Source organism: Rhineura floridana, chromosome 4 (assembly GCF_030035675.1).
Source record: "Rhineura floridana isolate rRhiFlo1 chromosome 4, rRhiFlo1.hap2, whole genome shotgun sequence".
Taxonomy (NCBI): Eukaryota; Metazoa; Chordata; class Lepidosauria; order Squamata; family Rhineuridae; genus Rhineura; species Rhineura floridana.
The window spans coordinates 196,708,099-196,852,277 of NC_084483.1; the positions used below are offsets into that span (position 1 = coordinate 196,708,099).

The window sequence follows — 144,179 nt, forward strand, 5'->3', positions numbered from 1 at the left end:
GCATATTTGTCAGCCAATATTTGAGCACTTTTAACTTTACATTTCACCTATTGTTTACACTGAACTTAAAAAACTACTGATTTTTGCTATAGATGCAACTCATGGGCAGGGTCTGCATATGTTCTTAAAGCGCTTAACAGTCTTTAAAAACGAATGGAAGATTGTGTTGGGTCATTCTCAGTGACTTAATAAAAAGCTTGGAGCCAGAGAGGGTATCCCCCTCCCACCCCCCAACAGAGCTTAAGAAAAAACTGATTCCAGGAAGAAAGAAAAAAGACCAAGTGAACATAGCAAGCCTACACAGTAATACTGCTGAACCAGACCAACTGTTTTGCCACCCACTTCCCCTCAGTTGAAGTGAGAGGGAAGCCCCATTTATAGTTGCCTGGAGCCCCCAGATGGCAGAGAGAATTCCTTCAGGCCATATTAACTGTCAGTCATTGCAACACACCAAATCAAATGTAGGAGCGTTCCTTGTTTGTTTCCCACTAGATTTGGTTTGGTGGCATATAATGAATAATTTGCACAAGTAACTATCTCATTAAAATCCTCTAAAATGGCCACATTTCAAAAATCTGAATTAACTTACCATTTACAACAAACCAAACAAAACCAATAATTATGGAATTACAGGGTCACATTTTAATTCCTGAATTTTACAGTTCAGCATTAATATCACCACATGTATACAAATGGTGTAAAACAAATACAGTGGTTTTCTTTTTCAATACAAAATAAACTTCTGTTTCATGGAAAAACTATACTTCATATCTACACAGTCAGCCCATCTTTTGCAAACAATAGCTAAAATTAAAATTAACTACAAAATCTCCAAAACAGGGAAACTGTCAGTAACTGTTCCAGGAGAAATGGACCCTAACACATTGCAAGAGTGATCTATAAGGAGAATTTCTGCTGGTTTCATAGTTCATATCACTCTTCATGCAATTTGTAGTTTGGGAATTTCTTCTTCTGCATGATCTCAGATCATATATGGCCAAACTAACATTAAAATATTTACAGTTCACTTGCTCCGAAAATAAAAAGGTGTCAGAATGGTTGCCTCCAATTTACCTAATGTACTTTCTTGAAATTTGCTTAAATACATGGAATGTGTTAAGAAGCAGCCTTTGTACTACCCCCCCCCTCACTTCAAGGTGCTGCCTGTTGACTCTTCTTCCAAATCATTTATTGGTCAAAAATGACTGTCCCCAAATTTAGTAGGGTTCAAAACCTTCCGGCAGCATTTCAGTGTTCTCTCTCTCTTGCAAATGTGAAATGCAGATGCCTCAAGGGGAAAAAAATTGAAGCTAGCAGGGAGTAACTCCATTCAACTTGGTTTCCATAAAATGCTACTGATAGTTGCAACTCAGATGCCACTTCAAGAACTAAGGTTATTGATGGTTTCTTTTTTTCCCTTGAAAGCTGAGAAGCTTTTGGTATCGGCTTTCCTGAATAGCTTCTTGTAGTCATTTTCCATTTTCCTCCCAAAATATGGATGGGGTGTGGGAGAGATCAATTTGCCACTCAGCATGCACTACATAGGGTGATACCCTCTCTGTTTTGGCTGACTGTGCAAGTAGTGGTCCCCAATGTATGAATTCATTATAGAAAGAGAATCATTTAAAAGAGGCAATTGCTAAAAAAAACACAATGGACAGCACCATTACAAAGTCATGTTACTAAGTTTGCAACTGAAGCCTTACAATTTTCTTCTAGTTTGGATACAAACTGGGAAACCCTGCAGTATCAAAAAGTTACTTGTCCCATCCCCTCACAGAACCCGAGATGTTCTTTTTGCGGGCAACCTGTCATCCAGGTGCTGATTACTAACCCACCGTTTCAGTTTAATTTTTAACAGCCCGAATGGCAGACTCACTGACTAGACAGAGATTAGGTTCTTTGGAAGCCTGGTGTTCTCAGAACTAAACCCTTCTAGTCGAGTTTCTTTTGCTACTCCTTGCATTCTCTTTTGCTACTCCTTGCATTCTCGTGTATTTTCCAGGGAGAAAGCTTTCTGTCAGACTATTCAGTTCAGTCACAGCATTTAAGCACCCTCAATTAAGAGTTTGTTTCAATATTTAAGAGCCAAGACGAGGTCTTTTTCTTGGGGATGTTTCCTCCTCTTCATCTTCTTCCTCATCATCTGGATAATCCACAAGGCCGACTAAACTTCCCTGTTGAATGTAAAGGAAAAACTCCCATCTGAAAAGAATTCTCAGGAACAATCAACTATTGCAAATAGCCATCAGCCTATGAAAGGAACAGAGCAATACTATGGGAGGCCTGAGGTAGCCACCGGCTAGCATAGAAGGAAAAACTACATTTGATATAAACTCACTTATACCCCACCTTTCCATAAATATGTCCAAAGCAACTAATAATAGATGCTGTGTATATTGTCCAAGAATTATAGGACAACTGTGTGAAGTTACACATTTTACTGTCACATTTCAAAGTATAAAAGTTGTCCCCCCTACGTTTCAAACCCCACTTTTCAAAAATAACCTGACTATAGGCATGCAGGTCAGGTATCTGTGTCATAGTTCAGAGACTCGGGATTAGATATTACTGCATTTGTAGGTGGAGGGAAAGCTCTTTCAGACAGCAATGGCGCACTTCCATTTTATGGAATGTGCTGCCACAAGATGTGGCTAAGTCACTAACAGATGGTTTTAGAAAGGAAACTAAATTCATGGAAGATAGTCTATCAACAGCTATTCACTGTGGAAGTTAAATGTCATCTTGCTGAGCAAATGTCTCACACAACCAGATGCTAAGGACAAACAATGCCCTGCTTCTGAGCTTTTTGGAAGTGTCTGGCTGACAACTGTGGAAAAGAGCATGCCAGGCTAGAGGGACCTTTGGTCTTGATCCAGCAGGGCTCTTCTCACATTTCAGAGAGCCCTACAGAATGAACAACCCCCAACTATCCTGAGTAATCCTCAAACACAGTTATTAAGCAGCAAGAAGATAAACATGTTCCTCTTGCAGGTCAGATCTGCTGTACTCAAAGTGTGTCTGAAGTAGGGAGAATTTAAGCATTCAGCACTGCAAACGACACATCAGCTGGCTGCTCAGGTGCCCAGCAGCACCTGGAAAACAGCATTAGGAGATACGGAGGGATAGTCAATGCTTGTCCTACTCAGAGCAGACCTATTGAAATTTATAGATGTGACTATCTTAGGTTCATTAATTTCAAAGTTGTGCTCCACTTACAAAATCTTTGCAAGGTCCAGCTGTATGTAAAACAATGCTGCAAGGTAAGAACCTGCCACAGGGAAAGCTCACTCTGTGTCCCACCTGCTTTAACTCCCAGATGAAAGGTCTGGCATGGAAGGTCCACTCTGGCTCTTAAGACCACCTTTTTATGTTTGAAAGAAGAAGCTTTCCTACCGCAACAATGAAGCTTTAAATTGCAATTGCACTTGCTTTCACAAACACCAGTTTGCTCACCTTTGTGGCTGCGACTGCTGCAGTCAAATTGGCATTCTTAGAAGAAGAACCATTTGAACTTGCCGGTGATGTCTGAGCTGCTACAGATTTACTGTTTGTACTATTTGCTCCATTAGTTGCACTAGCAGAGTGGGAAAATGTGAATTTGAAGCCACCCGCTGAAGTTCTTTTGGGGAGATTCTCTTTGTCTTCACTCTCTTTTGCTAATGTGGAAAATGGGTTATGTTTAGCATGGTCATTAAGATAAATGATGCACAAAAGCCAAGATATATACTGTTTATCAACTGAACTTGCTCTTTGCTTTTTTAACCAAGTGGCACTTCAACTGGGGGAAGCAGTGCTTAGCCACATGCTGAGGACAAAGGCATGGGCTAGCTCCTGCAAAGTATATTATACCCAACATAACGAGAGCAGGGCTTCTCTGACGGAAAAGGTCGCTGGAACTGGCAGTCTCCACACAAGCACCATAGAAGCTTACGATACCATTACAGTATCCCTGCAGAGGCACTTTTGATGTGGGGACACACTGCCTATGTTGCTGCTGCAACTTGTGCAAACGTGCAGGCATGAATGAGTTCCATCTCAATCACACAAATGTTGTTGCATATCTCTGATTATATTTAATTTGACTCCCTCCAACTGTGTCTATGATTTGCTCTGGTTGCAAAATATACGCCTTTTGTCATAATCTGTTCTAATCTATTATATCCATTTGTGATTGGGTGGGTGAAATATACTTGGGGAAAATTCATGGAGACGGAGGCCATGGAAAAGACCCCAGAGTCCTCTCACTGGAAATTCCCCTCAATGGGATCTGATTCTTAGTTTGGCTGAAACTGCCCACAATGTTTTCAGGTTTCTCTCTACTACTGAGTCTACTAATAACTCCCTCAATTCTTGGGATTTTAGTAAGTTCTTGAAATTCGCTCCTCACACAGAATCTCAATGCAAAAATGGGGGAATACCTTTTTTTGTTTCCATGAATTTCTCATAACTATCTGGAAAATCATCCTCCGACTTGGATTTCTCTACAGGGGGTACAACTGCTTCACCCTCCTCCTCTTCATCTTCATTGAACCACATTTCCTCGTCATCTTCCAAGGTTCTAGCATCTCTACGGAACCTGTTGCTACGCAGTATAGATGGGACACTGTAAAATACACCCAAAAATGCTGAAAAGTTGGCATGGGGTTGCAATAGAAGATGGCAAAGCTGGACCATGCATGGCTGATACAGCATAGAGACGTTAGCAGAAAAAAACCCAAGAATAATATTTATTCAGTTAATGGCAGTATTCTGGTCTTCCTCCAAGGAGCTTCGGGCAGCACATAGGATCATAGAATCACAGAATAGTCGAACTGGAAGGGGCCTACAAGGCCACTGAGTCCAACCTCCTCCTCAACGTAGGAATCCAACTTAAAGCATACCCGACAGGTGGTTGTCTAGCTGCCTCTTGAACGCAGTACTCAAGATCAAACACACACAAGGCTGCACTGAAGCCTCTTCCAGGAGTTTGGGCCACCTGGGCTTCTAGAGTAGCCAACTGTGGTCTTCCAGTGTCTTCTACTATCCTAAGGAACTAGGGATTGGTCTGCACCAGTGTACCTGTTGCCTCAGCTAACCTCTGCTCCTTCTGTCTACCCCCCACCCTGATGTCAAAATCCCAGCATGGAAACTTCACTGAGGGGAAGACTAGATGATTCCTTACTCCTGGAAATACTGTTTGAAGACATTAAACAATTTATATGCCACTCTTCAGCCAGCCAGTTCTCAGGGCACCTAACAAAGTCACAGCTTCACAAATCCATCCAACAAAAAATTCTCTTCCATGTAACAGTTGCACAATTCTTGTTTCCTCACCTTTGTTTAGAAATTAAGCAAAATGCTTTTCAAACAAACCAAAGAACAAAATACCCAGGGCAGTATTCAACTAAATAATTGCACAAGCACCCTCCTGCATGTGCGCTGCACCATTCCTAAATATGCTCCAGAGGATTGAAGGAACCCCCAGAATAGATTTATGGGGAGAGGGGGAGAATGTTCTACTGCACAAGCAGAAATAGTTGTGCTGATGGGACATTTGAATACAACCCCAAGATTCAGAAGTCTCCGAGAAGTAAAGCTGAGTGAGAAATGCATTAAACACAGATGCAAATCATGGAAATGCACTGTGCAAGGCAGACAGGCACATATGGCAATATCATTAACGGGACAAGCAAGACAGGGAAGCTTCAGGAAACCTGCTTAGAAAGACCACCCAAAAGTGCTTGCAAATTTATATTTAGTTTCAAGATGTGTACCTGTTCAGTTTCTGGCTTTGTCTGTCTTTCTCTTGCTCGTATTTTGTCTTCAGTCCTTTGAACGTTTGAACATATTCAATGGATTCAAGAGCCTTATAAAAGTTTTCAACTATATGTGCAGTAAGTGATTTGATATCTTCCTGTATTAATATAAAAAACACCAGACTTGACATCAGAGACCTCAAAATGAGCTCATTACTGCAGTTAATTTATAACCCCTCCATCATAGCAAAATAATAAAATAAGGTAAGCTTGAAACTTGTTCTCATGGTTTTCTGTAAGGCTAACACCTCCCTCCGTTTTCTGGGAATTTAGAGAGGAGCATGCAATGGGTTAAAAGACATGAGATTTGTAAGCCAACACATCTATCTATTCAATTTGTATTCTGCCCTTTCTTCTGAAGGAGCCCAGGGCAGCTACCTACCTCCTCTCCCTAGGAGACAAATAAGCAATACTATCTCTTAACACAGGTTTTTCAAATCTGTTCTACTGATATCACTCTGTGTGTGTTACAGTAGCTGCAACTTGAAATTACCAGTATAACTCTATCACTGTCTTGAAATCAATTAATGAAACTAACTTACAAGCCAGATAATTTCCTCTTGGGTTATTCAAATGGCTCAAAGCGAAGTGCTGAATTGGGATTTAGGAATCCCAATATATGCATGAAGGTTTGGAACACGTTGCAGTATTCCCAGTCCCATAAATTGTTGTTGGAAATGGGACCTATTCAGTCTAAACTCCTTTTACCCTCTATTTATCTCAGAAGGAAGCCACTAAAATTAGAGCAAACTTCCCCTGTGAACTCCAAGGAAGGACACTAGAACTATTCACCAGGAGACCCTCAGGAGGGGGAGGAGGAATTCCCCTCTGACTTTTTCTAGTAACATCCCAATTCTAAACTCCTACATGTCTATTGCAAGACCTATTACTCCTTTGCAGGGACAAAAGAATATCAAAAGTAAATTGTTGTGCTTCAACAAATGGGGAAAGGAAGCTCTCACGAGAGCCTGAAATTAAATAAATCTCATGAAACCCACCCTATAAGGGAAGATAGATACAGGTTTTCATAGAATCATAGAGTTGGAAGGGGCCTACAAGGCCTTCGAGTCCAACCCCCTGCTCAATGCAGGAATCCAAATCAAAGCATTCCCGACAGATGGCTGTCCAGCTGCCTCTTGAATGCCTCCAGTGTCAGAGAGCCCTGGAGTTTTGGAGTTCAGGTGAAAAGAATAAGAAGAGTATCCATGAGGATGTCCCTTTATTTCATTATTTTTATCTACTTAGGCTTGTAAGATGACTCCTAATTGCACGCTGTATTGTATTTGAATTGTATTGCATATTGCTTCGTTATTTCTTATAAATTTTTTTGAGTTTTGCTTGGTATATTGTTTTGATTTTTCTATTTGTACTGTGAATTTTGTTTTATGTATGTTTGAGATTTTTTTTGTAAGTCTCATTCTGAAAAAAGCGACTAATAAATATCATTAATAATAATTAGTAACAATTAAACAAGGAAACTTTTCAATGAAGTGTTTTGTATTTGAATCCCTGGGAAATCCTGGTGGAGATCAGACACATAGCAAGAAAGGAAGAGGGAGAGCATTCTAGCCACAGAGATTGCACTAGAAACCTGCTTCTATTATGGGAATCTCAAGTCAACTATCTTGTCTAGCTGTTGAGGATATTCCTTTCTTTTAACCAGTGGTAGGTTTAGAATTAAAAGTGTTTTGAGCAACAGCATGCACTTGGGAGTTTCTGCAGCTAAAGCAAGCAGTTTTTTCAGCAGCAGAGTACCTCATACTCCTGTTCTGAATAGCTCAGCCAATCATGCTCCAGGACAGCCTTGTCCAACTTGGTGCCCTCCAGATGTTTTGGATTACACCTCCCACTAATCCCAGCCAGCATGGCCAATGGTCAGGGATGATGGAAGTTGGGAGTCCAAAACACCTGGAAGACATCAAGTTGAGTAAGGCTGCTCAAAGACATGATGTTTGTGTAGAAGGACTAGCACAGTGGTTCCAAACTTTTATGAGTACAGGACCCCCTTTGTAAGCTCAAAACATTTCGTGACCCCCCCCCCAAGCTAATTGTAATTTTAGCCTCTGTTAATTGAAAAAATGGTGCATGGCAAAATCACATCTCCAAATACCCCTTTCCATAAAAAGCTTCCTGCAGACAGGGAGGTCTTGCTTTCTTTTCTTAATGCAAAGGTCCAATCAAACTGGGATCCCCCTCCCCCCTCACAGTCTGAAGATGTACAGTCCTGTCTCCCAATACCAGTGGGTTACAGTGTTGGGCTAAGATCCAGGTTCAAACCCCCACTCAGCCATGAAGCCCACCTTGGGCTAGACACAGTCTCTCAGCCTGACCTATCTCACAGGGTTGGTGTAAGGATAAAATGGAAGGGGGGGGATGACCATGTGTACCACCTTGAGCAACTTGGAGGAAAAATGGGATATAAATGCAATAATAAATAAATAAATAAATTTCAGCTGCAGTATGTGGACCCCAGCCTCAGCCAACCTGTTGAGCTTTTTAAAAATCATCAGGAGCCAAGAAAAGCAGGCATGCTGGCTGCCAGGAAGGAAGGGGGAAACCAGCCTTTCCTTGCAGCCTTGCTTCTTTTTGTTTCACAAAAAGCCCTCTCCTCTCATTCTGAGTAAGGGCATCGTCAGCAGCAGCAGTGCAAGGAGTTGGGATAGTAATCCCCTCTTCTTCCTGGTAGCTTCACCCTCAGCCTCCTCTGGCATCTGCCATGTGTTGTACAAGCAGATTACTGCCCTCAGTGCGCCCGAAAGACACTTTGGCGCTTCAGCAAAGTCCTCCCCTCTTGTCTGAAGCAAGAGGGAGGTGTCATCTGCAGCAGCAGTGGGGAGCAGACAGCGTCCAGGTAGTGATGACTTTAAAAATAATAATAAATAATTCATTTCTTTACTATTTGTGGCCTCCTCTGGATTACTTCACTGCCCCCAGGTTGGGAACCCCTGGATTAGCATACACTTAAAAGAGCCTGAATATGGTATATGACAGAGCAAGTCTGGGGCTCACATGCAGGCTTCAACAAATCCGCTTGCCATGGTGAGCGTGGCATCACCCTCTAGTAAGCATAATGAGTGGCCAGTCACACAGGGCCAGACGAGGAAACCCCTTTGTTCCCACCCTCACCCCACCAGCCTTTCCCACTCTGGAGCAGGAAAGAAAGACAAGAAAGGCTGGACACAGCTGCTCAGAAGGAGCACTGGGAAAGGCTGGCAGGAGTATTGTGTTGGATGGGGGAAGGCAAAGGAGAATGAGAAGGGAGAATGGGCTCAAGCCTTGGCCCCGTTCACACCATGTTCCAGTAGTGATAGTTGACCAGACCTTTTAAAGTAAAGACCACCCTCCACTCCAATCTTGCTGTGTAGGGGTGTAGTTGTCCAAGGGCTCCAGGGTGTGCGTCTTACTTTCTTGGGAGCCGGGTCCCAGCAAGGTTCCTATGTCTCCAGTGTCCTATGAGCCAACTGGCAAGAAAGGGTAGTGTGTTGGCCTGAGGAAAGCAGTATTCAAGCGTGGCCAGATTATTCTATAATCTTAGAAGGTTGTATAATTTTAGAAGGGGGTGTGACTGTGAGGGGGTGTGGCTGTGACTATTATGAAGGCACCCTGCACTGTTGCTGTGACTTTTTTTTACACTTAAGATCTTTTTGCATTCAGTAGTGAGATCTAAAACTCACAGATGCCTAAACATTTATTTTAGAAGATGAAATTGAAAACACTCACAACTTACCACTCTGATGAATTCAAAAAGTTCAATGACTGCTGAATTCAGCAGATTGTACCTAGTTCCATTATCCAAAAGAGCATTTATGACCGGCTCAAAAAGGTTTCCTTTGGTGATATAACGGTTATAAAATTCATCCTTTAGGCCGATTATCCTCCTCATGAAACGAAGAGCACCTGCAACGTTAACAAGCATTTTAGGATGGTCCTTTCCTGTTCTCACAGTACTTGCATTTGACTGTTCACACAACCAGAAAGGAATGGTCCAGTTTAATGCACAGAAGCAAAAAGGCTCCGCAAGGGTAGATTTAACCAGGGGTCAACAAATGTGATCCACGTGGGGACCGTGACTTTAATTCCGGTGATCAAAACTGGGGTGCAGTCATGTTTTGCCTTTTCTTCTTATGCTGCCAGTATTTCCCCTTTCAGCAGCGATCCACATTGCTGGTCTTGCTCCTGCTAGTATGTCGCTAATCCTGCCACATTCCACAGTCCTCCAACTAACCAAGCAGCTGGCAACAGAATTTTAAAGCCCCTTTCAAGTTCCTTCAGACTGTTTCTGTTCCTGCTTCTCCTCTTGTCTTCATCCAATGCTCCCTACTCAGTCCCCACTTTTCTCCCATCGAGCACCTTCTGCATCAGAGTGTACTTGTGGCTAGCCCCTCCCCCTCCCACCCCAGCACTTACCAGAGTTCCCTAGAAAGGGAAGGGGGGGGAAGGAGGAGACATTTTGCACGAATTCCTTTTGAAGTTGGTTAAAAGAACAATGAGCTTGTGGGCTTCATTTGTGATAAACAGAGGTACTGCAAGGGAAGGCGGCCAACAGAAAAAGCGTGAGGTGGGCTTCTTTCATGAAGAGAAATATTCACTAATAGGTGTAACAAAAAAACCTGCGGTTTGAAAACATACATATAGCCAACAGATATTTCTATCAAAGATTAAAAAGCAGGAAAATTGGGCAGCTATAGTGAATGCACCAGGGGAGCAGGAGATATTGTACTGCCCTACAAATTTGTAATAATGCAAACACAATTTGCGTTGGTCTTCACAGTCCAGTCCACTTCCTGTGTAGCTTGGAAGAATTTGGTAACATGTGTCTCTGAGCATATGGTGAGTGGTGGTAACACCGGCAATCAGCCCAAATAACAGAAACAGGACATGTGCTGTACTGATCTTGTTTTAGCAGGGAAGAAGCAACAATATTAAGACAGTTAATAAGAGTTCAGATAGTCACTTTAAATATATTTGATTTACTTCACAATTTTAGTGAAGTTCCCTATAGTAAATTATTTTATTTTGCTTCTGTTTCTGTGAATATGTGAAGTACAGCAACACTTGGCATAATTTACACTAAAAACAAACAAATTGTGGAATAATGGCACTGACTATTCTGCAGAATAGTCTCCAGTGGACATGAGGAGCGTCTCAGTTTGCAGAAGATAAAACAGTGGGAGGTGAAATATATTCTAGCAAATTTCTAGCTATTTTTAATTTACCATACCCACCCTTCCTTAAGTGGAGTGGTTAGCATAGCAGGCTGAACACATGCATCTTGGTCAGGTCAAGTTTGTTTTTCTCCAACAGCTAGATTCATTGCTTAAGTAGCAACATATCGTAATTAGTATCACAGAGTTGGAAGGGGCCTATAAGGCCATTGAATCCAACTCCCTGCTCAATACAGGAATCCAAACTAAGGCTGTCCAGCTGCCTACTGAATGCCTCCAGTGTTGGAGAACCCACCATCTCCTTAGGTAATTGGTTACACTGTCGTACCGCTCTAACAGACAGAATGTTTTCCCTGATGTTCAGTCAAAATCTGGCTTCTTGCAACTTGAGCCCATTATTCCGTGTCCTGCACTCTGGGATGATCGAGAAGAGATCCTGGCCCTCCTCTGTATGGCAACCTTTCAAGTACCTGAAGAGTGCTATCATACATCCACTCTGCCTTCTCTTCTCAAGGCTAAACATGCCCAGTTCTTTCAGTCTCTCCTCACAGAGCTTTGTTTCCAGTCCCCTGATCATCCTCGCCCTCGTCTGAACCTGTTCCAGTTTGCCTGCATCCTTCTTAAGGGGTGGTGTCTAGAACTGGATGTAGTACTCAAGATGAAAGCTAACAAGTGCCAAATAAAGGGGAACCAATACTTCACCCAGTTTGGAAACTATATTTCTGTTAATACAGCCTAAAACAGCATTTGCTTTTTTTTGCAGCTACAACACACTGTTGACTCATATTCAGATCCAAGATCCTTCTCACTTGTAGTATTGCTGAACCAAGTATACCCCATCTTATAACTGTGATTTGGTGTCTTTTTCCTAGGTGCAGAACTTTGCATTTATCCGTTAAATTTCATTCTGTTGTTTTCAGCCCAATACTCCAGCCTATCAAGATCCCTTTGAATTTTGTTCTGTCTTCCAAGGTATTAGCTATCCCTCCCAATTTTGTATCATCTGCAAATTTGATAAGCATTCCCTGCACTTCCTCATCCAAGTTATTCATAAAAATGTTGAAGCGCACTGCCCAGTCCTGCGGTACCCTGCTCATTACTTCCCCCCAATTTGAGAAGGAACCATTGATAAGCACTAGTTGAGTACAATTCTGTACCCAACTGTGGATTCACCTGATAGTTGTTCCATCCAGCCCACATTCAGCTAGCTTGCTAATCAGAATACCATGGGGCACTTTGTCAAAAGCTTTGCTAAAGTAGAGATATATTATGTCCACAGCTTTCCCACAGTCTACCAAGGAGGTTACGATCAAAAAACAAGGTAAGATAAGTCTGGTAGGATTTGTTCTTGATAAATCCATGTAGGCTTCTAGTAATCGCTGCATTGTTTTCAAGGTGCTTACAGATTGACCACTTTATAATCTGCTGCAAAATTTTCCCAGGGATCGATGTCAGGCTCACTGGCCTGTAGTTCTCAAGTACCTCCTTTTTGAAGATAGGGACAACATTAGCCCTCCTTCAGTCATCTAGCACTTCACCCATCTTCCATGATTTTGCAAAGATAATAGAGAGCGGTTCCGAGAGTTCTTCAACCAGTTCATTCAATACTCTAGTATGCAGCTCATCGAGCCCTGCAGATTTGAACTCGTTCAAAGTGATTAGGTATTCCTTGACCATTTGTCTACCTATCTCAAGCTGCAACCCTGCCCTTTCAGAATTCTCAGGAGGGTCATAGACTCTCTTCTGGGAGAAGACTGAGTCAAAGTAGGAATTGAGCACTTCTGCCTTTTCTTTGTCATCTGTTATCATTTTGCCATCCTCATTGAGTACTATGGATGTTCCTTTTTTGTTGCTTTTGGCATCTCTTGCTAAGCTCAGCTCATTCTCAGCTTTAGCCTTCCTGATGCTATTCCTGAAATTCTGTGCTACTTGTCTGTACTCTTCCTTTGTGGTCTGGCCTTCCTTACACTTCTTGTATGTGTCCCTTTTTGTTTTTAGGTCATCTCTAAGCTTTCTGTGAAGCCACAGTGGCTTCTTCTGCTGTCTTCCACCTTTTTTCCTTGACAGAATTGTTTGCCATTCTGCCTTTAGAATTTCCTCTTTTAGAAACTCCCACCCATCTTGGACTTCTTTTCTCTTGCCATGGAACCTTATTTACCATTGTTCTTATTAAAATAGGCTTTCCTGAAGTCCAGGGTACAAGTATGGCTACTCTCAGCTTTTGCTTCCTTTACAATCAAGCTCTAGTACAGCGTGGTCACTTTCCCCCAGAAATCCCATAACTGCCACTTCATACACCAAGTCATCTCTGTTGGTTAAAATCAAGTCAAGGATAGCTGATCCTCTAGTTCAGTGGTTCTTAACCTTTTCCACTGCCAGCATCGCTTGGATTTCCAAAATATGCTCTCGCACCCCCTGAAAAAGTACCGTTCATTTTTAAATTTAATTTTAATGTGTGTTTTAGCCTAATTTAGCAAAGATAAATGAAAGTTTTCCAAAATCCTTGGTTGGGCCTCACACTCCTAGAAAAAGTGTCTCGCACCATGGGGGGTGCTTGCACCCCAAGTTAAGAACCACTGCTCTCATTGCTTCCTCCACTTTCTGTAGGAGAAAGTTATCTCCAACACAAGCCAGGCATTTCTTGGAGGGACCGTGTTTTGTAGAATTTGTCTCCCAACAGATATTGGGGTAACTGAAGTCCCCCATTACTACTACATCATGCCTCCTCGAACCATTGGCAATTTGCATTTCAAAGTTTCATCCTTGACTTCTCCTTGATTGGATGATCGGTAGGAGACTCCAACTACCATGGTCCTTTTATTCTTTGCCCATTTATTTTAATCCAGATACTCTTGGTGGAGCTACCAAGGTCATCCTCCTGTATTTCTGTGCAGGGATATATATTTTTAACATATAGCGCAACTTCAGCTCCCCTTCTATTGCTTCTGTTTTTTGAACTAGTTATATCCTGCAATCACTGTATTCCAGTCATGGGAGTCATCCCACCAAGTTTCAGTTATACTTATCAAGTCGAATTTACCCTCCTGGGTTCAAGTTTCTCCTGCTTATTTCCCATACTCTTGGCATTAGTATACAGACATAGAAGACCATGTGAGTTATGGCCTGGCTTTCTTCCTACATTTTTATGAAGACTATTACTGGGCCCCATTAGAGCCCTTCCCACAGTTCCTCTTACTGTGCACAAGCCTTTGTTAGTCATTACCGCCAAGTTTATTTCTCCTTCCCCCTTAGGATTCAGTTTAAAGCTCTCCTGATGAAGTTCTCCATGCTGTTGCCAAACACATTCTTTCCCAGTCCTTGTGAGGTGCAACCCATCACTTTCCAGCAGTCCATCTTCCAGGGAGCATAGCCCCTGGTCCCAGTATCCAAATCTCTTACGTCAGCACCACCTTCATAGCCAGTCATTCACCTGGAATATTTTTCTTTCCCTTTCCAGTCCTCTTCTAAGTACCAGAAAGATGGACGAGAAAACTATTTGGGGCCCAAAGTCTAATTTTACATTTAGTCTAATCCTACATCAAACTGCAGTTTCAGATTCAACTGAATCCAAAGTAGAACTAGAATACAAGAGGCTTTCTTCATCATCATATGACATTGACCAATAAGAAGGCTTTGACATTAGTAAAAATAAATTTGACACAGATTTCTAGGATGAATAATGAGAGAAATGTAATTTTCTAGGTTAAATGCTATGTAGAAACAGGAGTACCACAGAAAAGAAGCGAAGTAAGAAGAACACCAATAAACATACGAAAAATGTAATTCTCCATCTTTGGAGATGCAGTCCTGATTGCAGGTGTTGCCACCACTCACCATACACTCAGAGGCACGTTACCAATTTCTTCCAAGCTACAAAGGAAGTGAATTGGACTGTGAAAGACCAACCCAAATTGTGTTTGCATTATTACAAATTTGCAGGGTAGTACAATATCTCAGGGAGGAGATTGCATCTCCTGCTCTCCTGGTGCATTCACTACAGCTGCCGAATATCCCTGCTTTTTAAAGTTTGATAGAAATATCTGTTAGCTATAGGTACATTCCTAAACTGCAAGGGTTTTTTGCCTGTTAGTGAATTTTTCTGCTTTTTAATCCGAGAAGTAAGAGATGCTTATTGAGTTCAATGAGATTTTCTCCCCTACAATCATGCTTAGGATAGGTGAAACAGACCTTGGGGGAGGAGGAGGGAGGGCAGGGGAAGAGAAGGAAGAGGATAGGTTTGATCATTTGCATGCTTATTGAGTTCAATGGGATTTACTCCCATGCAATCATGCTTAGGATAGGTGAAATTGACCAAGCAGGAGGAGAAGGGGGAGGGAGGGCCGGAGTGGGCAGGGGAGGAGGAAGAAGGAGGAGGGGGAGGAGAGGAAGAAGGAGGAGGGGGAGGAGAGGAGAGGTAGAGGAAAGGCAGGTCTGATCATTTGCATTCTTATTGAGTTCAATGGGATTTACTCCCGTGCAATCATGCTTAGGATAGGTGAAACTGACCTGGAGGAGGTGCAGAGAGGGGGGAGGAGGTGTAAGGGAAGGAAGTGTAGGGGCAGGGCGGAAGATGGAGGGGGAGATTGGGTGGGTGGGCACTGGGCAGATGGAAATACCCTTTCCTTGCAAAAGGAAACCATTTTTAACAACATCATTGTTTTTTGGAGTTTCCACCACCTTTTTATTCTACAGCAGGCACATGTAGTCTCCCACTCAAATTTAAACCAAAGCTGTCGCTGGTCACATCCACACCAGATACTGATTCCACTTTAAACAGCCATGGCTTTCCTCAAACGAATCTAGGAAGTGTAGTTTGTGAAGGGTGCTGAGAGTTGTTAGGATATGCCCTATTTCCCTCACAGAGCTACAATCATCAGAAGAGGGGGTAGCTGTTAAACCACTCTGGCCACTGGAATTGTCAGTGGACTAGGAGTTTCCTAACAACTCTTAGCACCCTTCACAAACTACGCTTCCCAGGATTCTTTGGGGAAAGGCAGGACTGGAAAAAAGTCTGGTGTGGGTGTGGCCCCCTGATTAGCCAAGCCAAACAGCTGTTAGTCTGGCTTTTAGAACCCTGGCAGTTGGTTCTTACTGAGCATGCCTGCACTGTCATAAACTCCAATGTTAAATTTCTTAAATTAATTAAAAATCAGCCATGATTTTTTAAACATTTAAACTGCAGAAGATGAAGATCAGAGTATGGGGTAAGGTCTACAATAGGATTACAGGTACTCTGTGAACATGGCTGATTTTTAATGAATTTCAACAAATTATGAGACTACCGACATAAAAAGTTCAACGGGTCTGGTTTTTTCTTTCTTGTTTTATACTTTGAACTCTAGATTCTCTCTGAGAGTTTTGTGTATCGCAGAGGATTGTTAAGCAAGTGTTTTTGAGTTCAGGACTATAAGTTTTGTAATATTTTGTTTTGAAATGAGGTTATGGGAAGTATCACAATGGCATGAGGGAGTACTTTCAATTTAACATTGTGGAATGTGAAAACTCCATGCTGGCTATAGTATACAGCCACTCTTGTGCCTGTTTAATTATGGTCTCTAGCCTATTTAGCTCTGGTACTGAAAAAGGGGATTGTTGCTGGACTGTGCTCTAGCACAAATTAAGCTCTGGGTCAGGGTAGCTGCAAAGAATGAAGAGCAAGACTCTGAGAGCTGGAGGAAGGATTTTAATTACTTGTGAACAGTTATTGGATAGGGTTAGTGAAAAACCAGGACTGGTTTTATTTCGGGGAGGGAGATTGTGCTTTCTAAAGAGGCCTTCCTCTTTCAACAAGCCTTTTAAGTTGTGACCTTATCCCAGTCTGCTTCTGTGTTGGAATTGCTTTTTAATATGTTTTTAAACTTTTTTTTTTTTTAAACCAATATGTTTTTTAACCTTTTTTTAAACATGTCTTCAAAGCTTTTTAAAAAAATGTTTTTAAAGTTGTTTTGTTTTAATGTATTTTAAAGTCTGTTTTTATGATGTTTTAAAGTGTTTTTAGTGCTTTTGTTTGCCACCCTTGGCTCCTGCTGGGAGGAAGGGCGGGATATCAATCAATCAATATGTAGGGAATTATGTGGTGGTAGTAGGTGCCCACCCCAAGTTCTTAAAAGTGACACATAAGACAAGCCCTGCGGGATCAGACCAAAGGCCCATCTAGTCCAGCATCCTATTCTCACAGTGGCCAACCAGATACCTATGGGAAGCCCACAAGCAGGAGACGAATGCAATAGTACTCAGTCCCTCCGCATAAACAGAGCTTTGCGCTCTATAATACAACTTTGGTTCAAGAGAGGGCAGGTGTTTATCCTGGAATCAACGGTCCTCACAATACTGGTCTGAAACAATCACAATACTTTCAGCTTGGTAGAAAATTATACTCAGGGCTGTTTGCACTCTGCGTTTTTTTTTTTGGGGGGGGGAGCAACATTCTGCAGAGAAACCCATATTCTGCAAGAAGATATACTGAATTCTGGCATGTATAAATTATGTACCTTTGTATGGGTCCTTTCACTTTGAAAAACTGATTCTGCTTCTGCTCATGGTGAGAAATGAGGCAGTAAAATAGGCCACTGAAACTCTTATCTTCTGACTACTTTACTTAGCATTCTTTGATTTCTGAGATTTTACCAGGTATTGCTGCTCATACAACAGTCAGTCTCTCACTCAAATCATGTTTAGAACTACCTTCTCCAACCTGATGCCCTCCAGATTTTATTGGACTACAACTCCCACCATCTCTGAGCGTTCACCTGGAGCTGATGGGAATTGGAGTCCAACAGCTCCACTTAGAAATGCAAATGATTAAGAAGGATATAAACGTTTTAATTGACCGACCGACCAACCAGAAAGCACCAGCTTGGGAAAAACTGGTCAAGAAGCTACCTTAAAAAAAAAAAATTGACCTGCTACTTACACAGTGCCAAAAAGGTGTGTTTTGAATTCATCAAGACCAACACTCTTCTCAGCAAATCCTTGTTCATAATATAGTTCTTGATATGATATGTGTGGTGTTCCACACAAAAGGTGAGCAGTTCCAAAATTAAGGCAAGCAGCTGTGCTGTTTGATAGTTGTCTACAGAATGAACAAAAGTCAGTTAGGTACAATGAAGCCTGCAAATGCCAAGGTCACTATAAAAGTAGTATTAGCCCAAGAATAAGACTTTCCCCAAGCCACAGGGAAGCTCCTAGCCTTTCTTTCCATCAACCAAGCTCGAGATTGAGAACTCTGAACAAATAGTTGCAAGGGGCCCAGGTTCTCAAAGCACAAGCTGGGATCCTAGGTCTAGCAACATTTTTATTCAAAACATTTCTACCTGGCCTCTCTGAGAATTTAAGGTGGCTTAGGCTTACTAACTCAATTAAACATGTAATAAAGTAAACTCAACTCAACAAACTTGCAGTAAAACAGTTAGCTGCTGCTACAGGAGACATATATACCTCCTGCAAGACCCAGGAATGTTTCTGAAAGTTTCTCTAAAGTACTTAGAGATTTGTGAAAGGCCTGTGCAGACAACTGCTGTGCTCACAAGAGGCTGATTTCACACAGCCATTTATGAAATGCATTTAGATGACACATTCTTGCAACCTCCACATCATGCACTGAGTACGCCTGTGAATACACATTTAGAGGGATAGCTAAAACCAGAGTTTGCCAGTTCAGACATTAAAACATTCAAGAGGAGCTCTGCTGAATTATATCAAGGCTCATATAGTCCAGCACCCTGTTTTCACAGTGGTCGACCAGATGCCCATGAAAATCACACAAGTAGGATACAGTGCCTTGCAAAAGTATTCAGACCCCTGACCAATGCTCTCATATTACTGAATTACAAATGGTACATATATAATAAAATATAATATTTTATTTTGAAACACTGAAACTCAAAATCAATTATTGTGAAGTGACATTGGTTTTATGTTGGGAAATGCTTGTAAGTAACATAAAAAACGGAAACATTTTGCTTGCGTAAATATTCAACTCTCACACATTAATTCATGACAGATGTTCTTGGAGGTCACTGATTCATAGGGTCGCCATAAGTCGTAATTGACTTGAAGGCACATAACAACAACAACAACACATTAATATTTGGTAGAGCTACCTTTCTCTGCAATAGCAGCTTTAAGTCTTTTGGGGTAGGTCTGTACCAGCTTTGCACACAGTGTTGGAGAGATTCTGGCCCATTCTTCTTGGCAGATTCGCTCCAGGTTGTTTTGGACGTTGCTTGTGAGCCACAATTTTCAAAGAGCGCCACAGATTCTCAATGGGATTGAGATCAGGACTTTGACTAGGACACTGTAGGACATTAACCTTTTTGTTCTTGAGCCACTCCAAGGTTGCTTTGGCCTTGTGCTTGGGATCGTTGTCCTGCTGAAAAGTGAATTTCCTCCCAAACTTCAGTTTTCTAGTGGACTGAAACAGGTTCTCTTGCAGTATTTTCCCCTGTATTTTGCTCCATCCATTCTTCCTTCAATTTTAACAAGATGCCCAGTCCCTGCTGACGAGAAGCATCCCCACAACATGATGCTGCCACCACCATACTTCACTGTAGGGATAGTGTGTCTTGAGGCATAAGCAGTGTTAGGTTTGCACCACGCATAGCAATTTGAGTTTTGGCCAAAAAGCTTCATCTTGGTCTCATCTGACCACAAAACCTTTTCCCACATTGCAGCTGAGGCACCCTCATGCTTTCTGGCAAACTCCAGACATGCTTTCAGATGGTACTTTTTGAGTAACGGCTTCTTTCTTGCCATTCTCCCATATAGGCCAGTGTCATGCAGAGCTCTTGATATGGTTGACTGGTGCACCATTATTCCACTCCCAGCCACTGAACTCTGTAGCTCCTTCAAAGTCACTGTTAGCCTCTCTGTGGCTTCTCTCACTAGTCTCCTTCTTGAGCTCTGAGTTTTGAGGGATGGCCTGTTCTTGGCAGTGCCTAGGTGGTGTGATGCAGCTTCCACTTCCTGATTATTGATCCAACTATGCTCACTGGGATATCCAAATACTTGGATTTTTGTTTGTACCCTTTCCCTAATCTACACATTTGTATTACATTATTTCTCACTTCTGTAGAATGTTCTTTGGTCTTCATTTTCCTTTAGATCCATAGCCTGACCAATAATCCTTCAACAGTGGGGTTTTTATCCTGATAATGTGCCAGCAACTTTAATAGTTCACAGGTGGAGTCCAATGGTAAGGTGACTGTGTCCTCGATAGGGGAATTTCTTTCATCTGTGTAAACTGGCAGCTTCCACAGTACAGGGGTTGAATACTTAGGCAAGCAACATGTTTCAGTTTTTTATGTTTCTTACAAACATTTCCCAACATAAAACCAATGTCATCTTACAATAATTGATTTTGAATTTCAGTGTTTCAAAATAAAATAACATACAGAATGAAATTACAATGTACCATTTGTAATTCAATAATATGAAAGCATTGGTCAGGGGTCTGAATACTTTTGCAAGGCACTGTAAGTGCAAGAGGACTCTCAGCAACTGATATTCAAAGGCATACTGCCTCCAATACTGGAGGAAATACAGCCGTCATGGCTAGCAGCCAGTGGCAGCCTTATCCTCTGTGAATTTACCTAATCCCATTTTAAGTTATCCAAGGTAGTGTCCATCACTACATCTCGTAGTGAATTCCACAGCCTAATTATGGGAGGTGCGAAAGGGTACTTTCTTTTGTCCATCCTGTGTCTCCCAACACTCAGCTTCGTTAAATGATCCTGGATCTAGTATTGAGAAACAGAAAAACTTCTATCCACACCAAACTGGGGTTTGACATTCACCCAGAAGCATGAGAGAACACCCCATACATATGGCTTGCTCCAGATCCCTCAAGCCATGATTTGGCAGATCAATGAATGTGATGTCTAAATGCGGCCTTCCTGCTGTGAACTGAGAATGTCATTTCCCCACTTTTTAGGGTGATGCCAGTCTCTTGAATGTTTTCAGGATGTGGCAAGTGCACACATCATCTTATCATGTTCCAAGCATTCAAAGGGCCTCTGTGCCAAAACTGCCAAGGAAAGCCAATTCTTGCAACTTCACCACATGAAGGACTGTGATGGAACATATTAGCTTTGTTTGGGGACTTGATTTACTTTTTTCTGCTTTAGAAAGAAAATGATCCATTCATACAATGAAATAAAAATAGATTTCCACCTACCCGGGCAAATTGTATTACTCTTGTTGCTTCCAACTACTGGATCTTAGAAAAAGTGAAAAAATTGAACACTGTTAAGTTGCCTACTTAATGAATGTGGCATAGAGAAAACATTTCAAGACAAGAGGTATATATTTTATTTAAGGGTCAGGCAATTTTTGACCCACACGTGTACCACAAAAACCCATCCACCCACTTATTTTTTTTGGAGGAGGGGAAATCACACCACTGGAACCCACCTAATTTTGTCTATAATTCCACTAAAGCCACACATGCAAATAGTACGTGGCTAGTCACTAAAAGTGGGTGATGAATGACAGGAGACATGCAAGTCAGTTCTGTGGTCGTGGAAAGCTACAACTCCAAAAACACGTTATTGAGCTTCATTCTGTTTTGCTTTAATTGCAACAACTTTCAAATCTCAGAACTGCTTAAGTTATATTGAAAGACACAGGTTTTTTTGAGGACCCTCTGTGCCTGAAAAATAAGCAGCTTGGATTACACAGAACAGGAAACTATGGTTTCCCACTATCTGACCAAGCCTGCAAGAGCCTTAGGCTTAGTGCAGGAGTTCTTAACCTGCAGGCTTTAGGGAACTGGGTGCAAAAAAAATTAATCAATTTCCAGTGCAATAAAATTGTATGTATGTATTCACTGATGGGGTCGATAGCATTCATCAGATTCTCAAAGGGTCTGTGACCTCAAAAAGGTTAAGAACCACTGGCTTAGCATTTTTCCTTTATCTTCTCTTGGAAGCCCACAATTTTAAACTAACCACATTTCACTTTGACATCCAAATGTTTGATCTACAATGAGTAAGAACAAGTCTAGTCTTATTCTCAAAGCACAACTCCACAAGGCTGGATATCAAAGGTTGGTTTAAAAGCAGAAGCTTTTACCTAACCCTCCCACCCGAGCATTCAGAACTAATGCTAAACCAGTTTAGCACAAGGGGAACAAGTCTGGGTGAGCCCTCCCCCCAGTGCAATCTTGAGATTGGAAGTGTTTGGTTTAGTTTTCAACTAACTGCACCTATTTGTTTTGTCTGGATAGGGCTATGGCTAGTGTAAACTACGTTTAGGACAGCCTTCCCCAACCTGGTACCCTCAAGTTATTTTGGGCCACAGCTCCCATCATGCATGGCCATTGGCCATGCTGAGGCTGATGAGAGCTGTAGCCCAAGATATCTGAAAGGCACCAGGTTGGCACAGATGAGTTTAGGGAAACAAGCCAAAGTCATAAAACACCGTTTGAAGTTGGTTTGCTTCCCTAAACCACAGTTAAGACTAAGCACAGTTTGGGACAGGCCACAGCTCAGTGGAAGGGCATCTGCTGAGCATGTGTAAGGTTCCAGGTTATCCCACTCTATTTTGTGTTGGAATTGCTTTTCAATATGGTTTTAAACCTTTTTTTTAAAAAAACAATGCTTTTTAACCTTTTAAAAAAGATGTCTTCAAAGCTTTTTAAAAAAATGTTTTTAAAGTTGTTTTGTTTTAATATATTTTAAGTCTGTTTTAATGATGTTTTAAAGTGTTTTTAGTGCTTTTGTTTGCCACCCTGGGCTCCTGCTGGAAGGAAAGGCAGGATATAAATCAAGTAATAAATAAATAGATAACTATGTAGGGAATTATGTGTGGGTTCTTTCTTCTTCTTGCAATTGTGCTACTAGAGGAGAAAGGGGCGTGTAAGCTCCATGGCTCACGCAAGTAATGATAAACCATTGCTGTACATTACATGTGAACCAGGCCATACTCTACTTCCACCCGTCTTCTGCAAATCAGAAAAGAGCTCCGGTTTGTACAACCAGGGCATGAAATCATACATAGTTCCAGTATAAGTTAGTTAATTCATACAACACAGCAAAAACACAATTTCTCTTGCAGATGTCAGCAAACATCTGCATATGTCCTGAATACAAAAAGGTGGACAAAGGAGAATATTTTATTGTATTTACTGTATTTTGTATTTTATTGAATTTAATATGTACGCCGCCTAGAGTGGCTTTGGCCAGATAGGCGGCCTAAAAATTAAATTATTATTATTATTATTAAGACAGAAAAGACAATCTAACATCTGATCTTACCTTTGTCGCCTTTGTCCTCTGATGTATTTGCCAGGAGTGGAGCAGTGAGGACATGCATACAATGGTTGTAGAAAAAATTGAGAAACTCACTTTTCTCAGTTTTCTGAAACAGAAAATACTAACTATATTAGCAAATATTTTAAGAGCACATGAAGTCATACAGCTGACAAATAAAAAAACAACCAAGTAAAAAGAAATTAATTATGCTGCATCCAATACTTTCAACATATCTACCCAGAAGAGTTGCAGGTCATGATACTCCCGTTCTGTAAAATCTGGGTGACAGAGCAAGAGCCTTCTCTGTACTTGAATCTCAGTTGTGGGACTCCCTTCCCCCATCCGTTTGCATAGAATCCAAACTGTTCATTTCCAGGTGCCAGATTTTTTTTTTTAAGTCCCAGATGCTTAATATTTCTCAGTTTTAGCAGCTTCATGACATTAAATGACTTGAGGATGCGGCTGCTGTGACATTAAACTCTTGTTTTATTTTCCCTTTTATTTATTTTCATTAGCAGCAGTTTTAAGATATGCTGTAAAATGCTTTGAGACTTATACAACGGAAGGCAGGATTAAAATGTTTTACACAATAATAATGCATGTGCCCATCAGTGCAAACATGGACACAGCTATGGTGCACTGACTTTATTTATATTCTCTCCTGCCCAACCACAACAGGACAGGAAGATGCAGTGTATTCTTATTTTACCTCATAACATCTTAGGAGGTAATGGGTGCTTAGATGGAAACTTGTCTAGCTACCTTTAGATTGTAAGCATGAACTCAGTCCTTCTAAATTCAAAACCCAACTCCTTCGATTGCACCATTATGGAATATAATATTGTATTATATATACACTTGCCCCCAGTCCAGATTATTTAAGACCTTAGTTTGCAGGCAATGGTGTCACCCATGCCTCACTTCCCTCATGGAGCTTGCAGACTACCCTATCCATATACGATATTGATGCCTTTCAATTCCCTGGGTAGCAGAACACATAATTCGATCCAAGAGTGTATGATGTTTGAACTCAATACAAAATGGTGTGCAGTAACTAAAACTCCATGCATATGAAAAGTTACACACATGGTCTCATAAAACATACTGACATCATGCTGTGGGAACTACATTTGATATGAATTAAAACCACCATTCCAGTTTTGTGGATGAGTTGTGGATACATACATATACATTTTTTAAAAAAAACATGCTTCAAAATATATTTGCCAGAAATGCAGTCACTGCACATTTTTGTAAATAGTATAGAAGTTATGAAGTGTGCCAAAAGACAAGTAGATTTTATTCAACATGTTTCTTAGACAGTAAAGTTTCTTTACCCCTTTCCATTTTCTTACATTAGCTGTGGCCAACATGTTCTCAGGATCAATTAGAGTACGCAAGAGCCCCATTAACTGAACAGCGCCCCCAAGCTCGGGGTCAGTGTCACAGATCATTTGCTCAATGACTACGTTTATGAGGAGAATATCCTGAAACAAACAGAGACAAATTAGATCTTCTGGTTAACAAGTGATATTTTTCTTGGGGGTTGGAATCTATGTCATTTCTCAGTTTTTGCTATTCTTTCTCAGGGTTGCGAAGTTAGCCATCTTTGTTGGTGAGGGCATTAATTTCCTCTTGATGAAAGTAAAGGAACTGGCTGAGCGTTCATTATTATAACATTGTAGTTCTCAGATGTTTTCACCCATGAAGTCTGTTTTGTTGCTATGTAGCCTACCCAAGATTTTAACCATTTGTTATGTTTTTGTTATGCAGTATTTTTGGAGACTGTATGCCAAAGACAACACACGGCCAAACTGAACCCTATGCAAATTTAAACTGATCGGGGGGCCAGTTGCTACTCCAGGTGTCTATCACCTCCAGAGGCTACCAAAATGTTTTTGCTCAACGCTGCACCTGCATTATTTGTTTACATGCAGTTTCCTCCAGGTGCACACATACAATAAGAAAATGTGGTAACTGGGATAGATCTAGCTGCACCCGAGAGGACAGGGGAAATGAAGAGAAAGAAGCCCAACTTCACAGGTTCAATATTACCTGCTTAGATTCTAATGCACCAAAAGCCTTCAAATTACCTAGCCAATCTTCTAGAGCTAGCATAAGAGAAAATTGGACTACTGCACAGGACTACTGGAACCCTCCCCTCTTCGGCTCCTGCCTCTGTTATGAGATTTGCAGCCAGGCTACTACTTATGATGACTATTACTTGAAGTTCTGTTGTTCAGTTAAGGGAGGGAAACATTCAAGCTCCAAACCAGAGCATTTAGCACACGATCTCTAGACGTAGACAATGTGTGTGCAATTTATAAAAAAACACTCTGGCAAGCCTATCAGGCAAAAGAAGGTGAGAAGCAGCTACTTAGCCATGAGGAACAGAGAAGCAAATGAGAACTCAGTGGCCCAGGACTGATGCAACCATTGTTGGAGGAATGTTTCCACAATGAGCCTTTATCTATTAAACAAAAACTTTTAACGGTATTTGGGATTTTGAGTTGAGAACCAGGCACTAAAAACAAAAGTGATGATATCCCAAGCCTCACAAAAGGCTCCATCAAAAAAGTATATTGTGCAGTCTGTCACAACATTGCAGCCTGGTCATTAATAACTCTACTTCCCTCTTATCCAGGTGAGGAATCTCTCATGTCAGCCTAAATTATTGTTCAGAATAAAGTCTATGCACTCAAATTTACACTGAAGGGGGCAGGAGAGAGAAGAATGTCAAATACTGAAAAACACTAATATTTTGGCTTGATAAAATCAGGGTTTTAGTTGCCTTTCTAATATGGACCATATCATAGAAGCATACTGCATCTTTCTTACATCATCACTCTGCTGGGCTTCCTGCATTACAAATTCCCGGACCATGGATGGACTGAATTCCACCAGATAAGAAAATATATCTGTGGCAGCAGATCTAACTTGCAAATCATCCATTCCCTGAAATGCAAATCATAGCAGCTTAGTGAACATGAAGTATTTTGGATGTAGTAATATCATACAAAGAAATTAAAATGAAGTAAATTTCCGATTTCAAACATACAAAAAATAATTCTATTTCTATAAACCATAGACATTAAACCTTTCTACATCACACTCAAGCCTATAGATGTGAATTGAAGGGCCTTGATTTGGACACTTCCCTATAAAGCAAAAGCAAAAAGAGACAGAAACACGGTTAGAACCCTAAATGCAGTAATACAGCAACTAGTACGTAGGGACAAAGAGAACTATTACAACGGTTATTGTATAGAAATAGAAGAGGACAACAAAAAAGGTAGAACAAGAGCCCTATTCCAAAAAATTAGAGAAATTAAAGGGAAATTTAAATCAAGAGTAGGGATGTTGAATAATCAACAGGAAAACACACTGACTGACCGAGATGAAATAAAAGGAAGATGGAAGCAATACACTGAAGAACTCTATAAAAGAGATGCCAGGATGACAGATTCATTCACGGAGGAACCGTATGATGAAGAACCAGAAATTTTAGAATGTGAGGTGAAAGCTGCTCTGAAAATACTTGGAAGAAACAAATCACCAGGAACAGATGGCATACCAACAGAGTTGCTATAAATTACTGAGACTGAAAGGCTCTTACCATATATGGAGCAAGAAATGCTAGATGTCCAAGCTGGATTTAGAAAGGGAAAAGGTACCAGAGATCATATCGCAAAAATACGTTGGATAATGGAACGGACCAAGGAATTTCAGAAGAAAATTATCCTGTGCTTTATAGATTACAGCAAAGCCTTTGGTTGTGTAGATCATGAGAAACTATGGAATGCTTTAAAAGAAATGGGGATGCCAAAGCATCTGATTGTCCTGATGCACAACCTATATTCTGGACGAGAGGCTATTGTAAGGAAAGAAACCGACTGGTTCCCAATTGGAAAGGGTGTGAGATGGGTGTATTTTATCACCCTATTTGTTTAATCTATATGCAGAATATATCATACAGAAGCAGGATTGGACCAAGATGAAGGTGTAAAAACTGGAGGGAGAAATACCAATAATTTAAGATACCATACTCCTAGCAGAAACCAGTAATGATTTGAAATGAATGGTGTTGAAAGTTAAAGAGGAAAGCACAAAAGCAGGACTACAGCTGAACGTCAAGACTAAAATAATGACAACAGAATATTTATGTAACTTTAAAGTTGACAATGAAGACATTGAACTTGTCAAGGATTATTAATACCTTGGCACAGTTATTAACCAAAATGGAGTCAATAGTAAAAAATAGGACTGGGGAGAGCAGCTGTGAGAGGACTAGAAAAGGTCCTCAAATGCGAAGATATATCACTGAACACTACAGTCGGGGTCATTCAGACCATGGTATTCCTGATCTCTATGTATGGATGTGAAAGTTGGAAAAAAGTGGATAAGAGAAAAATCAACTCATTTGAAATGTGGTGTTGGAGGAGCGCTCTGCGGGTACCAGGGACTGTGAAAAAGATAAATATATTTTAAGGTCTGTTTTTATGATGTTTTGATGTGTTTTTAGCGCTTTTGTTTGCCGCCCTGGGCTCCTGCTGGGAGGGTGAGATATAAATCAAATAATAAATAAATAATTGAGCATTAGAACCAATCAAACCAGAACTATCACTGGAAGCTAAAATGATGAAACTGAGGTTATCCTACTTTGGACACATAATGAGAAGATATGATTCACTAGAAAAGACAATAATGCTGGGAAAAACAGAAGGGAGTAGAAAAAGAGGAAGGTCAAACAAGAGATGGATTGATTCCATAAAGGAAGCCACAGGCCTGAACTTACAAGGGTGGTTTATAACAGATGCTATTGGAGGACGCTGATTTATAGGGTCACCATGTCGAAATCGACTTGAAGGCACATAACAAAGCTGCATATAGAATTTGTGGTTGTTAGTGAAGATGATGGGTTGATCCAGAGTCCTTGTGAGTTCTCACAGGATGCTCCCACTGGGGGAAAAAGGGGGGGGCAGATTTTTGCTGAATCCTCCTTCCTCCTGCAGCCTCCAGAGAAATTGCTGTACAAGATAGGGAAACAGCAGGTGATGGTGGGGGTTGCAGGGGTAAATGGGTGAAAATCACCTACCCCTCCAGCAGAATCCTCTACTGGATCTCAGTCCCTTCCACAAATGGACAGAGCTCTTTCATCTGTGGAAGGTCAACTCTGGGTCCAATTCAATTTGACTTACAGGATAAAGATTTGAAAATGTTTCTTCCTCGATCTGTTAGCTACTTTAAGATTAGCACTGAGCATTCCCCTCCCAGTTTTTATACACACACATTTGTCACAACTTCAGTGATTACAGAACAAAGGTTGTAGTCCAGATTCCTGCTGTATATTTAAATGAGCCTGTAATTATTCAAGTATCTATGAACTATATGTTTTTTCAAAAGCTCTGCATGAGTCAGAGAGTGGTATTAATATCAGTCAATCTATAAAATATTTGAAAGCCACAAATGGCTCAAAAATATTAAAACAAACTATTGCACTTTACCAGTCCAACTTACCATTACTATTTCGAGAGCGGGAAGAATTCCTAACTTTGCCAAAGTTTTGAAAAATGTGTCTCTGTTCTGAGGTTGCAATGTCTGTGAAAATGCACAGAACTCTTTGAAGAAGTTAACCTGCAGAAGATGAAAAACATTAATACAGCAAGTTTCAGTACACTTCTAATAAGTTAACATTAATACAGCTACTGATATTAACAGAGTATTAACACATTCAGATTTCAAAAGAAAAGTGATTTTAGCACAGACTAGAGATACTGAGGCCAAGAAGTAGGACAGAAGAACATTGAATTGTAGCAGGAACAAGAAAAGTCGGATAGGAAGCTTCCCTAGCACAACCCTTAGGCTTGCTTTGGTTCTTGAGTACTATGCCCGCATTTCCAGACTTCAGCTACAAAACCAAACAAATAAAACCCAACTGCTGGAGTCCCAGGTTGCCAATGCCAGATTCCATAGTGCAGGTATACACAAAGACAGTCATGGCAATGGCTTTTTCACACATTACATGGCAGGAATTTTTTTTTATTTATTTACTCATAAAGCACCATCAGATGCACATGACACTGCACATAAAATAACACAATAAGAATAAACGCCTGGTCAAAAAGGTGTACAATCTAAATAAAATAAAATGAGGTCAACAGAGGTAGGGAGGGGAGAAAATAGAGGACAAAGTGAGGGGTCACAGTCAAGCCTGGCTCTCTGGTGAGTACACTTGCATGATACCTGGGTTTCCACAGGTCTGACTCACTGACAGTGTAGTGTGCACTAAAAAACCCTTTGCTGTACCCTTAAATAACGTGGTATACTGTTTACCTTGACTTATTTTGCTCTATTGCTGTTCACTAGTTTATATCAACTACAAAAAAACTGCACTCATACTCAGGTCAGAGTGGAACAATGGTATTGGACTAGGACCTGGGAGACCAGGGTTGAAATGTATACCTCCATGAAGCTGTGACCTTGGACCAGTCAACCTACCTCCCAGGGTTGATATGAGGATAACTTGGGGAAGTGGGGGGGGACCACATATGCCACTTTGATCTCCTTGGAGGAAAGGAGGGATAGAAATGTAAGTGGTTAACCCTGGCCCACTTCACAGACCCCTTGAAAATGCCTTGCTAGCAAACATTTCTTAAGAGACAAACAGGAATTATGATGGCAGTGTACTTGGAGGACAGCAGCATGCTTATGTTTCCCAGGTTAAAAGCACCCAAACTGGACTTACCAGTTCACGCCTTTTATCATCATCTGTAGCTTCGTCAGTTAGTTGTGCAAAAACTTCAGACAAAAACTTTTCATCTTCCTGTACGATACAGCAATTTTTACATAGTTATGACACAAAGACCTCTATTCTTATAGTTGTAATACAAAATCAGGTTTATTATTATTATTATTTATTACCCACCCTCCACCCATAGGTCCCAGGGCGGGCTACAACAATTGTAAACACATAATTAAAAACAGTTAAAAACAACATCACAGAAAATAGGGTGGGTCCTAAAAATATACATCTCAGGTGTCAGCCAGGGTAAAGAGGTGTGCCTTCAGCATTTGTGGAATGCTGTACAATGAAGATGCCCAATGAAGTTGCCAGGCACACCTCAGTGAGGAGGGAGTTCCACAGCTTAGGGGCTGCCACAGAGAATGCCCTCTCCCAGGCCACCTCCCTGAACTTCTGAGGGTGGTGGAACCACCAACAGTGCCCCCTCTGCTGCAAGTTAGCCACTTATAACTAGTTAATTTTGTGTACCGCCAAACTAACATATCTGCCTGTACTACACTGGTTATTCTTTCACAACTAATGGCAGATTTCATGGATTTACAAGTCTTCGCCCCCCTCCCCGAGAGCCCCATTGCTATAAAGCAGCATTGGGTATGAACAACTTCATTTAAATTTACCACAAACAATTCTTTCAGTCATAATGGCCAACTTTGTGCCCAATCGGTATAGGAACCTGGCTGAAGATTCCTGTAAGTACCCATGCAATGAATTGAAAATTCAGATGAGTACAGTTAGTACAGTAGCTAGATTCTGTCTCTCTCAACACTGTTTTAAGCAGACCAGCAATTCAACAATATCCCCCCCCCAAAAAAAACCCTTTGTACTGCATAAACTGAGGAATGAGGGACCCTCTGCCTCTCCTTCTCAATCCACGTTCTCCAGAGAGAAAAGGATTCCTCCTCTGGCTCAGGTCTCTTTCCTTACTCCAAGTTATTTCAGAAAACATGGACAGGATGTTGGGCCCAATTCAGCACGCAGCACACCCCTTCAATCAGGTGTAAGATCTGAATGTACGAGGCTTCAATCAGATTCACATAATCTCCAGTTATAAGGTGCAAAAAAGTACAGCAGAGATTCTGGAGCAACAATACAGCAGATATCTTTGGATGCCTCACTCAATCAACACTTTCCCACACATTTATATCTGCCCTATGGGGTGCCTCAAGTATCAAACTGACACTGCTTACTTGCTGGTCCACATCTAATTTAAAGAGTTTTAGAAGTCAAAAATTCAGTTTTAAATCTTTTTGAAAACTTCCACTTAATAGTGGCAAGAATATTTGTGAACGCAACAGAACAATCTGGCCAACATTTTTATTCAAGTAGGCAATTTAGGAATGTCTTAAGACTTGCAAGTTTACAGACTCAACAACTACCCTGGTGATGCTAGACTCATTCCCAATTGGTGTATCTGACCGAAAAAAAACATAAAAAAACAGTAAGATGATAGCTTTCTAGCTTTAAGAGCCGCATGAGCTGAGCGTGACTATGAAAGGATTACACAATGGATTAACTGAACTGGGAGAAGGAAGAGGCAGGCATAAGGCAAGCCAGCCCCAACCTCTCTACAACCCTAGCCCTGAAATGAAGTTAAAGAGCTGAAAACATGTTCTTAAAAAATAGTATGGATTGGCTCTTCCAATTCCCTCATAACAAACTAGCCTCTCTAACTCTGAGAAGACACACTAACAGGACAGCTATATTAGTGTTTGCAAGTTTCCACTCATCTGGAAACCGTTCAATTGCACATAAATGAGAGTAACTTCGCTAAGCCAAAACACAGATGTAACACACTTTTAGAATTGGAAGTGGGTGGATAACATACAAATAGGTCAGAGCCAACCTATTCCCAAAATGGCCTACCATCTCGTTATGTCTTCTCTGACACTGGAGTTTACATGCTATTGTTAGTCCCAACTCTTACAAATGCATCATTATGTGAAACTGACAAAAGGTACATAGACAGTCATGACCCAGAAGCTAATGGGCTGCTTCCTATGTACCCCTCTCCAACCAAGGCTTAATGACTGTGTCATAAATTGTCATGCCGACGACATATGTGGGGACACACTCCTTCATTAAATAATCATCATCTAGCTTGGGAGCTTCCAGATGGTAGTCATATGGCTCAAAGATTGACCACTGCAGCTCCCCAACATTTGCAATACAGCTGAAGGTACAAACTGTTCTCTTCCTTTCTTCTCGACCACATGTGTCATGATTTCTATCTATATCTCCGTTTCTATTATTGTAAAATAGAAAGATAAAACGCACCCTCTTCATAACACCTCCATAGCATCATGGAAATAAGGATTCCCACTTAATCTGCACATAAAACTGTATCACGATAAAAAACTGATCACTTTTATCTTTGTACAGTGGTTTCTAGTTTTTAAATGTTTTAAAAATAATGGGCAGTAATGAAAACTATTATCTGGACTCCCTCCCCGGGATATTCAGATAAACACAAGTCCAGTGATCAAAGCTTGTGAAGTACTGCATAATACCACTTTCATATATTTATTTTATTTCCTGCAATGTTAGGAAGCAAAGAAGACAGGAAGTATGTAAAACAATATTAACAAGGAATATAGTTATTTCTTCATTTGTGCAATGCATAGGCATAGGGACATTATTTCAGAAAATGGAACTGTACTAGAGAGTCTCAAATACTAAGTAAGCATTTATCTGCAAGTTACAATTTAAATGTTTCTATTTGCTAAGTTTTTATAAAGTTTTTTAAAAAAAACACCTACTGGTTAATTATTATTACAACACTGACTACAGCAAGCAAGGCATATCCCTACAAAGGGTACACTGTACATCATCTCCAGAACATTACCCGTGTTCCTCTGCACTTCTGTTTTCCTCTTGAAAGTAGATTAGAGAGCTCTGATGTTATGAGGATAACTTCCAAAACATCAAGTGGACACGAGATTGACAAAAAACATAAACTGTGCATAATGCATCTCTCTCTCTCTCTTTTTTCAACCAGCAATCCACCATGGCATAATGGAAGCCACTTTTGAAACTGAAGCAATCTTCAAGGTGTTTGCAACATGGCATGGCACTGGGAGGGGGCAGAGCTCCGATTCCACCAGGAAAGTTAAAAATAATCCCATGGGTATGCATAAAAAGCCTTGGGCTGACTGCTGAAGTAGGTCTTTGGACCTCAGCCATCAAGTACAAGTAATTCAGATCCTCCTCATGTACATATGCTCTTTTCCAGCGGCTACTACTCACAGCATTGCAAATCAGAAGAAAGATTCACCCAACATCTATTCATTCACAGTGTTTCACTTAGAGCCATGCAGGCAGCAAGAAACCTCAAAAAGCACACCAATTTCATGTTGCCACAACAGCAGCAAGACGGACCAAAATAAAAGAGAAGCTGTTTCCAAAACACAGTTGTTGGCAAGTATCAAAAATATCTCCTCCATGTGTTCTGCTTTTGGAAGACAAGGGGGCGATGGAAAAGGGAAAATACCATGAAGTTGCTTTAGGGCCTAGCTTTGCATTTCTTAGGATGTATTATCTATTTAGATGTTTGTTCCACTTGATGCCAAAGAATCCAACTTACACTATATTTAAAACAAAGCATTAAACATCAAGAGCAACATAAAGCTATATAAAATATCAGAAAAATCCCACTCTTTTAAAATGCCATCCAATATCAGTTTAGCCCCCACCATTAAAAGCCAGCTCAAGTAAAGGGCCTTGCAGTATTTCTAGACAACTCTTAAGCCTGAGCAAAGGAAGAACTTCCACAGTTATATAACAGTTACCAAGGGCCAAGCTACATGGACTTGGGGCACAAGTAAAATAGTCTAGATTAGAAGGAACAAAGACAATCTCAGTGGTTATATGAGGATATGGGGGCACAGGTAGTCATAACTTGCGAGGCCTAAATGGGTTGGATTATATTTTTTTAAAAAATACATTTTATCATGTCTAGAAGGCAAATGGAAACCAGTACAAACACTGATATATTATACTCTGGTTTACCCTTTCTTCTGAGATAAGTCACCATGTTCTGTATCAGCTGCAGTTTAACCACCGAACAATGAGCAGAGGCACTGAAGTTTGATGGGCCTCAAGGCATGACGTTTTAACTAATTTCCCCAAAGTGATGAGCGTGACAGCAAGCTCAGCCAATCAGATGCCATCTTTGAGGATGCAGAGCTAATGAGGGCACCAGAGTGCTGAAGGCCCCCACAGAAGTGGTTGTTCTGAGGAAGTTTAGTTAATTAAAATGGTAGTGGACAGCTGAAGCTTTGGTTAAGGGCACAGTGATTCCTAATGTTGCAGCAGCTAGTGACTGTTGCCTGCCTGGTGGTAGGGATAGGGAGCGATTAAACAATCTAATACTGCAATAGCCCAAGCATACAACTACAATAGCATGAACGAGAACTAAAATGCCAGACCTGAAAGAAACACCAACAGCCCTTTGGCCAGTGGCATTGGTGGGAAGCACTCCTGGCCACTACTATCATCGGCTGCACAAGAAATAGCAACAATATCCAGGATCCAAAGGGAGGCTGAATGTTGTCACCAACGGATACTCTATTTCCCTCCAGCAACTATCACTATTCCTTTAGGGGAAGGGTCGTAGCTTGGTGACTGATTTGCATGTAAAAATGTGCCAGACTGAATTTCTGTCATCTCCATGAAGGGCTGGAAATATTTCTGTCTGAAACTCTGGAGGCTGGCTGCCAGTAGAGAATACTGAACTAAACGGACCAGGAATCTGACTAGGTTTCAGCTTCAGATCAGCTCATTCATTCAGCCTCCCGCTACAGCAAGACGGCATAAAAATAACATGGAAGAATCTGGGAAAACATAAAAAGGAGGGGCAGATGTAGTGGGGGTCTCATCAGCAGGCTGACCTTTATTCCAAATCTCACACAGCAGGATGCCACAAGAGAGATGCTAAAGCAGGGGTGGATAACCAGTGGCCCTCCAGGTGTTGTTGGACTCCCATTTCCTATCAGCCCCAGGCAGTGTGGCCACTGCTCAGGGACAATGTGAGTTGTAGCTGAGTAATTGCTGAGACTCTCTTGCCGAATAAGAGGCAAATCATTCCAGGGAGGTCTAACAATGGAAAAGTCGGTCATATCTTACAGAAAGAGAAGTAAAGGTTCTGGAAATCACGAAGTCATAAAAAGGAGTTAAAATGAAATATATGCAATACCTACTTTCTCATTGAAACTAAACTTATATTACTGCTTTAACAAAATGTATTATTTAAAGCTTAATATATACAATTGTACTATTTGGTATATTTATGACATACGCAGAGTCTACTCATAAATAAATCTGCTTTGCTGTGGAGTTTACTCCCAGGTAAGTGTGCATTGGACCAGTCCCCAAAGTATAAATGCCTTACAGTGCAATACTATACATGTCTACTCAGAATTGTCCCACATGAGTTCAGTAAGACTTATTCCTGTGTAAGTGCGTATAGGTCTACAGCCTTAATTTGTACACGCAGAAGGATAGTAGACACAGAACACTTGCTTTTAGTATCTCCAAACAAGATTAAATGTCTTTAGAAGTTGGCAAGCAGCACTACCTGAAGAAAAAAGACTGGCATGTTCCCCTCATGAAGAGGGGATCTTGATTTGACTACTGTTTTTGTGTGTAATACACTCAGGAACCGTCATTCTCTAATGCTGGTGTAATGTATGACTGTCTTACATAATTTTTTTCAAACTACATATTTTGAGTAAAACCTTGTCTTAAAAAAGCATTTTCACTCCATTCCATTGGAGTGCTTTTTTTTCAGTGTTCCCATAAATGTCCAGTTTTACCATTTGAAAAAATAAAAAACTCCTCAGAAAATAACAGTGGATATTCCCCATACTTTTGAGGGTTTTTTATGGACCTTCACATCTCTAGTCAGTTTTCATTTACATCTTATAATCAAAGGTTCAAAAGATTAATCAGGGTACAGTATCTTCTGTTGCTCTCTAGGGTTGGGTATGCTGGCATGGGCATACACGAGTGGCAACAAACGGCACTGATCCAAGCCATCATGCAAAGACTTAGTCACCTTCTGTCTTTTCACTGGAGATGGTGAACTCAAAACTGAATTGAACCCAAGCAATTGTCTATGGAAGTGGGCAGCAAATTCTTCACAATTACATTAGGAATAGATGACCCATCCAGAACAGTTCCAACAGATGACACACTGCAGATGGTGTGGCAGAGAATAAAACTTTGCAACTGACACAGTCTTTTAAAAACTACATCACAATACATTTCTTTTAGCATTATTTAAATCTACATTTGTTCTAATCTACCTTCCAGAAGTCTGTAAACTGCCCTGTGCTGCCACTTATGGGCTTCACAGGAACAATCTAAATGCCAAGGTTTACAGCCTCCGGAGTAATGGAATCCAGTCAACTTCATCAGGTTCCTATGGGCTGACCTATAAAAACTGTAGCCCAAGACTATATAGAAAGGAAGGGATCTACGTTCCTAAGTTTTCGTGTGACCATGACGGAAGTATTTTCTTCAATATGTTCATTACAATCACTACAACCTACAGAATTAGGAGTACCTACAAATAAGCGTGGACATCTCTAATAATTCTAGCATATGTTTTTGTCCAAGCAGTTTGGAGGGTAAACAGAAGATTTTCTAAACATCCCCAGCACCTTGTAACCCTTTTTTTGGCCAGTATAAAAATATTTCCTACATTTAGGAGTCTTATAACAGTGTATTTTAAATAAAATTAGGCTAGCAAAAATACAACCACCTAAAAGGACATATGATTTCTATATGTGGGGAAGGGACCACAAGACATTCTTTGCATGCAGAAGGTCAATTCTAACATCTTCAATTAAGAGGATGAGGTACCTGGTGATACGAAACATCTCTGCCTGAGATCCTGGAGTTGTTGCCAGTCAGAATAGAAAATACTGAGCTAGGAGGACATAAAACAGCTTCCTGTGTCCCTCACATGCAACTCCCTTGGTTTAGCTCAGTTTTTCTTCTTAATTCAGTGCAAAATTTTATAGGAATATCTTGTGATGAACAAGGTCATGCTCAGGAGATTTTAATTTCCTGTATATTTTAAAAAGTTTTTTTCATGAGAGATTTGACAGATACAGTATATATTAATCATATGTCTGCCAAGAGAAATTACTGGGTTTGCTTTTGATTTAGCTTTGGAACCTTATGACTGTTGCATAACTTTATAAAGAACTAAAACTGTTACAAAATGAAGGAGCTGTATCTTTTTTATACAGCCTGCATAAAATGTTCTTCAAACATGTTACAATTCACATATTACTATTTACAGGTATAAGGTCGCTAATGATAGCATTTGTGAGAACCACCATCTGCCACAAATAAGTCCACTGCTGAAAGTCACCCATCTCTCACATCACACAGGATGAGCTGATTGTAATACATATGGCTTAAGAGGAATGCACTATGCTTATGAAAGGTCTGTGAAATATACCACTAAGACATTACAGTGAAGAATAAAACTAGCCAAGGGGGTGGGTGGGGAGGAACCATCAGAACGACTAAATGAGGAGGTTTAAAAGCATATAGAGTAACCAGCACTGAATTAAAGGCATATTACAGTTAACCTCATATTCGTGCATCAAATCATCCAAAATGCAATCCTTCCAAACATCTACTTTCACTTACCTGCAGCATACTGACAATCTCGACTTTGTTAAAGAAAATGAAAGAAGTGAGGGTAGAAAGAAAATTCTCTTCAAAAACAGATGGTGTTGGCAAGATGATGTCCTGGATATACTGTACCCTGTAAGTCTGATGAATCTTTTGTCGAAGTTCAGAGTCTGTTATGGGTATGACCTCTTTAAACTTTGCTGTTTTGGTCAAGAATTCTCTGTGCCTTTTTGGCTGAGCTAATGCAGGGTCATACTCAAGGCATCCCACAACATCCATAATGCACTCGTCTGAAAACATCACCTCAAAAAGAGTTGCTTTATTGAGGAACAAAATTCCTCGAATAATTTCATACAAATGATGTAAGCCTTCAGTATTTTCTAGGTTCTCACAAAGCTGGAAAAGCTGCAATAATTTTTTAATGTAGCCTTCGTTTTCCAAAGCCAAGGCTAATTTTTCTCTACGGATGGGTGACGAGAGAACTGAGGTAACTAGGTCTGCAATCTCTTCGAGTTTGTTGAGTTCACAAGTAGGGAGATCAATCAAATGACTTGTTTCTGGCATTTCCTCAAAGCGTTCTTCTTCAGATTCATCAATGAGGTCCTGCGTGACTTCCACTGAAGGGTCTTTACCTTGAACCTATAAATGGAAATATGAACAATTGCTGATTCATTCTAAAACACACAGGTGACTGTTGGTGGCAGAGGAGGAGGAAATCAATAATTCAGTCAAATCACATAATGTTAATAGTCTTCTGCCATTCTGCAAATGGACCAGAAATGAAATGGAGCTGATGGGCTGCACAAACTCCAGTTCTGCTCTCATGGCAGATTCCGATATTATGAAAAGGAGGCGGAAATTTCCTGTGGCCCATGCATGTAAGTAACTGTTCTGAACATGACTCACTGGGGGTCAATGGTTCTATTCACATCCCAATGCAATAGCTGTCATACAGGACAGTCACATGCAGACTGTAGTGGCTGTAATTCAGACACAGGAGTACTCTTCTAGGAGACAAAGCAACCCACATACTTGGCTTAAAGCTCACTCCTAGGAATTAGATGAAAGTGAGGGATGTTTCACACATTATATTCCTCTACCGGTACATGTAGAACTGCCTCTAACCAATGTATGCCATACCTACATTTTTAAACAACACCTAAGTATAGAAGAGTGTTCTTTTGGCACATGTTATAATTGTACCTTCAAAGATGTTAGATGACAATTTTGATATATCTTCTTTCCAAGGATAGGTGTTGTCCATGTAATCAACTAGAATTTGAAACAGTCTCCCATGTGTGTGGGTTTGTTTGTTTTTTATTGTAGATTTTATCAAGGGGTCAGCGCATCTATAATCTACCCACTTATGAAGAAGCTTTCTGCTTGATTCTTAAGAGACCCTTTTGAGTATTTCTGGGGGGGGGGGGGTCCAACAAATCCATTACGAAACAGGTAGCAATATACTTAGATGTAGTAGTATTTCTTAATGACTGTTAGCTCTCAAATCATCTCTGTTCTTTTGATTTTGCAACAATGTAACAATTTGTACTGTTAATGGTTGGTTTGCCACCTTAAAAAGTTGTTGTTATGCTGAACTGTAACTCATGTACATAACATGTAGGCACACAGCAGAATGTTTCCACTTGCTTGCTACATCACACATACACATGTTAGGGAGCTTGGTTTGACTTTGGCTCTCTGAAACATGTACTTGGGATGCCACATGCACATTTGCTATCATGAAAAGCAGGCCTGAAATACTGCTCTAAAAGGGGGCAACTGAAAAGCACCACACTCACTGAACAAGCAGGTAAAACTGCAAAATAAAGTCTGTGACCTGATGCCATAAAGCTCCAATGCCATGAAATTCTGCTACTATGCTACACATAAGCAATAAAAATAAAGGTGTAACTAAGTGGTCCAGCAGAACATGATTTCCATTTTTAAAGTGGGATTTATAAAGAATCTGATTGGAATTAAAATGTCCTAAGAGCTTTAAAGGTGACGAGGACCTTGAACTTGTCAAGGATTATCAAAATGTCAGCACAGTCAGTACCCAAAATAGAGATAATAGTCAAGAAATCAGAAGAAGGCTACGACCGGGGAGGGCAGCTATGAGAGAACTAGAAAAGGTCCTCAAATGCAAAGATGTATCACTGAACGCTAAAGTCAGGATCATGGTATTCCTGATCTCTATGCATGGATGTGAAAGTTGGACGGTGAAAAAAGCGGATAAGAGAAAAATCAACTCATTCGAAATGTGGTGTTGGATGAGAGCTTTGTGCATACCATTGACTGCGAAAAAGACAAATAATTGGGTGTTAGAACAAATTAAACCAGAACCATCACTAAAACCTAAAATGATGAAACTGGGGTTATCGTACTTTGGACATATCATGAGAAGACATGATTCACTAGAAAAGACAAATAATGCTGGGAAAAACAGAAAGAAATAGAAAAAGAGGAAGACCAAACAAGAGATGGGTTGATTCCATAAAGGAAGCCACAGACCTGAACTTACAAGATCTGAATAGGGTGTTTTATAAGAGATGCTATTGGAGGTTGCTGATTCATAGGGTTGCCATAAGTCTTGACTGACTTGAAGGCACATAACAACAAACAAGAGCTTTAAGATGGTTTACCTTACCTGGCAAATTTTTTCCCAGATCTCATCACAGCCAGCTTTTTCTTGAAAACTCAGGGCTAAATCATAATTCTCTGCTTCTGACCAAACAATCAAAGTATCCTATTTCAAAATGAAAGATTACACTGATTATTTGATTCCAGTATACAGTATAAATTAGGTTTATATATTCAACAAAGCAACTTCCACTGACTGTGTTGAGAAAAGAGGATACCTTCTTTTTTAAAAAAGTATGCTATCTTTGTAGAACAGCTCTTTTCTTTCACAACTTCCCATCCAAGCTTTTTATTAAAAATATTAACCCTCCAGTTTAAAGACAAAATAATATTTACAACTGAGTATACAGCACCTAGATGACACTATTTATAGTTATAACTTACTATAAAAATTGCCAATGGTCTACACTGAATTTAGCTGAATCTTCTTTGGTTATGTGTGTCTATATAAAGGCCAAGAGATTACCTATGGTCTTTAAGATTATATCCAAGGCATGTATGGAAGTTTATAAAACTCATGTAGCAAGCAAAATGATCATTCTCACAACCACATGAGGTAGATAATTCATATACCTATTTTTTAGAAAGAGCACTTGCAAAGGAGAGGCAGGAGACTGCAATGTTCCCAACAGAAAAACACTTTTTCCTCTGACAGTATGAATATCTGTGATGATACAGATACAATTTGCATTACCTTATTTATGGAGAGTTCTATTATCGTGTGTAGCCTTCACTGTTAAGACATGACACATAGCACTAGTCATGAACATTTACTTGACCAGAGAAAATGGAAAATCACCTCACCTCTCCTGGTCTTTCTCTCTTTCAGAGAAACAAGTTCTCAAGCAGGCAGAGACAGTTGTTTACCATGTTCATGAGGACACAACAGTTGTTGAAAGGCTTCCATGAATACACCACTTAACTAGTTCTTAACACACAACTTGTTTTCAAAACATACAACTGATGTCTTTATCATCAGAAAGCCATACAATAAAGCAGGCATGGGGAACCAGATGTTGTTGAACTACAACTCCCATCACCCCTGCCCAATGGCTATGCTTGGTGGGGGTGTAGTTTAGCAACATCTGGAAGGCTAGAGGTTCCCCACTTAAAACTACCCTCTTCCTGAAGCAGCATTAATTCAAATACATTGTAGAAGCACCTTTTAAAGGAGAGATTCACAAGTTCATTATTTTCTTGCCATCTTTGTAGTCACAGGATCAGTAAAAGCTAAAAGGGTAAGGTTTTCCCACAGTTCAAGAACACAGCACAGAGACCCTAACTCACATTAGTAATTGTAACAATGCTCATTAAAAAAAAACTCTTAGAAAAAATCATTTTAAAAGCAGAGGAAAATAGTTATGTTTTACAACTCTTTTTGTGTGTACAATAGCATGGTTAGTATACATTCAAAGATTAGCATTAAATAATCTTAAAAATATGGGTACCAACTTGGAACTACATTATTGAGAACAGAGATCTGGCCACTCGTGCAACAGAAGCTTGCTTGTGCAATGGAACTTCTAGTTTCTGTTCTCCCCCCTCCAGCCCCTCATGTGCCCCCTAGGTCTGCTCTGGAAGGCCCTCCCAATCATCCAGAGCAGATTTTTGAGGAACACAGGAAGGAGAAGCCCCACAGCATGCACAGATGTCTGCTTGCTCTGCACCGCATCTCACCCAGAAAGAGTAGGAGATATGTTAAAATGAATTAATCATAAATAGAACCTTAGGGAGATCAAACTGCAGAACAGCAAAGACACATACTTGAAGAAATCCAAAGACAAGGTAGTTTAATCAAAAGCAAAAACAAATAAATAAAACATCAATAACATTCAGGTAACAATGCTATTGCTTTTATTGTCTCAGGCATTTTAAAAATGCAAACCCATACTTCTAAAAAGCTACAATTTAAATAATTTCTGTTTATATCTGAACTAGCAAACTTTTTCACAGCTATGTTTCTAACCTTTACAGTCCATGGTGTCACATCAAACCCCAGCTCTGGTTACGTGGGTTTAAGAAGTTACGACTCTTATCCAAAATGCTCCATAAAACAACAAAATATTACCAACGTTCCTCAAGTGCTTCTTTTGGTGCCCAATAAGTCTGGGGACATCAGTGGGGTGGATACTAAATACGCTTCCTGTCTTGAAAATCAAACCTGTCTCTACTAGTTCAAGACATGCAGAGGCAACTAGGTACAGCACTAATATTGTAACTGTATTGCCTAAAACAGCCTCGTATATGCTGTTGTAGGACTTACGACTCAATGAAAAAGGAGTGGTTCTTTACTGTAGTAAAAATAAACTGTATGTTTACTATAGTAAAAATATTTTTGTTCTCTGTACTAAGATGTTAACCTAAGTGTTCCTATATAATCACCGTAAAAGATAAAAAGTGAATGCAACCTGTTTATTTTTGAAATTGTACTCAAACCTTGCTATACCTATTTATAGACAAGATTTACTTATTTCAGCCCTGATCCTCCATTCTATTATATGCAAAACAGTTTCCTGTGCCAGCAGAGTTCTACTGAAGTCAGTGAAGGTTCCCAAAGGGACAGAAGCCATTTCCCCTTCTATAGATCCTACTATAAAACTGAAACCTACAATTGTCTTTAAATGACAATCTTCAAAAAAATGTCTTCAGTGACTAGAGCTGTTGCTAGCCGGGCGGTATATAAGCTTAATTAATTAAATAAATAAATAAATAAACCTCACTAATAGATAAGCTTATAAATTCTTTGTTCCAGAGTTCCTTTGTAGAATCTTCATTTTTCATATCCCAATGCTCACTAACAAACTTCTTTTAGTTTCCTGAAGACCCATGGAGAGTGTTTAATTTCCTGAAATCTTTGCACCAGCTAGTTTGAAAGACAGTTTTTCCTAACATTACTTACTGAGGAACTGATCCAGGGTAACAGTGTCCTAAGTGAGACCTGAAACATCTGCTAAACAAGTCAGGCCGTATTCTCGAAATATTTGTCATCCTTAGTATATTTTCATGACATTCTCAGAGAGGAGTCAGTGTGAAGAGGGTGCATTTTTTGACATCCTACTAAGTAACACAACACACTTTTTATCCCTAAACTGTTTGTTCTTGACAATGTTACCGGTGGTTCTTACCTACCATCTGTAAGGCGTTTTGTAAACAAAATAGAAGACTACTATTCCAATGTTAGGAATTAATTCTATGACTGGGTTCAGACAATATTTCTTGACTTCATAAAATATAGCCTATGAAGCTGGGGGCAAGTGCCAAGGCTGAGCACTCTGCCCTCACCTCATGCAATGGCTTTGGTGCTTAATTCATGCTTTGCATTAAATTTGAAGTCCCAGTTACATCTGAACTGGTGAACTCTTGTTTAGGATTGGTAAACTAACCAAGCTATTAAGCCAGGATGCAGTCATGGTTTATGAAGATTGAGATCTTCCAAACCTGTTTTATGTCTGGAACTTTAGTTAGTAAGCCTTTGTAAGGAATTAAAACTCAAAAGAGGGGACAACTCTGGGATATTCCCCATTCCAAAATTAATATACTGAACGTAATTTGCCATTTGGGGAAAAGGGTGCTTATAGCAGACTAAGGACTCCTCAGTCAGACCAACACTAGAGTGGTCAAAGAAATGTGTGATTTAGCTTTTAAAGTTCTTTCCACCATAGTTTATTTATTTATTAGATTTATATCCCGCCCTTCCTTCCAGTATTTTCTTTCCTTTCTATCATAGACAGTGTCTGAAGACTGCACTTGCAACTAAGCAGTGTGCCACTTTCTGTGGAAATGGCAGCTGTTTGTATAATGGCAACAGATACATATAGCAAAAAGCTTGTACATGCCTGCTGTTTTTGATATGCAGTGTTTGGATTTATCTTCGATTCCAACAAAAGCGAACCTGAAAAGATAAGAATTGCAGTTAGGAACTTACCTGAAGTAAAACTAGTTTTATGAATATCCACCTTTACAGAAACCTAATTACATCCCAAGTAATATCTATTTTAGAACAGCACCCTCCATGCTACAAGTTTCATACAAGCAATGATGAAAGCAACAGAAATTAAAACAAAATGAGGATATACTTCTGCAAGCCCATTCCCAAACCTGACATTTGGGAGACATCTAAAATAAGACAAATCCCAGTGTGCCATATAAAGTAACATACCCATGCAATAACTTTGTATTCTTATCTTCTTGAAGTAGCTAACATACATTTCTGTTGTGGTATATTCATAACACTAAACTCTATAACCCTAAACTTTGTATTATGTGTGTGTCTAAGCAGTCATGTATCATGGCAACCGCTCTCGAGTAATCTTTTCCAGCCATCACAAGGTTTATTTAGCACATTAACACCTGTTCTTTAGCAACGTTGCCAATACATTTTCTAAAAACAGCTTTCCTGATCTTGAAAGAAAAAAAAGACCACAATAAAAGTTAAAACCTTTGTGACAAATATATTGCAACAGGAAAAACATTTTTAAAAGAGCCCTTTCCATCAACACATACTTTTTTTCTTTTTCAGTTCGAGACTATGAAGAGTCAATTGTTAGAGATAATATTAGGGCAGCACTTCGGTGACTTATAACCTACAGTTCTCAGGACACTTATTTTGAAATATACGTGTATGTCAGAGCTAGCAACAACTAACAAGCTGAAGACTCTGATCTTTTCTAAGATTTGAAGAATTAACACACAAAAACTATGAGCCAGTGTTTCATATACCTTAGACATAGGTCAAAATAAGGGGCTTGGTAACCTTAAAAGGGGGGATGAAAGAATGGAAAGGGATCTCCTTCCCCATAATCATCACTAGTTTCTTATAAGAAAGTGTTTTAGTTTTTCGCAGGAAAACTGTCAGATTTGGGGTGATGAACCAGTCCTCAAAGAAGGCAGTTGAATTGAAGGAATTATATATCAACTGTGAAGTGCCTTTGAACTGGTTGTCTCTGTGGGATATGCTTCACAGCAAAGCTTTCTACAAATGCAAGGATCCAGGGGGAACATCATGCATGGACAGGAAAATGAAAGTGGAAAGACTAGTAGTAACTAGAAGGGAGCTGCAGAAGTAAAGGTCATAACTCTATGATGTTATGGCAGGCCTGTAAACAGCTACTGGCCTAGTCATCTATGGTGAGTAAGAAGCACCTGCAGGTGACTAACTACCAAAATTTTCCAGTAATTGGCTCCTCCTCCCCCCATCTTCTTGAAAGCTTCTTCCATGATGCAAAATAACCAACATTTATCTGTGTTTGGGCAAGTGGGTTAGTAATAATTTATGTAGCCTTATGGGAAAGGTAACAAAGAGACACCGTAGGGAGAGAGGAGAGGATAACTATGAACTGTAAGGTAGGGAAACTATGAAGAGATATGAACTGGGGGAAGAGAGTGACCATTAATACTGTTTTGGGATGTAGGTGTGTGTTACTGAGTGTGAGGTGGGGGTGGGGAGAGGGAAGAGAGGGAGAATCTGCAAAAGAGTGTGTGTGGGGGGGGGTAAGAAACACCAATAACTTGTTCCGGACACCTCCTTTCATCTTGGAATAAAATTGGATGCTTGTGTGGGTGTGAGAGGAGAGAGGCGTTAAGAGCCATAATTTGGGGAGCTTGACCCCTAAGCCATCGGCTTAGGACGGGGGCTGTTGTGTGTGACGGAGCAGGGTGCCAGTCGTGAACTGGGGGTGTGGGTGGAGAAAGACAGACGGAAAACCTATCGGCTTGAGAACCTTTCCCTTGCTGGTCTCCATTGTCCCGGGCAGCCCAGCAGCTGCTGCCAGTGCCGCCGCCGCGCCCCATTATTCCTGCCCTCCTCACCGTCCGACTCGGCCCGCACGAGAAGCGACATCCCCTTGAGCCGCTCCACGTAGGTGGACGAGACGTGCCCGGTGCCCCTGTCGTCCCATTGTCGCTCTTCGTTGAGCGTGTAGACCTTCACCCGCCGCCGGGTGTCCGACATGGTTGGGGCCCGGCCGGCCGGACTGGAAGGGGGGAGGCGGCGAAAAGGGTGACGGAGCCGCCGCCGCTGCTCAGGAGCCCTCTAACTCGCCGCTTCTCATGGCTCACGGGCCCGCCACCTCCCTTCGCTTCCCCCGTCCCTCAGTGGTACAAGCGAATGGCAGCGACTACCACCGCGGCACGGCCGCCATCTTGTAATCCGACTCCGGTCCCGTCCCTGCCTTTCTCTTCCTCTCAGAGCCCGGGAGGGAGGGGAGACGGAAGGCCTGCACGGGCTCCACTAGCAGGGGCTACGGCGGCCGAGAAGGGAAGGAAGAGGAAAGGTAGCCCGCGAGCTCGCGAAGGAGAAGGGCGGGACTGGGGAGGAGGAGGTTGTGCCTGCGCAGTACGTCTACTCACGTTGAGCGCGAGAAGGGGGCGTTCCTTAGCCTCGTCGCTAGACCTTTCCGACAGTCGCAATAGTAGACAGCACCATTGGTGTAGTGGCAAATTCAAAAGTGCAGGGTCCCTTTGTAATAGTCACAGCCACGCCCCCTTCTAAGAGTATAGAATAATCTGGCCAGGTTTGAATAGTTCTTCCAGCTTATCTGTCATTGTCACCGTTTGACTGTCCTTTCTCACCGTCACAGACGTTGTATTGGTCGAATTACTGAATTCAGTGTCCACACCCATTTATCTCCTGCTGCTACCAAACTATTGGATGAGATAGATGGGATGCTATCATCAGGATTCACTGACTCTTCTTCTGCAATGACAGAATTCAGACTCTCCACAACTCGGCTTTTTGAAGTAGGAAGTAACAGGAATTCCTTTCACTCTGATCGGCTTCAGTCAGGAGGAAATTACAAGAAAGCAAACTAGAAGACTCTTCTCAGTGGCTAGCACGCTCTCCTTTCATGCTGATTGGCTCATAGGATGGTGGAGCCATAGGGACCCCGATGGGATCTAGCTCCCAAAAAAGTACAGGCGGGCCCCGCTTTACAGCTCTTCGCCTTTCGGCGTTCCGCTAATGCGGCGACTTTCAATTAGGGGAAGTCCCCGCTTTAAGGTGCTTGTTCCGTTTTTACAGCGGTTTTGCTCGTCACGTGCCATTTTCACGTGACACACACCATTATCTTTAATGGGTTCTGCTTTTCGGTTTCCGCTTCTTGGCGGCAGTCCAGAACAGAACCTGCCATAAAAGCAGGGCCTGCCTGTAAAGGGTCTAAGACCCCGAGACCCTGGATGACTGCACCCATGGATGACACATACACTACAGATTTTGTTTTCTATAGGGATGTGAATGCAGTGAGAGAGCTCTGTCCTAGTATAGGCACATCTAAAAAATATACTCACCTCCAGGAATTTAACATAAAAAAGGAATGTAGGCCTCCACAGAGTGTGGACGGTGTAAAACCACTGAGGTGAAAACCCTTCCCTCAGTTGTTGAGGTGGGGTAAGGGTTTAGCTGGGTTCCCTCAAAAAGGAGTAAGGAAGAAGAGAAAAACCCTTGGCACATGCTCAGAGGCATTCTTGAATTTCACTTCCCATCCACCCAAGACTGACTCCAGACTTCAGAAATGTTGGTCTTTTTATTTTATTTATTTATTAATTATTTTATTTATATCCTGCCCTTCCTCCCAGTAGAAGCCCAGGGCGGCAAACAGATGCTAAAAACACTTTAAAACATCATAAAAAGACCTTAAAATACATTTTAAAAAAAGTTAAAAACATTTTAAAAAATCTTTAAAAACATCTTTAAAAACAAAGGGGTTAAAAATATATTATTAAAGAAAACATATTAAAAGCAATTCTAACACAGATGCAGGCTTTCAAGCTGTTTTACCAAACATATTTAATACAGTAGGGCCCCGCTTTACGGTGCTTCGCTAATGCAGGGGTCTCAATTAGACGCAATTAGACTAAAGCCCCACTCATACGGTGCTTGTTCCGCTTTTACGGCAGTTTTCGGGGAACACACGCCATTCTATTCAATGAGTTCTGCTTTAGAGCGGTTTTCGGCGGGGGTCCAGAACGTAACCCGCCATATGAGTGGGGCCCTACTGTACAGTTGATCCTTACTAACTAGATTTAAAAAATCAGGCGGTACACACAACACACACAAAAAGCAATCTGCCAGATCAGGCCAAAGGCCCATCTAGTCCAGTTCTCAGTGGCCAGCCAGATGTCTGTGGAAAGCTCACAAACAGGTCTTCATTATATATACCAAGGGACTGGAAACAAAGCCCTATGAGGAGAGACTGCAAAAACTGGGCATGTTTAGCCTTGAGAAGACTGAGGGGAGATATGACAACTTTTCAAGTACTTGAAAGGTTGTCACATACAGGAGGGCCAGGATCTCTTCATCATCCCAGAGTGCAGGACATGGAATAATGGGCTCAAGTTATAGGAAGCCAGATTTCAAGTGAACATCAGGAAAAACTTCCTGTTACAGCGGTACAACAATGGAACCAATTACCTAAGGAGGTGGTAGACTCTCCAACACTGGAGGCATTCAAGAGGCAGCTGGACAGCCACCTATTGGGTATGCTTTAATTTGGATTCCTGCACTGAGGTGGGGGTTGGACTCAATGGCCAACTCTACGATGCTATGATTCTGTTACCCTCCCACTGATATATATATGTTGACTTTTATAACACTACACTCTGGTTACAGATCTTGGCTGCTATTTCAGATTAAGTCTAGAGTGCCCCCTCTGGCAGTATGCTTTAACTGGATTCTTGCACCGAGGGTTGAACTTGATTGTCCTATAAGCCCCTTCCAACTCTACTATTCTATGATTCTACACATGTACAAATATTTGTGTAAGTCTCTGTAGAGCCAGAGCCCACTTTGTCAGATACAAAGTGGTTTGCTTCTGATTGAGTGATGACCTACAAAAGCTTATGCCAGTATGTAACTACTGTATTCGGTTTGAAGGTACCACACACGCCACTGTTTTTGCTGTAACAAACTTAACACAGCTATGTCCCAGACACAATGCATCTTTTCCCTAGAGGAGCCTGTGACGATCCCACCTTTGGCTCCACCTGTCAGGTTCCCACTTGTGGCTACCGTCTTTCACTAGGCACCACCTCAGGACACCACCAGTCAGGATCATCATTTTTATTTTTTCTCACTCCGCTCTAGCAGATCTCTCAAGATCCCACTGCTAGGCAGCACCACCAGCCACTCCCTGTAAACAATACTGCCAGAGACTTCACCTTAGTCTCCCTATGGCTTGTTACTTTGTGTCTGGGTGCCCTTGCTGTCCACAACCCCCCTGTATCTTTGTCATTAAAGCATACAATCCTGGGTTGCTCTGGATACTTGACGTTGTTACAATTTCTTCCTTCACCGCTGCCACCATTAGATACAGTTTCCCTTCAGCCTTGGTAATTACCCTGCTCTCCCTTCTGGTCTGTATATCCCCAGCCAAGGATCAGGCTTTTGGTAAACCAATGAAAGTATTTATTTGATAACACTAGGAAATAACAAGATTACTTTAGGAATGTTTAACAAGCGTATGGTTTCATATAGTGTCACTCTTATGTTTCCAGTTATATTCTGTCCAAATATCAGCCTAATAGAATCCAAACCTCCCTCAGAACTCTGTCAACTCAATCCCAACTGCCTCCCACTTCAACGCCTTGCCAATCACTCTCCTCTCAACTCCCCCCTACTCAACTGTCATCCTCTCATTTGTACCTTCAGCCATTCAAAACACTCAGCCAATCATCATCCAACATTCTCCCGCATTCTAGCCCATGTACTTCCCCTCCTTACTCAATTCACTTACCATATATCCCTATATAAACCCGCACTTACCATATTTACAGTTTTTAACATATAAGGACATCACAGAGCCCAGCACAGTTGTGCTGATTGGGGCTGATGAGAGTTGTAGTCCAAAACATCTTGGAATGCATCAGGTTCAGGAAGGCTGCTCTCAAATTGTACAGTAGTAGGTATAGCATACATTGCTTTACTTACATAGATATTTCAGTTTATATTAAACACCTGTTTTAATATACCATTCTTAAACATGAAGAACAATCTCTTTAAAGTAACAAACATCTGTCTGTCTTCAGTATGTAGCATGCAGACATGAGTTTTATCTTTAGAGGCAGGGGTGGCCTGCACTCATGGCTGGCATCGGCACCTACCATCTCTAGCCCCCTGGCAGCAGCTAGCTAATACCTGCCCTGGGACCTCAATTTTTTACCCCACCCAGTGCTTCAAGCAGCATCTGACACAGCTGGCTGGTCTGTGTTTTTTTAAAAAAACTTATTTTCTGTGACAATCCAATAAATACCATGTAAAGGAGACAGAGATATGGCAGGCAAGTGTACAGTATGAGATCTAGTACATCATTTCTACCTCAGCTACCATGTGGATGAATAAAAAAAAGTGAAAAAGGTATAATCAAACTATACAATCCCTAAGCTTGTAATGGCATGTGGGACCATCCTATTGTTCTTGCTCTTAATCGTATAAACCAATAAAGTTATATCAATCCAATGTGAACAGCTGGCTCATTTTAATTTCCAATGCCCCCAATGTAGCATCACTCCAGGCACTGAGAAATTAAAATGGCAGACCCCCGTTACCTGGTGCTATCTAGAGTGCCACTGCCCAGGGCCTCTTCAAACCTGGAGCCAGTTCTATATACACTACAAACACTTATTAATGGTTTGAATTCCCAATTGCTTTGGCTTCCCCCACAGGAACATTTCTTACCAGCCTCAAATATCCTTTACATGTTCTCTCTCTATAGATCCATTATATCCCTGTGTATGCTGGATATATAACACTTTCCTGTAAGCCTCCTTGGACACTTTCAGCCATTGGGTTGGCTACTGGTTCATGGGAACGACCTGCATTCTTGTGAGCAACATAGCACAGAAACCAACAGCTCTTGCCTTGTGTGTCATTTGCAAATATATATTTTGAGGTACCTGTGATCAAAATTGCCAAGGCACCTTTACATTCAAAAAACATTTTTTACAAAAGATCTAAATCAGGCAGAGCTTGGAAAAGTTGCTTTTTTAAACTACAACTCCCATCAGCCCCAGCCAGCGTGGCCACTGGATTGGGCTGATGGGACTTGTAGTTCAAAAAAGTAACTTTTCCAAGCTCTGAAATCAGGCCTAAAAAACCCTAATTATTGGTCTCACTTAAATCTAGTGTCTACTAGGCAGCTGCAAGAACTCTCTCACATACTATATTCCTGAAACCCATTGCAAAGCACTTAACCACATTAAACTACTACAGCTAGGACTGGACTAAGATTTGTCTGGGTTGTTGTTTTTGTCTCGGGAGAATTAAAAAATTACCCCCCACACACACACTTGTGTTTTATGATATACTAAGCAGTATAACAATTGCAGATTAAATTACCCACAGTGAAGTAATACAGGCTGCTTGTTTCCCTTTAAACTGGATCAAAATCCCAGTCTGAAAATGGAGCTCATGTCTTCTGGAACGCAGATGATATTAATCTGCTGAACAGCTGCTTGATCCCTCTGTGTGCCTTCTCCAAAAAGTACAAACAGACTCTCCAAGATGTCTGGTACCACAAGCAATGGCCTAATTTGTTTCCATGTCTGGACCAGTCATGACTGGTAAACAAACACTTATTTTCTCAAACCCTCAAATTTGCAGTTCCTGAGTTCACTAGAGACTCACAAACATGACAAGTCAGATCCCAATTAATTTCCAAATCAATAGACAAAAAAAGACCTTTACACAAGTCAGGCCCATCAATGTCCATTGAAACTACAATTGCTATTAACTTCAGATAAAACACTAAGAGTAGTGGAAACCCTAACCCAGCCCTCAGAATATCTATTTTACAGCAGCCTAAAACTGTGATTGCAGACCTCAGAGAATGCTGTATGTAAGAGAACACTACTTGGACAGCAGCATTCGTTTTTTTCAGAACTATTAATGCACAAAGTGATGTCACCATTAAAGGATAGTGCCATAATTCTTCATATTATGCTGGGTGTTAGACTAATTAGATACTAAACAATTCATAAGTTAATACCACCTCAGCACCTTTATTGTACTCCCAAGGTTCTTACAACCATGTTCTAGGACAAAGAACTTGTCTGAATGGTTAAAACTAGGACAGCTAATGGTTATGCGGAGAACAACAAACCAGCTTCTGTTGTTTAGACTTAGGGCATGCTGTGTCATCTATTTGCATATCTAAATATTAATATGAAATATGAGATCACCTTAACCCAACACCTCTAGAACAAGCTACAACAGAGAGGGATCCTGCAACGCTTATGAAAAAGATACTCATTTGGGAAGCCTCCAGCTGTTGAGGATACCCTCTCCATGACCTTGCAGACTGAATATAATGCACTGATGTAGTAATTAAGAGGTCCCTCTCAGGGGAATTGAGGGCCTGTTCTGATGGTTATGATTCCTTAGCACTATAAACTTACAGGCTATAGCCCTTTGCACATGTACCTTGGAGTAAGTCCCACTGAACACAGTGGGATTTACTTCTGAGTAAATACAGGATAACAGTCATGATCAAGCAGCAGTAGAGCAATATTCAATCCATATTTATTATTGCGTATATATTTTAGCCCATCTTGTCTCATGATCCCAGGGATGGCTGCAACTTAATTATATACCAAACAATTAAAATCTGCCTCCTGCAAATTCCATCTCATCAGGAGGTCTGTTCTGCATGATGTAGGAATTGGGCCTTTAGTGTGATGATACTCCTTTGGAACTCCCTCCTCATACATATTAGACAGGCACCATCACTATTATCTTTTGGCATCTATTGAAGACCTTCCTTTTCCAAGAAGCCTTTTATCCTAGTCTGTATCTGCATTGGACTTGTAACTGTTTTTATATATGTTTTATTGTTCAATTGTTTTGGGATGTTTTACAGGAAGCAATTCATAAATGAAATAGCTAAACAAACATATTAAGAGCAGGAAAAACATGACACATCATTAACAAATAAATCTTGGAAGTTTCCCATGGAACCTCACATAGCTTCTTATTGTACTAACAGGCTAACATCCTACAAAAGCTCATATACATAGATCTTTACATGGCACCAAAATACCAACTATATTGGTGCCTATCATACTTCTAGAAGGGCATTCCATAAGTGAGGCACTACCACAAAGAAGGCCGTATCCTGTACCACCACACAATGTAAATCCCCCAGCGGTGGGATGAGAAGGATTTTACTCTTAGATCTAAGGACTTGAGCAGGCTGATACAGGAAGTTCTTCAGATACTTGGGTCCAAAGTTGTGTATAGGAACTATATAGGTAGCCAATTTAGGATCTGTGTTATCATGATCCCATCTGGCTGCCCCCATGGCAAGACTTCATAACCTATACAAATGAAAAGGACTATTGACAGCGTTCTAAACCCTTTGACTGTGGAAGAAAAACTAAATTACGGGTGGTCTTGGCCATAAATCTTGAAGAGTACTGCTTATCTGTGCACTGCAGAACAGAACGTTACAGATGTGATTCTGGGCAACTCAGAACAGGAAAGAAAAACAAGTAATAATATAGAACTTAAGACTATTGCTAGACATTACTGTGTCTAAGCAATAACTAGTGGCTTCTGGATTGCTTTTAAGGGCAGACCTATGTAAAGTGCATTAGAATAAGGTATCCAGAATATGGGCTACTGTGGTCAGGTTCTCTATCCAGGAAAGGCCATCGCTGGTGAATCAGCCAGAATGCAGGGGAAAAGGCACTCCTTGCCACTAAAGCTAACTGAGCTTCCAGTGAGAAAGCTGGATCAAGTTGAGTACCCCCAGACTATGTAACTGCTATTTCAGAGGGAGTACAATCCCATCCAGAACAATTACATTCAAAATATATGGGAAAGCTAGCTTCAAAAACAGCTGTATAGTTTTGCTGTAAGGAAATGGCTATAGTTGTTTGCTGCCTTTAAAAAAAATCAAAGCAATATGAAAGGAGAGTTCACATCTTCAAAGAAATGTAAAAAGCAAATGCTTCTCAATATGGAAGGGCGAGAAAGGGGATTGACTGCTTGTCCTGCTGTTGAGTGATACAGCAATGGAATATTAACTCAAAATGATGTGAGGCTTCCTTCCCTGGCTCTCCCTGTCAGGTTCCTACCTGCTCGTGGTTACTGCCTGTCACTAGGCATGATCCGCCATCTCTGCGGCCTCCTGCACCAATGTAGGGGAACGGTCTTTGACCAGGAGCCTTATTTCTGGTGGTACCTGATGGTATAACTGATCCAATATCATGAGGTTTTTCACCTCCTCCACAGACTGAGCTTTTGCACTTGTCAGCCATTTCCCAAATATGTCCATCAGTTTTGCCCCCAGCTCCACAAAAGACCTCCCTGTCTGTATCTGGCAATTTCTGAAAAGCTTTCTAAAATAATCAGGCCCCAGTCTGAATCTTTTAAACACTGCTTCTTTGAATTCAGCATAGGTGACGGGCCTGTCTGAGGGGAAATATTGGTATACCTCAGCCAATTCCCCTTTAATCAGGTTTGATAAATACTGCATGTATTTATCTTCAGGTAGCCCCCACAACTGAGCTGCTTTTTGAAAGGTGCTGAGGTAAATTTGAGGATCTTGACCAGGCTCATAGACAGCAAAGTCCTTTGGAGTAATTTTTATTTTTGCTCCATCTCTGTCCTTTCTTGTTTCATCAGAATGAAACTTCTCTCTTTCAAATTTTAACTTTTCTACTTGTAATTTGGCATCCACTGCTCGTTGCTTCTCCCTCTCCTCAAACCCCATTCTCAACTTCTCAGTTTCCAACTCCCTCTGTTTGTCTTTTTCCTCAGCCTCCATCCTCATTCTCTCAGTTTCCAACCTCAACTTCTCTCTCAAGTACTCTATATAAGCGGGATTGCTTAAATATCCTTGTGGGGTCTCTTCTCTGACAGGTTGTTTTTGCTGGGCAGTTACAAATCCTAAAAGTGCTACCCTCAATTCATCTACCCCTTTACCCTCGTGAGGTAAATTGAATGTTACGCACTTCTCTACCAGCTCCTCTCTTTTCATTTTTATATATTCAGCCATGGTGTTTGAGTTCACTCTTTGCCACACACTCTTTGCCAGTCACTCTCACAAGTAATCTTGTTTTGTTATTTCTGTTTCCCACACCACTGGTAGGGATTCTCTAGTATTCGTATCTCACTGCTACAGCCAACACCTGTGACGTAGTCTCCTTTGTTCGGATCTGGATTCTCTGTTGTTCGTATCCCACCGCTACTGCCACCACGTGTGAGGCTTCCTTCCCTGGCTCTCCCTGTCAGGTTCCTACCTGCTCGTGGTTACTGCCTGTCACTAGGCACCACCAGGGACTCCACCAGTCCGGACCGCTCTCTCTTATGGTTTCTCTCCCCGCTCTAGCACAGATCTCAACAGATCCCCCTGCTAGGCAACCACCAGTCACGTCCTAATACTAGTATTCCCAGAGACTCTGAATACTGGTATTGTTATTCTCTTCACCGCTGCCACCATTTGTTACAGTTCCCCTTCAGCCTTGGTCATTACCTTACCCTCCCTTCTGGTCTGTGAAACCCCAGCCAAGGATCAGGCCTTTGGTAAACCAAATTATTTATTAAAGATAACAAAGCTAACAAGATTAACAAGATTTCTTCTTAAGGCACATAAGCATATGGTTTTACTCAATACTAATCTGAACTCCACCTCCCTCCTTCTCCACTCTCTCCTGTCAAACAACTCTCTAAACCCCACCAAGCAATCCACTCAGTTCTCTTCTCCCCCCGATTCCACTCTCACTCTTCCTTTTATACGTTCAGCCATTTTAAACACTCAGCCAATCATCTAGCATTCCATTGCCCATTCACTCCCCCTCCTCTTTCACTACTTACCATATATCTTCTAAACAACCAACACTTACCATATATACATTAATATAGGAACATCACATTTCCCCCCCCCCTTTGTCGGGACGCGGAATTGGGGTCCCGTGGATTTAGAGTCAGAAGACGAGGGGGAGGGGAGCCTCCTGTCAGACTTGAGCGAAGGAGAAGGAGAGGAATGTCCAGAGATAGGGTTGCCCAGCAACGGAGATCCTGGGAGCGCCAGAGTCTCAGAGCCAACCTTGAAAGTTCACACGCCTCCCCCTCCGCCCGGACCTCCCCTTACGCCCATACTGGAGTCGGAATCTTCAGAAGGGGAGGGGCCGGCGCTTCCCCCCTCACCGCGTACTCGATGACGAATGAAGAGACAAGAAAGGGGGAGGGGGAGACAGGTGGCTCCTGAGAGTGGATTGAGGCGGAGTGAAAGGCTTCGCGCCCGTTTGGGTCCTACTTAAGAGTTGGGCGGGAAAGTGCACTTCGCTCTGTCAACTATCTTTCCATGTCGCAGGATCTGTAAGTCAGTGGTGCTTTATGAGAAGGCGCAGCGTTTGTGTGGATGTCACTCTAATAAAAACTGAATTGCTTTCACCCACTGGTCTGGTCCCTCAGTCTCATCCTGGACCTGACACCCTTAAAACAACGGCAGAGTATTATTCCTGTTCCAGGATTTATACGTCACGTTAACAAATAAAAGTCTCTATGGGGAAAATGTCTTTCTTTGTTCCTCCGTCTGGTCACGTCACTGCAGTCCCAGCCACTTGCCTGGAAAGTCCATCGGCCAGTACATTGTCCTTGCCTTTGATGAACTGGAAGTCCACTTGATAGTCCTGTAGGGTCCAGGACCACCTCTGCAGCATAGTGTTATGGTTTTTCATAGTCTGCAACCATAACAAGGCCCGATGATCCGTAGTCACTGTGAATCTTCATCCCCACACGTATGGGTGCAACTTGTTCAGTCCCCACACGACCGCTAGGCACTCCTTCTGGACCGACGAATAGTTTTTCTCCCTCGGCGTCAGCTTGCGACTCAGGTACGCCACTGGATGTCTGGTGCCTTCTCTCTCCTGCAGCAAGACGACTCCCAGCGCCAGGTCCGACGCATCTGTAGCCACGATGAATGGTTTCTCATAGTCTGGTGCTATTAATATGGGTCCTTGGCACAAGGCTTGCTTCAGTAGATCAAAAGCCTTCTGACATTCATCCGTCCATACCACACGCTCAGAACACTTCTTCTTTGTTAATTCATGCAAGGGGGTTGCTATTTCCCCAAAATTTCTCACAAACTTCCTATAAAATCCAGCCACACCCAGAAATGCCCTTACTTGTTTTTTGGTTAAGGGGATCGGCCACGCTTGTATTGCCTCCACCTTGCTCCATAAGGGGGTGATTTTCCCACTCCCCACCTTATGTCCTAAATAGATTACTTCCTTTAGTCCAAACTGGCATTTCTTAGCTTTTATTGTGAGGCCTGCTTTTCTTAAGGCCTCCAATACTGTTGTCAGGTGTTGGACATGCTCACGCACCGACTTGCTAAAAATGGCCACGTCATCGATATAGGCCACTGCAAAATCTGACATGCCTCGCAACACAGTATTGATTAGCCTCTGAAATGAACTTGGTGAGTTCCATAGTCCCATGGGTAAGGTCACAAACTCATATAACCCATCGCCCAGAGTGTCCGTTCAGTCGGACAGATGGGCGTCTGCTAAATAAAATTTTATTATTATTATTATTATTATCTGGTGTACTGAAGGCAGTTTTGGCTCTGGATTGCTCGTCTAGTTCCATTTGCCAAAATCCTTTACAGAGATCTAGTGTAGAGATAATGGTTGCTGCCCCCAATAACTCTAACATTGCGTCTACCCTAGGCATAGGATACGCATCTGGGACAGTAATTTTATTGATTAGCCGATAATCAATGCAAAACCTTGTCGTTCCATCTTTTTTTGGAACCAGGACAATACTTGAGGCCCAGGGACTGATGGATTCCCTGATCACTCCTAATTCCAGCATATCTTCCACCTCCTTTTTGATCTCATTGAAAACTTTCCCATTCACACGGTATGGAACAGATCTGATTGGGGCATGATCTCCAGTATCAATGGAATGCATAACTATACTGGTTCGGCCAGGTTTGTTGCTAAAGAGATTCCTATAGGTTTTCAAAACTCTCAGAATCTCTTCTTTTACTTCCTCCTTCACCTCTTCTGACCATTCCACTTGATCTACCCCTCCTTTGTCTTTGCTTTCCTGTACCAAATCTGGAAGTTCAGGCCCACTTCCCTCAGGGAATAAGGTAACTTGCAACACCTGTGCATCCCTGGTATGGTAAGGCTTCAACATATTTACATGAACCACTTTGCTTTTGTTTAATTGGTCTGTGGTGATTACATACGTCACTGTGTCAAGCCTTTCTCTGATGGTATATGGTCCTTCCCAGTTAGCCTGTAATTTGTCATGTTTCCTGGGTATGAACGCCATAACCATATCTCCCACATCATACACACGTTCCCTGGCTGTTCTGTCATACCAGTAACGTTGCTTCTGCTGTGCTTGACTCAAATTCTTTTTCACCATCTCCATCATTGATGTTAATTTATTGCGGAATTCCAATACAAAATCTACTACAGATGTTTTGTACTCTCCCAGGGTTCCTTCCCATGAATTTTTTAATAGTTCCAAAGGTTCCCTCACTTTTCTAGTGAACATCAGTTCAAAGGGTGAGAAGCCTGTTGACTCTTGAGGGACTTCTCTGCATGCAAACAAGAAGCATCCCAACCGTTCATCCCAGTCTTGTGGGTGATCTTGAACATAGCTTCTTATCATGCCCTTCAAAACGCCATTGAATCTCTCTGTTAACCCATTAGTGGCGGGATGGTAAGTAGTGGTCTTTAGATGTTTTAGACCACAACATTTCCACATACATTGCATCACTTCTCCCATGAATACACTGCCTTGATCCGTCAGCACTTCATGAGGGAAACCCAGCCTCATAAAGATTTTTAATAAAGCCTCTGCCACTACAGGGGCTTCCACGGATCTTAGTGCTTCTGCGTCTGGGTACCTGGTGGCAAAATCCACCACCACCAATAGATATTTCTTGCCATGCCTTGTGGGTTTGGAAAAAGGGCCCACCAAATCTATCCCCACTCTATAAAAGGGTTGTCCAATTATAGGAAGGGGCTTTAAGGGTGCCTTAGTCTTTACTCCACTTTTTCCCACCTTTTGGCATATTCCACAAGATAGACAATGTTGTTTTACATCTTTGGAGATGTTTGGCCAATAATAGTGTGCTGCCAATCTCCTCTTGGTCTTTTTTATTCCCAGATGTCCTGCACATGGGACATCGTGGGCTACCTCTAGCAATCTGGTTCTGTATTTGCTAGGTACTATCAATTGCTTCACTGGTTCACATTCATCCTTTCTCTCAGCAGGCATCCACAGTCTATATAAAATCCCATTCTCACACACAACTTGATTCCTCAGTTTGTCAGTGAAAGGAATCTGTTGGGTCAGAGCTTGTTCCTTTATCTGCTTCAAACTTATATCTTTTTGCAGCTCTTCCCTGAATTGATCTGCCTCATCATTATCAGAGACCACTTGATATAGTTTGTCTCCTTCAGCAGGCCTGCTAGTGGTTGCTATGGTGACCTGAGGCTGGTTAACAGATTCCATCCTGTTTGTTTCAGCCCCCCTTAATATGGCTTCTTTTTCTCTGCCAATTTGCTGTCTGGTCACTACATAGATCTTTCCTTGGGCGCCCATAACATCTCTTCCCAGTATTACTGGTTCTTGTTGCTGGGCATTAATGCCTACTTTATATCGGCCCTCTCGGCCTCTCCAAGTCATTTCCACCAGGGCCACAGGCAAACTTTCTGGTTGACCCCTCACTCCTTGGATAGTCACAGTTTCCTGAGGTAATATTACCTCAGATTTTATTAAATCTGGCCTCAGTAATGTCTGAGCGGCACCAGTGTCAAGCAATGCCCAATAATTTGCCCCTTGTACACTCACTTCCTCTCTCAGACTTGAATCAAGGTCTGTTACTTCTGTCCAGTTTATCTGGCAGAACTGAACCTTTTTCGCTGTTTCTAAAGCCTTGGGCTCTGTTTTCACTGCCCTTGTCTGAGCAGGATCACTAATGGGGTTGGCAACTTCACATTGAAAACGTAGGTGCCCCGGTCTACCACATTTGTAGCATAATTTCTCCTCACTTTTAGGGTACACAGATCCACTCTGGGGTGTCCTGTGCCCTTCAGATTTTACTGGAGGACTCACTCTCTGTGGTACTACATCCCTTCTGCCAGCGTTATATGGTCTGGGTTTAAAATCTCTTGATGTCCGGACCGCTCTCTCTTATGGTTTCTCTCCCCGCTCTAGCACAGATCTCAACAGATCCCCCTGCTAGGCAACCACCAGTCACGTCCTAATACTAGTATTCCCAGAGACTCTGAATACTGGTATTGTTATTCTCTTCACCGCTGCCACCATTTGTTACAGTTCCCCTTCAGCCTTGGTCATTACCTTACCCTCCCTTCTGATCTGTGAAACCTCAGCCAAGGATCAGGCCTTTGGTAAACCAAATTAAGTATTTATTAAAGATAACAAAGCTAACAAGATTAACAAGATTTCTTCTTAAGGCACATAAGCATATGGTTTTACTCAATACTAATCCGAACTCCACCTCTCTCCTTCTCCACTCTCTCCTGTCAAACAACTCTCTAAACCCCACCAAGCAACCCACTCAGCTCTCTTCTCCCCCCGATTCCACTCTCACTCTTCCTTTTATACGTTCAGCCATTTTAAACACTCAGCCAATCATCTAGCATTCTACTGCCTATTCACTCCCCCTCCTCTTTCACTACTTACCATATATCTTTTCTAAACAACCAACACTTACCATATATACACTAATATAGGAACATCACAGGCTTATTGCTGCAAACACATGCAAAACCATGTTCCACACAGCATTCACCATCTCAATGGATACAGAACCAGTGGTATTAATGTAAAAATACAACTTTGAGGAACATGTCTGGATCCCACATTTGCTAAAGAATTGTCTCTCAAGTTCCTACAAAATTGCAGGGAGGTGCAGGAGAGGATGTGAACCTTAAGAAATGCAGGACCAAAGTCTTATAGCAGTGTTGGAGAACCTCAGGCTTGCAGAAGAGAAATACAGCCATTCAGGCCTCTTTATCTGGCCACGCCTGGTTAGAGGATGGATAGATGTGGGTGTATGTAGAAATGTCTGACTTTTGCATGACTGGCAAGGAGCCTGCCACACAAAAGGCAAGAATCACATAAGTTGCTTTGTTGCTTTTGCCTCTGGCCACACCTACCTTTGCTCCTGGTGCACTCACCATTGGCATGCAGCCCTCAGAAAGATGCCTGTGAGGGAATGCAGCCCCCAAGCTGAAAAGGTCCCCCACCTGTCTTACAGAGTTAAAACTGGAGCCTTGAATTGTGTCTGTAAGGTAGAGCACATTAATAGATGTATTTATAAACTGTCTTTCAGCCCTAACAAAGGCCCTGAAGGTAGTACCTTCATTTACAATGACAGCCCTCTGCCCCCATCCATGAACAAAACACAAGCCATTATTGGGAATAATTTGTAACAACTCTCACACATGATCCACTCCAAGATGTAGTGAAGGCCAGCAACCTGAATGCTTTATAAGGGGAATAGACAAATTCATGGAGGGTAAGGCTATCAGTTAGCCATGACAACTTCTGTTCTGCCTCCATTGTTGGAAATAGTATGCCTCTGAATGCCAGTTGTTGGGAGCCACAAATGGGGAGAATGCTGTTGTGTTCCTGTCCTGCTTGCAGAATTTCCCATAGGCATCTGGTTGGCCACTGTGAGAAGAGGAGGCTGGACTCCAATCCAGCAGGGCTCTTATGTTAACACTGGGCAAACGAAGAGGTTAAACAGGGCTCTCGGGGAGTAGCAAACAACAGAAGACGCTTCAAAGTGATCATCCCCTACGATTTGCTTACAGTCTGTATCTCGGTGTATTTGATTGATAGGGTGTAGAAAAACAATTTTTCTTGGAATGATTTATCATCACTGCACTGGAAAAATTGCTACAAAGAGCTCAGATATCCTAGGTCGATGAGAGTGTCTTTATTTCAAGAATGCATGTTAGGGGGAAAGTGAAAGCATTTAAAAAAAAAATATTTTAAAGTAGCAAAAATTATGGGCATAATATCAAAGAATTAAGTGTTCACATTTACATTTTCCCAATCCTAATTAGCATTCTCCTTAGAGAAGTCAGCCACAATCTAATACTGAGACACAAATCTGTCGATTTCATTGGTCCTTATGTTTGTGTTAAATTGTGGCCACCAACTATTACATCTTCATATATTTGTCCACTTTTTTCATTATGATCAGATCAAAGATACTAAATCTTACCAAAGACCTCTACCCACCAAGGTCCCAGTTACGTACCTTTTAGACTGGAAGCTAATGTGAGAATAGATTCCTTCATGACTGAAAATAGGCAGCTTCCATATTAGGTGCTAGATAAACCCATTTCTCATTTTATAATGTACTTACTGCCCAAGGCTCCTTCGGGAGGAAGGGTGGGATGTACATTCAATAAATAATAATAATAATAAAGATTCCATGATAAAGTCATATATATTATGATAAAAACAGATGGAGACTTCTTTATTTGCCCCTCAGGATTTCACAGTTCTTGTACTTAAATATTTCACTCTCAGTTCAACACCTTAATTCTGGAGATTTTAGTGATCCAAATTTACTTATTGGGTGTTATTCAATGTACGCCCATTGAAATAAATGGATTTAAGTTAAGCCCATTAATTTCAATGGGTCTATTTTCCGTGTGGCTAACATTTGATAGCACCCATTACTATAATGGTCACTGGATCAATAAGCATATTCGATAGCACCCATTACTTTTCCTAGCCATTGTTTCATTTTGGCACTTATGTCATCACTTCTACAGATAAGTGCAGCTCTAAACGTGATAATATTTCAAATTAAAACAGACTTGGGAGATTAGCATTTTACGCAAATATCGTAGTCAATCCCTACATCCTAAAACTTTCTGGATTATTTATTCTAGTTTAGAGATAGTTTCCTATTGTTGTTCACATTTAAATTTTCCCCTAGGGAAGTACATTATTAAACGTTACAATGCACATCCCTACGTGCATGATCAGAGATTCCTTTTTATCCTGAGGTCAGGATGGGGAAGGATGTTCTGCTTATTCTTTTCTGGTGTTATTGCACACAATGGCAGGCTCACCATTTCTAGTTTAATAACACAAGAGATTTACAGCAACAGTACCAGGCTTTTAAGATACTTCTCAGAATTCTATGAATGGTGCATTAAAACACAAATCAACCAATTTCATTCCCCCCCCATAGATTTGTGTTCACAGCCTACCCTTTCCTCACCATTCACACATCTCACAGTTCATCCCTGCCTACCCAACCTCTACCTTTCAGATGGTAGTTGGAAGGCCTCACTCCCTTAGGCTGGCTTTCCTTATGGGGAGTGGGCAACTCCTGTGAGCTCATGGAAGAGATACCATGACTCTTTCATTCCTGGGTCACACTGAGTGTTCCAATGTGCATATGCTCAGAGGGTATAGACATTATACATTCAGCATGACCAAGAGACAAAAATGTCACACTGCCTTTCATGACTCCTTCTGAAAAGGTCCCTTATTAGAAATATCTTTTAAAAAATGCTCACAATAGGTTTAATCTGCGATTCTTCCAAGTCACCCTACAGCTCCATCAATCTAGACATTTACTGGAGTGCTCTTTTTAAGTTATAAATACGTATTAGCTAAAACTTTCATTTGTAGAGTCATGTAGCACAGTTCTCTCAATTTCACAGCTGTCAGTCCCATCTCCACCAGTTCCTAATGGGGAAGATGCAGATAAAATTCTACTGGGTTTCAAAAGTAAGGCTAAAGCCGAGTCAAATATATTCTGGAGGTCATTTCCTGTTCTCAAGCTTGTAAAAACATTACACAAGAGAATGAGATGTTTGGATTTTTAAAAACCATCTTTGCAGGCAGATCAACAAACAGAAGACAACTGAATGTGCATACACATATGTACCTTTAACACACCTCTTGAAAAATAAAAGGTTTTAAGTAGTAGGCATTGTTCTTTTGTTACTGTCTGGAGATAGCTAGCCCAGTTGCTTGGACATGTCTTGTTTCACATTTTACATGTTTTACAGAGGTGCTGCTATGGACATATTTTTCAAAGGAAAAGCTCCATTGAGGGGGGAATCATACAAGTGAAAATGCTCTGATATCCAATAATATTTATACAAAATTTAAAACATTTTTGTATGGTATACAAACCTGCATGATAACAATCTACCATTTCAAAACAATTTAGTCTCTTTCAAAGGGTCACAGTATTGGCAAGTCTAGAAGGAATCCTACACTTTTTGAAGAGCAGCTATGATGGTGATTCAGCAGACTCTGGAATGACACCTCCCATGACTATACTGTTTTTGTCACCAATTGTTTTAACAACAGATGAAGCTGGAGATTGAAGCACTTTCCGTGAAAGTCTCATTCTGCCATCAGTTGGATCACGCCCAAAATATTTCACCTTTTATGGGAAGAAATGAGTGACAGCTTGTGGTAAGGTGTTACAAGGCTTCAACATAAAAATTAGAAGATGGCAAGACGTTATGTACTTTTAATTTTTTTAATTCTTATTTTTTCTATGAACTATAAAATATAGGCAGGCAGTATTAATTATAGAACCATTAAGAGATGCTGAAGTGATTTAGGAATAGAGGAATGATCAAAGCCCCATTAGGGCAAAGGCTTCCCCTTCTCTTCTATGGGGAAATATGTTATGCATATGTATGAGGATCTGCTACTGTCACACTCAGCAATCACAGAAAACAAAGAAGCCCCCATGCAGGCAGACTTCTGTGGAAGTATCAGAGCAAAGGGACTACGACCTTGCAGTTTGATTCTGTTTTGTTAATTTCTCTTTTGGACAATGAAGAGTGTTGACTTTGCTCTCACTCACCAAGAGCTGTAAACCACAGGACAAACCTTGCTTTCAGCTTGTGATTTGTCTGAAAAACCACAAGCCCAGGTTCAGATAACCTACTAAGCCAACCCACTGATTAGCTCAGCACAGCAATTAGGGAGAAGCAAAGTAGCCGTGATCCCGTCTCCAGGAGCCCTCGTACTTCCTTGGTATGAAGTCCAAACTGGGCCTTTGCAAGACATGTACATGGGCCCATATGACTATCGAACAATTTTCTTTCATCTCTCTAATTTGACCACAGCCCTGCTTTCCCATCTTTTACTGATGCTAGTGGGGATTCACCTGACTGAATGTTCCTGCATACAAAATAAACTCCCTGCACATAGGCAGCAGTTTTAGCCTTGTGTTCTCCCCAACAAACTAGCTTTCCATGCGCAGGGAATTTTGTATGGAGGACAATTTAATAATGAAAAGGCCCACTTGCAGTCTAAAGTAGTACACCCCAGAAATGGGTCTACCATCTCAGTGAGAACCTGTCCCAGGGTGAAGTGTGGAAAGACAATTGTCAAGCTAGAGGTATTAAAAATGGAAAGAGAAGAACTCTTCAAAGGCCAAAGGATTCCACAAATATTGAATTAGCTTACTAGGCAGCTACTATTTATAGTCACCATCAACCCACTTCCCTCCTCTAGCAAGCATAGAGGGGTTAGGAGAGAGAGGTCTTCTCTAATTTACACTAAGGATTGGAGAACAAGAACATATATTCCACTTCTTAGGAGGAATTCTCTTTCATTTCTTACCTTCTCTGCAGTGCACTGCAATAAGAACCCTTGAGAAGGGATCTGTACCTCAGCGTTTTTACCAGAGAGCCAGGAGAAGTTGCCCCAGAAAGCAGATTGGTGAACAGCAGGATAGGAATATATTGTCACATACAATCCCGTGTGTGTGTTATGTGACTTCAAGTCGATTATGACTTATGGCGACCATATGAATCAACGACCTCCAAGAGCATCTGTTATAAACCACCCTGTTCAGATTTTGTAAGTTCAGGTCTGTGGCTTCCTTTATGGAAACAATCCATCTTGTTTGGTCTTTCTCTTTTTCTACTCCCTTCTGTTTTTCCCAGCATTATTGTCTTTTCTAGTGAATCAGGTCTTCTCATTATGTGTCCAAAGTATGACAACCTCAGCTTCATCATTTTAACTTCTAGTCACAGTTCTGGTTTAATTTGTTCTAACATCCAATTATTTGTCTTTTTCTGCAGTCCATGGGATCTGCAAAGCTCTCCTCCAACACCACATTTCAAATGAGTTGTTTTTTTCTCTTATCCACTTTTTTCACTGTCCAACTTTCACATCCATAAATGCTAATTGTGCAAAAGTAACTGTTACTGCATGCTGCCCACTGAGTCACATATTAAGTGATACACATTAACCCCCTTAAACAACTGAACAACACCTAGAGGATTTTCATACATTGGTATAAAATTTACCTGGATTTCTTGGCCAACTTCTAATCCAAGAGCGCTAGGATGTTTAATCTAGAACAGAGAACACAGGAACATAAGAGCCCTGCTGATTCAGGCCAGTCGCCCATCTAGTCTAGCATCCTGTTCTCATAGGGGCCATCCAGATTATTATCATCAAAATCATCTTCATCTATTATCTGCCCTTCATCCAAAGGTCCCAGGGTAGGCTACAACAATTTTAAAATATGACCTTAAAAACAATTTAAGAACAATTTAAAATCCCAAACAGGGTGGGTCCTACGGGTGGGTCAGGTGTCAAAGGCCAGGGCAAAGAGGTGTGTCTTCAGCATTTGTCTAAAACTGTACAGCAAAGTTGCCAGACACACCTCGGTGGGGAGACAGTTCCACAACTCAGGGGACGCCACAGAGAATGCCCTCTCCTAGGCCACCCCCCAAGCTTCCAAGGGTGGTGGAACGACCAAAAGGGCCCCCTCTGCTGATCTCAACACCTGAGAGGATCTGTAGGGAAGGAGGCAGTCTTTCAGGTATTTGGGATCTAAGTCATTTAGGGCTTTAAACACTAACATGAGCACCTTGAACTGGACCCGGAAACGAACTGGCAACCAATACAGCTATTCTAAAACAGTGGTTATATGAGATCTAAAGGGAACCCCCACCAGTAATCTGGTGACTGCATTTTGGAACAATTGAAGTTTCCCAGACATCTTCAAGAGCAGCCCCATGTAGAGCGCACTGCAATAATCCAATCTAGAAGCTAACAGAGCTTGGAGTACTGTGTCCAAGTCATCTCTGTTCAAAAGGGGCCAAGGCTGGCGAAACAGCTGGAGCTGGAACAAGGCACTCCTAGCCACTGCGGCCACCTGAGACTCCAATGACAATATTGGGTCCAGGGGAACCCCCGAGATTCTTCCAGGTAAGTGCATCCCTGTCCAGAACAGGCCGTCTCCTCACCTCCTGGACATGAGAACTCTGGACATATAACACCGCTGTTTTTTCAGGATTGAGCCTCAATTTATTGGCCCACATCCAGCCCATCACTGCCTCCAGGAACCTGTCCAGCTCCCCAACTGCTTCTCCCAATTCAGATGGAACAGAGACAGAGGTGGGTGTTATTTGCATACTGACGACACCTCACTTCAAATCTCCTGATGACAGCTCTCAGTGGCTTCATAAATATGTTAAATAGTATGGGTGATAAGATGGAACCTTGTGGAACACCACAGGACAGCTCCCGTGGTGCCAGACAGTAGCTTCCTATAGCTACTTTTCGGAAGTGGTTCTGAAGGTACGAGCAGAACCACTGAAGCACAGTGCCCCCAATCACCACCTCCTCGAGACACTCCAGAAGGAAACCGTGGTCAACAGACTCAAACAGACTCAAAAGCTGCCAAGAGATCCAGACAATGAGTAGAGTTGCACTCCCTCTATCTCTCTCCCAACAGATGCCATCAACCAGGGTGATCAAGGCAGTTTCAGACTGGTATTAAAAAGTAATTAGAAACTTCCATTAGTGGCCATCGCGGTCAGAACAACTCTTCCACGTGACCCTATTGAGCAGCAAAGGAGTAAAATCTTACAGATACTGGCTGGGATGGAACACTGCATGTACAGGTGTCTGCTCACACAGCAGGGCTTCTCTTTTCTCTCTCCACCCCTCCAGTCCCCCCGTGCACTTTGGGGGACCCTCTGGAGCAACTTTTGGGGGTTCTGGAGGAGAAGAAAAACTAAAAGTCTGTTTTCACAAGCAGATTTCCATTGTGCAAGCGAGTGGTCATCACTGGATGTTGGCAGTACTTATCAGTTAGGTTATTCCTGCCTCGACTTCTACTGAGCATAGCCAAGACAGACTTTTTGACCCTCTAGTTCAGCCTTTCCCAACCAGTGTGCCTCCAGATGTTGTTGGACCACAATTCCCATCTTTCCTGACCATTGGCAATGCTGGCTGAGGCTGATGGGAGTTGTGGTCCAACAACATCCGGAGGCACACTGGTTGGGAAAGGCTGCTCTAGTTCAAGTTCACCGACTTAGCACCACATCCCTAGTCACAGCATAGTGGGGAAATAGCAACAGCACCAAAACATAACTTAGTCACTATTGTCTGAACTGAAGGAAAAAATAAATACCTTTCTTTGATCCAGTTGAGAGTTGTGAAGTAGAACGGGAGTCATGTTTGGGTATAATTTTACCATTACCCCAATATCTCTGCATAAAAAAGGTACAACGTGCATTAAGAACATAAGAAGAGCCTGCTGGATCATGCCAGTGGCCCATCTAGTCCAGCATCCTGTTCTCACAGTGGCCAACCAGGTGCCCATGAGAAAACTGCAAACAGGACCTGAGAGCAAAGCACTCTCTTCTTATGCGGTTTCTAGTAACTGCTATTTGGAAGCATATTGCCTCCAAATGTCAACAGGATCTGATCAGAGGACTGGCATCACATAATATAGTGCTATTTAGACAAAGCTAAGCCTGCTTCAACCACCCCTCTATTCTTGGTAAGATTAAAGTATCACCTCATTTTATGCAATTGAGCATTCATTTTAGTTTATTACTTATTCTCTGATCTCATTTGAAGTACAAACTGCTTTACAATCCGTATCTCAAGGAACCTTTGTGGCTATGGTAAAAATTCGCACGTTTCCAGTTTTCTATGTTTCTAAAAAGTTTCTGTCTATGTGGGGTGGATGCGATCCTTCTTGGTGAACTAATACCTTATTCTGCTTACAGAACAGGCAAATCCCTATGATACCATACATCACAGTTTGCAACCTCTTACCATTCATAACAGGCCCGCAGTTAAGGGCCTGGGAGGGAGTTGTGGAACTGTGCACTCCCTCCCCTTACTCAAACAAATCCCTTTATGTATGGTCACAACTGTCATGCAATTCCAGATTCATTTCTTTTAAAAAATAATTACATGCTTGCATTAGGATGCAGAATCAGGTCGTTTATGAGACATCAGGCTAAATATAAGCTGCATAAAGACATTTATAAATCACTGCACTTGTAATTAAAATTAAAGTGACAAACCATGACCTGTCATCTATGGATGATATCCAACTGAGTCATACTCAGAAGGCTATACTTAAACTCCATTCATTTTAACGGGTCTGTGCTGAGTATGACTAACATTGGGTATCACCATGTGAGTGGTATTCAATGTAGCACTAAGGTGAACATTCTTCCCCTCTCCTCCCCCTCATGCCCCTTAAATCTGTTCTGAGTTTCCCCCTAGCCCTCTGGGTTCTGCTAGGAGTAATCCTTGCATTCACACAATTATTTAGCTGAATACTACCCTATGTTTTTTAAAAATTCATCAACAATCTCTCTCCCCCATAACTAAAATATTAGTACATACCACTAGCTTCAGATTTGTCTTTAAGAATTTTGTAGACATTACAAACATAACTAAGAAACAGACTAATTATTTATATACAAATGCTGAACAGGGTATTTGCAGAAGTTTTTTTTTAAAATAATATTGTCAAACCTGATTAGTTTCACTTACCTCAATTCAGTTATCGTGGCTGTATAAATAGCTCCAAATTCCAGCTGATAGTCCTGCTACAAAAAATAAACAAACAACAACTATTCATTTATCTAAATTAGTTCTGCAAACCCAAGGGGTCAAGTGTGTGATATGGCACAGGGCTTGTTGTTCAAAGAAAAATGCAAAGTTTGCATCAGGCACTAACAAGCCCTTTCACTCATTTACTGTAGCTCTGTGGATCCTGGCCACCATATTTTACTTAAATAGCTCACCCTATACAAAGGAATTAAGCCAGCAAAAGTAGTTGCACCTACGTAAGAGACGGATCTTGGCCCCTGAAGGATGCAAAAAAAGAGTGATGCATAATATATAAACGTTATCAAAATATGCCCTTACATCATCTTTGCAGATTTCAGTAATAAATTCTTGTGCTTCATGCATAGCAGCTGGCGTTGGAGCAAATACAGAAAATGTCTCTTCATCCATTTGGCTAACAGTTACCCCTGTAGGATACAAACATGCACAAAAGTAACTTTGGTTTTATCATCAGATTGGTTTCATATGGTAACTGTTAAGTAATTTCACACACTAGTGTGAGAAGCAAGTACAGTAGGGCCCCGTTATACAGAGGGTTCCGTTCCAGACCCCCGCCGTAAAGCGGAAAACGCCGTAAAGCGGAACCCCATTGACTTTAATGGGCCGCGTCGCGCAAAAATGACGCGAAAATGGCGCAAAACGGGAAAAAACCCTTTAAAATGGAAAACAAAAGCTGCCTTATCAGCGGAACGCCTTAAAGCGGAACGCTGTAAAGCAGGGCCCTACTGTAGTGAGAACATATCTAAATATCTTACGTATCAATAGGCTGAGAACAGGTTATGTGGGAGTGCACCCCCTTCTCCCTGCACCAGGAATATCCAAATGGATAATAATGGCTAATAACAATCCAATATTATTAGATGGATAATATCCAAATCTCTTACATATTATCAACAGGCTGAGAACAGGCTATGAGGGAGTGCACCCCCTTCCCTCTACACCAGAAACAGGCAGATTATAGGCTTGTTGGACACACTTTGTTTTCTTTTTTTAAGACCTCCAAGATCTACCAACCAGAGCCAGGTACAAAAGACAGACAGAATTAAAGAGGTGGGTGTCTCTGATCACATTCTGAGCCTAGGAATTTGTTCTCAGTACCAGAACTGAACTGAACTCATGACCCTTTCATAGAAAAAGAAACTCCTGGTTATCCCAAGTTTTCTTCATCTCAGGACCCTAAAATGTTCATGGGAAAGGCAATTTCCATGCTGCTTTTGATGAACAACTGGGAGTTGGAAGCCCTTGCCAATCTACTGTAAATCACCCAGAGATCTACCAGTAGATCCTGATACACCTTCTACCCATCTCTGCTCTACAGCATGATTTCCCCTCCACACTGTTCACTATAATTACACAAATACTACCCTGGCCTCCCATCTGAATTTGAAGCCAACTAGCCTAATGAAATCCTGGCTGGTATTAGTTGATGTTAAGGTCGATGTCAGGAAGTGAAAGGTAGAGAACATTTTTATGTGACAAGGGGAGAGTCACACAATGGGCACACACATTCCATAGCCTACTCCTTATTGGGTTGTCTCATCTGCACTAGCCCACAATCCTTTTGTACCAAGACAAAGAACACATACCGCCACCAGAAAATGGAAATCTTTTATTTGTTCACTACTTTCAGCCTGCATTGTCAACTGTACAATGCAATATAACATGGGAAAGGACATGGTATTTCATGGATTTTACATGGAAAGAGAATTATGGTATATGTCTGCTAAGGCAGCGATGCCCTTATAGTTGCAAAAAGTTGGCCAGGTGTAGGCAATCTGTTTTTGGACCCCACCTCCCATCAGCCCAAGCCAATGTGGCCAATGGTCAGGGATGATGGGAGATGCAGTCCAACAATATTTAAAAGGCATCACATTGGTCACCCCTGAAGTTGGGAGACCCTTTAGATGCTATAGCGCACTCTATTTCCACCACACACACTGACTATGTGCTGCCATAGAAAATAAATCAGATTATTTATTTATTTATTTTATTCAGCTTATATCCCGCCTGACTAGCAAACAGCTCTCTGGGCGGCAAACATAGAAACATATACAATAATAAAATTACAAGATCAATATAACAAATACAAAAGTACATCATCTACAATACCAATTACAACATTTACATAAATAACTTAGATTAAAATGCCTCATTTACATGTTACATCCTATAGCTCTGTGCTGGATGTTACATCCTTTATAGCCCTCTGTCAGCATCATAGCTCCCTGTTGGTGGTGAACATACTGTAGAAGAAAGGAGCGGGGCCACCCCCAACTAGACCCTCCCCTGATGTCTGCACACACATTCCTTCCCTACAGATTTAGGGAAGAAATGTGTGACAATGTGGGGCAAAGATTGTGACAGCCTTGCTCTCTTGTTTATCAACACAGGTGCCACGACACTCATGAAGGGCTTCTGGGCCGGCATTTCTAGAGGTGTTCTCCGGGCAGCAATTTACAAATGTCTGAGATGACAGGAACATAATATGGCAAACTTACATCTAAAAGCAAGAAAGTCTCACCAGTTTCAGCTTGAAGTTTCTTTAAATTGTAGCCTCCGGGGCCAACAAATCTTGCCCTTTTTGACAATGGCACCTGAATAGTTTCTGAAATGCAAAGAGTTTAAGTGAGAAGTGTGTTAGAGTAATATGATCAAGGTTTTTTTTGCCTAATATTTTCCCCCTGGTACCATATATAAATATGTTAGTATTTAGAAAACTTGAGATAGTGGCTTGGACCCCAAGTTCCTTTTCTCCAATGGGAGACAAGTCCCATCAATGGGAGTTTCCTACTAGTGGAAGAGGGGAGGTGACCTCTAATTCCCCCCTTTCCCCGCAGCCCTTTCTATCCCACAAAAAATCACTCCAGAGGGTTGGGGACCCTCCAGAACAGTGACGAGGCCTGCAGGAGGCATCAGCAAAAGCTGCCTTCCTTTCTTCCGGCAGTGGAATTCTATGTTAAGATCAAAAGTCCTTCCATGAATATAAGGAAAATCCCATCTGTGAACAGAAGGATCCAAGTTATTATCTTAAAAATTAACTTTTCAGCTGTCATAGAGAGAAGTTAATAAAAACCATTAGTCACAAAAATTGTGGAGGGGAGCACCTGTGAAATCCGAAATAAAGTATGAACAAATTTACTCACAATTTACAAATGCTTATTTCCTGACTGGTCACCTGGGAGTGATTCTTACTTGCCACAGGTAACCAGCCAAGCTGATGTTTACAAACAAGTCTTACTACCTTTTGTGCACACAAGGAAGATCTGTTGTACTCATCAACAACACAAACACAATCAAGGCAGATGCCCTTCTAAAAATAATTAAGCTAAACACAATCCCAGTAAAATTTCTTTTAAATAAAGTTACACATCCTTTACAATACAGGAAGTTGGCTTAAATATTTCTGTTTCAAATTCTGGATCCATCTCTGGCTCAATTAACTACAAGGAATCCCATTTTTGTGCCATTATGTATGTCTGAATCTGTTTCTCTCTTCTGCTTTCCCTTCCCTCTTTCGGCTGCTCCTCCACCCCACTTCTCTCACTTTAAAAAAAAAATTAAAATACAGTGGTGGTACCACCGCACCACAATCTCAATTGTCCTTATCAGCTCATTCCGACATGAAGATTGGTGTCAATTATACATGCATTCATTTAGAAACTCATTAACCTGGCCAGCCTCCATTCATGTTTCCTCCCCACCTCACCCACCCCCAAAAATAAAGCAACCAGGAGTAGCCACCAGGCCAAGTCACATGAGAGACAGATATAAATATCTCCCCAGGAAGGCCTGCCAAGTGCCAGCTTTGATGTACTTTTGGCACCAGACAAAGATGTTTTTGTTTTCCTGGATGTTTGGGCAGCACCTACGATTGGATGCTTGTCTTGTTTTGGTGTTCATCTTAGGTTGGTGGGCTGGTTATGATAGGGATGAACCCTTCAATGATATTGCATTGTGGGTATGTTTTTAACATGCTTGTTTTTGTGTTTTTGCTTTGCGTGTAAATCGTTTTGGGACTTTTTGTAGTGGGAAACAATATATAAATTTAATCAACCTAAACCCATATCTACAGTAAGTAGGAATCAACACTGAGAGAAGACAATTGACATGAGAGATAGGCTATTGCTGACAGCTAGGGGGTCTATTCTTCCCTATCAACTGCTATCTTCAGAAGGCATGTTTTATACATCTGTGAAAACTGTTGCCCTCCAAGTCTACTCTCCACCCCCACCTCCAAAAACACACATAGTTAGATATTATATTACCTACAAGGGGTCCATTCTCTTTTCTGCTTGCTCTGGGTTTTGCAATTGTTTTGTTCATAATTTGCAAGATTTCTCTTTTTGCCACTATGGGGAAAACACACACACACTCCAGTTTAAATATACAACATACATGTTAAATGTTTTTGTTTTTAAAAATCCTGTTTGGTGACAAGGAACCTTTCTTCCTTTCATAATGCTTCTAACATGACCAACCAAGCAAACCTGTATACAGCGCCACAGCAAGGGTTTGAAACACTTTTGTGTAGCTGTATTGTTCAACAAAAAGCAAAACTGTTTCAGTTTTATGCTTCATGAAGACATTCAGGACAGCAGATCTTTAAAAGCTCTACATCTACCCCCAGGTGAAAAATTTTACATTTCAGAAAGCTTAAACTACTGTGCAATAAGGAACACTTATTCCATTCTCTTTTGTGTTGTAAGCTTCTGTTGGCATCAGGCTGACTGCTTTTTAAGCTGATTCTTGGAATACAAGAATACAATACCCTGTGTAATCACAGTTTCACCACCACTTAAACAACAGGCCATCAGATGTTACCTGGACAGAAACACAGAAAAAAAAAACCCTACATTTATTTCAACGATTTCTTCTCTTAGAATTAGTCCCATTTGGCCACATAGAACTATTTATTTAAGGCACTGCATTTTCTACAATCAGGCTAGCAGATGTGAATAAAGCAAAATTGCTTTGCTAAGAGAAAGGATAGAGCACCAGCTTCAGCCTCAGCCCTTCAGATGCTGCTGAACTAGAGCTCCCGTGAGCCCAGCCAGCATGGCCAACGGCCAGGGATAATAAGAACTATATTTCAGCAACATATGGAGGGCCCAAGGTTCCCCATACCTGGTTTAGGCAAATAGCATTGAAGCAGATGATCAAACTCTGAATCCACAAGGTGATTTCCCCATATCAGCCTTCACCAATCTGGTACCCTCCAGATGTTTTGGACTACAACTCCCATGAGGCTGATGGGAGTTGTAGTCCAGAACATCTGGAGGACACAAGGTAGGCAAAGGCTGCCCCATATGAAGTTTGGTTTGCAACTTTTAATCATTTTTAAATGGCAGATCAAATGGCTAAAGCGTTAAGCTGATTAATCAGTGTGGCTGTAACTTAAAGGCACTCTTAGTTACTTTTTAATGCCTATTTTGCTTTACGGGTGTTACTGGAAAAAAGAATGAAAAAATATGAAAAGGAAAATATAGAAGCTGGACTTTCCTCCTAGCAATGAATGGTTTGTCGAAGCCAAGCTCATGCTTCATTAGGACACAAACTGAGGTTTCATAGTATGCAATTTAATTTAAATTTAGTTGATCACTCAGTTTGCTTAAAGCAGGGGTGGTGGCTAACCTGTGGTTGTACACATGTTGCTGGACTGCAGCTCCCATCAGCCCAAGCCAGCATGGCCATGGTCAGGAATGATGGGAGTTATAGTTCAGCATCATCTGGAGAGTCACATAATTCCCCACTCTGGTTTAAAGGTAAGTGATCAATCAATTAATTTTTTTTCAACAGGTTGACAAATTTAAAACGAAGGGGAAAGACTCTGAGCATTACCATACAGTTCTTTTATTTTTGAGGTTTTGTCCAAGGAGTACCTTGGCTCTAAACAAATATATATGTTAAAATGTCTTGCAGATCTTTTCCAATTACTTTCCTATTTAAGAGCCTTTGGTACAACATCCATGAATATTGCATGTACTTCAGATAGAAGCTCTTTGAATGATGTTAATGAGGTTAATAACCACACAAACTTGCTGACTTTCTTATATAAAAAAAGATCTGCGTATCATCAATCAGAGTAACTTTTAAATATTGGGGGGGGGCAGAGAGACAATCAATATTGTCTCACTTCTACCTAAGCAACAAATCTGCATAAGATGCCACACAATTTATCAAGTGCAAGTTTTTTCCCCACACATCAAAATTATTCCTATCATGCTGCTGAATTTTCTATCTTTGCTACACAGGAGGAAGATACAGACAATTTAGTAAGTCTAGAAGGGACATGACTTCACAAAGTTTGAGGCTCAATAATTTTGTGGTATACAGAACATCTCGGGCATTCCTGGAAATAAGGATGCTCCTATGCATATCCCAAAGATCACTGTTAAAGCCCTTACTCCCATAAACTGTGTGTTGATTTACTCTACCTGACCTTCAGTGATTTAAAAAGTCACAATAGTGTTTGTACTTTTTACTAAAGCCTAATTCTTTGACAACATGCTACCACGGTTAAAATATGTATTGAAGGTACCCACAGTATGATATGGCAGGATTTGAAATGTCTGGTGCCTTAGTCCTCATGTGCACAAGATGCATAGTATACCCCCAGAAATGTAGGTCTTAGGGCCTCCATAGAGGGAGCTTGAACCCAGAAGAATAATAGCTCTAGCAATTCACACCAACGATTTTAACAAGGCATCCTCAAAAGGCAAAAGATAGAGACAAAACCAGGACAGCGATTTATTAATGTATTATTTGTACTTATAGTACAAGGTGTACTTCACCAAATGGTCCTAAGCCGTTACAAAACTACTAAAATCATAATATAAATCCACAAAAACAACCAGATGCATAGTGATGGCAGATATCCACTCAGTCAAAGTCATGGGTAAAGAGGTGCATCTTGACCACTTGTTGGAAAGCACATGGTGATGGCGCAAGACATACTTCAGAGGGAAAGTCATTCCACATGCCGGTGGTGGACTGGGCCAGAGGCAAGAGCAGACAGAGCAACAGACATGACTTTTACCTTTGTACAGTACGCTGCATGTCAGCCAAACAAAAGTCAGAGGTACCCCCAGCCCCCTCTGACCTTTGTCCAGGTAAGCAAGATTCACTCACAGTTGAAGGACACATTCAAGTTGGGCAAAAGCAAGCATTTAAGAAAACTGCAGGGAAGTGAGCTGTGTGGCCTGAGGATAATCCCAAGGGCCAGAAAAAAAGAGGTCTGGAGGGTCTCATTCAGCCCCAGGGCCCAAGGCTCGGCACCTCTGGTATAAAAGGGCTGCCGGCATGTATTCCATTACTGTAGGTGTAAAAGTGCTCTTATTTAGAAGCTGTCATGGTAAAAGAGTGCCAGCAAAATATAACAGAGAAGCAGAGTCTAGAAAGACACATTAAGGTGGACATTAATGCAGATTTATAACGAACCTCGGTGTTAACTGATTATCCATTTTATGGAACACTATCAAAGCAGCAAGGAAATAAGCCAAAAATGAAACACGGTTGGCTCCATACTCACCTGTGGCTTGCTGAATAGCTTCCATGACAATTTTTAGAGGTATTCCTGGTAGCTTGATATCAGCCTAATAATGCACAAATGAAAGGTTAAAATCACTTAAGTATAACAGCAGCAGCATTTTTCTGGGATGGGTTTTTTGTGTGTGCAATTAAGAGGACTGGAGGAGGATACCTGTAAGGCAGTTATTCCTTTATTCGTTCCAGCCATTTTGAAGTCCATATCGCCATTATAATCCTCTATTCCCTGCAAAACAATAAATACATTTCAATGGTCTTCCAGGACTGCTGAGGTTCCACACAGACCAAAAAACCCTTACATTCCAGCCCTGAATGTATTAGACGGACACTTCTACTGGAATCAGTGAATTAATTCCTTCATAATTGCTGCAAGTCTTGAAGTATATGCTGGCAACATCTCTCCACAGTGGGGACAAGTCTCAGGATCCTCCAGCAGAACTCCCAAATTATTATTTCATGGTTTCCTTGGAGTAAGTCAAGTAAGGGCTTTTTGTTGCTTGGTATAACTAGAGTGAATACAACTGCACTACACCCTTAAACTGATTTTAAGCCAGTGAAGGGGCTAAGAATTCTTTTAGAGAACACTAATTCAATATATTTTATTTATTACATTTATGTACTGCCGGATAGCCAAAGCTCTTTGGGCGGTTTACAAAAATTAACAACATTTTAAAAACAGATTCCAGATATGCAATTATTATTATTATTATAGCAATTCACATATATACCTCCTGAGATGCCAAGGCTAATGTGAGTTCTGTTGAAGATGGGGAAAATTTGCATCGACAGCAGATTTCACACATTTGCCTGCCAATATATATATAAAGCCAAATGAGGTGCTGGGTACAACAGCCCATCAAATTATAATTCCCTAGTTGAGAATTGTGCACATAAACTAAGAAAGTGTTAAGGTGGCTCTTATGCATTCTCCACTACCAGCTGGAAAGTAACAGTTAACAATGGGCATTTTTATAATGCTTCTATAGTATCCAAAGCACTTCAACAAGAGAATATTTTAACCTTGTAAGATAGGTCTAAGTTATTTTATCCTCATGTTGCACATGGAAAGGATGGAAGAGGAAATATGATTGTTTGTCTGCCCTAAGGACATTCAGTGAATTGATGACAGTGGGGAGGTTCAAACTGGGGATTTCCTGAATCAAGCCTCTTAACCCTCCTGCTATCATTGTGAATTTGTGTAGAATTTGTACAAGTCACAAATCTGCTGAGTAATTTTGAATAACAGGTCTTCTAAACAGATCTGCTGAATAATTTTGACAGGTTTAAGCTACTTTTTTTATATTGCGAGACAGACTCAACTAGAAACTCTCACCAGAATGTCTGTTAGCAAACGATAATCCTCAATGTCTCCATTTCCCTCAGAATTATTCCTGGTAACCAAACCTACAGCAACACCTGCAACAGGGGATGATATTGGGACTCCTAACAATGAAAGAGAAATGGGTTATGATACCGCTTCCATCACCCTCCAATGCATAAATGCATCCAAACTATGAATTCATCTTTGTGAATCTTATGGTCTATATACCTGCATCCATCAATGCTAAACTCCCACCACAAGCAGAAGCCATTGACGATGACCCTAGAGACAAAAGTCATATGGTTATGCTAATAATCTTTTTTTCAGTAGCCAGTATCTTGATAAAAAAAATGATCTGCATATAAATAAATAACACAACAGAAATTCACAAGTGTTTGTCATCTTATGTTTTATATGCCTCCCAGACAAACAAGCTTCCCTTTCTAGATACAAGGAGCACTGCTATTTCACAACTCTGTTGCAGTTCAGAAACTTCAACTAAGTTTCTGCAACAGTAAATGGACTAGAGAAGTGGGAAGGGGAATGAAGGGCCCTTAATGAAACCCACAAACTCTTGCCTGAAGACTTTAGCCAAATCATAACCCCTTGTGCCTTGTAAAAAAAGTAGGTAAGCGGGTCAACACAAAAACTTAAGAGGGCTGGGGCCCATCTTTGCCCTTCCCACTATGCAGTGGTAACAGCCCTGCCAGTTTTCAGAGGGGTGCAGCCCTCCCCCACTTTTGCAAATAAATTCTTAGCAATAGTTAAAGAAGCTAACTACCGTTTGACTCCAGTACTTCTGAAGTGACCCTTATCGTGAAAGGGAATTTGCTGGGAATCACTGGCTTCAAAGCTTTCTCTGCGAGTGCACCTACAAGTAAAAAAGAAAAGAATGCCATGAATACAAGGAGTATTTTAGTTTCAGTGTAAATATTCAGCTTCTTTAGTTTTCACTCACCATGGCCAAGTTCTCTTCTATTTACACCAGTAATTTTGCCAATCTCATTAGTTGCATATGGAGGAAACTACAAAAATTTCATATATGAAAAGTGGAAAAAGTCAGTATAAAATGTTTTTCTGACAGTTAGCATTCATTTTAAGGCAAAGGATCATGAAATTCACCCCAAAGGATAAAAATATGCAGATACAATGAGCCGCTTGTAGATCTATTAATATGCTGCCCTTTGAAATCATCTTCTGCCATATTTTAAGTTGTTCACTTTCATAGTCATTATGAAAACAGTATGATCTTTTAAAAATAATCTATCAGTCTAATCCTTATGCAGTTATATTCACCTAAACCTACTGAAATCAATGATCTTAGGTAGAACAGATTGAATATTTACATTATAAATAACAATAAAGACTGACATTTTAGTTAAAATTCCTTTACTTGAAATAAACTTTGATTAAAAGTGTTACACCGCCCTGTGAAAATGGGAGTTTGAATTAATGGATAATTTTTACACTTTTGGGGATTTTGTTTCAAAGTATGAAATATGTTTTTTGAGATCTCTATTGAAACTCCCCAGTATTTTAAAACATGATTTAACTGAACCAGCGGCTTAATGCTTAAGTTCAATCAGTTTTCATACCTTTCTGAAGGTCCAATACTTGGAAGATTAATGTATTTCACTGTCACCATAATTTTGATAATCTAAGAGCTAATTCACAAATTGCCCTCTAAATAAGAGGGTATGTGAAATCAAGAATTCTAATGGAACAGGTTCCTTTTCACAAGTGGATTATATAGGCTGCAGCCACAAAGCATATTCAGCAATCATGCATCTGGCTCTATCCTCCAAATCAGACTGATCCCGCTGCTATTTTTTAAATTTTATTTTTATCACTCCTACGCCCTACCTTTCCTCCAAGGAGTTCAAAGTGGCATACATGGTTCTTTAGTCCTCACAAAAACTTCAGGCTGAGAGACAATGACTGGCCCCAAGTCACCCAGTGAGCTTCATGGCTGAGTGGAAAATCGAACCCTGGCCTCCAAGGTCCTAGCCCATTACACCGCTCAACATCTAGTGTTCTCCAGAAGTCTCTCTCTCACACACACTGGTGGTAGCTGCTCTTTTAAGCAGAGAAACAGGCAGACTTGCTTCCACCTGCTACAAGATGTTAGAAGAAGCAGCTGTTCTCCCATTTGTCTGCTTAGGGAGAGCAAAGTAAACAGTGAACACAGCTGGGGCAGAAGGAACAGCAGAAGCAACTGGAGTTCTTCCTTGCAAAAATGCGTAAGAGGTCAAGGGGTGAGCAAGGAGTAGCTTGCTTTTTTCAAAGACCAATGCTAGCGGGGGGGGGGGCAGGGACAAGGCTTTGTTTATGGTACTTATTTAGCCACTTTTTTCTTTAAAAAAGCATTATAATCACAAGACAGTTAAAAATACAACATAATCAGCATAGTACAATTCTAGACAACTCCTCAGTGCACCTTAAAATCACAACACAGATGAACCAATGACAATTATATGTCAACATACAGCTAGTCTCCCTATAGGAATCCCAGAGCAGCCCCTATGCAGCTTTTGGACCCTAGGAACAGGTTTTTGCTATAAAGGAAGGTTTCCCTTAAAAATTGCAATGTGGAAATCAGCACTATTTTCACAGTAATTATGTCTGATGATTAAGTGCAGGTGCTTTTTAAAAATTTCAACTGAAACAAAGCAAATCATACCTCATAATGGAGCATGAAGTTTTTCTCTTTTATTCCACTAAAAATAGAAACAAGTGTTACATAGAACTAAATGAGCAACAAGTAATTTACCTACATTGGCAATACCTTGAAGCTTCCATCTATTCTGTCCTCTCTCTTGAATATGTTGAGTACAGAGAAGGGGCAAGACATGACCTGGGCATATCTCTCCCAGGCCACGAAAGCGTGCAAATTCCTTGAAATTTCTAGAAGGCACCCTTGATTCAAGTACCATCTAGTCATATTGTTACATCAGCTAGGAAACAAAGCAGAGCCTTTTTTTTGTAATTGCTAATATGCTATGAGATGCTTGCCCAAGGGCCTGCCTGCCCCTACCAGAGCTTAGAGAGCAATCTGAGGATACAGTATGCTGTTATACGGTTAAAGCCATCTGAGCCCAGTTCATGCTTCATTGAGAAACTGGATGAGGCAACTTTATATACACATATATTATGAATATAACACACTGTTTGCAAGATATTAGAGCCCACAACTAATTAAAGAATTTCTTTTTGGTTAATTGTTTGTCTTTTACCCATGTATGCGTATTGGAAAGCCATGCTATATATATATATATATTTTGCAATACTGCAGAACAGATGAGGCAGCCTTTGTTAGATTGTTTCTTACTAGTTGTTAAAGCAAAACTCATATTTCAGTAGCATCTCTACATAAGAATACATACCTCTTCTCCCAGGCATTTTAACAGCATTTGCATAGCATGTGTTTTAACTTGCCTATTGTTTTTTATGGGTTTAAAATTGGTATGGTTTAAATTTGTATACTTGTTTTTAATGTTCTTAATTGTTGTAAACCGCCCAGAGAGCTTTGGCTATGGGGCAGTACATAAATGCAGTAAACAAACAAACAAATATAGAATCTGCCCCACCGATAAAAATTTGCCCTTATCAGTTAAAACTTGACCCCAATGGATCAACTAGCATTCCAGTTGCCTGAGCCAATAAATATTATAGCCCTACAAAAAAGAGAAACAGTAACTTCCCCCTTAGGAAAGTTTTTGATAACCAGCTATGCACTGATATGCTTTAGAATTACTTCTGAGTTTGATTTAGGTGTTTTAAGATCCTTTTTCGTGTTTTAAATGGCGTGGTCAGCTTTAATTTCTTTGAAGACAGTCAGTGTTTACACTTTCAGTAATGTTTAGAAAGCCGCCCTTCAAAGCAACAGTCATTTCATATGGACATTGAAAGCTGCCTTACACCAGATCAGATTTGTCCACCTAGCCCAGTATTGTCGAGTCTGATTGGCGGCAGTTCTCCAAGATATCAGGCAGGGAGAGATCCTTCCCACCCACAATACTTTTAAATGGAGATGCCAGGGGTTGAATAGGGGATCTTCTATATGCAAAAAATGTGCGCTACAACTGAGCTGTGGCCCCTCCCCATTTTCTTGAAAGTTAAGAATACGAGATCCTAAAGGGTTACATGATCCACCTAACCAAAACCAAGATGGGGGTTGAAAGGAGAAGCGATGGTGGCGTATACCTGACAGCTGTTGTGATAAGATCAGATTTTACACTGGATTCCAGTGAGTCAAATGTAACTGCACAGAGGACCTAGAACAAAGAAAGGTCTATTGAAAATATTGCTGTTTAGGAGAGGAGTATTAAGTTCTTTATAAACAAGAAACTGACAATTCAAAAGTTAACATGCATGAAAACATAAAGCAGCATTACTTTGTGCATAAGTACTCATAAAATATAATAAGAGCCTGCTGGATCAGGCTAGTGGCCCATCTAGTCCAGCATCCGGTTCTCACATTGGCCAACCAGGTGCCCGTAGGAAACCTGCACGGAGGACATGAGCACAACAGCACTCTCCCCCTCCTGTGGCTTCCAGCAAGGGGTATTCAAAAGCATACTGTCTCCAACAGTGAAGGTTGAGAACATATTCTTCAGGATTAGTAGCCACTGATAGCCTTATCCTCCATGAATTTGTCTCCCTCTATATTCACACTGGTATCTAAAGGGGATTCATAGTCATGCACTGTATATATCTTGGATTTAAAAAGAACTACTTCAGGCTTAAGCCCTCCCCCTTTCTTTGTTCAAGCTCTCGCCTCTATTTCACTGATCATGAACCAATCTAGGTGTCCCATTTGTTACGAGGGCTGCTATCTCCACAGCACTTCTCCAAGAGAAAAATAACCTTGAGAAGGAAGAGCTAACAGCAGAGTATTTCAAATGTTCTCTCAACAGACTGAAGTCCCCACCTGCAAAGCCCCAATTACAGCTGGGCAAGCTGCTGACAGTGTTTAAAGGTGCGACAACTTTTCATGCGTTTTGCATGACTGCAACCTCTTCTATGTACAATTCCGCTGTACAGATTTTTCAGGGGGAAGGACTACAAAAATATACAGAATTCATCACCCTTCAGTTTCAGCACGGCAGCAGGTCTGATTCACAGATGCTGCTAATTTAAGCAAACCACCCACAGGGACCTTTTCATTCACTGACACACACAGCCCACACACAGTGCAGTTTTTAATAGTGATGCAGAACATACGTATACTCTATTTTTATAAGCAAACTCAAGAGACAGTTAGGAATGATTCTGCATTTCTTCAGAAAAGGAATCAAGTTTATTTCAGGATGATTTGCAGGAACTTAGCATGGGGGAAAAAAGGATGCTTATCAACATACTTAAGGCCATTTCATAAATTTCATTTTAGTTGCTGACAAACAACCAATAACCTACATATTCACACTTGTTACAAGATGATTCCTTTTTACTGCACTTCGAAGCAACTAATAAAACTCGTATCTCTGCATATAATTTTTCGTTCTCCCATTACGAGGATTCTGCACCCTTGAAGATCTATCCTTGGTGCAAGAGGATTATCAGTCCAAAAGCTGGGAGGTAAAGGCCTTCTAAGGAAGTTTTGTCCTTCTGACTAGGGAACCTCTGTTCTTCGCTACAACGCCAGAGCCGAGAGCACAGGAATGGGACTTTTGTGCAATGCACTTGAAGGTCTGGCCTACACAGCTCTTGGCAAAAAGGGAGCAGACTTGATATAAGGCAGCTTCCTATGATCCTAACTCAGACCATTGGTCTATCCACCTCAGTAGATTAACTGGCAGCAGCTCTCCAGAGTTTTAAACTGGAGTCCTTCCCAGATACACCTGGAGATGCCCGAGACCTTTCACAGGCAAAGCATGTGCTTCACTACTGAGGTGGCCACGCTCCACTGAGTATATCCTAACAGCAAGAAGCTCGTTGTACTAGGTGCACACACTCAAATTGTGTCCAGCAAGCTGTTATGAAGCACCCCTAGAAAGTCCAGCTTGTGCTACGCTAGCCTGTACCTCAGAAAGAAGTTCTGATTTAGCCCTGGTGAGGCCTCAAGACAGACTCCGTCATAGGAAGCCAGGCATGCATGTTCCAAGCAAGCTGAGTTGGAACAGCATTTGGGAAATTCATTGTCTCCTTTCATGGTAAATTTCTGCCATCCCTCCCCTTTATCATTTGCAAATTTGAAGGTAAACAAAAGAGCATCAGATGCCCTTCCAGAAGTGTTTAGCCAAGATATGATCACCTAAACATCACTCTTTTCTTTCCCCCATCTCACAATTACTAATCAAATAGTTTGATAGCCTGAAGGCTCTTGCCAGCAGAGCCCAAAAGATACATTAAATCTTTTTCTCATCTCACACGGACAACAGAGTAAGATTTTTCTAGAAACCATTTTGCAAAATTGTTATACAAGTTCTTCTTGGCTTGCACCATCTTAAATCCTTTAATACCCATTCACTGTCAAGACATCAGGGCTTACAGTCTTTGTTTTTATGTTAAGTTTTCGAGGCCAACCCAAGCAACAAGAGATGATGCTTTTCACCTCCACAATTAAAAATCTCTGGATACTCAAGTGACCTCATCTCTCCCTCTCTGCGCAAGAACATTTCTTATGAATCCCTCTTTATGTCTTCTACTCGTGTCCTTCTTCACCGCTGTGCTGAAGAGTTTCCCTATCACCACCGTCACCTCTAACGGACCCCAGTCTCACAGAATAAGGAAAAGCATTAAACTTACTTTCTCAAGCCCATCACCTGGCCAAATGCCTTCTCCCATTTTCCATTTTCAAGTCCCATCAAGTCTCTCTCCCCTTCTCATGTCTTTTTATTCCCCTTGCCTGTTGACGTGTGTGCATTGTTGCGTGAAACAGCATACGTTACGTTGAAGTTAAGTTGCTCAAGAAACTTCTCAGATGCATTAGATCAGGTTAAGAGTCTTTTATTAAGACATTATGGCTTAAGGCTTTAAGATCCCCCCCTCTAGGAGAGAAGTTCTCAGTTCAAAGACATTACACAGAAGTCTCAGCTCAACACAGATAGCTGCTAAAACTCTCCCAGTCTATCTTGATGCTGCCATGACAACGGCCTTGGCTATCCTTTCCCAGACTGGGCAAAGACATAACTTCTCTTAGCTACAGATTTCCACGCTTTCAGACTTGATGGAAAAACACTCAGTGACAGTGTTCAATGGTCAACAATCCCCCCCTTTTTCCCATCATGTCTGTAATTCATTACAACAATTACAATACTACATTTCTACAATACATCTTGCAATACAGCTTACATTTCAGTACAGTTCAGAACATCTCTGCACATTTAGCTAAAATTTTATTCAATCACACTTTGGCTGTACACATGTCAAATACAAAGTGTCAGGATCCATTTCCACCAGTTTATGCATTCCAGGACTGGTAATTACCGCCACAGTATATCTTTCTGGCGGTTTCCCTATGTTTACTCTTGTAGAACGTCTCAATGGCACTAGGGCTTCTGCTCTCTCTGCCCCCCCATCTGTGCTTGTGCTTGGCACAGCCTGCGCAGGAGATTCCATTTCCTCAGCCTTACGTTTCTTTGATCCTCGTTTCCCACAAATGAGCTCATTTAACGCATCTCTGAGTGGAATATGTGTGCCCTCCAGTTTAATGTCTAGATTTGGCTTAAATGATTGTGCTTGTGTGTCATCTGACCCTGTAAGAACAACTGTTTCCCTTTGATCCCAAGGCTTTTCTGAGACTTTAATGCTTCTGCTCAGAATTAATTGCTGTGTTTCTGGACACCAAACTCTGAAATATGCATTCTCTTGTGCTCTAGGTGCACGTTTGCCACGTCTCTTACCCTGTGGCTTGTAACTTCGGCTGCTTTGCACTCTCTTAGGCATTAACCTGATTGCATTACATGAAGATTCCATGTGAGCAGTAAACACTGACTGTGTGCCTTTTTCCGCTGTCTTTTTACAGCTCTGGCGGTCATTCCCTTTCCGCCCCATTAAACTCAAGGCATCAGCACACTTCACACCTATGGTCATTTTAAACTGCCCTTGTGTCATGAATCCCTGGCAGACAACTTTGTCTCTTCTCTGCACAAAACATTTTCCTCTGCCAAACGTTACACAATACCCAGAATTCACCAGTTTTCTGACTGACAACATATTATGAGCTAATTCTGGAACAAACAAACATTCTGAAAGTATTCCCAGTTTATCAAATCTCACCAGTCCTCGGGCTTCCACCCTCTTCTGTGATCCATCCGCAAGTTGCACAAAATCCTGCACGTTTTCTGAAGAGTAAAACAAACTCCTGTCTTTAATTAATATATGGCTTGCCCCGCTGTCAACAATCCAGTTAACAGGTCCTAAATCTTGAGACTTCTGTTTACAAACAAAGTTCACACTTCCCTGCTTCAAGCTGCCGTCCCTGGAGTTTCGCTTGACCGCACAGTCTCTTTGAAGATGCCCACGAGCCCCACAGGCATAACATGATTTCAGCCGCTGCTGCTCCAGCTTGTTTTCCTGTCTGCAGTTGCTTTCTTCTTTCAGCTTGGCTCTTTGCTTTTCCTCAGCACTTTTCGCCTCTTGTCTCCGCTGCCATTCCTGGGCCAGCTTTTCCTCAATAAACGCAACGTTCAGACCTCCGTCAGGCATGGCTTCGAAAGCCATGACCATATTATTCCAAGTCCCATCGAGCGAAGCCAGGATCAGATAGGTCTTCTGAAGTTCAGAGTGCTCGACGCCTCGGTCCGTCAGCTCAACAAACAAATGTCTGAATTCCGTGAGATGCTCACTCATTTCGCACTCACCCGTGAAGCGCATCTGGTAAAGCTTCCGTGCCAAACACAATCTAGATCCCGCAGTCTGTTGCACATGAATGCCTTCCAACACGTCCCACATCTGTTTGGCGTTTGTAACATCTCTCACGTGTAGAGAGTCTGATAGAGCCAGAAGTATAAAAGCTTGCGCCTTCTGATCTCTACGCGTCCAGGCCGCGGTCAGTACCGCCGGGGGGGGGGGTCCATCTATAATGTCCCATAAATCCTCTTTTATCAGCAAAGCCCTCATCCTCGGCTTCCAGCTGGCAAAATTCTTTTCCGTCAATCTTTCCATTGGCATGCCTCCCCCAGACAGGTTTACAGCCATGTTGCTCACCTCTGTCTGGTACAATCAATCAAGCTGCCCTCTGGAACTCCGTCTGCCTTTCAGACCAGCAACTTACTCTTGTGTAACACGCAATCTGGGCCCATAACCCCTGTTGACGTGTGTGCGTTGTTGCGTGAAACAGCATACGTTACGTTGAAGTTAAGTTGCTCAAGAAACTTCTCAGATGCATTAGATCAGGTTAAGAGTCTTTTATTAAGACATTATGGCTTAAGGCTTTAAGATCCCCCCCTCTAGGAGAGAAGTTCTCAGTTCAAAGACATTACACAAAAGACTCAGCTCAACACAGATAGCTGCTAAAACTCTCCCAGTCTATCTTGATGCTGCCATGACAACGGCCTTGGCTATCCTTTCCCAGACTGGGCAAAGACATAACTTCTCTTAGCTACAGATTTCCACGCTTTCAGACTTGATGGAAAAACACTCAGTGACAGTGTGGTTCAATGGTCAACAACCCCTAAACCCTTCCAATTCTTCTTCAGATTCTTGCTTTAAAAGCTTTTCCAAAACCCCAACTTCCAAAGCTCCCTTATTCCTCCAGCAACTCCTCCTCTTCTGCAAGCAAACAGCTCCAGTCAGCTTCCGTTCCCTGCTTCTCTTACAGCCTTCACCTCTTCAGCCAACATCCCTTGCCCCTTTCTTTCCCTGACTACATCTTGGTTTCCTATAAACACCTAGGAATACTTTTAAGAACACCACTTGTATTGGTTTTAAACTCTCCTAAACTTAGCTTAGTGTCAGCGTGCTATTTATTGTTTTGGTTTAATCAATGTAGTAAATGTACTAGTTTCCTTTTAAGACAATAAGCTAATTCCCTTTTATATAACACATTCGCTTATGCTTTATCTTTGGGTTGGTGTTAATTCTTGGGGTGCCAAACTGTATAGAACGCGTCCAAGTCTCAATGTCAAAAGATGCCTAGAACCGAGTATCAGATTGCATCTGAGAATTGTGTGCAAACAGCACATTTCATAACAAAGCAGACAACCACATAAGCAACATATTGTCTTAAGACAATTGACCTTCATAACCTTGTTTCTCCTCTATCTTCATAGCATTTATTGGCTTTAAGGATTTTAGTTTAGGGATGCCAGACATGGGATGGACAGCCAAATTCGTCACTGACAATGCTTCAGCAGATGCTGAAGGGTTCCACACGCACACAAACCATTATCAGAATCCAGCAACCCCAGTTGAAAGGATAGGGTAGAAATAAAGAAATTAAAACAAAAAGCCTAAGATGCATAGAATCAACATAAACAGAAGCTTCCAGGGTACCAAGCAATTCTGCACCAGTTTCTAACATTTCAAAAAAAAGAAGAAGAGGGAAGACAAGTGAATACCTGGGTTTGGCCTCGCTGAAATAATGCTGAGCCATGAAGCGTTTTGAACAGATCCACCTCGCAAGTGATGTTTCTAAGCGAAGTCAAGTCTCGACCATCACATCTATGCGAATAAAGAAATAGAGAGGACAGTTTCAAAGCTTTTGTTTACCTCAGCCCTATATGGGTGGCATATTTTGATTTGCATCTGTGACTGCCCACCTTGCCTCTAGTCCTGCTTGATGTGTACATATTTCAAGCCATGTTCAAATAAGGCCTCAATGAGCATAAGAACAGGCCAGTGGTCCATCTAGTCCAGCATCCTGTTCTCAGTGGCCAACCAGATGCCAGTAGGAAGCTTGCAAGAAGGACCAGAGTGCAACAGCACTCTCCTCTCAGGCAGTTTCCAGCAACTGGTATTCAGAAGTGTAACACCTCCGACTATGGAGGCAGAGCATACCATCACAGTTAGTAGCCATTTATAGCCTTATCCTCCTTATCCTGGGCTTGTAGTTTGTTTCTCTCCAAACAAGTCACAAACTGTAACCAAGGCTTGTTAGCTTACTGCTTGTGGTTTGTTTGGGGGAGACAAACCACGAGCCCTTTTCAGCCAAACGGAAAGTTGGACTTACCATGAAGTGTCCTTCTGGTCAGCAGAGAGTGGAGCAGACAGGAATGGGTTAACACCTCCTGGAAGGACAGTCAACACTAGGGGGAAAAAAAGCTTAGTTGGTGGCCAGCTGGAAGGGGAAGGTAACCTTCCCCCAGTCTCCAGTTTATGACACAGCTGTACAAAATTGAGTACTGAGCAGCCGGCCCTTCCACCTACATGTACTAGAACAGTGCAGCTTGCAAAGTGGATAGAATAAGAAACAAATATTAACAAATCAGCAGTGCCAGGAGGGGCTGCAGGAGGCCCTTACTATACTATCCAGAGGGTGGGTGACCAGTGCTCGCCTGAGGGTTCTCAGAGAGGTGTCCTCCCCATCCCACAAGCTAGGTTTTGCTGCAGGGTGGGGCAGTCTGCTCCACTCTCCACTGACCAGGACACTTCACACTAAGTTCAACTTTCCATTCTCAGTCAGCAGAGGGAAGGTGCCATGGGGGGCTGGAGCTGAGGTCTACCAGGCCGGAGAGCCACCGTCTCCATGGCCAGTGTGGAGCCACCACTATCACCTGGGCCTGGAGAACTCGGATTCTACAGAGTAGTCTGGACAATAGAGGTAGAGGTGGGAAGGTGTACAGAAGTCCCCAAGGCCAGGGGCTGACAGGGCGTCTATGCCCTGGGCACGTGGATCCCAGCCTTGTGCCATGAACTGGTCCAGTTGGGCATTCACCAATGAGGCGAACAGGTCCATGCATGTAAGTCCCCACTTCCGAGTGATCTCTTGGAACACATCCTGGTGAAGGGCCCACTCTCCCTGGTGGACTTGTTCCCGGCTCAACCAATCAGCTTGTGCGTTCAGGATCCCCTGCATGTGTATGGCCGATATGGATGGCACCTTCCCACCAGACCAGATCTCCTCTCACAAGGTCCCATCCTTCACCCAGACCCAGAGTGGCTCCAACTTCACGCCTGGAGGCTGAGATGCAGTGGCTATGTGAGGAGGGGCTGTCTGAGAGGGTTGTGTCCACCATTCTGGCATCTTGTAAGCCATCCACTCAGAATGTATGACCTCAGCTGGAAGATGCTCAACACGTGGTATAGGCACAAGCAATTACCCGTTGGAGAATGCCACATCCACACCATTCTCAACTACCGGCAGGATGGTCTGGACCAGGAACTGGCCCTCAATTTGCTCAAGAGACAGGTGGCGGCCCTTGGCAGTTTCTTCTCATCCTAGAGTCAAGTGCTTTCTCTGAGGGGGAACCCTGCTGTCAGCTCCAGTACAACACAGGTTTCCCTCCTGGGATCTCTCGGTAGTCCTCAGAGCTCTCTCTCAACATCCTTTCAAACCAGTATGTTCCATACCTATCAAGAACCTCACCCTCAAGACAGTTTTTCTTGTGGCAATCACGCAGCTAGGAGGGTGGCAGAAATGGGGTCCCTCTCCATCCGAGAGGAGTAGTGCATTTTCCACCCAAACAAGGTGGTTCTTTGCCCTGACCCCCGTTTTCTTCCTCAGGTCAATTCCCCTTTCCACAGGGAACAGGACATCTCCCTACCCAACTTCTGCCACAACCCAGTCCATCGCAGGGAGAAGAAGTGGCACAAACTAGATGTCAGGTGGGCACTTCAGGTCTACCTGGACCGTAAAGAGCCGTTCAGGAGGTTCGAGGCCCTGTTCATATCCTTTAAACAGGGTGTGCAGAGATTAAAGGTGTCCAGGTCCACCATCAGCTGCTGGGGGAGGGATTGCATGGTCAAGGCCTCTCAGGCCAAATGGAGAGCCTCCCCCTTACACAAGGCATCACTTCACACTCAGTTAGGGGGGCTGCCAGGTGTCTCTCTGCCCACTGGAACAGCAGGTTGGTCTCCTTTTGAAGAAGGCCTGATTTCGTGCCCCGTGTTTGCAGACATGTGCTTTGGCAGTGATGTTGTCTGTGCATACTAGCACATGTGTCTGGTATATAAGAGGTAGGAACTCCTACAGTGCTAGTCAAGATCGCTCTGAGCTCCAACCAGATGACTGACTGGCACCACTCCTGTGCTGACCACCTCCCCTGTGCAATGTTGGAGCAACAGGTCACTCCCCAGCTATATAGACTCACATCCGTGGTGACTATGGGGACTGTTGGGGCTGAGAGAAAGGCCTTTCTCCAGATGAGACAAGTGTCCCCACCGCTGGAGGGACGCCCACACATGCCTCAGGAGAGTGATGTGCCATTTCTGGCGTGAGGCGATCTGGTCCTGATACAGAAATAACAGCCACTTTATTTATTTGTGTGCGTATACATATACATGCACACATACATACATATATATCCCACCATTCTTCCCAGTAGGAGCCCAGGGCTCAAGTGGAAGCGTGCCCATGGCACCGAGTTTATGGCCGCTATCATGGAGCCCTGCAGCTGAGCCAGTTCCATCATAGGAATCTGTCTGCCCTGCAGGCATGTGTGCGGCTGGTGCAGGCGTTTGTCCATGTTGATGACGAAGCCGTGGTTCTCCAGACACTGGATGGTTGTCTCAAGATCCTGTTGCGCCACTGTTGCTGAGGAGGCCCTCACCAGAAGGTCGTCCACGTAAGGGTGTATGTTGTCTCCCCGAGTACGAAGGTGTGCAACTACTGCTACCATGATTTTGGTGAACACTCGCGGGCTGAGATGAGGCAGAAAGACATGGTCCTGTATTGGTACTGGTGGTGGCCACACGTGAAGTGAAGGAAGCGTCTGAACTGCTGGAGAATGGGGACATTCAGGTATGCCTCTGCAAGACCTATGGATCCCAGGAAGTCCCCCAGTTGAATGGCTTCTGCAAAGGACCTGAATGTCTTTATGTTGAACTTCTTTGTCTGCAGGAAGTGGTTCAGGAACTTTAAATCCAAGATGGCACAGTAACTGCCATTGCGTTTAGGGACTGTAAAGAACACAGAGAAGATTCCTGAGGACCACTGATGCTCTGGCATGGGTTCTATGGCACCTATCTCAAGGTGGTGAGAAATGGCATCCAGGGTTCTCTGTAGCTTCTCCAGTTGGTGCGATGGAGAAGCTGACTTGTCATCTGTCCTGCGGAACAGTGGCAAATTCTAGGGAGTAGCTGGACTGGATGGTACTCAGTATCCACTTGTCTGAGGTGGAGGCCACCCAGTTATGTATGTAAAATTGAAGCCTGTCCCCCTCCTGGGCCGTCTTGGCTCCCCCCCCCAGAGGAGGGTGTGGAATGGGTGCGCTGACAGAAGGAATTCCAGAAAGAGTTCTAGGACCCACAAAATTGGCAAGTAGTTCTGTAGGTTGTTGGATAGCCCTTGGGGTGAAAGGAATGTGAAGTCTTCCTATGGGACTTGCCATCCTTCCTAGGAGTGGATGGAACAGCCTTCTTTTTATCCTTGGTCTCCACCAGGTGGTGCTCTAGAGACTTGCCAAAGAGTTGATGACCCAAGACTGGCTTTGGAGTGATGGTCCATCTCCCACTGTTTCTGCCAGATATTGCATCTTACTACCATGCCATATCCAAATGCTCATGCTGAGTATTGCAGACTGTCTAAGGAGAAGTCTGCTAGGAATTCAGCTGTCATTGCCAATTTGTGCAGGTCCTTCTTGACGTGCCTGGCATCTGAAGGCACTTCTGTCAGTAGCGTTTTAGCCCACTTGACTGCTGCCCATGTCAGAAAAGAGTTGGCTGCCAAAGTTCTCATGGCCAACGCGCATGCTTCATGTGCATGTTTTAAGATAGACTGACTGCATCTGCTGTTTTGGTCTGATAAGAGTATCCGCTCCGTCCTTGGGGATAGCTGTCTTGGCCCCGAGGGCAGACACGGGTTCATAAATGGCTGTGACTTGAAAGGTTGCCATAGTTGTGTAAGGAAGGCCATAGAGCTTTTTGGACAAGGCATGAGCAGCTTCGGATTTGGCTGGATGTTCCCATTCTTCCTTAACAATGGCTTTGAAGAACTTAGGAAAGGGAATGAACACCTTCCGATCTCCTGATCTGGAGAAAATGCCTGAGGACCCCATTCTGCTTCTAGTATTATTTTATTATTATTTATTATTATTTATTAAATTTATATACCGCCTGACTAGCAATAGCTCTCTGGGCGGTGAACATAAAATAGCATAAAAATACAATGAATAACAAAATAGTACTCCTTCCCGGAGCGTTTCCTTAGGAGGGTCTAGCTCAGTGATTCTCAAACGGTGTGCCCAGGTACACTGGTGTGTCCTAAGAGGTGGCTAGGTGTGCCTCAAATATTATGAAAGTATATTTTAAAAATGAGAAGAAACCCATTTGTATAGGGTAAGTAATAGTTTTCTATAGTTTTTTATTCATAGTTTAAAATATATTAATATATTTTTAATTTTGTACACGAAGTGCGCCAGAAAATATTTATATGTTTTACAGTGTGCTGCAAACAAAAAAAGTTTGAGAACCACTGGTCTAGCTGAACGCAGGCCATAGCCTTAGAAATCAGAATAGAAGAATACAGTCTCCTATGCACCGGGGATGGCATAGGGGAATCCTTCCCTGAGAGTTCCCCCTTTTCCTTCTGAGTCTGATGCTGCGGATGATGGGGGGTACCCCCCCCCAGGAGTCTGGGCTAAGGCAGTCAAGATGGAGCCTGGAAATGGAGTGCTTTTTACATTTATCCTTGTGGGGTTTAGGTTTCTGGAATGGGTGCCTTCCTTTGCTCTTCCTCCTCCTATCTGGGCTGGCATCCAAGGAGGAAGAAAAAGAGAAGAAACAATCATGGCATGGGCTCTGGAGCGCTTGGCGCCTTTTTGCCTGTGTGTGCGAGCCCACCTCTCTCACCATGGCCTTGTTAAGCCAGGCCAACATAGCTGACGAGGTAGAGGACTTTTCTAAATGGTGAGGTTTGGTGAGCTTTTTCATGGCAGTAGACAAGTGAGATTCCTCCCCTCCCCCCGACTGAGTGGAAGGGAGCTGAGAAAACAAAACTACTTCAGGCGGGGAGTCCTGCATAGCTCCCACCACTAAAGCGAGGGTGGCTAGGGAATTATTTAACTGAGGAGCAGATCCCGCCCCCCCCCCCCAAGGAACCCGTCCTCCTCAGTCGAGGCACGAGATGGGCTGTCTCTCCCACTGGGCATGGCTTAAATCCCAGATCAAAAGGGGGAGAAGCTGGAGTTGGAGCAGGTGATGCCCCACCCCTGATAAGAAAAGCTTAGCAGCTTTACCTGAAAAGAGCGACAAGGCAGCAAACCGAGCGTCAGAGGCCCACTGCCGAGGGGGGTCTCTAGCTCAATAAAAGCCCTGGATAGCGAGGGACCAATCTCTGCTCCTCCCAGGCTCCACAGCGCCAATGCTCCCAAAGGGCTTCCTTCTCCTTAGGATAGCAGAAGAGCATTCTGACAAAAAGACAGCAGGGGGACGCACGAAACAAATCCCAGCCTCTGCTACGTCCCGGCACTTCCCACGCCTCTTCAGAAAAACAATCACTCTCTTCCTCCCTCAAATCTGCCTAATTCACTGAGGGTGGGGAGTGCTCTGCAACTGTAGCTAATGAAGATAAACTCACGGAAAAGAACATAGAAAAACAACTAAACTGTTCCCGAATTCCTTATGAGGACCCAGGAGGAACAGCTTAACTCTGTTACTTGTCGAAAGCAGAGTCAAGAACTGGAGACTGGGGGAAGGTTACCTCCCCCTTCCAGCTGGCCACCAACTAAGCTTACCCCCTTGGTGTTGACTCTGCCTCCAGGAGGAGTTAACCCATTCCTGTCTGCTCCACTCCTCCGCTGACTGAGAACCATGGCTTATTACGCAATTCTAACTATGTCTAACTCAGAAGTAACTCATACTGAAGTCAATGGAGTTTACTCCTAGGTAAGTGGAACTAGGATTGAGCCTTGGTTCCCGGCACTGCAGAAGCAGCAGGAGCAAAGCACCTTCAGTTTCAGTCCTGCACACCAGCATGCTGAGCATTCCCCTTGAAACCGCAGTTAACTTCAACTACAGTTTGAAGTGATTTGCAAACCAGACCAGTATCTGTGTACCACAACATAGGAGGATTCCAATAGTTCTATGTCTGTAGGCTGCTATTCAGATGTAAACTTCCAAAATGCATAGTCAGGCAATATGTATAAGCTCCCTCTCTCAATGAATCATGTGCATATTGCCGAGGGTGCAAGACTATGGAGATTGGTGCAAAGATGATCCTGCTTATGGTCTTTCAGTATCCTTATTCTGTGGATGAACCTGTTTATACATACTGAGAAAGAAATCCCATGTTTACCTTCTGTATTCGTTCAGGATAAGATTTCTAAAAATTTCCTTAGAAATTACATTAAAAGATTCCATGATCTCATAAGACTCAGCTTCTGGGAATTTTTCTAGAGATAAACACAAAACAGAAGTACAAGTTAAATGCAATGTTATTTCCCTAACCGTTTTGACTAGAAGGGAAGTAAAAAATGTTGCCACAGTAGGCATTCCCCCAATCAGTAGTGCTTGCCAGATTTTTAATCTTCCCTGTTCTTCGATGTTAAGGCATTGGCAGGAATTGTGTTCAAAACACTTATAACTATAAAGGCTCAGGGTGCAACCCAAACCTTAAGCGCTGCCTGGCAGGGCTTAAAAGAACCATGGGGCCATCATAGAATAGCAGAGTTGGAAGGAGCCTATAAGGCCATCAAGTCCAACCCCCTGCTCAATGCAGGAATCCAAATCAAAGTATTCCCGACAGATGGCTGTCCAGCTGCCTCTTGAATGCCTCCAGTGTCGGAGAGCCCACTACCACTATTATCGCATTTGCAGCTCAGCCAGGGCAGAAGGTGCAGGCAAATGGCTGCACCAGTCTGGAGCTGGCACAGTGATCAGGTTCAGACCCAGTGCCTTATATATGTGCTGAACCTTCACTGTCAAATGTCCTTGAATGGCTTTACAGCGTACGGGGACCTGAGATGACTCTGTACGAAGGGAAATCACTGTTGGCATTTCAAATGAAAAATAAAATCAAACAAGGCTGTGAAGTCAACAAGCCTTCCTCAAAAGGTTCTAACATTCTGAGCACTCTCAATAGCTGCTTTAGACATGTGTTGTCGCTGGTGTTCCTTGCCGACTCCGCACCCCCACCCGTTCATTATCTAAAACCTTTTCATCTCTCTTTGGCCAAAGAGGATAATAAAAAAGGCTCCCAGAGTGGCTTAAAAACATCAGCAGCAGAGTGATGTGTCACTCTATTGGCGGTGGGAGGCTGGCTGAAGCACCAGGAGAGACGCCCGATGTAAAGGGGGCAGGGGATGGATTGCACCCTTAATGATTAATTATAATTTATGAAAGTATTTTTGTTTTGACATCTGTGGATGTTTTGTTAATATGATAATGTGTGAAATGGATCCTTTGCCAATTTAGTTTTAGTTATATTTTGAATTATTATAGGATGACAGTGGGGTAGTGGTGGTATATTTTGTCATTCCTATGGTTCTAAACCACTACATTCGCAGTAATGTAGAAAGGCGTATGCAAATAAAAAATGAAAATGAACTGCCTGATGCTGTCATGGGGCAGCAACGGCACTCATCCTCTCCTCTGGAATGCCTCTCCCTCAAATGGCAGGGATCCCACTGGTGACTCTTCCACCCACCTACATATTTGGTGGGCAGAACAGTGGGAGCCACACTGGTAGAGTGAGTCCGATTCCATGGGTGGAGGGGCTGGCAGGATTGGGCACAGAGACACTTCTGTCCAATCCACTCTCACACACAGCCCAACACTAAGGGTGTTCGGATTACTGTGCCTGGCTGGTTTCTGTCTCTTTTCTTAGCAGAGAGCTGAGCATGAGCCAAGAGTATCCTCCGTGTCTTTGAAGGCGAGAAGATGGGGGCATATAGTCCTTCCTTTAGCATCATCAACATCCACAACACAAAGAGGATGACAGCACTGGCTTAGTCCTCAAAGGTGCAGTAGTCCAAAAACATGCTTCAGACTGCGAAGTTGGGGCTCACATGACAGAATGCTCCTCATTAAAAAAAGAAATCCACGCACACAGAAAACTAGATGTTGTCAACCTTCAACCTAATGTGCTAGTTTCCTAAGTGCAGGGCATAAAAAAAAAAAGAACCGAGAAGCATTTCATCATGTGAGCCCCAACTAATATTTACCACCGCAGTAAGAACTAGGACACTATAAATATCTCTTCCCCCAAAAAAACTATAAGAAGTTTGTCTGCCAGGCCTGGAACTGTTGACAAACCCCAGAGAAGTACATCTTAGAATACATATAGTTTAAATAATTATAACTGACCTTCCAGCTGTTCTTCTGTTTCGAGCCTGATTTTGTTAATTGCTTCATCTCTTGAGATCTAAAATGTTAAAAAGAGATATCTATTAGGGCTCTAGAACCATTTTGAATTTTGTAAAGATTGTAGAATCTTTTGCACATCCTGTGCCCAGCAGCCAGAGAAACACATTTCCCCACAGAGGCACCCCATTCAGCAGATGTAATGGATAAAAGCCTTTTACCCTGTCATTTATTGGCGATCACTAGTGGCCGAGTAAGATTCTCTTCCAAGATAAGGTCTTTAACAGTGGGTCCGTAGGGTAAAGGAAAAGGCACAGGCATGCAGGTTCTCCTCGCTGCCACCACCAATGGGGAACACTTTCATTGTCACTATATGCAGGTCTTATGCTGCCCCCCAAACTTGGAGCAGAAAGGAAGGGAGAGCACTGCTGTGCTCAGGTCCTGCTTGTGGGCTTCCCATAAAGGGCATCTGGTTGGCCACTGTAAGAACATAATGCTGGACTAGATGGGACACTGGCCTGATCCAGCTGGGCTCTTCTCATGTCCTTCCCCCTAATCACTCCATGAAAGCTGGGAGCACAGTGGTCAGCCTAGAGCAGCCTTTCCCAACTAGTAGGCCACCAGATGTTGGACCACAACTCCCAACAGCCTCAGCCAGCATTGCCAATGGTCAGGAAAGATGGGAATCGTGGTCCAACAACATCTGGTGGCCCACTAGTTGGGAAACGCTGGCCTAGAGTCTTTAGAGATCCTTCTAGCTCTCTGGATCAGGGAGCAGGCCACTGAGGACAACGGGGATGGGTGGGAGGGAGGCAGTGTTCTTTGCATTCTCATTTACATTTCATCTAACAAGAAGAACATACTGAAGAACAAAACAAAATGTTTTACTGTATTTGGCTAAAACCTGTATTTGGTTGCCTACAATAAACTGTCCGTCTACATACTCAAGAGTACAAATGGCTGAACAGGAATTGTGTGCATCACTTTAAACAGGTGGAAAGCAGACCATGAAAAATTAAGAGAAGTGATTCAAATGCATTTGGATAAATTGCACCTAAGTACTCACTTTATTATGGCTGAAGTCAGAAAACACAGCAGTGATCTTTTCAGATGCAAGTCTTTGTGCGGGGGGGGGGGGAGAGAGAAGAGAAAAAGGAAACATTATAGCCAGCTGATATTTGAATGCAAACCTGGTTATCTCCATGATGTTTAAAAGCAGCAACACAGAACATGCAAAGAAAATATCAGGTGCTATGCACAAATCCCAGCCACATCAGCCAAGGCCTAAGTGACAGCTCTTCACTTGCACCTCGTATACCGCATCAAAGTATCTCATCTGCCTTGGAAATGACTGCAAAAACCCAGCAAAAAACAAACAGCTGTGCCAGAACATGGAAACAGCACAAATGTAGCGCATCATATCCCCACCTGAATCCCACAGGTAAAGACCTGTCTAGCAGGAAAGGCCCTGCCTTTCCCCCCCAGTCCAATAGTAAGGAAGTTTATCTTGCCGCTTCATCCTATGAACGGCTGCACAGAAAATAAGAACACAGTGCTGGGCACTAGACTGCTCCAACACCATCGCTTTTGTTATCATTTTATTTATATAATGCTGTCAGGGCATATGGCACTTTACAGAGTAATGTAACCCGAAGGTTGGTCTTCAGAGGAACCAACAATCTAAACTTAAGGTGTGGGGAAGAGGAAGAGAGCAGCAGCAGCAGCACATGTAAGCAATCTACAACGCAATTAGTTCAGGTAGGAATTAGGCCAATGGCAAGGATGGGCAGAAGGCAGAATCTAACAGTAGATCTCTGGGGTGGTTATCTTCCAGCTCCCAGTTGTTTAACTTGCCACCCACCCCTAAATTCAAGCAAAGTTTTTTGTGGGGACTCACCAAAAGTGAAGTGATTTCTTTTTAAAAAATTCATTGTGATCTCAGTAAAATTCTGCAAACCAATTTTTAGGTTTATTATATGCTTTCAGGCACTCTTCTCCCTAGTTCTAAATGTATACTCGCTCCCCCAATCTGTCTCAAATCTGGTTGGTGAACTTAAGGTTTGTAGTAGTAAATACTATTATTATTGATTAGGATAATGTAGATTCTGTAAACTGAAAGTCTGCCTACCTTGGCCTATGAGATTAAACCAAAGAAGTGGGTATACCGGGAAGGTCGTGCCTCTGTATAGCAGTAGGTCTTGAGGCCACTTTAAAAACAATCACCACTGCCAGGATGCCAACTGATAACAGCAACGAGATGTTGCAGCGTGGAGGGCTCCTGTCCACTGCTCCAGTCAGTCATACATAACCCTTCTCCAGGCTACTCCATTCCATTTCTCTTCCCAACCAGTCCCCCCCCCGTTCTAACACAGGTTGTTAGAATTCAATGGCCGCTGAATCTGCTCAGTCGTTGGGTGGGTGTCTCCCTTAACGTCTGCAAGTGTTTTTGGGGTGCTTCTGCAAACCTTGGGGATCCCTTAAGCCTGCTGATATCTCCCTCTTGAGGGTGGGTGGCAGCGGAAACCAGAGGGAACAAGTGGAGCCCTACAAGAAACGGTGCTGTGTCAACAGCATGAGATCTTTTAATGCTCTAATGTAAATTGTATGTTTTTATGTTTTACGTCACACAGAATGGCTGGATAACCAGCCAGATGGGCGACCAATAAATTTAATAAATAAATAAATAAAGAGCTCCCGATCAGGGTTCCAGCCACTGCATTTCCTCCTTCCGGACATAAGAGTCAGACAGTCTGTTCCATGCCTACTGAGCAGTCAGTTCTCATTTGGCTGCTTGTTGGAAGGGAGTGAGGAGGACACACTGGTGCCCCCATCCCAGCTGCATTACTTAAGCTACTGTTGGCTTACTAGGCATTACTACCAATGTGTTTTTTTTCATCAAGTCTGAAAATGTCTCATGAAGCCTTATCTGCTGTGCCTGGCCTGAGAGAGAGCAGACCTTCAAGGCCAGACAGTAGTTGTCATGGTAACGGGAGATAACAGCTGGGAAAGTTGTAACAACCGTGTTGTTAGTTCTTCCTTCTTCTGTGTGTGTCTTTGAAGCAAGCAGTTCTATCCTTGAAGGGGGGGGGGGAGAATTCTACTTGTATCTATCCTCTTATGCCTTTGGCCATAATGTCTTAGTAAAGACTCTTAAACCTTTCTCAAGCCTCTGTGAAGTTTCTTGCTCAACTTAACTCCAACGTAACGTATGCTGTTCATGCAACAACGCTCACACATCAACAGCTACATGTACCAAGAGAAGTCTGAAACAGCGGGTGGCCACACTGAAGAGCGCAAGAGAAGATGAAGAGTTCTTAAACTGCTGGAACAACAACAGCAAAGAGAAGTGCAGGAGATGGAAGAACAACAGCATGTTGAAACAGAAGAGGTGAATGTTGTGGAGAGCAACAACTGAGTGGAGGAAAGGCCATGGAAAAGGGTGACAGGAGCAGAAGAGCCAGAAGACACCCTTGACCGGTGGAACTATGGAACCGCTTTCAGGCACTTGAGGATGAGACTAGAGCGCAGTCTGCAGGGGAAGAATTACAGGAGACCTCATGCAACAGCAAAGCTCAGTCAAGCAGAGGCAATGAAACCATACCCCATAACAAAAATAGTAGCAGCAGCAGCAGCAGCAGCAGTAGTAGTGGGAGACTCCCTGCTGCATGGGATTGAAATCCAAGTATGCCAAGAAGATCCATGGACTTGCCAAGTATGCCGTCTCCCTGAAGGACAATTAGAGATGTGACAGAAGGGTTGCCATCACTCATAAAGCCCACTGACAGATATCCCCTTCTCATCCATGTGGGAACAAACAATAATGCCAAGAGGAGCTACGAAGAAATCACATCAGATTTTGAAGATCTGGGAAGGAAACTCAAGGACTTTGGGGCCCAGATAGTTTTCTCATCCATCCTTCTGGTACTTAGAGGGGAGCAGAAAGGGAGAGAAAAGAAAACGGGCACAGTAATAGTCTTCATAAAAATGTAGGAAGGAAGCCAGGCAATAAATCGCATGGGTCTTTGAAGTCTGTATACTAATGCCCAGAGTATGGGAAACAAACAGGACAAGAAGGAGAGCATCCAGCTGAGGAAGAGGGAAACAATCCCTTAGAAGGGACCCATTCCTTGGGGGATGAGCAGCTATCCTCTCGTGCCGAGGATATATCTCCAGGGGGTGGAGGGATCCTTGTAGTGGGTGATTCGATCATTAGGAACATAGACAGTGGGGTGTGTGATGGGCGTGTAGACCGCAAGGTGTTTTGCCTGCCTGGTGCGAAGGTTGCGGATATCGCCCGTCGTTTAGATAGTTTGGTAGACAGTGCTGGGAAGGAGTCAGTGGTCGTGGTGCACGTTGGCACCAACGACATGGGGAAATGCAGCCGTGAGGTCCTGGAAGCAAAATTTAGGTTGCTAGGTAGGATGCTGAAAGCCAGGACCTCCAAGGTGGCTTTCTCTGAAATGCTACCGGTTCCACGCGCAGGACCAGCCAGACAGGCCCAGCTTTGCAGTCTCAATGCGTGGATGAGACGATGGTGTCGGGTGGAAGGGTTTAGATTTGTTAGGCACTGGGGAACATTTTGGGACAAGCCGGGCCTGTACAAAAGGGATGGGCTCCACTTGAACCAGAATGGAACCAGACTGCTGGCACTTAAAATTAAAAAGGTAGCAGAGCAGCTTTTAAACTGACTGAGGGGGGAAACCCGACAGGAGCTGAGAAAGGTCCGGTTCGGAATAAACCTCCCCCCTGGGATAAAAACCAAAGAAATGATGAAATTTTAAAAGGGGTAGGCCTAGAAGTAGGCATTGTGAGAGCAGGGGCACAGGATATAAATTCAGAAGAGCAAAATTACCACAGGCCAAACCACAAGTGCCAAAGACACTTGAAGAGAGACACTGCTTACAAGTGCCTGTACGCTAATGCTAGGAGCCTCCGAACCAAGATGGGAGAACTGGAGTGCTTGGTCAGAGGAGAGCATTGATATAGTGAGCATAACGGAGACCTGGTGGAATGGAGAAAACCAGTGGGATACGGTTATCCCTGGATATAAACTATATCGGAAGGACGTATTGGTGGCGGAGTCGCTCTATATGTGAAAGAAGGCATTGAATCCAGCAAGCTCGAAACACCAAAAGAGGCAGACTCCTCCACAGAATCGTTGTGGGTGGTGATACCATGCCCCAGGAGGGACTTAATACTGGGAACGATCTATCATCCACCCGAGAGTTCTCAAAGAACTCAAATGTGAAATTGCTGATCTGCTAACTAAAATATGTAACTTGTCCCTTGGGTCCTCCTCCGTGCCTGAGGACTGGAAAGTGGCAAATGTAACGCCAATCTTCAAAAAGGGATCCAGAGGGGATCCCGGAAATTACAGGCCAGTTAGCTTAACTCCTGTCCCTGGAAAACCGGTAGAAAGTATGATTAAAGCTAGATTAACTAAGCACATAGAAGAACAAGCCTTGCTGAAGCAGAGCCAGCATGGCTTCTGCAAGGGAAAGTCCTGTCTCAGTAACCTATTAGAATTCTTTGAGAGTGTCAACAAGCATATAGATAGAGGTGATCCAGTGGACATAGTGTACTTAGACTTTCAAAAAGCGTTTGACAAGGTACCTCACCAAAGACTTCTGAGGAAGCTTAGCAGTTATGGAATAAGAGGAGAGGTCCTCTTGTGGATAAGGAATTGGTTAAGAAGCAGAAAGCAGAGAGTAGGAATAAACGGACAGTTCTCCCAATGGAGGGCTGTAGAAAGTGGAGTCCCTCAAGGATCGGTATTGGGACCTGTACTTTTCAACTTGTTCATTAATGACCTAGAATTAGGAGTGAGCAGTGAAGTGGCCAAGTTTGCTGACGACACTAAATTGTTCAGGGTTGTTAAAACAAAAAGGGATTGCGAAGAGCTCCAAAAAGACCTCTCCAAACTGAGTGGATGGGCGGAAAAATGGCAAATGCAATTCAATATAAACAAGTGTAAAATTATGCATATTGGAGCAAAAAATCTTAATTTCACATATACGCTCATGGGGTCTGAACTGGCGGTGACCAACCAGTAGAGAGACCTCGGGGTTGTAGTGGACAGCACGATAAAAATGTCGACCCAGTGTGCAGCAGCTGTGAAAGAGGCAAATTCCATGCTAGCGATAATTAGGAAAGGTATTGAAAATAAAACAGCCGATATCATAATGCCATTGAATAAATCTATGGTGCGGCCGCATTTGGAATACTGTGTACAGTTCTGGTCGCCTCATCTCAAAAAGGATATTATAGAGTTGGAAAAGGTTCAGAAGAGGGCAACCAGAATGATCAAGGGGATGGAGCGACTCCCTTACGAGGAAAGGTTGCAGCATTTGGGGCTTTTTAGTTTAGAGAAAAGGCGGGTCAGAGGAGACATGATAGAAGTGTATAAAATTATGCATGGCCTTGAGAAAGTGGATAGAGAAAAGTTCTTCTCCCTCTCTCATAATACTAGAACTCGTGGACATTCAAAGAAGCTGAATGTTGGAAGATTCAGGACAGACAAAAGGAAGTACTTCTTTACTCAGCGCATAGTTAAACTATGGAATTTGCTCCCACAAGATGCAGTAATGGCCACCAGCTTGGACGGCTTTAAAAGAAGATTAGACAAATTCTTGGAGGACAGGGCTATCAATGGCTACTAGCCATGATGGCTGTGTTCTGCCACCCTTGTCAGAGGCAGCATGCTTCTGAAAACCAGTTGCCGGAAGCCTCAGGAGGGGAGAGTGTTCTTGCACTCGGGTCCTACTTGCGGGCTTCCCCCGGGCACCTGGTTGGCCACTGTGAGAACAGGATGCTGGACTAGATGGGCCACTGGCCTGATCCAGCAGGCTCTTCTTATGTTTAAGCTTGAATTCTTAACACAGGAGAGTAAATACGACTTGAAAGGTATAACTGAAACTTGGTGGGATGACTCCCATTACTTGAATACAGTGACTGAAGGATATAACTTGTTCACAAAGAACAGGAGGAATACAAAGGGAGGCAGAGTTGTGCTTTATGTTGAAAATATATATTCCTGCACAGAAATACAAGAGGACAAACTTGTTAGAGTATCTGGATTAAAATTAATGGGGCAAGGAATAAAAGGAGGATGGTGGTTGGAGTCTACTACTGACCACCCAATCAAGGAAAAGACGAGGATGAAACTTTTGAAAAGCAAATTGCCAATGTTTCAAAGAGGCATGATATGGTAGTAATGGGGACTTCAATTACCCTGATATCTGCTGGGAGACAAATTCTGCTAAACATGGCCTCTCCAAGAAATTTCTGACTTGTGTTGGAGATAACATTCTCCTACAGAAAATGAAAGAAGCAACCAGAGGATCAGCTATCCTGGACCTGATTCTAACCAACAGAGATTTGGTGGATGAAGTGGCAGTTACAGGAGCTCTGGGGGAAGTGACCACACTATATTAGAGTTCTTGATTGTAAAGGAAACAAAAGCTGAGAGTAGCCATACTTGTCCCCTGGACTTCAGGAAAGCAGATTTTAATAAACTCAGAACAATGGTAAATAAGGTTATGTGGCAAGTGATCCTAATGAGAAAAGGAGTCCAAGATGGGTGGGAGTTTCGGAAAGAGGAAATTCTAAAGGCACAATGGCAAACAATTCCATTAAAGGCACTATCTGTGCCTTGTTCCTTGCTGCCACTCCTCTCATGGATGGGTTCCTTGTTGCTCATCTGCTGTGCCCACTGGCCTGTGTGTGTTGTTGTTTAACGCCAGATCATTTGAAATGTGGTGTTGGAGGAGAGTTTTGCGCATACCATGGACTGCGAGAAAGACAAATAATTGGGTGTTAGAACAAATTAAACCAGATCTATCACTAGAAGCTAAAATGATGAAACTGAGGTTATCATACTTTGGACACATAATGAGAAGACATGATTCACTAGAAAAGACCATAATGCTGGGAAAAACAAAAGGGAGTAGAAAAAGAGGAATGCCAAACAAGAGATGGATTGATTCCATAAAGGAAGTCACAGACCTGAACTTACAAGATCTGAACAAGGTGGTTCATGACAGGTGCTATTGGAGGTCGCTGACTCATAGGGTTGCCATAAGTCGTAGCTGACTTGAAGGCACTGTACTGCAGATGGGAAGCAGAGGCAGAGAGAAAATTGCTTGCCTAAGGCCACAGCACGTGGCTTTCTACAGCAGAGGTGAAATTTAATAGAGGACTTCTCTGCTTATTCTTTCAACTGCAACACTAGCCTTCTAACTTGCACAGCAGCGGCAGCAGGAGTATAACACTGTCGCAGATAAGTATGAAATCAGGCATAGCCATTTGTCATGAAGCAACTGAAGAAAGCCAACCTCTGCCAGACTATGTCCCACAAAACCAGGTTTCTTATGGTTAAGCATGGGTTTCACTTTATACATCTAAAGAGCGTAATTGCCTGCCCCCGTTTTTAAGGCTCACTCAGTGTAGCTCAGGTTTCTGCTCCTTCTGCCCATGCATTTTTCAACTCCTGCCATTTGGGTGTTTGATTTGCTATTTAATTTATTTTCAATCCTCACTTCATTATCAAAATATTTGAAAGATGTTGGACAAACTCCAGCAACTCACAGCCTTGCTGTTCAAGACAGATTCCCAGCATATTGCTCTGGGTGGTTGTGAAGAAGGGGGTGGAAATTCAAGCTGATTAATACCAGATTACCTACAATATAGTCGTTCAAACAGAGAGCTTCACTGCTCCAGACTGCAGCCACATGACAATCCCTCTTCCTCTCTCTAGTTGTTGGACCACATGGACTACATGAAATACGCAACTTGACAAAGTGAATTATTTTTCTTAGAAAGACCTTCCAAGTGGGGAACTTGGGGTATTTCTGTAATTAAAAATATACCCAGGGCTAGGAATTATTCAGAAAAGATGGTCTTTACAGAGACAGCAAACCCAGATGTTTTCATGTGATGCAGACATTTGTAATATCAGCCACTTTAAGCCCTGTAGGAGATTAAAAACACACTTCTTTAAAAAGGCATTGTGCACCTTTTTATCTTGATGGTCAGCTTCGTCACCTTTACATTGTCAAGAAGCTCCAGAGTTAGAAGGCAGCATCAGCAGTTACGTGGACAGGTGCCAAACGGGTCAAAAGGTGCTGCCAGCTACAAAACTTAATTTCCCCAAGATGAAAGGAACCCCCCTCATTACTGAACACTATTTTGTGAGATGCTATTTTGTCCACAGTGCTAACTAAGGACAAAGATGGTGGGAAGAGCAGAGCAAAAGACTACAATATCTTGTTAAGATCCCTTGCTCTACTTGATAAGTAGCATTGCTGAAAGCAGGAATGGTTATCCTGCATAGCCGGTGGTTGGAAATGATGGCAGTTGGAAACAAACATCATCTGGAGGGCCACAAGTTCCCCATCCTTGCCCTTGTGAGGGCTGTCCTAAAATTGAAATACTGCATAGCCCTCCATTTCCCCCCAAATAGTTCTTCCACAGCTTCAAAAGTTCTGTTAAATGTCACACTCCCTAAAGATTAAGCAAACCCATTTTACCAGCATAATTTAGGTTTGTTCTGTTCCCACATAAGATTAGATTAGCCAAAAACACAATGGCTAATTATATGTGTTAGGAAAGACCACCAAATACAAGAGGAAGTCATTAAGAGATGGGGTCTTTTTTTAGCATATCATATGATAAAGGTTCTTACAGTATATCCTTTGAGCTTATTTTCCATATTATATCAGCTTTTGTCAATAGCTGTGTTTTGAAGATGTGTGCCAATTTATAAAGGTGTATTTTAGATTTTTAAATTAAGAAACCCAACATTCTGCTACCCCATCTGCAGCTGTTGAACATGTTGTTCAGGCAATGCTTTGCATACTTACTGCTTTGCACATTCCACAATCTCCTCAGGAGCAGTGAATAGCTTCTGGACAGTTCGCTTGGTAACACCCTGCTCTCTTGCAAGCTGCTGTATGCCTTGAATGATCTGCTGGGAATGCTTCACCCCCACTTTGATAGCATGGCAAAAGTCTTGTTGCAATACGTTCTCTGCTGCAGCTTCCAACATAACTATTGATTCAAATTCCGAGATGGGAAGTCAATCACAACAGTCTTCAACTGATACATTGTAGCTATCAGCTAACATTAGAGAAAAAACCAAATGGCCAGTGTGTATTTAGTAAATGGAAGCTAACACCTTAACTTGAACCCTCTCAACTTGGCTAATTTTATTACATCACTGATCATAACAATTCAAAGTAAGAACAGCCATCTCTTCTCAGTAACAAGACATCACACAGAGTCAAAAAGGAAAGGGTAGAAATTGTTCTGTCAGTTTTTGAATATATATATGTTGTTGTTCTTCAATGTCGTTGTTCTTCAAATTAACTATTTTTGTAAAATAACCTAAAAAGGTTTTGAAACACATTCTGAGCCCCAGGGAAAGACTATGCTAAAAATTAAAATAGTGCCCAAGCCATGCTCAGGTAGCAACTGCTATGCGTCTTTCAATTTTTGAAGCTGAGGGAGAGAGCAGAGGCTTGTTTTGATGCTGGGTGGCTAGGGTCCTCCTAGTGCCTCAGCTGCTCACCATCAAAATGACCAGCCTCTTATTTCTCCTCCTCTGCATCAGGCAAAACAGCTATCCTCAACCTCTCTTGCTAGCTTGGCTCTAGACATGGAGAGAGAGATCTTCCCTGCTGTTGCACAGAGCCTTCCACACTTTAATACAAAGCTCAGTTCTGACCCTCCCTGGGGGGAGAGGTGGGAAAGATGGTGACAATTTCTGGTGGGCTACCTAATTTAGCAAAGATCTGTGCCTATGCAGATGGACCAGGTGAGAATCTTATTCCTCCATGGTGTCTGTAACCCATGTCTGTCTCCCCACCCCTGGAAGCTCCAATCCAAACTCCACTCATTTACCTTCTGTCCTACTCTAAGTCCAAACCAACAGATCCCAACTATATTGCCCCTCCTACCTTCACTCCCAAACAGCCCAAAGGATATTATGTCCTGCCCACCATTTTGCTCACCTCTCCCTTCTTCCTAATGCATGAAGCTGTTTGTGATAAGGCATCATCAACACAACACAAATTAAAAAAACTCATGTCAGCAAGAATAATATTTAAGCATGTACAGGAAAAATACTTGCTGTACTAATGGTTTTAAAAACAGATCCTGCCCACAAAACTTCAGTGCAATATATAAACTCAGTGAGTGACCTCAAAACAGAGGAATCAGGACACTACTTAAGTTTAGGATGGGTTCATACACATCACAGACCCTCAACATATTACTCAACCCCTGAAAGCTCAGTGTGAGAACCAAGAATGACTGCCACTTGAGTAATCCGAGGCAATATGCAAGGTCTGCAGTGTTTTGATCTGTGACTGCTGACTCTCACATGCTAGTCATCAAGTGATGAATTTGCATGCATGAACCAGCCATCAGACAAAGGCTTATGCAGTATTTCAAAGGAGCCTTCCATCTAAGCCACTAACCAGGCTGACACCTGCTTAGCTTTAAGTTTCAAATCATACTTGGGCCATTTTAGTAGTCAATATTTTTAATCACTTACCAATCTGACTGCGAGGAGCTCCAGAGACCACTAAATCCAAAGTGCTGGAAGACATTTCTTTTCGTGTTGGATTAACAACTACTTCACCATCAATCAGTCCTACCCTCACAGCACCTGAGAAGATACTCCATAAATTAAGATTTTCCATCAGTTAGCTTTTTGCAACTAAGACAAAACTAATTCAAGAGCTTGTGAGATTACTTTTCAGATGTGCTTTTAACACTGAAAAGCTAGTGCAGATTGAGAGAGTTGCATAGTACCTGTCAAAGTACCAATTCAGGAGATTTTGCTTTGACAACTTGGAAAACTTCAACAACAGTTGAAAATGTTAAGACATTTATTTTATTTATTTATTAAATTTATATACCGCCCGACTAGCAATAGCTCTCTGGGCGGTGAACATAAAATAGCATAAAAATACAATGAATAACAAAATAATACTAAAATACAATCATCAATCCAATACAATAAACATTTTAAAAATTAAATCAGTGTAACTTAAAATGCTTCAGAGAATAGGAAGGTTTTGACCTGGCGCCGGAAGGAGAGCAGAGTCGGCGCCAGGCGTACTTCCTCGGGGAGACTGTTCCATAGTTCGGGGGCCACCACTGAGAAGGCCCTAGATCTTGTCATCACCCTCCGGGCCTCCCTGTGAGTTGGAACCCGGAGGAGGGCCTTCGTAGCAGAACGTAGTGCACGGGCCGGTTCATATCGGAAGAGGCGTTCCGCAAGGTATTGTGGTCCCGCACCGTATAAGGCTTTATAGGTTAATACCAACACTTTGAATCTAGCCCGGAAACATATTGGCAATCAGTGCAAGCTGGCCAGAACAGGTGTTATATGCTCGGACCGCTTGGTCCTTGTCAGCAATCTGGCCGCCGCATTTTGCACTAGTTGTAGTTGTGAGGCATCCTTCCCTGGCTCTCCCTGTCAGGTTCCTACCTGCTCGTGGTTACTGCCTGTCTCTAGGCACCACCAGGGACTCCACCAGTCCGGACCGCTCTCTCTTATGGTTTCTCTCCCCGTTCTAGCACAGATCTCAACAGATCCCCCTGCTAGGCAACCACCAGTAACGTCCCAATACTAGTATTCCCAGAGACTCTGAATACTGGTATTGTTATTCTCTTCACCGCTGCCACCATTTGTTACAGTTCCCCTTCAGCCTTGGTCATTACCTTACCCTCCCTTCTGGTCTGTGAAACCCCAGCCAAGGATCAGGCCTTTGGTAAACCAAATTAAGTATTTATTACAGATAACAAAGCTAACAAGATTAACAAGATTTCTTCTTAAGGCACATAAGCATATGGTTTTACTCAATACTAATCCAAACTCCACCTCCCTCCTGGTAAACAACTCTCTAAACCCCACCAAGCAATCCACTCTTTCTCTTCTCCCCCCAGATTCCACAATTCACCACCTCACATTCACCCAGATTTACCTGTCATCCTTTCATTTATACTGTCAGCCATTTTAAACATTCAGCCAATCATCAAGCATTCTACTGCAGAGGTCATGATGAAAAGAATTATTTTAGCAACAACGGAAGAAAAAAACAGAAGGAAATGTATCCAAAGTAATGGTGTCCTGCAATGTCTGTTACCTTTAATTGGCATACTGTAATTATGTAGCTGGATAGTCTACATTTCTTTATTACTACTACTAATTACATTTCCAGGAGCCCATTTCTATTTTATGTGATATTTTACATTATGTACAATTGTTGTTTTTCAAAAAAATTTGTGCAAGTTAAGTATTTATGGTGAAACTCATTTTGGGATGTACAAAAAATAAGGGAGAACATATTAGTACATTGCCGCCTACTTCATATGTACAGATGCTTTGCTCTCCATGCCAATCAGATTTTTATTGCTTGTAGCTAACGTGCCACTTGTTTACAAATGAAGCATAATGGTCAATAGCTATGTGACAATAGAGACTGACTGCTCTGAAACTAGACTATCTTGCACTTACAGGAATATCTGTGCAAGACTAAAGCAAGGCTAATTTTGAAAATGGAAATGGACTGCCTTCAAGTCAATTCTGACTTATGGCGACCCTATGAATAGGGTTTTCATGGTAAGCGGTATTCAGAGGTGGTTTACCATTGCCTTCCTCTGAGGCTGAGAGGCAGTGACTGGCCCAAAGTCACCCAGTGAGCTTCATGGTTGTGTGGGGATTCAAACCTTGGTCATAGTCCAACACTCTAACCACTACGCCACACTGGCTCTTAGTCTAGGGGGAAAAAGTATGCCCCAAGCATAAGAAACACTAGATGTGAGCTGGTTTGTTAACATTATAAGTAGAACATGTCTTTAGGAATTCTAACTATTCATTATAAGTTTTGCATTAGAAATATTCCCCCATTTTCCTGTATGTTTGGATATAATCAATGTATTAATGACTTCAAAACTAGCTACTGAATATCCATCCTGGATGGAGGAAAACAAACAATATAATTAAACCTGTAAAGATTTCTACCCGTCATTTTACATGGATGTTTTATAATTCTACTTTTAAAACTTCAAACAGGCCAGGGTTGTTTATACTGCTCTGAAAGTTGCATCATGCATTTCAAAACCAAATGCTAAATGTACGCTACCATATTTTTTACTCACCAATGGGACCATTCCATGGAATATCCGACAATGCAAGGGCCGCAGAAGCTAAAAATAATAAGATCTATTACTCAAAACTCTTCATAATGATTTGCTTACACTACCTACTTGTTCACACACAAAAAAAGTATTGTTACCTCCATTAATGGCCAGGACTGCAGGATCGTGGACACCATCTACAGCTAAAAGATTACAAAGTATCTAGGGTAAAAAAAATAGAAAAGCTGATGCACAATTTCATTTAATAGCCCTATTTATGTGTACTCATGTGTAAGGAGTCACTCTGGAGCAGGGCTATGCTGTTGCATCTCTTTCCTTAAAGAACTATGTGTTGCCCAAGGTTGTCTGAAATCCAATGTGCAAACTCCTACTCACATGTAGAGACTCTACACTACTGGCTACCCAGTTACGCAGGTGTCCTCATTGCATGGAGCTCGCATGGTGAGTTTTCTTTTCAGAAAACTGCTGCCAATTCACAGCTGTTTAAGGAAGGAGACGCAACCTCAGGGGCAGGGCAAAAAGCACAGCCCCAGTTCAAGTAAACAAGGCAATACCCTGCACACAAGTAACATGCGGATAGGACTAAAATTATTCAAGCCAAAGTTGGCAATATTCAGAGTAGATCCAATGAAATCAATGGACTCAAGTGACTTAAACGGGTCTTATCTGAGTACAACTTAGCTGGACATCAGACTGGGCACTTATGGAAATTCATAAACCATAAACTCATAAATCTATAAATATAACATCTTTAGTCCCCAGGCAACGACTGCTTTCTCGCAAATGTTCTTCCACACACACTCTGAAGAACATCATAGGTCCTCCTCTGGCTTTTCCCTCCCTACAGAGCCTTTTCAGTATTGTATCAGCATTATGGAATGCCCTCCCCAGATGAGGCCCACCTGGTCACCTCTTTATGTTCTTTCCATTGCCTCATTAAAATCTAATTTTTACACAGAAGCTAATGTCTGTGAGGGGATGGAGCACCTCCCCTATGAAGAAATGTTGTAGTATTTGGCGCATTTTAGTTTAGAAAGAAGGCAAGTCAGACGTGACATGACAGAAGTTTATAAAATTATGTATGGCATGGAGAAAGTGGACAGAGAGAAGGTTTTCTCTCTCTCTTATAACACTAGAAGTCATGGACATCCAATGAAGCGGAATGACGGAAGAATCAGGAGAGATAAAAGAAAGTACTTCTTCACACAGCACATAGTTCAACTATGAAACGTACATCCAGAGGACTGTACTAACTAACAACACACTAGGTACTAGCCTAAATGTTTAGAAGCGATCAAAGTAACCTACCTGTGTATCATAATAGTAGCCTGCTGGAAAAAGCGGTCGAATGGAGCGATCTGTAAAACAGTATTATGTATTTGAAACCTCATACAAAAAAGAAATGATTATTGGTTTTTACAAGCTATTTATACTGTGACAGACAGGGCCATGAAGCCAGTTCAGCCCATCCCCCCTACAAAGCAGGACTGTCCATCTACAAGTTGCCCCCAAAATCACCTCACAGGATCTAGGCCAGCATGCTTTAAACACACTGACAGAAAACAGTATTGTGGGTTTCTATGGAAGATATGCATGCAAGCCTCCAACAGACAGTGTTGTAACCATAAAACACTTACTAGGAAGTCAGTCCACTAAAATCAATGAGATTTGCTTCCAAGTAAACATGCTTAGATCTAGGTTTACACGACCCCAATATAAGTAGCACTGTAAAGTCGCACTCTTTCCTAAATATATAAAAGAATTGTTCTATGGGGAACAGAACTTTTACAAGCAAAGTGTCCTGTTTTTGAATTTCCAAGAAGTGAGTGCAATGGTTCTAAGAGATGTGTTCTCTACCCTAATAGCTTATACCTATTATTCTGCTTGTAAGAATTTCTTTGTCCGTCAGACTCAGTTCTCTTCTCAGATAATTGGTAGGAATTCTTCCTGCTGCAGCAGCTTTTTGTCGATAGTCAACCTTACATAACAGAAGAGACATATTTATTGTTCCCTTTTATTAAACACAAACGTTGTAACAAACTAGGAGACAACATTCTAGCTTATCTGATTAATCTAGAACTATGAAATATTTTTATAGACTTTTGTCTAAAATTGTTCTATATAAATTATTTGCATTATAACCAACCCGTATAACCCTAAGCAGAGCTATGCACTATGTACAGTACTTCATTACTACTCACTGTAATACTTACCACCAAAGGCATGAACTGAGACGGAGAAGGCTTTATCTTACTGACCGCTGTCACCATCACTGATGTATCACCTAGCTTAATTTTTTTTAAAAGAGGGTGGGGGGGAGAGAGATTTTAATCAAGCTTATTTAGTGCAGAGTATGGAGAGATTCTACAGCTGCTACATTAAGAGCGGCAAAAAGATTAAAACATCTCTAATGATATGCACATCTTGAATAATTTTCTACCTGTACTACAGCACATCCATCAGCAAATCTGGCTAGTTTTCCAGAAGAGATTTCCAATTTTCTGGAAAAAAAGAGAGAGAGAAAAAAACACCAAAAAGTGTCATTAATGTGCACTTTTCTACTTCTGAACAACATATTCCATTATGTATAATTTAATTACAGCTGGTATAGCACAGTGGGGAGGAGAGCCTGGCTGGCAGTCCAGAGTCTGTGAGTTCAAATCCCCGCTCGTGTCTCCTGGGTGTCAAGGACCAGCTAAAGATCACCCCCACAGGGAGTGGCTCAGGGGTTACGTGCCCTGCCACCTGTGCAGCCGTGGGCAAGCTGCATAGTCCCAAGGAGACTAGTTGCCCCCCAGCTGGCAGTTGCAGACAAGGAAGAGGCTGGCTTGTGCAGCTGTGGCAAGCTGAGCAGGCCCTAGCCAGCTGGGGAGAACTAGCCTCAGGGGGAGGACTAGCCTCAGAAGGAGGCAATGGTAAACGCCCTTTGAATGCCGCTTACCATGAAAACCCTGTTCATAGGGTAGCCATAAGTCGGGATTGACTTGAAGGCAGTCCATTTTCATAGTTTAATTGCCTGACCTCATGAGGAATGCAAGAGAGCGCTACAAGAAAGCCAGTGTGGTGTTGTGTCTGGAGTGTCAGACTGGGACCTGGGAGACCACAGTTCAAATCCCCACTTGGCCATGAAGCTCACTAGGTGACCTTGGGCCAGTCACTGTCTCTCAGCCTAACCTACCTCACAGGGTTGTTGTGAGGATAACACTGGAAAGGGCAGAACCATGTTAGTACACCACCTTGAGCTCCTTGGAGGTAAACAGAGCATAGTCTCTTATGCACCCAGACTGAAATTACTTCTGCATAAAAAACATGAAACCCAAAGGTAGATCAACTGTGACTGCTGCATTGGGTTTCCCTATATGTACTGCCAACCTTATACGCCTCATGCTTTAAGTTCTTCCCGTATAGGATAAGGGCAACATGCGAGGGAAAAAGAACACAGAAGATGCGTTACGCTGGGTCAGACGACTGAGCTCGGTATCGTCTACACCGAGGGGGGAGTGTTCCGGCAGCCCTTCCTGGAGATATCAGGGACTGAACTTGAGACTTTCTGCGTACAAAGCAGAAGCTCTACCACTAGACTATGGCCCTCCCTCAAAGCACTCTGCACGTGGGCGGAGGCTACTTCAAACATCCCAGGGGTCAGATGTGGCTCTGGGAATAGACTCCGGGGCTGAACCCTGAAAGATTTTAAGCCCTACTGGAAAACAGGGAGCCACCCCCCCCGAATTGTGAGGGGCAAGGGAACCAGCCGCCGGCCCGGCCCTTACCGGCTGCCTACATCCACAGACACCGCCTTAGGACCTCCAGCGAAGCCGCACAGATCCCGGCCCAGATCCAGCCGCGCCAGGAGGAGGCAGGCCGGCCCCCTCAGCCAAGGCCCCATGGTGCCGCTTCCCCGGCAAGCGTTCGCCCTCCACCTCAACCGCGAACCCCAAGCCGCACTGGCCGCCGCCATGACACCAGAGTCACCCAGCGAGGCAGCCTCCTCGCGGCAAAAAAAAAAAAAAAAAGGGCGGAAGCGGATTGGCTTATCGCAGAAAGCTCGGGCGTCATTGGGTGCTCTGGTGAGCACGTGCGGAACAAGGAGCGAATGGGTCTGTCGGGTGGGCAGGGCCTCACGGGGTGGGCGGGGTAGAAGACCCAGGCGTCGATTGAGGTTCGATTTTGATTTCCGAGGCTCTGGTTCAGTCAACGACGGAGCAGCCGCAGCAAGTCGCCTCTGCTCGCGGGCGTCCTCTAGTGGCTGATGTGCCGTCACACCTCGGCCAATAGGAAAAGCTTGGAACGCCGACACCCACCTTGCACGTGGTGAGCGGCTCTGCAGTGTCTGCGCTTGAGCGTCCTTTGGGAGCGTTGTTTTTTGCAATACCAGGCGCGCCTGCCTGGCATTTCCGAGTGCCTGTAGCGGTGGTGTTTAGAGATTCACATACAGCCCGAAGCAATGCACGTTTACTCAGAATGGGGACTGTCCCTTAGCATGGAGGTGCGGCCCTCTAGGTTTGGCTGGACAACAATTCCCATAATTCCTGGCCTGCTGGAGCTGATAGGAGTTGAAGTCCAACAGTGTTTGGAGAGTCACAGATTCTGTGCCTCTGTCGTACTTGAAATGGAAATGGCCTGCCTTCAAGTCGATTCCGACTTATGGCGACCCTACGAATAGGGTTTTCATGGTAAGCTGTATTCAGAGGGGGGTTACCATTGCCTTCCTCTGAGACTGAGAGGCAGTGACTGGCCCAAGGTCACCTAGTGAGCTTCATGGCTGTGTGGGGATACAAAGCCTGGTCTCCCAGGTCGTAGTCCAGTACCTTAACCGCTACACCACACTGGCTTACTTAGCAAGTATAAAATAGTACTGAAGCCTGACAGTGCGATCCAAACCAGGCGTGTAGCCTTCCAGGGTCATGGGGGTCATACAGCTGTTACTTTTTTGGGAGCAGGATCCTAGCCAGGTCCCTATGTATGACCCAATCGGCATGAAAAGGGAGCATATTAGCCACTGAGAAGAGTTCTTGTCCTTTAGAGCTGATTGGAGCCAATCAGAGTGAAAGGGAGTCTGCCACTGAGAAGACTCTTCTCAATAGCTAACACACAGCCTCCCCTTTCTTGCTGATTGGCTCCTAGGGACGTTGTTGCAGTGGACTGTGGATTCGCAAAACAGGGAGACCAGAGAAAGTGGGAAAGGGTGTGCGGGTGTGATGGGGGCATGGTGTGACGATCATGTTGGGACCCTGGACTTCTGAATTTGCCACCACACTACTGATCCCAACCATGTCTACTCAGAAGTAAGCCCTACTCCATTCAATGAGGGTTACTCTCAGATCAGTGGGATTAGAGGGGTGTAGCCATAGCCTTCCTTTTTGGCTTGTCAGCTGATCAGACAAGACCACCTTGACACCTAGTTTGCTCTTTTGCATTTGAAAGGCAGGTTGATCAGCACATGAATCATTTCACAGCATGGTGATGAACATAATCACCTGCTACTGCCTGAGTGTAAATCGACTTGCTGTTGACTGGAGACATCGCAGTGCAGTGGCAGCTTGTGGCTCCATGTCAGTGGGGCGGTGGAATCCACCCCAGGTTTTAGTCCGCACTTCCAAGGAGCTGTCCAAGGTGAAGCAAGGTAAACTGGACTAAAACCTAGACTGGATTTTACTCCCCCCCTGACATGGAGCCGCCACTGTCGCAATGGCTGTGTACTAGAGTGGAGCACCCCATTTCCTTTCTGCTCCTTGGGATGTCACTTCACTTCCGATTGCTCATTCACCTCCACCTCTACCATAACCGTAGCTTCTACTTTACCTGTGGGCTTTTTTTTAAAAAAAAACTGCTCTGTTGTGAAAGTCCGGTTATATCAGAAGTCTGGTTATATCAGAAAAGTTGTATCCCAAAAATAATAATTTTAAAAATGGCTGTGCAAACAGGTAAATAAATACCTAAAGAAATGCCCACATTTTGGATACTCTGTTCAGGACATTGAACTTGTCAAGGATTATCAATACCTTGGCACAGTCATTAACCAAAATGGAGACAATAAGGAAATCAGAAGAAGGCTAGGACTGGGGAAGGCAGCTATGAGAGAACTAGAAGAGGCCCTCAAATGCAAAGATGGATCACTGAACACTAAAGTCGGGATCATTCAGACTATGGTATTCCTGATCTCTATGTGTGGATGTGAAAGTTGGACAGTGAAAAAGTTGGATTAGAGAAAAATAAACTCATTTGAAATGTGGTGTTGGAGGAGAGATTTGCAGGTACCATGGACCGCGAAAAAGACAAATAATTGGGTGTTAGAACAAATTAAACCAGAACTATCACTAGAAGCTAAAATGATGAAACTGAAGTTATCATTCTTTTGACACATAATGAGAAGACATGATTTATTAGAAAAGACAATAATGCTGGGGAAAACAGAAGGGAGCAGAAAAAGTAGAAGGCCAAAAAAGAGATGGATTGATTCCATAAAGGAAGCCACAGACCTGAACTTACAAGATCTGAACAGGGTGGTTTATAACAGATGCTGTTGGAGATCGACAATTCATAGGGTCGCCATAAGTCGAAATCGACTTGAAGGCACTTAACAACAACAAAGGCATGCCCACAATAGAACTCATGGGTTGCATTTAACATAGCACTAAGGTACCATCAGTGCAAGGAGTTCTCCTTGTGTGAAAGAACTATTTCCCCCTCTCCTTCCCACTGCGTGTTCCCTAAAGCTGTTCCAGGGCTCCTCCGACCCTCCAGAGCAGATTTGGAGACGGCACAGGGCACATGCAGGGGGAGGAGGAGAGGGGAGAAAAGCACAAAAGGTTAGTTGAATATTGCCCCAGTTTTCTAGAACTCAGAAAAGGTGGGCTTCTTGCGGAGCTCAGCACAGCACACACATTATTTTTAACCCACTGTTTTGTGAAATTCGGGTATGTTGGAAAACTTGTATCTCAAAAATAAAAATTGGCACATGCACAAGTAATCAAAGAGCTGCGAGCATGCTCACAATGGGGTGCCGAAACTGTAAGTGAGGGGAGGGAGTCGAGAACACAGATGTGCTCCACCTGCAAAACACACACCCATCTGTGTGTACAGATAGCAGTAATATTGTTGCTGTTTCAACTGTTGGCATAGTGTGCAGGTATGGACAACTGTGAAGTGATGTGTGCAGAAGTGGTCTGGGGGGGAAAAGAGCCCTACTTGTTTCGAATGCTTAGTGTGTACACAGCCAGAGCTACAGCAGCCAGTTGAAAAGTTGGCAACCCTAAAAGAGCAGGCTGACCCAATAGATCTGAATGTTATATATGCCAGCATTGCCATGTGCTATTGCAAGAAAAAAATGTTTACTATTATTGTTAGGGTTATATTTTTATTATTATTATCAGTTGCTTTATATAATAAGAAAAATCTGTAACCAACTTGACAAAATAAAATACAGTACATTAAGAACAAAACCATAAAAAATTAAAATAATACAAAATCCATAACATGCTCATCCAGCAATGTGTTAATAAGGACCAGGTCCTACTCACTCTGCTAACAGATGAGTACCAGTGTAGGAGGTGACATTAACCTGAAGGCCTGGGTGAATAGAAAGGTCTTAGCCTGGTGCCTGAAGACTGCCAAGGATGGTGCCAGGCGTTTGTACCTGGGGAGAGCATGCCACAGACAGGGCTTTCACCGAAAAGGCCTGTTCTTGTGTGGTTTATTTATGTTTGTGTGTGCTCAAGATATGGTATGTTACAGTCTTTTTTAAAGTCTTTATTAACCACTCCTTGGAGTGTGAAGTTATATAGCTTTATGCTGGGAGAGTAGAGATGTTTGTTCTTTCATGCTCAGACAGCAGAATAATGTGAGCTCAAAGCAACAATCATGCCAGTATCAGGCTTCACATGTGATTAAAGTAGTAGAAGGTATTGTGCACTATACTAATTTTACTTGTCAAGCAGAGTTATTGTGAATTAACTATTTATAAAACTATGCAGAAATAGCTGGATACAGATTATTGCAGCCTTTCATTTTATTGCTTGTGGCTTTCATATCTCTTGCAAAGCAGTTCTTTGACAGAGCAGTGATATCTGCCTATGGATGGCAGATTTATTAACAAAGAAAACTGGCCATTCACTAACTACAAAAAAAGAGTGCTGTGTCACCCTGGGCTCCTGCTGGGAGGGTGGGCGGGATATAAATCAAATAATAAATAAATAAATAACAACAGATCTATTGCATTGCAAGCTTTTGTTGACTACTGCCCACTTCATCAGATGGGTGAAGAGTTACTGTCAGTTGGTGGGCACGCACAGACACACAGACAAACATATATACTGAATAAGAAGGGGGAAAATGCAAAACTCTAATGTACAGCACGACGGAAATCCTCCCCATGTTGTGGAACTGCAACTCCCATACCCCTGAACATTGAATACGATGTCTAGGGCTGATAGGAGCACTGCTGGATTATATCTCCTATCATTACTTACCATTGAACACAGTGGCTAGGGCTGTGTACACACGAACACATCTGTAGCACAAAAATGTAGTTTTTCTCAATCCAGAATCATTCATGCTTGTCCTCAACATGCTGATTTCATTCTAGATTGATTCTACATCCTGCCACCCACAAGAGTGGATGTGGTTATTTGATACTCATTTGAACACCCTCCCCTTGATCAGGTTATGCATGCCTTTTCTTCCCTGTAGGTGCCCCAAGTGAATGAAGGAGAAAGTGGCGATGGTGTTAAGAACATAAGAAGAGCCTGCTGGATCAGGCCAGTGGCCCATCTAGTCCAGCATCCTGTTCTCACAGTGGCCAACCAGGTGCCTGGGGGAAGCCCGCAAGCAGGACCCAAGTGCAAGAACACTCTCCCCTCCTGAGGCTTCCGGCAACTGGTTTTCAGAAGCATGCTGCCTCTGACTAGGGTGGCAGAGCACAGTTATCATGGCTAGTAGCCATTGATAGCCCTGTCCTCCATGAATTTGTCTAATCTTCTTTTAAAGCCATCCAAGCTGGTGGCCATTACTGCATCTTGTGGGAGCAAATTCCATAGTTTAACTATGCGCTGAGTAAAGAAGTACTTCCTTTTGTCTGTCCTGAATCTTCCAACATTCAGCTTCTTTGAATGTCCACGAGTTCTAGTATTATGAGAGAGGGAGAAGAACTTTTCTCTATCCGCTTTCTCAGTGCCATGCATAATTTTATACACTTCTATCATGTCTCCTCTGACCCGCCTTTTCTCTAAACTAAAAAGCCCCAAATGCTGCAACCTTTCCTCGTAAGGGAGTCGCTCCATCCCCTTGATCATTCTGGTTGCCCTCTTCTGAACCTTTTCCAACTCTATAATATCCTTTTTGAGATGAGGCGACCAGAACTGTACACAGTATTCCAAATGCGGCCGCACCATAGATTTATACAACGGCATTATGATATCGGCTGTTTTATTTTCAATACCTTTCCTAATTATCGCTAGCATGGAATTTGCCTTTTTCACAGCTGCCGCACACTGGGTCGACATTTTCATCGTGCTGTCCACTACAACCCCGAGGTCTCTCTCCTGGTCGGTCACTGCCAGTTCAGACCCCATGAGTGTATGTGTGAAATTAAGATTTTTTGCTCCAATATGCATAATTTTACACTTGTTTATATTGAATGGCATTTGCCATTTTTCCGCCCATTCACTCAGTTTGGAGAGGTCTTTTTGGAGCTCTTTGCAATCCCTTTTTGTTTTAACAACCCTGAACAATTTAGTGTCGTCAGCAAACTTGGCCACTTCACTGCTCACTCCTAATTCTAGGTCGTTAATGAACAAGTTGAAAAGTACAGGTCCCAATACCGATCCTTGAGGCTCCACTTTCTACAGCCCTCCATTGGGAGAACTGTCCGTTTATTCCTACTCTCTGCTTTCTGCTTCTTAACCAATTCCTTATCCACAAAAGGACCTCTCCTCTTATTCCATGACTGCTAAGCTTCCTCAGAAGTCTTTGGTGAGGTACCTTGTCAAATGCTTTTTGAAAGTCTAAGTACACTATGTCCACTGGATCACCTCTATCTATATGCTTGTTGACACTCTCAAAGAATTCTAATAGGTTACTGAGACAGGACTTTCCCTTGCAGAAGCCATGCTGGCTCTGCTTCAGCAAGGCTTGTTCTTCTATGTGCTTAGTTAATCTAGCTTTAATAATACTTTCTACCAGTTTTCCAGGGACAGAAGTTAAGCTAACTGGCCTGTAATTTCCGGGATCCCCTGTGGATCCCTTTTTGAATATTGGCGTTACATTTGCCACTTTCCAGTCCTCAGGCCTGCAATGTCATTGGGCAGGTGTGGATACCCCCCCCCCCAATTGCTGGGACTGCCTACATTTGTTTTCAAATGGACTGCAGGGTAATGCAGCATCAATCTGCAATGAGCTTTTATTTTCGGAATGACACCATTTATTCAAGAAATGCTTTTCAGGAGTAAAAAATATATAAATCTAGATTGTGTGTGAACTACACAGAAAAAAACAAGTACTCAGTCTCAGCTGATTCTAGAATAAAATGTTGTGTATATGTAGCCTAAGGGTGATGGGAGAGTTGCCATACTACAACTCCCATCACCTCTAACCATTTAGCATGGTAGCTAAGGCTGATGGGAGTTGGAGTTCCACATCATCTGAAGTCCCCCCACACCCATCCCTGGTACATAAGATAAGCACAGTGACCATTCACAGCAACAAAACTGGTCACAAGACAACTTTCTTATCCTTGCTAATCTATGATTAATCTATACTTTGCTTTTCAAGAATTGTTCCCAGAGTAAAGAAAAAAATAACAATAAAACGTTATAGATGGCACATTACGTCCAAAAGCTGGTATTAAAACAGCAGCCTATAGTACAGTCCTATACATGCCTACTCCCAAGTAAGCCCTATTGAGTTCAATAGGATTAACTCCCAAGTAGATGTGTGTAGGACTGCAGCCTTAATTATGAAAGGTTAGCTTGATGTGAAAGGTCAGTTGGGAATCCAACTGGGCTCCTACTGGGAGGAAGGGCAGGATATAAAGAAAATAAATATACTTGTGGGCCAATACCCCAATAGACCATTCCAGTGGTGGCTACTGGCTCTTGTGGAATTGCTAACAGGCTTTCTTTCTTAGCTCTCAAAGAGCAGGAAGGAACATAGGAAGGAAGGCATGACCTCAAACATCCTAGGCCCAGACTGTAAACAGCTTTAAAAGGTAAAGTACCAGCACCTGTGATTTTGCTGGGAAAGAAATTGGCAACCAGTTGAGTTCATATAGAACAGGTAGATGTTATGTGTGGCAAATGCCAGACATAAGCCTGGCTACTGCATTCTGGACCAACTGATGGTTCCAAACTGCCTTCAAATACTGCCCTGCATCAGCACAACAGGATGAATGCATGACATTCAGAGATCATACTGCGGATGAGAATTTTGAATCCAAGCTGATGAGCATCTACCATGTACCGGGTGAGTGACATTTGATGATCAATAATTCACTTTCTCTTGATAGAGAAGCTGCTTTAATTGCTCTCTGGTTTATGGAAGATCGAAGAGGTCACATCAGTCTCATCTGTTCTGTTTTTTGGTTTAATTAAATCTAGCCTGGGGAGGGGAAAAATTATCTCTGCCAGTAGGTATCCTTTCTGTTTATTAACTTCATTCACCCGTCTTCAGCACTAATTGAGATTTCAAACACACTGTATAAAAACACTGGTCACTTCCACAGCCTGTTTATTTGGGCACTGATCCTGATTTGTTCACACCACGTTTATGGCGAGGTTAGACAACATCAGCTATTTATTATGCATCCATTCTGATTTGTTTATGGGGTGGTTTTATGATTTTGCATCAAGCAATCATCATCCCACACTTTCCAATGCAGTTCCTCTTTTTAGGCAAACCATAATTCCCATGATTAGCTAATGTGTGAAAGGGGAAATCATGGTGGATTTATCTGGACCATCCACACATCATTTCACTTGATTAGTTGTTCTGCATTGCTTCCCCATTACTTGGGAAGGAGGGGCACTTTTGTCCTATAGCACAACAAAAACAGGACAAAAAATAAACTGGAAGCTGCCCTAGACAGCACCATAGGTCCATCTTGCTCAGTAGGTTTCACAAGGAGAGTTCTCTTCCAGCCCTACTTGGAGACATTGGGGACTGAACCTGGCACCTTCTGCGTGCAAGGCAGATGTTCTGCCACTGAGCTACAGCTGTTCCCCATTTGGGGGATTCAAAGTTTCAAGATGTCAGCAGGAAGTTACAGGACATGCACTGATTGGAAACAACTGGTTTGGAAATGACTGGAAATGAGGTAGTATGTCTGCCCAGGTAGGGTTGCCAGGTCTCTGGTTTTGGGTCTCCGGGTGAGTCACCCCAATCTCTGGACTCTTAGCTTTCATTTTTTGCACTGCAAATCCTGAAAACTGTTTTCTTTTCCTGCTCGTCTGCACATCAGAACTTGAGTGTGTGTATAACTTGCAGCAGCAGCAAGACTGTCTTTCTCTCTACAATAATATAGCAGGAAATCTAGAACTGAAGAGCACAGCAGGATCTTGGTAGACATGCACAGTAAATTCCAGTTATGATTATAATAAAAGACTACATGCAGGGTTCTTTTTAATTACTTGCAAAACATTGCATATTATATACTATATTTCAAATAATTTTTGAACAGAAATTTGAAAAAATGTACATGCTGCACCTTATGATGCCCTTACAGTGTATTATACTTTTCTAATTAAAAGGAGTCAAACAACTTTAAATTTCCCTAGACTTTTGAAGAGGGCTGTTTATTTGTCTAATTCATAGCCTGTTTTGAAAACCTTCGCAATATGAAGCTTTAATCCTATACTCACTTTTCTGGGAGTAAAGTTGCAATACTAATCCCACAAATCAAGACTAAACCCCATTGAATTTAGTAGGACTTACTTTTGAATAGACATAGTTAGGATTGTCCTGTAAACTAATGGGACTTTTCTAGAGAACATAAAAAGGATTGTGTTGTAAATCTTTCTCTCCCCCTCCAATCCTTTTATTTTTAAGCAATTAGGCAGGACTTACTTAGGTGTCATTGCTTTTATTTGGTAGGAAACTAGCATTAATTTTTTAAATAAAAATATTCTGCAATGACCAACCAGTTTTGACAATAAACTATTATATGGGGGTGTAAGTATTTTTACATCTCCAGTATGTGTGTATAACATGTAATCTTTCCAACAACCCTGTGAGGTAGGGTTGAAAACAACGCAGCTCACAAGAAGAAATAAATCTATTTAAAATCCAATAACCATAAAACAAGTTTAAAACAGTTGTAAAACTGCTTAAAGTGGCATGATTCTGAATTTTGGGTTGGGTGAGTTAAATTCCTTGAGGCTGCAGTTCTGTGCATGCTTCCCTGTTTGAGTAAGCCCCATTGAATACATTGGGACTTGCTTCTGAGTAAACATGCATAGGATTGCACTATAAATATCCTTACAGGTTGTGTAAATAATAAACATCTTTGACATTCATGCTTATATAAATATTTCTTTATACTATGACTTGATAAGTATCTGATTTCACACTATGGTTGTATGATGAAACTGAGGTTATCCTACTTTAGACACATAATGAGAAGACATGATTCATTAGAAAAGACCATAATGCTGGGAAAAACAGAAGGGAGTAGAAAAAGAGGAAGGCCAAACAAGAGATGGATTGATTCCATAAAGGAAGCCACAGACCTGAGCTTACAAGATCTGAACAGGGTGGTTCATGACAGATGCTCTTGGAGGTCGCTGATTCATAGGGTCGCCATAAGTACATCTTGCATTTGAGGACCTTTTAACGGGTCTGTGACTGTATAACAATAAAGAATAAATATAATAAATAAAAGAAGCACTAAAATACAATTAAAAGCCAATGTGATTTAGTGCAAACATGCCACCACCCATCTGAAAGACATTCACGGACCACAGTTTGGGAACCCTTGGTATAGTACTTTCTTTCTATTGACGGATCCTTCCTTCTCTCTGCCGTTAGGTGGCACCGATTAGCTAGTTAACTGCATGCCCAAGCTAATCTTCCCATATTAATTGTATGGTGTCTCCTATTCTTTTGAAAATGCTTCATTTGCAGGGAGTCAGAGAGAAAGATGGCTAGAAAAGATCCACCCAAATTTTCTGGAGGTGCAGTGAAAATGGGCAAAACATTTTTATATAGCTTCATCAAAAATTGTGACAACATTTTAAAAAACAGCAAGAGGCACCCCCCAAACAACATTTGATGCAAATGAACTTCTGAACAATTAAATGGTCCCAGTCCTGCTGCAGTTTCTGAACACTTCTGGTTTCAAATTGAACACAGTCATTTGGGTGATGTGGCGACCAGCTTGTGTCATAAAGATGCAGAACAAAATGACTCTCCCACCTGTAATGTAGGTCCCCCAATCCAAACATGTCTTGCAGTTCGGTAAAATGTATCATGTTAGTCTTTTTATTAGCTTTGTGGCTGAACTCCGATTGATATCAGTGGGACACTTTTAAGGATGCCTGACTTTTGGATTGTGCCCAGCATATAAATCCAATGAGGAGGGCCAAATCCATTTGTCAGATCTACCCACCATTTTCCTTATTTATTTACCTGGAAGTTTATTGTCTGCATTTCTATGCAATACATGCTCAAAGTGGTTTACAACCATAAGTTACTGGGGATTTTCTATCATGCTTTTAAACCCTCGCCCCTTTTTACTATTTTTAGCCTAAAGAACAACCCTATAAAGCTTGCTATTTGTATTTTTTTTTAAAAAAAAAAATCCCAATAAAGATATTAGGCTCTCAGTGTTTTGATTTTTTTCATTTTAATGTACCAGCACAACTGTGCAAGTTTGATAAACAAACCAATTCATTTTAAATCTTTTTTTTTTGTTTTTTAACTAGAACCTAGGGAAAAATTCCTGTCAGATATATTTAATAATAATAATAATAATAAAATTTAATTTATGTGTCGCCTATCTGGCTGATGGCCACTCTAGGCGACGTACATGTAAACAGTTAAAACACAATGTGATAAAATACATTAATACAATATATAAACAATACAGCAGCAACAACAATATTAGTGCAGGGTAAGAGGCATTTCAGTCATAAAAGTTAACCCTCCCTGGAAATCCCAAAGGCCTGTTGAAAGAGCCAGGTCTTTAAGGCTTTACGAAATACATTTAGGGAAGAGGCGTGCCGTAGATCTTGTGGGAGGGAATTTCAAAGGGTGGGGGCCGCCACTGAGAATGCCCTCTCTCTAGTTCCCGCCAATCTAGCTGTTTTTGTCGGCGGGATTGAGAGAAGGCCCTGTGTGGCTGATCTTGTCGGGCGGCATAATTGGTGGTGTTGAAGGCGCTCCTTTAGATAAACTGGGCCGAGACCGTATAGGGATTTAAAGGTTAATACCAACACCTTGAATTGGGCCTGGAAGACAACTGGAAGCCAGTGTAGATCGAACAACACTGGTGTGATGTGATCCCAGCGGCGACTGTTCGTAAGTAGTCGAGCCGCCGCGTTTTGTATAAGTTGTAGTTTCCGGACCGATTTCAAGGGTAACCCCACGTAGAGCGCATTACAGTAATCCGATCGAGAGGTGACCAGTGGGAGCTGATGAACAGGAAGGTAGGGTTGCAGCCTTTGTATGAGGTGTAGTTGATACCAGGCTGCCCGGCTCACTGCCGAAATCTGAGCCTCCATAGACAGCCTGGAATCAAGCACAACCCCAAGGCTGCGGACCTGGTCCTTCAGGGGTAGACTCACCCCATTGAACTTCAGGTCAACATCTCCCAACCTTCTCTTGTCCCCCACGAGTAGCACCTCAGTCTTATCGGGGTTCAACTTCAGCTTGTTCCTTCCCATCCATCCACTCATGGATTCCAGGCACTTGGACAAGGTCTCCACAGCCAACTCTGGTGAAGATTTAAATGAGAGATAGAGCTGAGTGTCATCCGCATATTGGTGACACTGCAGCCCAAATCTCCTAATGATTGTCCCCAGCGGCTTCATATAAATGTTAAATAGCATGGGAGAGAGGATAGAGCCCTGTGGCACACCACAATTGAGAGGCCAAGGGTCTGAAACCTCCTCCCCCAATGCTACCTGTTGGTGCCTATCGGAGAGAAAGGAATGGAACCACTGCAATACAGTGCCTCCAGTTCCCAATCCCTCCAGGCGCTGTAAAAGGATACTGTGGTCGACAGTATCAAAAGCCGCTGAGAGATCGAGGAGGACAAGAAAGGTGAATTCTCCCCTATCTAATGCCCTCCTCATATCATCTACCAGAGCGACCAAGGCTGTTTCAGTTCCGTGACCAGTCCTGAAACCCGATTGGTATGGATCCAAGTAATCCATTTCATCCAAGTGTGTCGACAACTGGTTGGCCAGGCTTATAGACAGCAAAGTCCTTTGGAGTAATTTTTATTTTTGCTCCCTCTCTGTCTTTCCTTGTCTCCTCAGAGTGAAATTTCTCTCTATCCAATTTTAATCTTTCCCCTTGTATCTCCGCATCCATTCTCATTCTCTCAGTTTCCATCCTCAATCTCTCAGTTTCCAACTCTCTCTGTTTGTCTTTTTCCTCAGCTTCCATCCTCAATCTCTCAGTTTCCATCCTCAACTTCTCAGTTTCCAACTCTCGCTGTTTATCTTTCCCATCAGCTTCCATCCTCAACTTCTCTCTCAAATACTCTATATAAGTGGGATTGCTTAAGTATCCTTCTGGGGTCTCTTCCCTGACAGGTTGTTTTTGCTGGGCAGTTGCAAATCCTATAAGTGCTACCCTCAATTCATCTACCCCTTTACCCTCGTGAGGTAAATTGAATGTTATGCACTTCTCCACCAGCTCCTCTCTTTTCATTTTTATATATTCAGCCATGGTGTTTGAGTTCACTCACTCTTTGCCACACACTCTTTGCCAGTCACTCTCACAAGTAATCTTGTTTTGTTATTTCTGTTTGCCACACCACTGTTAGGGATTCTCTAGTATTCGTACCACCGCTACAGCCAACACCTGTGACGTAGTCTCCTTTGTTCGATCCCACCGCTAACACCACATGTGATGCCCTTCCCTGGCTCTCCCTGTCAGGTTCGTACCTGCTCGTGGCTACTGCCTGTCACTAGGCACCACCTGGGACTCCACCAGTCCGGACTGTCCTTTTTTATGGTTTCTCTCCCCGCTCTAGCACAGATCTCAACAGATCCCCCTGCTAGGCAGCACCACCAGTCACGTCCTAATACCAGTATTCCCAGAGACTCAGAATACTTGTGGTGTTATTCTCTTCACCGCTGCCACCATTTGTTACAGTTTCCCTTCAACCTTACCCTCCCTTCTGGTCTGTGAAACCCCAGCCAAGGATCAGGCCTTTGGTAAACCAAATTAAGTATTTTTTAAATATAAAAAAGATAACAAGATTTCTTCATAAGGCACATAAGCATATGGTTTTATCTAATACTAATACGAACCCCACCCCCCTCCTTCTCCACACTCTCCTGGCAAACAACTCTCTAAAACCCACCAAAACAACCCACTCACGTTCATCACATCACATCCACCCAGATTTACCTGACATCCTTCCATTTATACTGTCAGCCATTTTAAACATTCAGCCAATCATCCAACATTCTACTGCCCATTCACTCCCCCTTCCTCTTTCATTCTACTTACCATGTATCTCCTATACAAACAGCACTTACCCTATTTACACTAATACAGGAACATCACAGCGGGCCATAGTGATGTCATGGGGCAGGCCATAGTGATGTCACAGGGACAAGCTCTAGTGATATCATTAAGCATCAACAGTTGCTTAGAGCACACAGTTCAAACAAAAACATTTCTCTGATTGGAAATTAAGACAGAAATCTTAGCTAAAAGATGGAGCCTGGGTAGTGAACATTTAATCTAGCCTACTTGCTTCTGGCAAGAAGGGTTTAAGTGCCCTCAGGCCAGGCCAGTCACCTGAAGGCCATTGTAGCAAGAAAGGATCATAGTGTTGTGGAGATGTTAGATGGGAGCACTCAGGAGTAATGATGGATGACCCTGAAGACTGCAATTCTAAACACACTTACTAAGCCCCATAGAACTCAATAGGACTTACTTCTGAGTAGATGTGGTTAGGATAGTGCTGTTGGTAAGGCTTGACTAGGGATCCTCTGCAGAGATATTCATATCCAAGCAGGGTTGGCAATGCCCTGCCCCAACCTTTTAACATAGCTGCTCCAAACCTCTTTATAGATTTGACCCTCAATTCAGAAAGAGATTTGAGTAAAAAGATTCTCTGCCCTTTTCTGCCTACCCTGTGGGCTGCTATAAACTCACTTTGACAGCCAATCCAATTCCAGTGAGTAATAATTGACAGAGAGAAAACACACACGGTTTGGTCTACCTTCACACACAGCAGCGTGGGAACAACAGCAATTGCTGCCACACTTCCCAGTATGTGAATTCTCTTTTACCACAATTGGACAAGAAGCACACTGTCATGCAACCAACAAGGTTCATCATCAGTGGGTTTAAGAGGGTTGAGGTGAGTGCATGGAACCACTGTTGTTGCTTCTATGGACGTAAGGGAGTGCTGTTCAAGGTAAATGAAATGCAAATAGAAAAAGAAAAGACTGATGATTTCCTAAATGCAATACCATATCAACCACAAAAAAATTCCTATGAGTAAGGCAGAAAACTTAGCATCCCATAACTAGTCAGGATTCCTAACCAAAAACCAAAACTAAAAAAATCCTGGAAGCCAGTCAGTCAAGGTCACATGCAGCACAACCTGACTTGGGGGCTGCAGTTAGTGCAGAATGCTGTGGCATGATTGCTGACATGAGTGAGATCCTATCAGCATAACACCTCTGTTCTTAAATCTGCATTGGTTGCTGATTTGCTACAAGGCCAAGTTCAAGGTGTGATTTCCATGTTATGGGTGCCACACAGTACTTGTTCTGCTCTTGTAAGAAATCAGTCCTTTATTGTGGCCACACCTATGCTTTGGAACTCCCTGCCCATTGACATTGGGCAGACACCTTCATTGTACTCTTTTCAGCGCCTGCTAAAAACATTTTTGTTTAGGCAAGCCTACCCAGGCAGGTAGAAGCTATTATGTTTTTCTCTGTTTTTAACTCATTGTTGGTTTTATTATTTTGAATGTTTTAAATACCTGTCTTTGTCAATAATTTTATTGTTTTAATTGCTTCTGTAAACTGCTTTGAGATTTTTTACAATAAAGCGGTATATAAATGTTTGTAAATAAAATACATAAATACATTTTGGAGTCACTGTGGCTCTTGGGTCTCTTCCACTTTTAGGAACAAAGTACCTTATACTGACTCAGCCATTTGATACCATCTAGCTCAGTACTGATGACATGGACTAGCATTGGTTCTCCAGGATTCCCAGCAATAGCCTCTTCCAGAGATTGAATTTTGGACTTTGCATGCAAAACATGCACCCTACTACTGAACTACAGCCCTGTTTAAAAAAGTATCTTTTAAAATTGTGCTTTTCAATTCACTAATGAATGCACATCTTACCTAGGGCAGATCCACACCATTCATTTAAAGCACATTCAACACACATTTGAAGCACATGCATCACACCACAGAATCATGGGAACTGTAGTTTGTTAAAGGTGGTGGGAACAATAACTGAGGGAGAAACTACACTTCCCAAGATTCTTTGGGGGAAGTCATGTGCTTTAAATGCAAGGTGGATGTGCTTTATATGTATTGTGTGGATTTACTTAATAAACTTTGCCTGCATGTAAATTGTTTTAATTATTTTTTTTTAATGGAAATGAGCTATAATGTTTACTGGCTGACCATGGGCTATTCACCATCCCACAGCCTAATCTGCCCCTCAGGATGAAAACAACAGAGGGGAACCATAAATACCCCAAGGAAGAAAGGCACACTGAAAATGTAGAGGACGTAATACTATACAACCATAGCGTGAAATCAGATACTTATTGGGACATAGTATGAAGAAATATTTATATAAGCATGAATGTCAAAGATGTTTATTATTTACACAACCTGTAAAGGTATTTGTAGTGTAATCCTATGATTGTTTACTCAGAAGCAAGTCGCAATGTATTCAATGGGGCTTACTCAAACAGGGATGCATGCACAGAATTTTGCAGCCTCAGGTGATAAGGAACTTCACTCACCCAACCCAAAATTAAGAATCATGCCACTTTAAGATGTTTTGCAACTGTTTATACCTGTTTTTGTGGTTATTGGAATTTAAAGGGATTTATTTCTTGTTGTGAGCTGCCTTGGTTTCCAGTCACCAACCGTACCGCACAGGGTTGTTGGGAAGACTCCATATACATACACGCACTGGAGATGTAAAAATACATACACCCCATATAATAGTTTATTGTCAAAACCAGTTGGTCATTGCAGAACATTCTTTTCAAAAAATACTATTAGTATTAGTTTCCTACATAATAGAAGCAGTGATATCTATGTAAGCCCTGCCTAACAGCTTTAAAAAATAGGATTGGAGAGGGACAGAAAGATTTACAACACAAACACAATTCTTTGCTGTGTTCACTCAAAAGTCCCATGGTTAGCACAATCCTAACCATGTCTACTCAAAAGTAAATCCTATTGAATTCAATGTAAGATAAGCATTGCAGCTTTACTCCCAGAAAAGAAAGTATTGGATTAAAGCTTCATATTGGGAAGGCTTTCAAAACACTGCCCTCTTCAACAGCCCAGGAAAATTTAAACTTGTTTGACTCCTGCACACAAGAGAGAAAAAGACTGAAAGCTATATACTTAGTTTGTGAGATTTTCACATAAACAGGAAAAAAACAACAGTTTCTATCTTTGCAATGGGGTCTACATACTGGCTGGAAGCCAAGAAATCCCTTGTCAATCACAACCCTGACTTCACTTATTGGCTACAAACCTGAAAGGGTGGGGTTAGAGCAGCCAGCTAAGAGATCATTTCACGGGAGGGGGGGAAGCTGACATTTTGGTGTATATCCCATGAACCAGACCATCTAGAATCTTAATTTTTTTTAAAAAAATGAAAGCTGAGAGTCTGGAGATTAAGGTACCTCACCTGGAGACCCGGAGAAGACCCCAAAAATCTGGAGTCTCCGGGCAAGAACCAGACACCTGGCAACCCTAGGTATAATACTGCTTTAAATGTATATTGTGGATGGGGCCTTACTAAGATTAGTATGGATTGTCCATACTGTTTCCTTGAAAAATAAACTTAAAATGTTTTCAAATGCAATATGTCACAGCGCAGAGCTTGGAAAAGTTACTTTTTTTGAACTACAACTCCCATCAGCCCCAGCCAGCATGGCCACTGGATTGGGCTGATGGGAGTTGTAGTTCAAAAAAGTAACTTTTCCAAGCTCTAATCTCAGAAAGATCTGTAGGATACTTGTGAAGTCGACATTTAGAAACTTCTACTAGTTCTTCAGGCTGAAGCATTCCATAATTGACAACTGAATGGAATTCAAAAGAAATGACTTTGATCTAGAATTTAATCTCATTTCCCCTTTGATTGGAAGGAGGTTGCAGCCTGGGCTGGAGGCAGCTGGGGAGGGGGCTTCCTGGATCTCTGGGCCCAGGTAAAGTTCTATCTTCCCCCCTCCCATGCTTATCCTTTAGACCACACCTTGGGACAATACCCTGGTTCACAGGTGGAGCGCTGTTATGCACGCAAAACCATGTATTCACTCCTGCGGCCCCTTTCCAAATCACATGCCAGTGGTGGGCGGGGCCAGAGGCAAAAGTGGGCAGAACAACAAATGTAAATTTCACCTTTGTACAATAGGCTACTTTCTACAACGCACTCACGCACCCCTCAGTATCCTCCATACAAGCAAGAAGAGTTGTCAGAATTCAAGGACACTTTCCAGCCAGTTGGAAACACTCAAGGGGGGGTGCAAAGCAGGGCTAGAGAAGGGTGTGGTCTGGGGAGGATCCTGAGGACCAGAAAGAGAAGACTGAAGGGCCGCATTCAGCCTCTGGGCCAATGTTTCCCCATCCTGGCCCTAGTTATAAGAGACTAATGCTTGCTCCAGTCTAGGGATGGAAAGAGCTGTTAGTTTCGGTTCTCTCTGTTTCTCATTTTTCCAATCTTAAATTCAGTTCTCCACATTTCTGGAGCACTTTGTAATTTTTTTTTTAAATCCTCATGAATATTCTCCAGGATTTAAGTGTGAATTTCTCCTAATAAACACATTTCAGTAGACAGTTTTGACTAATGTAAGTACACATTTTTACAAGCATTTTCTCGTCATATAATGCCTTTTTTGCATGTTATTTTTTACTCATATTCATTTTTATGCACACTTTCCCCTAACATATACATTTTTGTTAACATTGGTTGGCTAACTGTGTTGCAAACTTGTTGAAAAAGTGCCAGTTTCGAAGGGTGGCTGCAGTTCAGTTCTCATATTGTTTCGGAAAGTGTAAATTTATTTATTTATGAGATTTGTTAGACGCCCATCTGGCAGAGGTTAATCTGCCACTCTAAATTTGATTGACTCGGCCTGAAATGCAAACTGAATCTAATTTCTCACACATCCGTACTCCGCTGTCAACACATTAATTGCAGCACAAGTGATAAAAACAGTTGTCAGCCCAGTGATGATGCACATATTGCTCAGCCAAGCCAAGGGCAAGACTCTGGCCTTGCATATGTGGTTCTCTAGACTTGCTCTAAGGACTCATCTACACAGGATTTTACTGTGTGTCTGGTGCTGCTTGCCTCCCCTTTTAATTTGCATAGTTCACACGACGTTGTTGGCAAACAGAAGCTATCACACAGTTTTCCCCCTGTAAAACTGTACTAACCCAGTCTTCTGTTAATCCAAAAAAGGGAATGAAAAAACATCTCCACTCTATAGGGCTTGCAGATGATTTGCTCCAATGCTTGTAGGTGGGTGTGTTAATTGTTTCCCTCTCCACACCCATTCCCTCCTTGCTTCTTTCATTTCCTGTGGACTGAAAAGAAACGTCTGCTTCTCTCTCCTGTTCTGCAAGCTTTTTTATGTGGCTAAAAATGGTGCCTTTATTTTCTTTCTCCCCCTAACTTGTGCACAAAAGCATAACACTGCTCAAAGATTTGTATTTCATCTGTATTGTACCAGTGAAAATACAAATAATTGCATTTCTGGGCTGTTTTTTTAAAATGAAACTTCTTGGTAGAACAAACTGAGCATGCTCGGTTGCCAGGTAAACAGAGGGAGTGGAAATGTTAAATTAGGGGGTGTGGTCTTTAGGAAACTGCGTAATTGATGCTTCCCCTCAAGTGTGACTAGAAAACACAGTGTTGGCAGCTGGCATTGATACCTTACTATAGATGGTGCAAACAGAAAATGGAGGTAAAACCAGTGTCTTTAGCAGAAGTTATGCTCCCATGTGCAAGTTCAAGGTTCTAGTTTTGGTGTACAAAGCCCTATACAGCTTGGGACCAGGATACCTGAAAGATCGTCTTATTCCTTATATACCCAGTTGATCACTGCGCTCTGCAGGTGACGGTCTCCTGCAGATACCATCTTATCAGGAGGCCTGTTCTGCACAACATAGGAAGCGGACCTTTAGTGTGGTGGGACCTACCCTGTGGAACTCCCTACCCTTAAAGATTAGACAGGCACCATCTCTATTATCTTTTCGGCGCCTATTGAAGACCTTCCTCTTTCAACAAGCCTTTTAAGTTGAGACCTTATCCCAGTCTGCTTCTGTGTTGGAATTGCTTTTTAATATGTTTCTAAAACTTTTTTTTTAAACCAATGTTTTTAACCTTTTTTTAAAAAAAGCCTTGAAAGCTTTAAAAAAAAGTTTTTAAAGATGTTTTGTTTTAATGTATTTTAAAGTCTGTTTTTATGATGTTTTAAAGTGTTTTTAGTGCTTTTGTTTGCCGCCCTGGGCTCCTGCTGGGAGGAAGGGTGGGATATGAATGAATGAATGAATGAATGAATGAATGAATGTGGATAAGCCCTAAGTGTCCCCTGCCTGTTTCTCCTCTGCCTCCCATTCTACTTGCTCCTGTCTGCCAACTCCTCTGGTTGCCTTCCTATATCCTAATTCTAACTCCACTTTGGATGGATTTCTCTGTTCAAACCCCTGGCTGTATTTGATTCTGCCTTTGGATTGACCCTCCACTCGCAGCGTGTGTTGCCCAACACCCTGGGTTCCTGGTTCCAATCTTGCCAGGACTGCTGCTTCAGTTTCCACTCCAGCATGCTCAGCTGCCTATAGCTCTTTGTTGACAAAGATTTCAGCTTCGGAACCTGAGTCTGTATGTTCCTTTGGTTGGATGGATTGCTTCTCTCTGTACCTCAAGGCTGGCTGCAGTACTGAGTGTACTGGAGATTGTGCAGAGTGTTTTGCCTCCCTCTCTGAGTAATCAGAGCCACCTTCCAGCCATCCGAAGTTAGGTGAAGGTCTGGGAGGAGTACATGATCTGCAGCTAAGTTTTAGTCTCAGTACCTGAGATCTTACATAGGAAATACTGGTCTCGCTGGCTGGACCTTTTCTCATAAATTAATGAAATCCAGTCCTCCCAACAAAAACAGGCTTTTGAGGTTGATCTCTACGTTTCTCCCTGCCCGGGAGAAATTTCATCAGTCAAAAAAAAAATGTTCTGACTGATTTATATCTGAATAAACTTCTTTTGAGGCGGGAGCCCATCTCAAAAGCAGGCACAAGCGAAGTCACCCTTCCCGGAAGTCAAGCTCTATCTGATTAATGCGATACGAACAAGCTCTATCTGATTAATGCGATACGTTTATCTTTTCTTCAAAGAGAAAACGGACTAACAGGCAAGCACCCTTCTTTCTATTATTTTTTTTACTTGGTTTAAATTGTTGCAGCAAAAAGAGATTTGTCAAATGAATCAGCTTTAAAGAACTTCTGGGTGAGCTATAACTCTTCTCTGTTATTCACGAAATTAACAGCTTATCTCTGTTTCTATTGCAAAAAGCTGTCCTGGAAGTGCATTCTAAAGATATAAACAGAAGAGGGATTTCTATTCCGAGGAACATTATATTGTCTGGGACTATTCTCTTTTTGGTCTATTTTATTTTGACGAATCTGCTTCTTCACGACGCCACTAACTGTTTTGATGCTGGGAACTAAATTTGTTTTGTATCCTTGAACATAGAGAGATAAGGCAGGCTGCTCTGTTTATACTGTGATGTCATCAAGCCTGGAATATTAACCCAATTGTTGCTGAAATAAGAAGTGGTTCTTCTTTATTTTTGTTTTGTTTTCGTGGTTTTAAAAATGGCAATCAAGAAAGTGGCTGAGAATCTGGAAGTAATTATGTTTCAGAAAATAATGGATGAGATTGAGATAACGAAACAAACCCTGCGACAGGGCAGTAAGGAGCTGAAAATTGAACTGAGCAAAATGACGCAGGAGCTTAAAGAAATAGGGGATCCTGTGAGAGAGGAGAATGAGATCAGAGATGAGAAAAGAAAAAATAAAGGGAAGATACAAGCCTTGGAGATTGGAACAAATGTGGAATTGGAAAAAGATCTGGAGTTTATGGATATTAGAAATAAAATCTACTGTTTGGAATTTAACGTTATCTCTGAAGAAACTAATGAAGATATTAGAGATAAAGTTATCAATGGCTTGGATAATCTTCTGGACTGGAATGACGTGATGGAGCTTGATATAGAGAAAATCTATGGAATTAACTGCAGCCATGTGACAATAGAAAAACTCTCAAGAGATGAGCCAGTGCATTTTGTAAAAAAGAAGAACACAGATATGACTTTACAACAATATTTCAGCAACTTATTCAGAATTGATGGCAAGAAAATATTTGGGATAGAGGAAATTCCCATCAGACTCTTATTATATGACTATGGCTATGACAGCAAGATTATTATGGAATACTGATAATGGAAGATTGGACACTGAAATTACTGGACTTAACAGGACTATTGAAGATGGAAGATGGAATTAATATGGATAATGGAATAATGGCTATTGAAATTATTGGACTTAACAGATTTTGATGAGATGGATTAATCAATATGTTTATTTGGATTATGGTTATGACAATAAGATTATTATTATTATTGAGATGGATTAATCGACATGTTTATTTGGAGAAAAATTGATAGATATATTTCTTAAAGAATTGAAACCTCTCTTTGACTTTTTGTGGAAAGAATAAAGTAATGTTTATGAGATTTGATGATTAATTAAGATAACTACTGGAGGAAAGTGATTTTATAATATAATTTAAGAGACAGGATTGTTATATATTGTAGACCTATAACTGATTTGATCTGCGACAAATGGGAAGTCAACATTTTATTTTTTTGTTTAATCATTTTTGTTTTGTTTTGTTTTTTGTCTTCGAATGTTTTATGATTTTGTTTTGTATGTTTTATGAAAATTTGAATAAAAATTATTGTAAAAAAAAAAAAAAGGAAATACTGGTCTCTACAGTGCCAACCCAAAGTCGATAGGGTGGCCTGTTTCTTCCTAGAAGTCTTCAACTCCACCCACATAGCTGCTGCTGGGAATATTTCTTTTCATATTGCATAAACTTAAACTTCCTAGGAAAGAAAATTAGGAAAGAAAGCTTAAGGGCTTCCCTCTTCCCTTTGATTTATACGCTGTCACAGACATCAGCAGCTGGAAAATGCAAACCACCCAGAAGTTTACAATTATAAGGGGCAAAAGTAAGGTTAGTTTAGAAGAAATTTGAAGTGAGGAAGTGTTTCGACAATCCAGAGATGTCATCTTGCATAGAGCTTTCAGATGCAGGAGAGAATTCAGATTCTTTTGCCAGATAACTGTTCTATGACTAGCCTTGGCAAATCATGGGCTTTAAAAAAAAAATTGGTCGCATGGAGACTTCCTTTCAAATGCAGGTTACAGATTAGTTTTTTGAGCCATTAGAGCAGGGATGGAGAACTCCTGGCCCTCTCCATGTTTTTGGGCTCTAACTCCTGTCGGCCCCAGCCACCATGGTCAATGGCCAGGGATGATGGGAGTTGTAGTTCATCAACATCTGAGGGGCCACAGATACCCCTTCCCTGCCTTAGAATATTGGGTCTTAAAACTCAGTTATGTACACGTGAAGCTGCCTTATGAGTTAGACCAGCTTCCCTCAACCTGGTGTCCTCCAGATATTCTGGATGCTGATGCTGCCTGGGACTGATGGGAGTTGTAGTCCATGGCAACTGGAGGGCGCCCAGTTGGGGAAGGCTATGATAGACCACTGCTCCAACTAGGCAATATTGTCTTCTCTGGTTGGCGGTGGCTTTCCAAAGTCTCAAGGTATTCTTTCCCAGACCTGGTACCTAAAAGATGGAATTACACATCCAGCAGCAGTTATGGGAGGAGTTCTGCACAGGCTTCCAATGTGCAAAAGGGCACATGTGTGTGAAACATCTGCATGGGGAAGGTGGTGAGTAGGTGTGATGGGCCGCCAAGGCTTGGTGGTCCTGGGCTGGTACCTGGCCCCTTACGTAGGCCCCAATCCACACCAGAAGGCAACACTCCTGAGGAGACTTCATTTGGACACTGCCTGGGACTCACCCTGTGGGAGAAGAAGCTCAGCCATTGGGTCTTAGGCAGGAGGAATTGAGTGGAGTGAGGGAAGATACAAGAGGCCTCAGAAAGAGAGAGGGAGAGAGCCCTGTGAAAAGACAGGGAGGAGGCTGGAATTGAGGAAAGGTGGTCCCTGGGCATGGCCAGAGCAGGGACGTCCATAGCCCAGGCTTAACTAGCCTACTGTTCTTCAACTGTGGGTCCCCAGAAGTTGTTGGACTACAACTCCCATCAACCCCAGCCAGCTTAGCCAATGGCCAAGGACGATGGGAATTGGAGTCCAATAACATCTGGGGACCCAAGGTTGAAGAATAGTGACCCAATCCCCCTGCCCTCTGGGGAGGCATAGGAGCCCATGACTTAACTTTGCCAAGGGCATTGAGGTAGAAGACTCTAGCCTGCGTTGAGAAGACCCTCCCCTGGAACACTGAAGCAGCCCTGAAAAGCAGAGGTCTGCTAGAGGATGTGGAGCTGGAAGGAACTAAGGCCTTCAACAGAGAATGTGAAATACCGTTTCTGTAATAAAAATGAATGCATGCGAGTCTGTGCCTTTATTTTGGCCTCTTTGCCAGGTGGGCCCCATGGAAGGGATGAAGCAGAGCCCCTATGATGCGCCCCTTCCCCAGGGTTATGGGACAGTAGGGGTGAACTAATCTGCCAGTTCTTGTTTCTCATTGTACTAATCTTCAGTTCAGTTCGCCACACTTCTGCATCAATTTCCTGATTTTTCTTTTTTTTAAAGTCCTCCTGAAAACTCATCAGCATTTTAGCGCAGTTGCAATTCTTGCAAGGAATTTCTGCAAACAATTTTAGGAACCCAGGAAGCTGCCTTATACTGAGTCAGACCATTGGGCCATCCAGCTCACTGACTGGCAGTAGCTCTCTAGGATTCCAGAGTGGGTGTATTCCGGTAAACTCATCAGCATTTTAGTGCATCTAATTTTTGCAAACAATTACATTATACAATTTCTAGTATAATGTATTTGTGTATTTTTTAAACTAATATGTGCTCTCTCCCCCCCCAACCCAAAGTACACAGTTTTGTACCTTTTTTTAAATTAGAGAACAACATTGCAGAAGTCAGAGAAGTGTGGATTTCAAAGGAGAGCTATGGTTTGGTTTGTGCATTCGACAGTTTTGCATTAACAGGCAAACTATTTTTCCCCGACCCCTAGTGGGGTGGAGGGGATGCCTTTCTTCCACCTGATGCTTTTCTGCTGCAACACCTTCCCCCCTTTTCTCACAGAACATAAGAAGAGCCTGCTGGATCAGGCCAGTGGACCATCTACTCCAGCCTCCTGTTCTCACAGTGGCCAACCAGATGCCTACAAGAAGCCCACTAGCAAGACCTGAGTGCAAAAGTACTCTTCTATCCTGCAGTTTCCAGCCACTCGTCTTCAGAAGCTTCCTGCTTCTGACTGTGACGGTACAGCATAGCCATAGTACTAGCCTACCCTGTTGGAATCAGACTCAAAATCACTGATGTGCTTTTCTCCATTATGTGTAATGCAAAATTTAACACTAGAGCAGTTCGTAGATAAGCTTACAGGTAACATGGGGGTCTGTGACATTACAAAAGATTACTAGGCACGGCTACTCAAGCAAAGACATTGTCGCAGCAACCTGACATCCCTCCTGGGACCACTTAAATATGTTGGAAGTTTCACTTCAGTCAATGCATTGTCTCACTGTGTGCTCTGAATCTATTGACCATTAGGGGTAATAGGTGTAGTTAGTCAATTGAAAGGGCCCCTGCTTGAATTCTTTTCTTGTTACTTTCCTTAAGTTTAAGCATGTCCCTGATTGGTTCAACTGATATTCTCAGGGCTATCATCACTTCCAGTTCCTCTTTCTTCTTCCCACAATTTTCTCTCTCCCTACCTTTTGAATTCAGCTTGTGTAAATAAGTAGGCTTTGCTATCCACATGTGCTTTCTTTAATAAAATGAGTTTATTTTGCTTAAGATAAACATCACTCTCTTTCACATTCTTTTATATCCCCAATGAACTCTGCTGCATAAAGCAACTCTCTTCAAAATAGGGGCAGTGCGGGCTCACTACTTGTGCAGGAGTTGTCTCTCAGGTTGGGACTGGGCAAGCAAGCAGGCGCTCCGCTACATGGGTGGGGGAGTGGCCTCCATCTCTTTGTGTCTGTGCAACCACTGGAGCATCCTTGGCAACAGGATGAGACACATCAGCCAGTTCTTCTCCCCTCCCCTCCTCCAGTCTCAAAGCCTGTTCCTCCCTGGAGCCAGAGGTGGCTTTGGAGTAGGGATGGAAAGATCTGTCCATTTTGGTTCTCTCAGTTTCTCACTTTTCTAATGTTAAATCCAGTTCTCTACATTTCTGCAGCAATTTTCAATTTTGAAAAAATGCTCATGAAAATTCTCCGTCATTTTAACGACGGACTCTGGAGGCATGGTGGGAGGACGCTCTTCAGCTGGCCATGTCTCTCCAACAGCTGGCGGCGGCTCAGGGCTGGGGTTGTCACCAACCAGACCACTGAAGTCTTCTCTGGTTTCAGCTCCCTCACTTTGCAGGCCACTAGACCCCCCCCTTCCCAGATCCCAGTCCTCCTCTTCCTGCTCACTTTGCTAGGACTTCTCTATGGGGCCCATGACGGCCATCCTGGCTAGTAGCCATTGATAGCCTTCTCCTCCATGGATTTGTGTAATCCTCTTTTAAAGCCATCCAAGTTGGTGGCTATCACTGCCTCCTGTGGGAGCGAGTTCAAGCACTGTGTGAGGAAGTCCTTTCTTGTGTCTGTCCTGAATCTTCCAGCATTCAGCTTTGTTGGATGTCCACGAGTTCTATTGCTATGAGAAAGGGAGAAAAACTTTCCTCTGCCCACCTTCTCCTTGCCATGCATAATTTTATGCATACTGTAGCTATCATGTCACCTCTTACTGGCCTTTTCTCTAAACTAAAGAGCCCCACAGGTGGCGTTGCAAAGAACTGGGCAATGCAATAAGCCAATGCAGAACAAGGCCATTTAAGTGAACAGGTCTGTGTTGTAGAATTCCTGCAGATGAAGAGTGAAGGAAGTGGTCAATGCCTCCCTACAACAAGGCAGAGTTCCAATGTGCCTAAAGGAGGCAGTTGTAAGGCCTTTGTTGAAAAAGCCCTCCCTGGACCCCTCTATTATGGATAATTATCAGCCAGTGTCTGATATCCCATTCCTGGGCAAGGTAATAGAGCGTGTGGTGGCCTCCCAACTAAAAGGATTCCTGGATGAAACGGATTATCTAGATCCATTTCAGTCTGGTTTCAGACCTGGTTATGGGACGGAGATGGCTTTGGTCGCCTTGGTAGATGACCTACGTAGAGAACTGGACAGGGGGAGTGTGTCCCTGTTGGTTCTGTTGGACCTCTCAGTGGCTTTTGATACCATCGACCATGGTATCCTTCTGGGTCGCCTTACCGGGATGGGACTTGGGGGCACCGTTTTACGATGGCTCCGTTCCTTCCTGGAGTGTCGAACCCAGAAGGTGGTGCTGGGGGATTCCTGTTCGATTCCTTGGCCGTTGGCCTGTGGGGTCCCTCAGGGTTCAGTTTTGTCCCCCATGCTATTTAATATCTACATGAAACCGCTGGGAGAGGTTGTCTGGAGATTTGGGGTTTGGTGCCATCAGTATGCAGATGACACCCAACCCTACTTCTCCTTTCCACCTAATTCCAAGGAAACTGTCTCGGTTCTAAACCAGTGTCTGATAGCAGTGGTGGACTGGATGAGGGTGAACAAGCTGAAGCTTAATCCAGACAAGACAGAGGTGCTCCTAGTCAGTCGAAAGGCGGATCAGGGAATAGGGGTTCAGCCTGTGATGGATGGGGTTACACTCCCCCTGAAGATGCAGGTTCGCAGTTTAGGTGTGCTCCTGGACTCAGCCTTAAACCTGGAGGTCCAGGTTTCTGCGGTGGCCAGGAATGCTTTTGCACAGTTAAGACTAGTGCGCCAACTGCGCCCGTTCCTGGAGTCGTCTGATCTGGCTATGGTGACACATGCCTTAGTTACATCCCGCTTAGACTACTGTAACACACTCTACGTGGGGCTGCCTTTGAA

The 144,179-nt window shown here is 42.3% G+C and overlaps 2 protein-coding genes across 6 annotated transcripts; both read right to left on the reverse strand.

The window, feature by feature from the left end:
• Positions 1-619: 619 nt before the first annotated feature.
• PPP4R3B (protein phosphatase 4 regulatory subunit 3B) lies at positions 620-46,670 on the reverse strand. Of its 4 annotated transcripts, none has more exons than XM_061625760.1 (16): positions 46,652-46,670; positions 44,140-44,195; positions 40,311-40,409; positions 37,679-38,302; positions 29,960-30,037; positions 28,732-28,848; positions 26,053-26,169; positions 24,552-24,701; positions 23,218-23,320; positions 21,138-21,179; positions 17,877-18,035; positions 9,526-9,695; positions 5,757-5,896; positions 4,422-4,606; positions 3,457-3,659; positions 620-2,177 (listed from the first exon to the last, which is right to left on the reverse strand). In XM_061625760.1, the coding sequence occupies exons 4-16, from the start codon at positions 38,225-38,227 to the stop codon at positions 2,082-2,084; spliced, it is 2,109 nt and encodes a 702-aa protein (XP_061481744.1). In that variant the 5' UTR covers positions 38,228-38,302; positions 40,311-40,409; positions 44,140-44,195; positions 46,652-46,670; the 3' UTR covers positions 620-2,081. The 4 variants fall into 4 exon arrangements, with proteins under 4 accessions (XP_061481744.1, XP_061481743.1, XP_061481741.1 ...); XM_061625759.1 differs by lacking the exon at positions 46,652-46,670 and adding an exon at positions 46,112-46,637 and having other exon boundaries at positions 4,422-4,585; XM_061625757.1 differs by lacking the exon at positions 46,652-46,670 and adding an exon at positions 46,112-46,636.
• Positions 36,547-116,585, reverse strand: PNPT1 (polyribonucleotide nucleotidyltransferase 1). 2 transcript variants are annotated; one of them, XM_061625762.1, is made up of 28 exons: positions 116,337-116,585; positions 115,007-115,067; positions 114,780-114,854; positions 114,439-114,544; positions 113,875-113,924; positions 112,704-112,767; positions 112,567-112,614; positions 109,952-110,065; positions 108,258-108,444; positions 99,464-99,515; positions 98,401-98,458; positions 96,392-96,488; positions 89,559-89,661; positions 83,260-83,330; positions 81,737-81,773; positions 80,015-80,081; positions 79,838-79,927; positions 79,285-79,338; positions 79,069-79,178; positions 77,890-77,961; positions 77,719-77,782; positions 74,456-74,539; positions 72,712-72,795; positions 70,491-70,597; positions 70,113-70,168; positions 68,728-68,806; positions 66,606-66,655; positions 36,547-36,712 (listed from the first exon to the last, which is right to left on the reverse strand). In XM_061625762.1, the coding sequence occupies exons 1-28, from the start codon at positions 116,522-116,524 to the stop codon at positions 36,610-36,612; spliced, it is 2,331 nt and encodes a 776-aa protein (XP_061481746.1). In that variant the 5' UTR covers positions 116,525-116,585; the 3' UTR covers positions 36,547-36,609. The 2 variants fall into 2 exon arrangements, with proteins under 2 accessions (XP_061481746.1, XP_061481745.1); XM_061625761.1 differs by lacking the exon at positions 36,547-36,712 and adding an exon at positions 62,211-64,719 and having other exon boundaries at positions 66,608-66,655.
• Between the last annotated feature and the right edge of the window lie 27,594 nt (positions 116,586-144,179).

Coding starts and splice junctions, on each gene's coding strand:
- PPP4R3B (XM_061625757.1), bottom strand. CDS start 46,253: ATGTCGGACACCCGGCGGCGGGTGAAGGTCTACACGCTCAACGAAGAG. Junction 5,897..9,525: donor TTTTTGAATTCATCAGAGTG/GTAAGTTGTGAG, acceptor ATATTAATACAG/GAAGATATCAAATCACTTAC. Junction 3,660..4,421: donor ATTCATGGAAACAAAAAAAG/GTATTCCCCCAT, acceptor TTTCCACATTAG/CAAAAGAGAGTGAAGACAAA.
- PNPT1 (XM_061625761.1), bottom strand. CDS start 116,524: ATGGCGGCGGCCAGTGCGGCTTGGGGTTCGCGGTTGAGGTGGAGGGCG. Junction 89,662..96,391: donor ATCCTGAACGAATACAGAAG/GTAAACATGGGA, acceptor TTATTCGCATAG/ATGTGATGGTCGAGACTTGA. Junction 79,928..80,014: donor TAGAAGAGAACTTGGCCATG/GTGAGTGAAAAC, acceptor TTTTACTTGTAG/GTGCACTCGCAGAGAAAGCT.